The sequence below is a fragment of the Gigantopelta aegis genome, chromosome 2 (assembly GCF_016097555.1).
Source record: "Gigantopelta aegis isolate Gae_Host chromosome 2, Gae_host_genome, whole genome shotgun sequence".
Classification (NCBI taxonomy): domain Eukaryota; kingdom Metazoa; phylum Mollusca; class Gastropoda; order Neomphalida; family Peltospiridae; genus Gigantopelta; species Gigantopelta aegis.
In genome coordinates, this window is record NC_054700.1 from 18,584,635 (window position 1) to 18,708,994 (window position 124,360).

The 124,360-nt window shown below is 36.9% G+C and overlaps 4 protein-coding genes across 5 annotated transcripts; 1 reads left to right on the forward strand and 3 right to left on the reverse strand.

Annotated features, from left to right (window-relative positions):
- Positions 1-2,599: 2,599 nt before the first annotated feature.
- Positions 2,600-67,811, reverse strand: LOC121382379 (beta-mannosidase-like). The gene is given in 18 exon segments (XM_041511970.1): positions 2,600-2,922; positions 4,880-5,062; positions 5,870-6,198; positions 7,214-7,361; positions 9,352-9,449; positions 12,063-12,242; positions 13,678-13,842; positions 13,845-13,867; positions 14,885-14,964; positions 16,929-17,066; positions 18,089-18,255; positions 19,293-19,467; positions 20,188-20,357; positions 23,055-23,122; positions 24,497-24,696; positions 27,202-27,350; positions 31,189-31,335; positions 67,611-67,811. Coding segments are annotated over 18 exon segments (2,778 nt in total). The 5' UTR covers positions 67,726-67,811; the 3' UTR covers positions 2,600-2,679.
- On the reverse strand, positions 40,897-61,818 carry LOC121382390 (beta-mannosidase-like). Its single transcript, XM_041511976.1, has 12 exons — positions 61,751-61,818; positions 58,652-58,826; positions 57,331-57,497; positions 56,082-56,219; positions 55,335-55,414; positions 54,085-54,275; positions 51,657-51,836; positions 48,697-48,794; positions 45,395-45,542; positions 44,565-44,884; positions 43,116-43,298; positions 40,897-41,251 (listed from the first exon to the last, which is right to left on the reverse strand). The coding sequence occupies exons 2-12, from the start codon at positions 58,737-58,739 to the stop codon at positions 41,012-41,014; spliced, it is 1,833 nt and encodes a 610-aa protein (XP_041367910.1). The 5' UTR covers positions 58,740-58,826; positions 61,751-61,818; the 3' UTR covers positions 40,897-41,011.
- Positions 67,812-67,865: 54 nt separating the features above from the next.
- LOC121377234 (coiled-coil domain-containing protein 124-like) lies at positions 67,866-86,750 on the forward strand. 2 transcript variants are annotated; one of them, XM_041505146.1, is made up of 5 exons: positions 67,866-67,964; positions 75,147-75,319; positions 78,430-78,598; positions 80,750-80,864; positions 85,928-86,750. In XM_041505146.1, exons 2-5 carry the CDS (start codon positions 75,161-75,163, stop codon positions 86,130-86,132), a joined length of 648 nt encoding a protein of 215 aa, XP_041361080.1. In that variant the 5' UTR covers positions 67,866-67,964; positions 75,147-75,160; the 3' UTR covers positions 86,133-86,750. The 2 variants fall into 2 exon arrangements, with proteins under 2 accessions (XP_041361080.1, XP_041361088.1); XM_041505154.1 differs by lacking the exon at positions 67,866-67,964 and adding an exon at positions 72,089-72,851.
- A 9,035-nt stretch (positions 86,751-95,785) lies between these two features.
- On the reverse strand, positions 95,786-112,969 carry LOC121377248 (protein O-linked-mannose beta-1,4-N-acetylglucosaminyltransferase 2-like). Its single transcript, XM_041505167.1, has 7 exons — positions 112,693-112,969; positions 105,775-106,280; positions 104,683-104,742; positions 102,347-102,436; positions 100,223-100,341; positions 97,021-97,126; positions 95,786-96,624 (listed from the first exon to the last, which is right to left on the reverse strand). The coding sequence occupies exons 2-7, from the start codon at positions 106,255-106,257 to the stop codon at positions 96,292-96,294; spliced, it is 1,191 nt and encodes a 396-aa protein (XP_041361101.1). The 5' UTR covers positions 106,258-106,280; positions 112,693-112,969; the 3' UTR covers positions 95,786-96,291.
- Positions 112,970-124,360: the final 11,391 nt, after the last annotated feature.

Genomic DNA, 124,360 nt, shown 5'->3' on the forward strand with positions numbered 1-124,360 from the left:
TTATTTATTTTATTTTTTTACTAGAGTCGGGGGGAAGGGGGGATTTCGACCCACGAACCACCACCCCCCTACAAAGGCACCTGGGAAGGGGCAACGAAAGTAAACATTTCCTTCAACAGAATGGCACGAATGCAACTTACTTTCTATCAACGTTTTCCAGACAAAATTATTTCATCCAGTTGCCCTAATTGAGCTCTAGTGTATGCAAGTTGGATACAAATACCCCTTTTATCACAGTCGGTCTGGGATCGACCCCCGTCGGTGGGCCCATTGGGCTATTTCTCGTTCCAGCCAGTGCACCACGACTGGCATATCAAAGGCCGTGGTATGTACTATCCTGTCTGTGGGATGGGGCATATAAAAGATCCCTTGCTGCTAATCAAAAAGAGTAGCCCATGTGTGGTTCTTAACCATATGTCTGACGCTGTATAATCATAAATAAAATGTGTCGAGTGTGTCGTTGAATAAAACATTTCTTTCTTTACCTTTTATCATGTTACAAATGACATTGTACTCTTTATTACATATATTATACAACATGGAATGTATGGGTTGGGTTCGGTAGCAAACCAAGTAAGACACAACATTTTTCTTGGCATCGACAACGTCCAGTTTTCGGAACACAATGACCGTCGTCGTTCGTAAAGCAAGTAGGCCTACCAGACAGGAAACGAAGAAATATGTGTCACTTCACTGCCAATAACAAAAGACTCGTTGGCGTAAACAGCCATACCAGAGAACTGAATGTACTCTAGTGGTGTCGTTAAACAAAATAATTAAAACTTCATCTTCTTTGACCCAGTCTACCAGACACCAATTTTACCGTGGTGTGGGCTGGGAGATCAGAATGACCAAATTTACAGGGAGTTTTTTTTGTCCATGGATCAAGGAAGTTTTTCAACAAATGTAGTTGGAAACGGTATTAGCAGTTGTGAAGAACTTTAAGTTTAAATGCATTTTGTTTATCTATACAACCATAGTAAAACTTCACCCATCTAGGGCCAAACAGGGAACCCAACATTAATGAAATTCATAACTTTGATCAACCATATAATGACATTTACATAGCATTTCTAGAAGAAGAGATTTTTACAGACCGATTTAATTTTCTCCTTTGGGGTTTTGCCCCTCAGGCTCCTGTGGGTCTGAATGAGAAGATTCACAAATTTGTTTTTTCATATGCCAAGCAAGCTTCCAGTAGAATTTTGTTAGACTGAAAAAAAAAAGTTTAAAAAATAGCTTAATTTTCACCTATTGGAATGAATGAATGTTTAACGACACCCCAGCATGAAAAATACATCGGTTATTGGGTGTCAAACTATGGTAATGCAAACAAATAAAGTGATGATCAACATCAGTATAAAAATTCAAATTTTAAATAAAAACAGTGTAAAGAACTGTGCAAAAATACAAATATTACAGATAGATACCAACTTTTATTCAAAATTTTAATTGTATCCCGAAGAAAGCAAGGGGATTTGTGCTGTATTGGCCATTCTCAAAGAGAATGTTACACACCTGCACCATGGTGAGGTTACAAAACGCACACCTATTGGAGCCCTGCCTTGGAGCCTTGCCCCTCAGGCCCCTAGAGGTCAGAATGACCAAATTCATAATTCTGGTTATACATGTGCCAAAGAAGCTTCCTCTAAAATATGATTAGAATTGGTTAAGTAGTTTTGGGGAAGAAGTCAATAATAATTAATTTATATATACATTTCTCTATATAAATATTGTGAATTCCACCCCCTCCCTACAGCCAAATGGGCAACCCAACATTAATGACATGCACAAATTAGATAAACCATCTATTGGCCTTTACACATATGAAAAAATTGGTTGTAGATTTCTGGAAGTAAAGAAGATTTTTTAAAACTTGGTTTAATATTTCCATTTTATTCCCCATCCTCAGGCTTCTGGGGGATCAGAATGAGCAAATTCACAAATATGTTTCTCCATGTACCAAGGACGCTTCGCACAACATTTGGTTGGAATTAGTCAAGTAGTTTTAGAGAAGAAGTCAAAAATGTGAAAAGGTTACACACAAATGATGGACAAAAGTAAAGTTTGTTTTATTTAACGACGCCACTAGAGCACATTGATTTTTTTTTCTTATCTTAGGCTATTGAATGTCAAACATATGGCATTCTGACACTGTTTTTAAGAGGAAACCCGCTGTCGCCACATAGGCTACTCTTTTACAACAGGCAGCAAGGTGTCTTTTATTTGCGCTTCCCACAGGCAAGATAGCACAAACCATGGCCTTTGTTGAACCAGTTATGGATCACTGGTCAGTGCAAGTGGTTTACACTACCCATTGAGCCACGCGGAGCACTCACTCAGGGTTTGGAGTCGGTATCTGGATTAAAAATCTCATGCCTCGACTGGGATCCAAACCCAGTACCTATCAGCCTGTAGACTGATGGCCTAACCACGATGCCACTGAGGCCGGTTAAATGATGGACAACGATGGATGAAATGGTACACAATAGGTCAAACGAGCCTTCATCTAGGATGACCTAACAAGATATGATTAATGTCAAGCACTTAATTTTATTAAAGCACACATAACTTCAATCAAAGTAAAGACAACAAAAACGTGTTTACTCAAATTGTTTATACATTATTATACATAAATTCTTCCGCTGTCGTCATTTTGATGCCTAATTTATAGAACACTTAATTGATGTGGTGGTACATATCCAATAAAGATTTAACTTTCAAAGACTGTTTGAATGTGATCAGATCCACTGGTTCCCATGACGTGTATTTAACAGACGTCCGTGCTTTCATCATCAGAAACCCATTGTCGGAGAATCGGCCTTTCACTTTGTAGGCATCCAGCCAGACGTAAGGAGCAATTCGATTGGACAATAGCGTGATTTCAAACTCAGTAGGCGACTTCTGTGAAACTTGGGTAATCTGAAATTGGTAAGATGGAATGCTTCATAATCATGGACTTAATATTAGATGTATGTTTTTATTAATATTGACCAATTATGAAGCTGTTGTAACGTCTTTGGAGAAAACTACTTCAAATAAACATGACCGGCCTCAGTGGCGTCATGGTTAGGCCATCGGTCTACAGGCTGGTAGGTACTGGGTTCGGATCCCAGTCGAGGCATGGGATTTTTAATCCAGATACCGACTCCAAACCCTGAGTGAGTGCTCCGCAAGGCTCAATGGGTAGGTGTAAACTACTTGCACCGACCAGTGATCCATAACTGGTTCAACAAAGGCCATGGTTTGTGCTATCCTGCCTGTGGGAAGCGGAAATAAAAGATCCCTTGCTGCTAATCGGAAAGAGTAGCCCATGTAGTGGCGATAGCGGATTTTCTCTCAAACTGTGTGGTCCTTAACCATATGTCTGATGCCATATAACCGTAAATAAAATTTGTTGAGTGCGTCATTAAATAAAACATTTCTTTCTTTCTTTCTTTCAAATAAAGACAGTCTGCTTTAGTTCATCTTTGTGGACCATTCTTTCTTTCTTTCTTTCTATTTATTAATTTCACACCTAGTCTAAAATAAGTGGGTTGATAGAATCAAGGCACAATTATGGACATTCACTAACCACTTACTAACCAACTCACAACTAACCCACTGTCCAGGACAGACAACCCACATAGCTGAGGTGTGTGCCCAGGACAGCGTGCTTGACCCTTAATTAGATATAAGCACGAAAATAAGTTGAAATTAAATGAGTATGGACATTTTATTATTTCTGTTTGGGCTGTGGCATTAAAATTAGTCTGCATGTCTGGAATTTTTTTTATGTTAAGGGACCGTCAAAATCATCGTCCAAATTATTTAAAACTTTAGAACGTCCATCAGACATCAAGTCAGTTTGCCAGCGGGGATAATGTTCTGCTTCTGCTCTAACTGACTCTGCTTGGTTGATCTAAATATATTTTCATTAAAAATTACACCCACCAATTTTATCGTTTATAGATTACGCTGACAACAGCTTATTTCGAGGACTATACATAGTGTAAGTTGGTTGAATGTCGCAATTTAATCATGTCAGTATGGTTTCCTCACCTCGGTCTTCGTTCAGTTTCAGTCCATTCTAACTAATTACCCAAATAAAGCCATAACACTTTTGTCTAACCCATTTATGTCCTGGAGAGGCCATCCAGGCTGTCCCCAGAACAGCGTGCTTGATCATAATTGGATATAGACATGTCAAATACTTTTAAGTAAGTAAACAATTATAGGTCTTCACCAAGTAGACAAAAGGGGCACTTTTCAAATTGTTCAAGGTGCAACTGCCTCCTTGACCCCACCCCATCCTTATTACCTACAGCCCTGATGTCCTTGTTCAAATAACCGATCAAACTAGGCAGAGTTTCTGCCAGAGGGTAAAATGGGTATGGCACCATACCCAAACATGTAGTATTCAGAGGAAACTCATTGCATTTTTCATTAGTGGCTAAGGATCTTTTATATTCATTTTACCAGACAGGGCAGCACATACCATAGCCTTTGATATACCAATCATGTGGCACAGGTTGGGATGGAAAACAAAAACCATCAGATAATGGCTCTATACTGAGGGGATTGGTGTAAATATGAGCCAATACTCCAATTGTGAGCCTAGTACCTGCCAAATTTAAACACTGACCGAATCTTTTAAAAAGCTAAACCTGCCAATATCTGTGCTTTAGCCCATCCCTGAATATCTTTTAAGAGTCAATTTGTTTTGTGAGCTTTCTGAAAGTTGACTACGAAACCAATTCAAGAAGTTAAACCTACCAATATCTGCTTTTAGTCAATCCCTGACATCAAGAACCAAAATCAACATTTGTGTTGTGAGGTGGGTTTTTTTAAAAGATAACTACTAAATGTACCCTAACCTGATTTAAAAAGTTAAACCTACTGATATCTGTGCTTTGGCCAATCCTTGAACATCTTTCATATATGACATTGGTAACCAGGTCGGCGATTGGCTGTCATGTTCCTTGTACAGATAGAAGAAGCATTTCTGTTCGTGGATACAGCCGGCCTCCTTCATCATGTCCGCCATGCTTTTCGTGAACACAATCTCAGCAGATCTGTAGAGCTGAAATCCGTAATCGTGTTCATAATTAAAACATAAAACTGACTACAGTCAAGACTGTCTACAGAGGTCACCACAAGGATCAACTGAATATGACTTTTATATTGGCAAGGCTCTCACTGTCCATTGCCAAATTAGCCAACTGCTAACTTTTATGGAAAATGGTAAGAACATTTAGTCTTTGGCTAATAACATTTCTTTAAATTAACCAATTTTACATTCATTTTTTAAAGAAAATACTCTAAATATCTGTAAATTGGCTAAAACAATATTTGTTCTAGTGTGAGCCCTACATGTATTGATCGTTATAAATATTTTAAAATACTGTCAAAAAAACAAAGATGATGAAATGTGAAATTGTGCATAGATTTCCATGAAACAGAAATACAACATAAAGCATGCATTTGTGTATTGAAGACATATGAAAGAATGGTTTTTACAAACTTTTTCATTGTAAATAATATCTTACAACTTACTGCCTAGTATAAAAATTCAATTAACAGGTATGTCTATAAAGTGACTTGTTATGTTAAATATGCTATATACTTCACTACAACAAGAAGGTCCATAGTATTGTCATTTCACCATCCATGGCAAAATCCTTGATATTTGTTATTGAAAACTGCAAGTTTCCTGTTTCATATTCAAGACCTGTGCCAAGTATTATACATTTTGACACTAATATTTGATACATACGCATTCCTTTTGATGTTAATCACTAAATTCTCTTAGACTTGCTTGATATAATCTATTTAGTTTAGTTTTAAAATGACCAAAACATGTGCATATGCACCAAATTGAACTGTTTACCTTATAAGGAATTTTCCACGTTTTCAAAGACGTAAAACTGTCCCAGGAATACATCTGAATGACCAACTGACCAGCGGTAGCCACAGCAAGTTTGGACATCAGATGGACTGCCTCTGATCGCGGGAATTCACTGTGTAGAATCTGAATAAACGACGAGTCGGGTTGAAATCGTAGATTGCCTGTCGCCGAGTCTCGAACCTCGAGAACCGGGACTTCATCAACCACCACAGACACACTCAGGTTACCACTGGCAATGTACGGTGAAATCAGTGTCGGAGAAAAGAATTTCCTCACGTAATAATGTAACATTTTCCACTTTCCATGGTAATCTGTAAAATATACAAAATGAGAAGGTCCAACAAATCAAAGCAATCATTCCCTGACTGTGACTGTTTATATATTATCAACTAAATCATGTTTTTAAAAATTAATCTGTCTTTTTTGATAATATTGTTGTAACATGATAAAAAAAACCATACAGTCAAGGTAGTTTATGACCATAATAAACTTTTAAATCGTACAATTTAAATTTATATTAAAAAATAACTATAACTTTGTCTCAAAACTGTCCACCTTCAAACAACAAAATTCAAATTATGATAAAAAAAAAAAAAAAATTTAAAAACCTTTAATTGAAACAATTAGTTAGATCTACCGTATTTCTAGCTGAGATCATGTGACCTAGGGAGAAAGAAAGAAAGAAATGTTTTATTTAACGACGCACTCAACACATTGTATTGACGGTTATATGACGTCAGACATATGGTTAAAGACCACACTGACATTGAGAGAGGAAACCTGCTGTCCCCACTTCATGGGCTACTCTTTTCGATTAGCAGCAAGGGATTTTTTATATGCACCATCCCACAGACAGGGTAGTACATACCACAGCCTTTGATATACCAGTCGTGGTGTACTGGCTGTGATCTAGGGAGAAGAAATGCTCTGAAGCAAGACCACCGTTAGAACTTTGAATGGGATATACAGGGTACTCCCTAAGTGTCTTGTGATATCATAATTTATCAGCATGAGTTGATAAAAGTATGAAATCCGAGGCTTGCTTTTTATCATGCATTATCATCCTTTTCATTTATGACAATTGTAAACAATGTCAGTAATGTGGGTTGAATGTCACTATATCTGGCAGTGGTAAACTCGTTTACTAGCAGAACGACAGTGATGTGACATCACTAATGATAGGTTTAGTGCTGAAACGTACACAGTTACGTAACAAAAGAAGTGATATCTCCTTGGAGAATATCGCAGGAGATATCACAAATTACAGTGCCAGCGATATCTCCTACAAAAACCTTTAATGGATGATAAATTAAAAAAAACCTTTACCAATGGAAGCCCATGTTGGAGCTTGCCAGATGTCATTTAACTGCCAGTAGAGGGCGCCCATTGTTAATCCTCGACCATCAGATGTCAAGTCAGTTTGCCAGCGGCGATAATGTTCTGCTTCTGCTCTAATCGACTCTGCTTGGTTGATCTAAAATGTTTTGGAAACTAGATGACATCCAGTGGCGGATCCAGAAAATCCATCCCCAATGACATGAGGTGGAATGATAAGGGAACTTTTGGGGAGGTTTGGAGGTGGATCGTAAAAATAAAAAGAACATTAATATATAATAAAATTATAACTATAGCAAAATTTACAGGGGGGGGGGGGGGGCCCTAGATCTGCCTCTGAAATCAAATATTAAAAAAATCTCATACTGTTCTGTGGCTTGTTATGGTGTGTTTTTTAATAAATATTATAAATGCGTATAATTGTTCTGCTCTTGTGGTTTGCAGATATTTTCAAACAGACTATATTATTGGAACTGTTTTTGGAGTGAATTAGTTGTAGGAAGCTGCAAGTGAAATGGATAACCAGATTTATGCAGAGGACAATAGAATTAATAATGAATGGCCAGAATACATACAAGTAACTGTAGGTAATGCACATAACCAGATCTATGCGGAGGACAATAGAATTAATAATGAATGGCCAGAATACATACAAGTAACTGTAGATAATGCACATATAACCAGATCTATGTGGAGGACAACAGAATGAATAATGAATGGGCAGAATAAATACAAGTAACTGTAGATAATGCTCATAACCAGATCTATGATTATCATCAACTTGAATGCTTGTGTGTAAATTAAAACATAAACCCCTCACCAATTAGAATGTACCAGTGTGTTGAATGTTCATAGTGGTTTAGTCAAAAATGGTCTTGCTTTTTCCATGGGTCATATCACTACATGTATCATGTTTTTTTAACATTTCTTTCTTTCTTGAACATTAAAAAGGTCATGGAATTGCAACTGTATGTCTAAAATAATCTTTTTGTGTGTGTTTCCACGTTGTTAGTACACTCTGTATTGAATGTCAGTGATTTTGTTCAAAACATGGTACAAAAAAGAAATGTTTTATTTAATGACACACTCAACACATTTTATTTACGGTGATATGGCGTCAGACATATGGTTAAGGACCACACAGATTTGAAGAGGAAACCCGCTGTCGCCACTACATGGGCTACTCTTTCCGATTAGCAGCAAGAGATCTTTTATTTGTGCTTCCCACAGGCAGGATAGCACAAACCATGGCCTTTGTTGAACCAGTTATGAATCACTGGTCAGTGCAAGTGGTTTACACCTACCCACTGAGCCTTGCGGAGCACTCACTCAGGGTTTGGAGTCGGTATCTGGATTAAAAATACCATGCCTCGACTGGGATCTGAACCCAGTACCTACCAGCCTGTAGACCAATGGCCTAACCACAACGCCACCGATGTTATTACATGTAAATCAAAATATTTTCATATTAATTCTTTCTGTTTTGTTTTTATATAATGTGACATTTTTACTTTGGTTCAGAATATATCATCTCACCTGCATCAGGTATTGTCTCATCTGTGTCAGGTATTGTCTCATCTGTGTCAGGTATTGTCTCACCTATGTAAGGTATTGTCTCACCATTGTAAGGTATTGTCTCACCATTGTAAGGTATTGTCTCACCTGTGTCAGGTATTGTCTCACCTGTGTCAGGTATTGTCTCACCTGTGTCAGGTATTATCTCACCTATGTAAGGTATTATCTCACCTGTGTAAGGTATTGTCTCACCTGTGTAAGGTATTATCTCACCTATGTAAGGTATTGTCTCACCTGTGTCAGGTATTATCTCACCTATGTAAGGTATTGTCTCACCTGTGTACGACATTGTCTCACCTATGTAAGGTATTGTCTCACCTGTGTCAGGTATTGTTTCACCTGTGTAAGGTATGGTCTCACCTGTGTACGGTATTGTCTCACCTCTGTAAGGTAAGGTATTATCTCAACTGTGAAAGATATTGTCTCACTTGTGTCAGGTATTGTCTAACCTATGTAAGGTATTGTCTCACCTGTGTCAGGTATTATCTCACCTGTGTCAGGTATTATCTCACCTGTGTCAGGTATTATCTCACCTGTGCAAGGTATTATCTCACCTGTGTCAGGTAAATGAGATCCTTGAACTTCTGTTTAGTATCGGGTGTGTCAGGTAGCTGCATGTGCTGTATGACCTCAGACAACATCTCCACTTGGCCTGGTCAATACATAATTAATTAACTGTATGTTTTATGTCCACATTAAGTTCACAGCTGATATTGGCATGCTTCTGACAAGAAAAGAGTGAAAAAGACACATTTTCATGACATTTAATGACCTACATGTGAATATTTACCTCTACCTCATTTTGAGACTGTTTATTATATACTAAAAGGCAAAAGTTATTGTGACATACAAAAGACAAAGATAATTGATGATAAGTTTTTACTGCCATGTATGAAACGTTATAACATGGAAAGAAAAATGTCCGAAGGTATGAACACGAGCAATAGTCCATGAAAAGGGTGCACCTGCCATGTGCAAATGAGCCACATCACTAGAGGGGATCCAGATTGAAGTTCACACAGTCAGTAGCGAGTGTGTCCACCTTGAGTATTGATACAGGCCTGGCACCATCGTCTCATTGAGGCCACTAAACACTGGAGAAAGGGATAGCACAGGCTCTGAGAGTTGCTGGCTGGAACCTGTTTTGCAGATGCATGGTTCAGATTCATGTGTCTTGGCGAGGGGTTGTCATGGATGGTCGGCTGCTACGGGACGGTCCCTGACCTGGTTGTTTTGTTGATATCATTGCCACAAGTGCCATATGGTGTTTCTGTGGATGTTGAATTGACGTGCGATGTCACGCTGCGAGGTCCCAGATTCAAGCATCCCTAGGACTCGCCATCTGTCATTTTCACTGAGCCGTGGCATGATGGAATTGCTAATGGTTTTTCTGACTTCTGACAGAGTGGCATTGATTTGCGACTGAATGTCTGGCCTATTATGGTGAACACTGGACTGCATTTCTCCTGAATATTCCATGTTTCTTGCACAAAGCATGCAATCGCTACAACAGCTGCTTGGTTGCATTTCTTTGAGCTGTTTCTTGCACATTTTATCTGGTTTACATCCATAAATCCATTCACAAATTTATTACTCCAAACAATCCATGTCACCATAACGTTTGCCTCTGAGTATAGAATATAGACACATTGCAGGTTTTGATATGAACGAAAAGGAAAGGAAAAGAATGTTTGGTTTATTTCAACCCACTTGTTTAATCAGTGATAATGGGATTATGATAACAGTATTTAAAAAATGTATTCTAAAGAATATCAAAAGAAACCGGCTTCCACCTAGGTAAGGGTCTCACTTCATGTTTGGATTTACCATAGTTTGACACCAAATAGCCGATATATTTTTAGTGCTGGGGTGTCCTTAAACATTCATTCATTCATTCATTCATTCAGGTAAGGGTCGTTTATATGCACTTTTGAACACACATACCCCTGCATGTGCTGTAACCTCACCATGGTCATAAGAATGGGCAATACAGCACAAATCCCCTTGTTTTCTTCGAGATAAAATTGAAATTTTGAGTAAAAGTCAGTATGTATCTGTGATATTTGTATTTTTTCACAGTTCTTCACACTGTTTTTATTTAAATCTTGAATTTTTATATATTGATGTTGATCATCACTTTATTTGTTTGCATTACCATAGTTCGACACCCAATAGCCGATGTATTTTTTGTGCTGGGGTGTTGTTAAGCATTCATTCATTCATTCATTCATTCAGGAAAGCACATACCATGAATTGTTTATGCTGGGTTGTCATTAAACATTAAATCATTAGGTGAAGTGAGAGTAATCTACATGTACAAATGTATAGGGCACATCAATGGACATCGTTCTTGTAATGTTCTCAAACAAAAGATTTTGAAATAAAATCAAAATAGCTTTATTTAAAATTGGGAGACACATAACTTGTCTGGTTGGCTATGCAATTCCCAATATGCTAGGTGGAACCTAATAATTATTATCCTACTTCCACTTGTAGTTTCTAAATGATGATAGTTTCTATACTGCTACTTTTTATATAACATATACATGTAGTAGAGATCTTATGACCCACTGAATACATTGAATGTTTATTTTAAATCTCTATTCACTGATCAAAATGCAACAGAAAATAAATGTATTCTGCATGGGCCTTCTACCTACCCCTAAAATATGAGAAAGCATTTCTAGCTCTTTTAATTTAGCTGCAGAAGACCATATATTACAGTACTGTACTCTTTTAAAATATGTTTTCAAAATATTCCCTGATATTTCTTAAACTGGTTATAGAACTGTACTGTCTTACCAAAGTTAAAGTTTGTTTTGTTCGACGACACCACTAGAGCACACTTATTTATTAATTATCGCACTACATGTTTCCTCAGTAGCAAGGGATCTTTTATATCCACCATTCCAAAGACAGGAAAGCACATACCACAGCCTTTGATAAAGTTTATTTTGTTTAACAACACCACTAGAGCACATTAATTTATTAATCAGCTATTTGAAGTGAAACATTTGGTAATTTTGACATATAGTCTTAGAGAGGAAACCCACTACAGTTTTCCATTAGTAGTAAGGGTTCTTTGATATGCACCATCCCACAGACAGGATAGCACATATCACAGCCTTTGATATACTAGTCATAGTGCATTAGCTCTAGTGAGAAATAGCTCAGTGGGCTCACTGACAGGGATTGATTGTAGACAAACCGCGCATCAGGGGAATGTTTAACCACTGGGCTATGTTCTGCCCTCAAACTGTCTTACCAAATGCGTGGTGTTGTCGGTGTTCCGCCATTTGTCCCCAGTAGTCGAAGTCGGACTCTTGAAAAACATCTTCCAGAGTTTCTGCATCACACCACGCCTGGACACCAAACTCAGACGCAAACCGTGGAATACGGAATGTGCTGTCCTTGTAGAGGTCGCCCAGGTAGTTGTAGTAGTGAACTATAGAAAACAATACCAGAATCGCGTAAACAGAAATCAATACATGGTAATTTTGACATATTTCGGACAAGATGAATCTCAAGGTGAGTAAAAATAATGCAAGAAATGGGAAGGTCAAGGAAGGGCATGTCTATGGGACTTTCATATCCTTTACATGACTTACGATCGCCATAGTGGTTTCTTGTTTGTCACCCATCCTTATCTCTGAGTCTCCACGCCATCATGGACAAAGATTGGATGACAGAAATTATACACCATATTCATAACTTAATCTTGCCATAATATAATACAATGCAATGCAATGCAATGCAATGCAATGCAATGATATGCTATTTAGTATATACACAACTAACTCTCTCCATAATACTCATTATCAGGATGCTTGGCTATCCATCCTTGTCTGTTTCCACACCATCACTGGGACTGATGACAGAAATAATAAATCCTGTACTTAATCTCACCATAATATTATGTTCATAATACACTGTATGAAATACCATTCTACATGTACACGTGACTTACTGTCTCCATAGTGCTCATCACCAGGGTCCTTGGCCACCCATCCTTGTCTCCGAGTCTCCACACCATTGCTTGGTGAGACGAATTATACACCCTGTATATAATGTATAATATTCTACACATGACTTACTGTCTGTATAATACTCATCACCAGGATTCTTGGCCACCCATCCTTGTCTCCGAGTCTCCACACCATTGCTTGGTGAGACGAATTATACACCCTGTATATAATGTATAATAGTCTACACATGACTTACTGTCTCCATAGTGTTCATCACCAGGATTCTTGGCCACCCATCCTTGTCTCTGAGTATCCACACCATTGCTTAGTGAGACGAATTATACACCCTGTATATAATATATAATATTCTACACACGACTTACTGTCTCTATAATACTCATCACCAGGATCCTTGGCCACCCATCCTTGTCTCTGAGTCTTCACACCATCGCTGGGACTTGATGAGAGAAATTACACACCCTATATATAACTTATATGTTATGTACACTATAAAGTAATATTCTACATGTGACTTACTATCTCCATATAGCTCGTCACCAGGGTTCTTGGCCACCCATCCTTGTCTCTGAGTCTCTATGCCATCACTGATACTTGATGACAGAAATTATACACCCTATATGTAAAGTATAATAGTCTACACATGACTTACTGTCTTCATATAGCTCGTCACCAGGGTTCTTGGCCACCCATCCCTATAACTTATATTTTATGTACCTAGTATATACTATAAAGTAATATACTACACGTGACTTACTATCTCTGTAATACTTATCACCAGGATCCTTGGCCACCCATCCTTGTCTCCGAGTCTTCACACCATCACTGGGACTTGAGAGAAATTATACACCCTGTATTATATATAACATAATTGTACCATAGGGTCTTATGACTTACTATCTCCATAATGCTCATCACCAGGATCCTTGGCCACCCATCCTTGTCTCTGAGTCTCCACACCATCACTGGGACTTGATGAAAGGAATTCTCTTGTGGAGTCTTCACTGAGGACAATCGGTCTGACAGTGTCAATGTACAGTTTGATGTAGTCGTCGTAGTATCGGTGTAGTTTACTTTAGTATTAAACCTGTAAAAGTATAATAGCAGGCCTGTAGGAATGCTATTTGAAGAAGGTGGGGGTAAACATGTGCTGTTAAAAGATTAATGTACTTACTGTCACAACTAGTGTACTTGATGTTACAGTGAAACCTGAGTACAGTACGAACACACTTAACTGAACAGTGTCAGTGTACAGCTAGTGTCATTGTAATCGAGTGTCACAATGACAATAAGGGGTGGGATGTAGCCCAGTGGTAAAATGCTCGCTCGATGAGAGGTCGGTCTGTGATCGATCCCTGTTGGTGGGCCCATTGGGCTATTTCTCATTCCAGCCAGTGCACCACGACTGGTATATCAAAGGCCGTGGTATGTACTATCCTGTCTGTGGGATGGTGCATATAAAAGATCCCTTGCTGCTAATCGAAAAGAGTAGCCCATGAAGTGGCGATGGTGGGTTTCCTTTCTCAATATCTGTGTGGTCCTTAACCATATGTCTGACGCCATATAACCATAAATAAAATGTGTTGAGTGCATCGTTAAATAAAACATTTCTTTCTTTCAATGACAATAATAAAGACTTTGACTTTATTCTCATAAACTGTTTGATTACAGAGTAGACAGGAATGAAATACACACACATGATATATACAAATTAAAGCTGCATACACGCAGAAATTTAACATAGAGGACATACTCTCTCACTCACATATATAGTTCATATTAAGACAGTTTCTTTAAAACATAAATATTTGTACAGTTCATGATATGAAAATATATTAGGATGTTTTCTATATTTCACGGGTATGCTTTTTCTCACATTTAGGCCTAATACTACAGGATCATTACATGTAAATATTTAATGAAATTCATCTCCAATTGATGTAACTAATTTTAGCATTAACCTAATAAAAAAAATGAACCTAACTAATTGTGTCACTTGATGCCTTTGTCACCTACATGTAGCTGCAACTGGTTAAAATGCTAAATACTGAATACCATTAACATTGTAACTTTAATATTATATTTTATATCTAAATAAAGTTACCAATTGTCCCGAAGAGCTTTTTCATTCTCATTGCTTCCAGCCCAAACTATGATAGAAGGGCGATGTTTTAAGTGGCGAATCTGAAGTACAGAACACAGTTTGAGCATTTTTAGTGTGTATCATGAGAACACATTCTTCTTTTTTTGTATTCAACAAGTCCATATACCTGCAATATATGTACATGCTTAGTGATTTCCCTAGAAATTAGGCAAGGCATGGTAGACACAACACTTTTGGGGCATTTTCACCATTTTCGGGGCACTTGTTTTTCATTAAAAATACACAAAAATTAATTGAAATAAACATTAATGTAATTTATGTGCTTGCTTTAATAAATGAATGGCAAAAGATATAAAAGCCACATTTTATTAATTAATAATACCTTTTTGGGTATTTTATAAAGGCAATTTTAGAATTAATTATTGAAAAAGGCTGTTTAATCTCAGGGCAGCATGGTGCTGATTAAGGCAAGATGGTGCTAGACTATTGAAGCATGGTGCTGCACCATGCTAAAACAAGCTAGGGAAAACACTAATGCATCAACTAGGTAAGCACTTCCCTCCAAACTAGCCAATAGAAAAAAAACTAAAATAAAAGTACAAAACCTAGGTCTGTCTAGAACAGTGTATTACACAAGATTGGAATGGACAAATCAAGAAACGAGCATCTTTAATCAATCAATTAACGATTGTCTGTTATTTCTTCTACACACTTATATAAATACAGTTGAATCCCGTTGGCTCGAACCCTGTCGGTGCTCGAGAAAGTGTTTGACCCATCGGGTAGTTCGACCCAACCGTTCAGTTAACATCGGCTATTTCCGTAACATCAGTTAGAAAGTTGAATTAGATACATATTATTCTGGTAACTGCAAACTTAAAAATTTCATCAATGTGTTATATAGCAAAATATCAGAGTGAAATGATTTATTACAAATTACTCCGATTGTGTGATGCAGAAGCCCTTGTCGGCATGAATTAAATGTGTGGCTGCTGAAGTGATGACAGCTGAGTAACTCGCCCATTGTTTCATTGAAAACTCGTCTTGTAGATGTGTTCAGAGTAACGCTTCATGCCGAGGCCATTTTGTGCACTAATTGTTTGATTGGTATCACGGTTCATTGAACAGGTACTGTACCACTAGCTGTACTTGAAAGATCATTACTGATAACCGCTTAACACACAACATTACAGGTATGGCAAAGAAAGGACTGCATGGCTATTGTTGCGATTCTCCGAATCTGAAGGTTGTAATAACCAACTGCGCAAGTGTGGCAACTGTTGGTCCTTTTCGGTGGTTTTCCATATGATATTTGATGGATCACCAGTTCGAGGGAAATATAGCTATTAACACAGACAGGATCGATAATTTAGTTCGAGCAAAGGCTTATAGTCGACCCTGGATGTGTTCAACCCATTATCAGTTAATATATAAAGGGCTTACCGAACAATAAACTCGGGACTTCGTTTTTGGTTCGAGCGTTGCGGTGTGGTCGACCCTTCCAAGGTCGAGTCAATGAGATTCTACTGTACATTTCAATCATACTTACTAATAATAACACTAAAAGTTCATATTTTAGTTTGAATAACACTCAATAAGTACCAATATAAAGTGATGTATCAGATATGATCTTCCCTGACAATTTTATGTTTTACATTCAAAAAATGAACAGACATAGGGCCTACTTGTATTGATACCACCGGACCAATGGGATGACATTGACTTGCAATGAATGTAATGGGAATTTAATTATTATGAGTCAGAAACACAACAGAAGCATTCTTTTAACATTTCACACTACATACATGTTAAATAATAATTATTAATCTATACACGCACAGTTGTCACGGTAACAGAATGGAAAACAATATGAGCATTCCTAAGTCATGCAAAATCCCCATATTTGTACCTGTGTAAAAAGTTAAAAAGAGAGGTTTACAACAAGTTGAGTATTGTATGTTTTTTGTCCTTAGTACTACTTCTAGAAAGAAAATTATAGCTATTAACACAAGTTTATCATGCAGTGTAATATAGCTATTATTACCTGGTATTTCACTTCCTGTTTCACCGTTTTCAGAAAAGGTTCATCAACAGGATACAAGGCAACACTAAACATCAAGTCTTGCCAGATCATGATGCCAAGTTCATCTGTTAAGTCATAAAAATCTTCAGACTCATACACCTGATTTTGGAAAAAACAAAAAAACAAAGGATGAACAAGATCTAATAACAAAATAAACTGTACAAAATTAAATGTCCACCATAATTAATTAAAAAACTATTGGTTGCTCAACTTGCTTCATAATCTGTTAGGGATTATATCAAATTGGATGACAGTTGTCAGTTAACAGACATACAAAAGCAGTCTGCCTTTACATAAAGTTTAAAATACTAGAGCAAATTGATTAATCAATCATCTGCTATTGGATGTCACACATTTGGTCATTCTGACTAGTTTATTTGTTTGTTTTGTTTAACGACACCACTAGAGCACACTGATTAATCAATCATCTGCTATTGGATGTCACACATTTGGTCATTCTGACTAGTCTTCAGTTTATTTGTTTGTTTTGTTTAACGACACCACTAGAGCTCATTGATTAATCAATCATCTGCTATTGGATGTCACACATTTGGTTTTTGTTTGTTTTGTTTAAATTCTGGCTATTGGATGTCACACATTTGGTAATTCTGGGGGCAGGGATGTAGCTCAGTGGTAAAGCACTCTTATATCAAAGGCCCTGGTATGTGCTATCCTGTCTGTGGGATGGTGCATATAATTGATCCCTTGCTACTAATGGAAACATGTTGCAGATTTCCATTCTAAGACTGTATGATAGAATTACCAAATGTCTGACATGCAATAGCTGATGATAAATAAATCAATGTGCTCAGGTGGTGTCGTTAAACAAAACAAACTTTTTTAACTTTGGTGATGCTGACAAGTAGTCATCAGAGGAAACCTGCTACATGTTTCATTAATAGTTACGTACTAGTAGCAAAGGATCTTTTATATGGAATTTATGACAAACAGGACACAATGGCCTGTGATATACCAGTTGTGGGGCATTTGTTTAGATGGGGAAAAAATCAATGGATGTGCCAAAGTGATTCAATCCTATGGCCACACACCTTAGACAAGCACTCTGTGCTAAATACCTAATATAACTAAATTTAATTTATATGTAAGCTATCAGCACTGACCCCTCCACCCCAGACTCTCATGGAATTAATGTGGACTTCTGCTGCTGAGGTAAGCAGACGGCGTAGCCTCTCTTTGGTAATGGTTTCCTGGAAACTGTCAGCAGGAATCCAGTTACTTCCCTTGAAAAACACAGGCACTCCATTTATTTTGTAGTAAAATGTCAAACCTGATAAAACAAAATGAAAAAGAAGTAACATATCTGTGATTAAAATCTTCATATTTCACCTTGTATATGCTAAATTATTTCATTCTTATAATACAGGAAAACCATAAAGAGTAACTGTTCTTAAATAATGTTTAATAAACTTGTTGAACACATTTAATGTGCAACCCTAACATTACCCGTGATTTTCTGAGGCAATGAAGATAAAAAAAATTGGCATTTGCTTCAATGCCACTATCTACTGGGTTTTAAAGTGTCTATTTATCACTGCTGATTCCAAAGTAAAATCATTAATATTTTATTGTATGTTCTGTGTTTTTATTTTTTAAGTGAACCCATAATATGGAGGAGTTTTTTTCCATGGAGAAGGAAGTACGAATGCACCCCATGCAACAACTCTGGACACATTAATGGTGTATGCTATCCTGTATTTAAAAATGTCTATAGGTACATAAATGATATTTTACTACTGATCATTCGGGGTAGTCATTATTCCATAAGCTGATTTATTCTGTGTATTGAACAACCCGTACTCTGATACAAGAACGGAATAAAACATCATCAACACCACCACCACTATCTTCACTACTTTATGATTATCATTACCACCCCCACCATTATTATCATCTTCTTTACTTAATAGTTCTTCACAGCCTTTATGAACATTGTTTTTTAAAAGTAACTTCAGTTTCATCTGACAAAAAATAAATGTAGATGAAATGTTTTGTCATCATCATAACCATCATCATCATCATCATCATCATCACCACCATTATCACCATCATCATCATTATCATCATCATCACCATCATCAGCATAACCATCATCATCACCACCATCATTATTATCATCATCATCACCATCATTATCATCATCACCATCATTATCATCATCACCACCATCATTATCATCATCACCACCATCATCATCATTATCATCACCACCATCATCATCACCACCATCATCATCATCATCATCATCATTATCATCATCATCATTATCATCATCATCATTATTACAATCATGAAGCTGATCATCACCGTTACTTGAATTCTTGGAGGACACAGGCTGCTGTACAAGCTCCACTGTTCTGAAACCAATTCTGACTGATCGATGTGACTCTTCTGTATCACTGCTGCTGGTAAAATTGACTGCCAGATTGTACAGTGTCTGATTTCCATAGCCGTTTGGCCACCATTCATTTATGACGACATTCTAATGAGAAAAAAAATAATACAATATACAGTGAAACACTTCAAAATCAGACCCTCTGTAAACTGGAATTCCATCCAAATCAGATGTTTTTCAGTCCCATTGTAAATATCAGCACAGAATGTAACCATTCTAAACTGGCCAATACACTTAAAACTGGACTTTTTACTTGATCATTTGCAGATGTAATTTGGCACATCAGGAGGGGATAAATTATATTATGCTATTAGACTAACCAATAGATGGTTTCAATTTTGAGGCTCTGTAACTGCTATGCTAAATTGCATTAAAAAAAAACAAGAATATTTTCAATATTTTTTTCTCAAATGACAAAAGGTCTATAAATATATCAATACTCTAGCTATGCAGAATTATAAAAGAACAGTTTTGACAAATCGTTTTCACAGAATTGTAAAATGAAAAGACTTAAACTGGTCTGAAATAAGTAATTATTTTAACAAATATCCAAAAATAAAGTTAAAAGATTTCATATTTTTATGAAGTACTAATATAAAAACACCAATAATTAAATATTTCAAAAATATTTTAATTTTATTGTGTAACTACTACATTATATCCATAACATAATCTACAACATAAAACCATGACAAACCCTTTTGAATTATTTGGCCAGTAAACTAAACAGATACTTATAGAAAAACCTGCCGTGTAAAGTTATGGATGTACCTGTATATCATGTAAGACTATTTATCACCAACATACCGATGGAATCTGTAGAACAAAGCTGAAAACCGTGACACCTTTTGTTAAGGTGACTTGCTGAGATTTGCTGACACTCGTCCCCATCAACTTGACAAGCAAATTACCAAGGACCTGTCCTTGTGAAATCACGTCAAAATATGCAGTGACATTCACACTCCATGTGTAGCCAGCTTTAATAATAATAATAATAATAAATCTATACATGCATATGATTACAGCTCTATAGTCCGAAGGTTCAATGGTCCGAAGGTTCAGTAGTCCAAAGGTTAAATAGTCCGAAGGTTCCATAGTCCGAAGGTTTATAGACCTAACTATAATCACGAAGAATGGCAAAAGACTAGTGTCAAATGTGAACTATTTACAGTAATCACTAAGCGTACCTCTGTGTAAAATGCTTAAGGCAACAGTGTAAGATATACATGTATCTTACAACACGACGATATGATACATGTTGGATATCAATTTAAAGGCATCTGATTGGCTTCTTGCATATAAATCCAAACCATCCATTGAGATTAAGGTTACACACGTCAATTTCTATTGTTAGATGATGTATAGGTCAACAGTGTATATTACGTAAATGCGAGTGCCGTATATAAACTTAGTTCAGAATATGTTTTAATTTGTCTTAAACCTATATTTTAAAGAAAAAGATATGTCAGAAAAAGAATTCTACACTCGTGTCTCCAGCTCTCATGTCAGTTGGATGCCATTTATCTTGCATTTCGTTTACAATTGTATTTGTCTAGCATTCGCATAGCCAGGATTTTATATTGGTGAGGGACCACAATGTCATGGAGGGTCAACCACATTGTTTTTGTGAGTGTCAATAGTGAAGGAAGGAAGAAAGGAAGGAAGGAAGGAAGGAAGGAAGGAAGGAAGAAAGGAAGGAAGGAAGAAAACATTTTATTTATGGCTATATGGCATCGGACATACATGTTGTATGGTTAAGGATCACACAGATATTGAGACAGGAAACCCGCTGCCGCCACTTCATGGGCTACTGCACCATCCAACAGACAGGATAGCACATACCATGGCCTTTGTTACAGCAGTTGTGGAACACTGGTTGGAATGAAAAATGGCCCACCAACGGGGATCGATCGTGCATCAGACGAGCACTGTATTACTGAGTTACGACCTGGCCCCATGTTAATCGGGTGACAGACAAACATAAACAATGTAGTTGGGGGAAAAAATGATGTTTGCTTGGGGAGAGCATAATCCACCTTCCCCTCCCCAGGCAAGGCCAATGTTTGCTCCTTAGGTACGGTTTGAAGCAACTGGGAAGCTAAACGGTATGTAACGATCATTCATGTGGTTTTCTTTGTTTATACAAGAACAGTCTACAGTGGTCACGATTTAAAGTATTGGTGATGCTATTAATATTATAATTATATAAATAATATAACAAAAATAATTCCCCTTTTAAGAGTGGATATTTGAAAACATAAGCCACACCTAGATAGGCCAGAAGTATAATACAGGTCACACCTGGATAGGCCAGTAATATAATACATGAGTTGACAAAAAAGAAATGTCAGTTTTTAATTAAAATTACTTTATTGAAATCCAACAGTTAAAGCTCCTAAATCCGGTTTCCATGTTATAATATCGAATACTAATGCAAAATAAAAACACAACTGCACCTTTATTACACTCGTCCATCATTGCTATCAACGGATATCGTCAACAACTTCCTACTCAATTCACAAGACGTCAAAATGCAGTTATGCCTGCATTTTGATTTCGTAATCGATGTTATAACATGGTAACCGGATATAGAAGCTTTAACAAGGACTAAAACACAAAACGACTGGCACAATCCACACTGTTCAACAGTGAATAATGTTTTTTAGCCCAAAAAGACTTTACCACAAGCTTCAAACATATCCTCGAACAGAATAGGTAACTCCTGTCCAATAGTCTTCCAACGTAAGCACCCATTATTGTATTATGCGCCACTTTTCCCTTCAAATTTATGGTGGATTTCCTTTGCGTGGTGCTACCGCCACTGAAACCTCCAAAAGTTGCTGCTTCCCACAAAATAATATATTCAAATAATTCCATGTACTACCATTTTATAAATGTCTTTATTGCAAAAACTAATAAGGGTAGCCCATGGGTTAACACGTGTCCATTTTTGTTTTCAGTATTGTGTGTTGTAATAAATATATGGATGTCTAAAAGAAACAATACCAAGACTTGAGAGACTACTGAAGAAAAATCAAAATATATTTCATGTTCCAAAGCTATATACTAGTATACATGTGTGGTGTTTTAGCATGCAGTGAACAAAATGTCATTTCCATTATCAAAAGTATAAAGGGTGAAATACATGTTAACATATTACACCCTATTTATACCATGCACATATTAGACGTAGTAAAACATGAGCCTATGTTAATGAACCTTCAGACTATTGAACCTTCAGACTATTGAACCTTCAGACTATTGAACATTCGGACCATTGAACCTTTGGACTATAGAGCGGTCCCCCATGCATATATACACATTGCAAAAATTATTTCTAACAAAAATGCTACCTGTTATTTTAAGTCTCAAAATAATTAATAGAAATATATTCAGATATATGCATTTCTTGAAGTAATGTATGCTTTACAATTAAACAACTTTTAAAATCAAGGTTGTAACATATACCGGTACATTCATTCTAATGCTAAACTCAAAGTTGATATCATATTGTGTGCAATGCCATTTTGAGTCATGATGTATTAAAAAGAAAAAGAGTTTTGAGTTTGAACTGAGGCTTGACTTCAAAATATATATATTTTATAAACAAAGTTTACTGTCCTTTCTGCTGACTTAAACAGAGCTTTTAAAACTAGTTTTCATTTTGTTCTTACCTTTATGGACTGTAGCAGAAATATCTTTGATAACAGCAGAGTTAAAACCCTGGATATAGATATTCTTCCTGTGAAATCAAAAAAAGATGAAAAGTCATTTGATTTCAAATTATTTTCGTGCTTATATCCAGTTAAGGTTCAAGCACACTGTCCAAGGCACACACCTCAGCTATCTGGGCTGTCTGTCCAGGACAGTGGGTTAGTTGTTAGTTGGTTAGTGAGAGAGAAGAGGGTGTAGTAGCCTTACACCTACCCATTGAGCCCTTAAGAACTCGCTCTGGGTTGGAGCTGGTACCAGGCTGTGGACCCTGTACCTACCAGCCTGTAGTCTGATGGCTTAACCACGACACCACCGAGACCGGTATGAAAAGTCATATCTCTTTATAAGACAGAGTCAAAAGGATATTTATACAAGGTATGACTCCACCACTTTGCAAGATAACAGGAAGCCAAAGTACGTGGGAAAGAGATGACGAAAACCATTATAAATTCAGCCAAAACACTTGATGTAGAATTTTCTGGGTACTCTCTATTTTTATGTAACAATTGTTTCAGAGAAACACATTACAATTTTAATATTTTCAAGTTAATTATGCAAATAATATCCTGGTGTCACATGTTTTTGATATGATAAGCTTGAAAACAATTGATGTATACTTATTTGTTATGATTGCCATAAAAAAGTACTTTCAGCTATCATAACATATATTTTAGTGGTTGATGAGAGAAACGTTTTTGAAGTGGTTATAGACATCCCCACTTCGTTCCTTCAACTTATTTCCGTGCTTATATCCAATTAAGGTTCAGGCATGCTGTTCTGGGCACACACCTCGATCAGCTATTTGCGCTGTCTGTCCAGGACAGTGGGTTAGTTGTTAGTTGGTCAGTGGTTATAGTGAGAAAGAAAGAAAGAAAGAAATGTTTTATTTAACAACACACACAATACATTTTATTTACGGTTATATGGCGTCAGACATATGGTTAAGGACCACACAGATATTGAGAGAGGAAACCCACTGTCACCAATTCATGGGCTACTCTTTTCAATTAGCAGCAGTGGATCTTTTATATGCAACATCCCACAAACAGGGTAGTATATACCACGGCCTTTGATATACCAGTTGTGGTGCACTGGCTGGAACGAGAAATAGCCCAATGGGCCCACCAATGGGGATCGATCCCACACCTACCGCACATCGAGCGAGCGCTGTACCACTTGGCTACGTCTCGCCCCCTGGTTATAGTGAGAGACAAGAGGGTGTAGTGGTCTTACACCTGTCCATTGGGTCTGGGTAGGAGCTGGTACCAGGTTGCGAACCCTGTACCTACCAGCCTGACGTCCGATGGCTTAACCAGGACACCACCGAGGCCGGTATCCCCACTAAAACAAATGTACACTCGTTCTGTGTTGGAGGTGATGTAAGAAATTCAAGACTACCAACCAGATGCCCTGTGTTGGAAACGACGGCCCCCAGTCCCAGCTGAAAGAGCACTGTTCTTTACGGATCATGTTCACGTGACACTCGCCGTGTTGAACGGCCTGGGGACACTCTGGGGGGATCACGTAGGAGGAGTTGTCCGCTCTTGCCTGAGCATAGTCCACTGGTGACCGGAATTGTACAGTGACTGAATTAAGTCCAATCTGCAGAGGAAAACACATTTGTCGTAATGCTATAAAAATATTATATATCCTAAGTATACCAAGACAACGTAAACTGATATTGACAAACAACAGTGAAATCCCTTTAAACTGGATACCCTCAGGACAAAGTGAAATGTCTGGTTTTAAGAGGTTTCTGGGAGTAAGTTCAGTCAACCGCTTGTCTCTAACGTCCGCTAGACTGGTTTATGTGCTTCACGTTAAACCAAATGGCCACGTCGGGAACCAATCAAATAGTTGCGAATAGACTGAACTTAAGCCTGGTTTAGACAGGTTAAGTTCTACACTGATTTTATGAAACTATGAAAAATACCTGGAATTCCACTTTAAAGAGGGTCCGGTTTTGAGAGGTTTTGCTGTACACGTACATATACCATGAAACAAATAAAAAGATAAACTATTTAAAAAACCTTGTTGGTTGTGTTCCAGTATGTTCTTAACATACATGTATAAAAGAAAGAAACGTTTTATTTAATGACGCACTCAACACATTTTATTTACAGTTATATGGCGTCAAACATATGGTTAAAGACCACACAGATAATGAGAGAGGAAACCAACTGTCACCACTTCATGGGCTACTCTTTTCGATAGCAGCAAGGGATCTTTTATATGCACCATCCCACAGACAGGATAGTAAATACCACGGCCTTTGATATACCAGTCGTAGTGCACTGGTTAGAACGAGAAATAGCCCAATGGGCCCACCGACGGGGATCGATCCTAGACCGACGCTGTACCACTGGGCTACGTCCTGCCCTCTACATGTATAAAGCTATAGAAATATTTAAATTTGTATTTATAATACTAACTATAATACAGACAAAACTCTTGGAAAAACACCAAGGGAAAAATAAACGGGGTGGGGGTAGGGGGGCAACACTAGAGTATATTGATTTATTAATCATCGGCTTTTGGTTGTCAAACATTTGGTAATTTTGATACATAGTCTTAGAGAAGAAACCTGCTACAGTTTTTCATTAGTAGCAAGGGATCTTTTATATGCACTGTCCCAGAGACAGGACAGCACATACCATGGTCTTTGATATACCAGTCAAGGTGCACTGGCTGGAATGAGAAATAATCCAATGGGTCCACCAACAGGGATCAATCCTAAAGTGACCGTGCATCAGGCAAGTGCTTTACCACTGGACTACGTCCCGTCACCTACACATACACATGTATAACTAGAGGTAGGCAGTTAACAAAGGACCAAGACACAGTACTATTTCTTCTCTAATATATTAGACAAACAAGGCACGTTTTTCATATTTCCCAATGGGGAGACTATTCCCTGTCTGCCCCAGCTAAGAATGGCCCTAAACCATGTACCTGTATATATACATGCATGTACCTTTTTTTCTAAAATGACAAATGACTTATCTTTGTAAACTGGTTTAACTCTGCATACCTGACCCATTGGGTCAATTCAAATTCCTGTTTCACTTACTGACATCAACCACTAATAAGCAAAATCAAGTTTGGTTTTTTGCTTAACAACACCACTAGAGCACACTGATATATAAATCATCACCTGTTGTATGTCAAACAGTTGGTAGTTCCGACATATAGTCTTCTTGGAGAGGAAACCTGCTATATTTTTCCCATTAGAAAAGAATCTTTTGTGTACACTTTCTCATAGACAAGACAGCACAAACCACAGCCTTTGATATACCAGTTGTAGGGAACAGGTTGGGATGGGAAAAACCTGTCAGGGAATAGGTCCACAGAGGGGATTCAATCTTTCGACCCAAGCCCTCAGGTGAAAGAAGGAAATGTTTTATTTAACGACACAATCAACACATTTTATTTATGGTTATATGGCAACGCTGTCACCACTTCATGGGCTACTCTTTCCGATTAGCAGCAAGGGATCTTTTATTTGCACTTCCCACAGGCAGGATAGCACAAACCATGGCCTTTGTTGAACCAGTTATGTATCACTGGTCTGTGCAAGTGGTTTACACCTACCCATTGAGCCGTGCGGAGCACTCACTCAGGGTTTGAAGTCGGTATCTGGATTAAAAATCCCATGCCTCGACTGGGATCTGAACCCAGTACCTACATGTACCAGCCTGTTGACCGATGGCCTAACCACGACGACACCGAGGCCGGTCCCCTCAGGTGAGTGCTCGATCTAACCACCGCCAGAGCTAGATTCCACCCCTTCACAATGTCAGAGTAGTTAAAGTTTGTTTTGTTTAACAACACCACTAGAGCACATATATGTATTAATCATCGGCAATTAGATGTCAAACATTTGGTAATTTTGACATATATATTTTTTCCATTAGTAGCAAGGAATCTCTTATATGCACCATCACACAGACGGGATAACACATACATGTACATGTACCATGGCCTTTGATAAACATGTACCAGTCATGGTGCACTGGCTGGAACGAGAAATAGCCCAATGGGCCCACCGACGGGGATCGATTGTCAAAGCAGATGCAGTACATGTAGGTAACTTAACATAAAACTCACCCTGGCAAATCTTTTGATGTCGTACGTGTACTTCACAAACATGTTGTCAGATGTCCCCACAATCTCATCATTAACAGTGATCTTAGATACAGTGTCCAAACCGTCACACACCAACAGGATGGACTTCATGTTAACCTGTGCGGCAGTCACTGGATAGAATTAATATAAAAAAATAACATGAATTAACACTGATTGTGAACATATAAGGTCCAGACACACCAAAAGAATTAAATTCATATTAACTTGTGCAGCTGTCATTATATACTCTTCAAAAAAAGTAGGGGAACCTGAAATATTAAAACATACGTTTTGACCACAGACATCCTAGTAAAGAACGTTCAGGTCTGTTTATCAACACACTGAAACACATTCCATAGTTTGCACATGCATCACGCAGTTGCTCCGTACATGTGCGTGGGGTGTCATTCTCGATTTTGACAATTTCCAGGAAGGTCCATTAATCACTGTGGAACATTATTTCTGTCAAATCGTTTTCATTCTGTTGATCATACAGTTGTTATTGTTTTGTTTTTAGTTATTTTTATTGCTTGAATTTGCGATTTACTGATAAAAAAACGTCAACTTTCAAATTTCACTTCTGACCCCAATCGTCCTTCAAAATCTTTGGTGGTCATAAAACCTACTGTAATACTGAATTACTGGTTGTAATGTTTGCCCAATTAATTCACTATTATCATATAGCCATTCCCCACAGCTAATATACCGTACAAATTTGGCAATGTAAATTCTTATTAGAGTTCCCCTACGTTTTTTGGAGAGTATATATAAAGTCAATATTAATAGCATGGATTAATAATAATTCAATACAGTGCCCAGACCATCACACACCCAAAGAATAAAATTTTAATCTGTGAAGCACTCACTGAATTGAATTAATATAAATGATACAAATTAACAGTTAATAGTAGATCACATACAAAAAAAACTCACACGTTTTAATTTAACTTGTGAAGCACTCACGTTATAAAGTTAATACAAAATATTACAGTGTCCATTCCATCACACATCACATAATTACCTAAAGTTAATGTTAAAGGGACATTCCTGAGTTTGCTACACTTTTTAAGATGTTATCGACTAAAAAAGACTTTTTTAACGATTGTAATTACATATCAAATATATTTTTCTACATAAAATATCAGTGGCTGTATATTAAATGTGTTTCTAATCGTTATAATATTTGTACTAGGTTGAATTTCATTTTATTTCCAAAAATATACATTTTTTGTACGTACGAAATTATTTGAAGCCAAAATCCAGTTTGGGCTTCTTACAAGTATTAAGATGACCAGAAACACACTGAATATACAGACACTGATACTCTAAACAAGAACATATATTTAACATGTAAGTTTAATTGTAGAAATATTTTATTAGTCGGAAACATCTTACAATGCAGCAAACTCAGGAATGTCCCTTTAACCTGTGTAGCATGCAAGTCTGAAATTGATATAATAATACAAATTAGCTGTGATCATGAATTATAATGTCCATACCATTATAATGTCCATACCATCGCACACCAAGAGAACAATGTTTGCACATGTTTAATGTATCTAATGATACTGCATGTACATGTACATGGAGTTGAAAGTACACGTCAGTGAGTATATTTTAACGTATCTAGTGCTATTGCATGTACATACAGCTTCAACATTCATGAGTGTATTTTGCCCTATCTGATAATGTCCATACCATCACACACCAAGAGAACAGTGTTTGCACATGTTTAATGTATCTAATGATACTGCATGTACATGGAGTTGAATGTACACGTCAGTGAGTATATTTTAACATATCTAGTGCTATTGCATGTACATACAGCTTCAACATTCATGAGTGTATTTTGCCCTATCTGATAATGTCCATACCATCACAAACCAAGAGAACAGTGTTTGCACATGTTTAATGTATCTAATGATACTGCATGTACATGGAGTTGAAAGTACACTTCAGTGAGTATATTTTAACATATCTAGTGCTATTGCATGTACATACAGCTTCAACATTCATGAGTGTATTTTGCCCTATCTGATAATGTCCATACCATCACACACCAAGAGAACAGTGTTTGCACATGTTTAATGTATCTAATGATACTGCATGTACATGGAGTTGAAAGTACACTTCAGTGAGTATATTTTAACATATCTAGTGCTATTGCATGTACATACAGCTTCAACATTCATGAGTGTATTTTGCCCTATCTGATAATGTCCATACCATCACACACCAAGAGAACAGTGTTTGCACATGTTTAATGTATCTAATGATACTGCATGTACATGGAGTTGAAAGTACACTTCAGTGAGTATATTTTAACATATCTAGTGCTATTGCATGTACATACAGCTTCAACATTCATGAGTGTATTTTGCCCTATCTGATAATGTCCATACCATCACACACCAAGAGAACAGTGTTTGCACATGTTTAATGTATCTAATGATACTGCATGTACATGGAGTTGAAAGTACACTTCAGTGAGTATATTTTAACATATCTAGTGCTATTGCATGTACATACAGCTTCAACATTCATGAGTGTATTTTGCCCTATCTGATAATGTCCATACCATCACACACCAAGAGAACAGTGTTTGCACATGTTTAATGTATCTAATGATACTGCATGTACATGGAGTTGAAAGTACACGTCAGTGAGTATATTTTAACATATCTAGTGCTATTGCATGTACATACAGCTTCAACATTCATGAGTGTATTTTGCCCTATCTGATAATGTCCATACTATCACACACCAAGAGAACAGTGTTTGCACATGTTTAATGTATCTAATGATAATGCATGTACATGGAGTTGAAAGTACACGTCAGTGAGTATATTTTAACATATCTAGTGCTATTGCATGTACATACAGCTTCAACATTCATGAGTGTATTTTGCCATTGCATGTGAAAGATTGTGGTGATATTTTATAATGCTGGTGCACGTATGTACAGATAAAGGTTAGTGAATATATTGTAACATATCTGGGCCCGTGCTTTTAGGAAAGAAGGAAATGTTTTATTTAACGACGCACTCAACACATTTTATTTACAGTTATATGGCGTCAGACATAGGGTTAAGGACCACAGAGATTTTGAGAGGAAACCCGCTGTCGCCACTTCATAGGCTACTCTTTCCGATTAGCAGCAAGGGATCTTTTATTTGCGCTTCCCACAGGCAGGATAGCACAAACCATGGCTTTTGTTGAACCAGTTATGGATCACTGGTCGGTGCAAGTGGTTTATACCTACCTAATGAGCCTTGCGGAGCACTCACTCAGGGTTTGGAATCGGTATCTGGATTAAAAATCCCATGTCTCGACCGAGATCCAAACCCAGTACCTACCAGCCTGTTGACCGATGGCCTAACCACAACACCACCGAGGCCAGTCAATCTCAAATGATGTCACATGCATGCAATTTGTATGGTGTTGTCATGTCGTTAAAGTCTCAGATTCTATTACATCTTGAATCTAGAGTTTTATAAGCACCAGGCCTGGTGCTGTATGTTGTTCATATACTTGTGTACAGTGAAATGTTTTTGTATGTTCTAAAATGCTATTTGCTTGTACAGTGAAAACACTCTAAACCGGACAGCCTCAGTACCAAGACAAATGTCCAGTTTTAAGAGGGATCCTGGTTTAGAGAGGTTATGTTCTGTCCTGGTTTTTAAAAAGGGACTCTGTAAAATGTCCGGTTTTGAGGGAATTCCGGTTTACAGAGGGTCCGGTCTTGAGGGAATTCCAGGTTACAGAGGGTCCGGTTTTGAGGGAATTCCGGGTTACAGAGGGTCCGGTTTTGAGGGAATTCCGGTTTACAGAGGGTCCGGTCTTGAGAGGTTTCACTGTACAGATATAGCAAGTATATTTCACCATACCCAGTATCATTGGTTGTGTGTACATTTGAAAATTTGTATGTATATGTTGAGGTATATCGACAGTGATGTTGCTTGTACATACAGTTGAAAGTGCGTGAGTATATCCAGTTCTCTCGACCTATCCACTTGTATTTAACATCGTTATCTCGATACAGAGGGTCTTCGATCATCTTAGCTGAGAGGAGTGCAGTGTATACACTGCCAGGCACTGTGGCTTGGAGTGAAAAACCTGAAATGTCGAAAGAATTTTAATGTCAAAAACGAATGAATGATATATGAAGAGGGTAGAGGCAAAATTTCTAGTGAGGGGCCTCAGTCTCTAAAGGGGTCACAAACAATAGTTTTACCTTTATTTACGTATGCAGGATCAAAGGATTTTCGTCCTCAAGTGTTTGTTTGTGGAGGGTGGCTGTGGGTGGGAGGGGCACAGGCCCTCACCCGGTTCCTACAGGCCTGAATAAGTTAGCAAGTCACCACAAGTATTTTGGTACTTTGACTTACTGAGGCACATGTTTGGTGAATACCTACTGATTAACGCCGACTCAACTCTCGAGTCAGCAGTATACTCTGAAAATGTGCACCTGCACACCCCAGCACATGAAAGTCTAATCGGGGAAAAATTGGAGATTGGATGCCACTGTCATGCCTACCAATTAATGCTGACATGACTGTTGAGTCAGTATTAATCAGCAGGTGTGTGCCAAGCATTAGTGCCTTAAATGATAATGAGAGAGGAAACCCGCTGTTGCCAGATAAAGGGCTACTCTTTTCAATTAGCAGGTAAGGTCATAGGGTTTCACATGCACATTCAGAGCAAGCTGTTGTAGCACACGCCTGTCCTGGGCACAAGAGCCGGCCTCGGCCGGCTCCTCCGTCCAGGACAGGAAAGGTGGGGGAGGGGGAACGGAGGGACCGCTTGCATTGGCAGGTGCAAGGGAGCACCAGCAGCCCGACCGTGGTTGGTAGCAGGCGGAGCAGCAAAGGATCTTTTATATGCAGCATCCCACAGACAGGACAGTACATACCACAGCCTTTGTTACACCAGTTGTGGAGCACTGAATGGAATCAGAAAGAGTCCAAAGGCCCATTGACAGGAATCATTCCTAGACCAACCGTGCATCAGGCGAGTGCTTTACCACTGGGTTACATCCTGCTTCTCCTTAGTGCCTAAATTTCTAATGCTATTTTCTAAGAGATGATGATGTGATTAATTTTCAAAATGTTAAACCTCCACCAAAACCTGAATTATTATTCAATAAAACTCAAAATTCCATTAAACTGGGTCGCACCGATTCCACGTGAAAACAGTAATTAAAGTAGCTATAAGAAATTATGGGTTTATATATCCAATATCCAAGTTCATGAGCATAACAGCAATTAATATAACTTGATCACATATAGGTTAATTTTAGGGAAGAAAGAAATATTTTATTTAACAATGCTCTCAACACATTGTAATTATGGTTATATGCTGTTAGACATATGGTTAATTAAAGAGGAAACCTGTTACCAAAACATAATGGGCTACACTTTTTGATTATAGCAGCAAGGACTCTTTTTATATGCACCATCCCACAGAAAAGATGACATTGTTACACCAGTTGTGGAGTACCGGCTGGGATGAGAAATAGCCCAATGGGCCCACCTACAGGGATCAATCAACTGCCCGTCAAGCAAGAGCTTAATTTACCACTGGACTATATCCTGTTCCTATTTTCAACTTGGCCAGAATAGTGTGCTTGAGCCTGATTGTGATGGTTTGAATGGGACTACTAAGTCTTAGTTGGATATAAATTATTTGGGAAGGAAGGAAGGAAATGTTTTATTTAACGACGCACTCAACACATTTTATTTACGGTTATATGGCATCGGACTTATGGTTAAGGATCACACAGATATTGAGAGAGGAAACGGTAACCCGCTGTTGCCATTTCATGGGCTACTCTTTTCGATTAGCAGCAAGGGATCTTTTATATGCACCATCCCACAGACAGGGTAGTACATACCACGGCCTTTGATATACCAGTTGTGGTGCAATGGCTGGAATGAGAAATAGCCCAATGGGCCCACATACATGGATCAATCCCACGCCGACCGTGCATCGAGCGAACGCTGTACCACTGGGTTACATCCCGCCCCTGAAATTATTTGGGTGACATAAATATTCCATCAATGAAATAATCTATTTTTGTTTACATTTAATGTTATTTTAATTTTACATATTTCAACATTATATTAAATAATAAAGGTATTGTATACATTTATTTAACAATTCAAGTCCTATCAGAGTGATATTATATCAGATGTTTACCTCTCTTGTTATTCCAAAGTGTCCATTTCCCATTCAGGTTCTCCATGTAGTTAGCGTTACACAATACAAACATGCGAAACAGAAAAACACAACAGGCACATCTCGCCATCATGCTGATGCTGTTGTTCTGATAAATATTTGAACACGCACATGACTCACAGCATATGATGTATACTATTCAAATAATGTTAACTTTCTACAAATTATACTCAAGACTTTTCTTAACTAAAAACGAAGAGTACTGGTGAGGTACATGATACGCCTCTCAAAAGTAGGTCATGGTGACCTAGTTATGGTACACAACTCACCACCATCCCAAGTTGTACTTGCATGCAAGGTTTGATGATCCTATATGAACTGATAAGGAAGATATGGCCCGGACAAGGGTTTCCTTGAACTAAAAACAAGAGTACTGGTGATGTACATGATACGCCTCTCAAAAGTAGGTCATGGTGACCTAGTTATGGTACACAACTCGCCACCATCCCAAGTTGTACTTACATGCAAGATTTGATAATCCTATATGAATTGATAAAGAAGATATGGCCCGGACAAGGGTTTCCTTGAACTAAAAACAAGAGTACTGGTGATGTACATGATACGCCTCTCAAAAGTAGGTCATGGTGACCTAGTTACGGTACACAACTCGCCACCATCCCAAGTTGTACTTGCATGCAAGGTTTGATAATCCTATATGAATTGATAAAGAAGATATGGCCCGGACAAGGGTTTCCTTGAACTAAAAACAAGAGTACTGGTGATGTACATGATACGCCTCTCAAAAGTAGGTCATGGTGACCTAGTTACGGTACACAACTCACCACCATCCCAAGTTGTACTTACATGCAAGGTTTGATAATCCTATATGAATTAATAAAGAAGATATGGCCCAGACAAGGGTTTCCTTCAACTAAAAACAAGAGTACTGGTGAGGTACATGATACACCTCTCAAAAGTAGGTCGTGGTGACCTAGTTATGGTACGCAACTCACCACCATCCCAAGTTGTACTTGCATGCAAGGTTTGATAATCCTATATGAATTGATAAAGAAGATATGGCCCAGACAAGGGTTTCCTTCAACTAAAAACAAGAGTACTGGTGAGGTACATGATACACCTCTCAAAAGTAGGTCGTGGTGACCTAGTTATGGTACGCAACTCACCACCATCCCAAGTTGTACTTGCATGCAAGGTTTGATAATCCTATATGAACTGATAAGGAAGATATGGCCCAGACAAGTGTTTTCTTCAACTAAAAACAAGAGTACTGGTGATGTACATGATACACCTCTCAAAAGTAGGTCGTGGTGACCTAGTTATGGTACACAATTCACCACCATCCCAAGTTGTACTTGCATGCAAGGTTTGATAATCTTATATGAACTGATAAGGAAGATATGGCCCAGACAAGGGTTTTCTTCAACTAAAAACAAGAGTACTGGTGAGGTACATGATACACCTCTCAAAAGTAGGTCGTGGTGACCTAGTTATGGTACACAACTCACCACCATCCCAAGTTGTACTTGCATGCAAGGTTTGATAATCCTATATGAACTGATAAGGAAGATATGGCCCAGACAAGGGTTTTCTTCAACTAAAAACAAGAGTACTGGTGAGGTACATGATACGCCTCTCAAAAGTAGGTCATGGTGACCTAGTTATGGTACACAACTCGCCACCATCCCAAGTTGTACTTACATGCAAGGTTTGATAATCCTATATGAATTGATAAAGAAGATATGGCCCGGACAAGGGTTTCCTTGAACTAAAAACAAAAGTACTGGTGATGTACATGATACGCCTCTCAAAAGTAGGTCATGGTGACCTAGTTACGGTACACAACTCGCCACCATCCCAAGTTGTACTTGCATGCAAGGTTTGATAATCTTATATGAACTGATAAGGAAGATATGGCCCGGACAAGGGTTTCCTTCAACTAAAAACAAGAGTACTGGTGATGTACATGATACACCTCTCAAAAGTAGGTCGTGGTGACCTAGTTATGGTACGCAACTCACCACCATCCCAAGTTGTACTTACATGCAAGGTTTGATAATCCTATATGAACTGATAAGGAAGATATGGCCCAGACAAGGGTTTTCTTCAATGTGCAGTAATGTGTGAAAATAAGGTCGTGGTGACCTAGTTATGGTAAGCAAAACACTGCCCTCCCAAGTTGCATGACAAGAAAGATAAGCTCCGGAAACAAAACTTTTATGGACAGATGTATGTACAGATCGATGGACAATGACATACCATATAACACGACCCATCAAAGATAAGTATATATTAAAAACAATAGATTTTAAGATGAATTTAGAAAATAGAATTTCATGTTGAGTTAAAATTTTGCCAAGCCAAGTGAAAACTACCTTAGTTGCCAGGAGTAAACTAGAAATCTTTATCTGTGAGGTCCAACATTTCTAACGTCCTTTAAAACAAAGCAATGAGACCTATTTACAGAATATGTTTGTACAGGGCCTTACCTAATGGAGATGGGATAGGGGGTGAGAACAGGAATTTACAAAATAATGCCTAAGATTAGAAATGACCTTTTTGTTTACCAGAGTCCCGTTTTATGAAGTGATCATAGCACTAAGATCACCTTATGTGCATTGCTAAGATCGCTTCATAAAACAGGGCCCTGGAGAAGATCCAATATTGTCTCCCAATTTGCAATTTTACTGCATAACCATTTGGGGCCCATTTCACAAAACATAAGTTTACGTCTGCGACTAACAGTGATACCGGTCATAGGTTTACACGTATTTGACACACAAAATTACACCATTACGGAAAATGGAGCATTTTAAAGACAAAAGAAATTGAAATATCTGAATTTCAAACTATATTAGTGGTACTATTAGCAGTAATAAGGATTGTGATTTTGTCGTAGATTTACGTTTACGTACAAAACTAATCATACGATGTTTTGTGAATTAGGGCCCAGTCTGGTTATGTCTTCATGCCACATGCAATATCCAAGGTTAATACATCTATAGCTACATGTTTACTTCTGAAAATAACAAAAACAACAACTGTTAAACAGTTTTGAGAATATAACAAAAGGTGAACAAAACAGGATATTTTGAATATATTATTTTTATAACAAATATACTATTATTTTGCCACTTATGTAAAAACAATCACTTTTGTTGTACTTTCAGGGCCATACTAGCTTACTTGTAGTCTAAAGTAATTAACAGAGGGAAACAAGCATTCTGTGAATACCGTTAAAACCTACTTGCTAAGGGGCCGTCCATAATTTTCAACATTTTCACAAGTGTACAAAGAGTACACTTTTGACCACCCCCCTCCCCCCCAAAAATGTGTACATCCCCAAATGAAAAATGTTGATCGACATTTTTAATTTTCAGAAAAGTGTACACTGGCCACTTAACCCCCTCCCCCCCCCCCCATGTACAGTTTATACGCTTGTGAAAATGTTAAAAATTATGGATACATGCAACTTGTTATCAAATTGTGGAGATACTAATCCAGTTTTGCTTTTTACAAGTATTGCTAGAGTAGTTGTTTTATTATTAATTCTAAAAAATACATTTTATCAAATGAATTGGGTTACTCCAGTAATTGTCTTCTACAATGGTTAATTTCCTAGTGCGATATCACATTTCTGTTATGAACCACGGATAAACCATTATTGGAGTCCTGTTACAATTGTACAATAGCATTTAGTATTTCTATATTCCCAGGTACTTCAATGTAATTAACAGAGCTGTCATTTCCTGGTGTGATATCACATTTCTGTTATGAACCACGGATAAACGATTATTGGAGTCCTGTTACAATTGTACAATAGCATTTAGTATTTCTATATTCCCAGGTACTTCAATGTAATTAATAGAGCTGTCAATTATTTTGTCACTTGTGTCACCACCCATAAACGGCTGTCAGTTTTATCGGATTTTTGTAGTGTCATATAATTATTTCAAAATGACCCATTTTGGTTCCCTGAAATCTGATAGCATTCTTTTATACACAAAGGAAGCAGATGAACGTTATATTTTTACACCATTTAATAGAGTTCTTTAAGGGCAGTTCCAAAATTTATCACATAGGGGAGGAAAAGTGACTTTTTGTTTTATGACATAAGGTTCATGGGCTCCAATTTTTGTATGCGGAGGGAAGGGAAAGAGGCTGATTTTCTCCCTAATTAAATGGAAATGCCCAAATTTAGATAACAACATTTATTCATATTAACATTACTGCAAAACAGCTAAACACAGGTTTCCAGACGAATCGGCATACATTTTTACATCGATTACAACTAATATTGTGGGTAGGTTAAAAAGTTAAAAGTTTGTTTTGTTTAACGACACCACTAGAGCATTGATTTATTAATCATTAGCTATTGGATTTTGACATATAATTAGAGAGGAAACCCGCTACTTTTTTCCAATAATAGCAAGGGATCTTTTATATATGCACCATCCTACAGACAGGATAACACATACCACGGCCTTTGACATGCCAGTCACGGTGCACTGGCTGGAACTTGTGGGTAGGATGATGGAAAGACGTAGGGAAATGGTTTCAGGCCTGCTTATTTTACCTGAAAACCTCTATCGGTTTTGCATTATCACAATCTTGTACATGTACACAATATGGAAGGCAAAATTCAAGCACTTTTCACTGTAAAATTGCAGTTTTTAAGGGCTTTTGCATTCACTGTGTTCAGTTGGTAACACTTAGTTTCATAAATTTCCATCAGTATTCGAAACAGTGTATATTTAATTTCAACTTATTTTTGTGCTTATATCCAGTTACGGTTCAAGCACACTGTCCTGGGCACACACTTCAGGAATCTGAGCTGTCTGTCCAGGGCAGTGGGTTAGTTGGTTAGTGAAAGAGAAGAAGGTGTAGTGGCCTTACACCTATCCATTGAGCCCTTAAGAACTTGCTCTGGGTTGGAGCCGGTACCAGGCTGTGAACCCTGTACCTACCAGCCTGTAGTCCGATGACTTAACCACTGCGCCATCGATGCCAATACAGTGTATATAACAATTATTATTTTTTGTGACATAATGGCACTGGCTAGCTGATAATTTTTTTAATTAAGAGAAAATAAACTTACATATAAGAAAGGTAAATTTTAATATTTATCAGTGGAAATATGCAAATAAACGTTCCAAAATTAATTAAAAGCACTTTTCAAGGGTTTTGACAAATTCAAGGGCTTTTCATTATCATGAGCACTCAAATTCAAGCACTTTTCAAATCTGTATGAACTCTTCAATACTTGAGCACATTGATTAATTAATCAGTGGCTACTGAATATCAAAGATTTACATGAACTTTTCCACAGCTTTTGATATACCAGTCGTAGGACAGGGAAAATAAACAAATCTGAGAATATATATGTCCACTGAGGTGGTTTGATCCTATGATGCAAGCACATCAGGTGAGTGCTCTACCGGCTGATCTAGGTCCCCCCCCCACCCCCCTTGAAAAGAGCATGATTGAAATAATCCATAATAATTGTAGCTAGTACATATGAGTTTTAGCAAATGTAACTAAGTTTTAAACATATATTTCAGGTTGTTTTTTGTATAAGGCATAATTTACAAGCTAAATGACCAACCTTTTAAAAAGACAAGAAGGTTCAATGCAAGATCGAGACGATTAGGTTATACCAATATAATATTCAAGTCAATAAACAATTGTATTATCAACATACAACATGTAGTTCAAGATATTCAGGGAAATTTAATCAGTATGACCCACATGTGTCGAAATGATTTCACGTGCACCACGAATGACGTAATGTTGTGAAGCAATGTCATAACTTAATGTGGCTTTCTTAGTGTAAACGCTTATCAAAATTATGTCATTTCATCATCTCTTTTTAGTTACATTTCCAGGGTTCATACACTTAAAACATTTTCATTTTCCAGGACTTTTAGCACCATTTTGGTTCATTTTCCAGGACTTTTTTTTTACATTTTTCCACGAGTCTGAATACATTACCTGAAAAGGATTTTTTTTTAACGACACCCCAGTAAACTGTTTATTCAGTGGTTGTTATGTCTCAAACATAAGCTACACTTAATCTAGATATATCACATGGATGCTAAAGTTGTAAAAATATATGGTCCTAGCTTGTTATTCATAAAAATAATATTTTGGATAATGTGGATAATAAAGAAATCCTGAAACTCGTGTCCGGATTCATGCTCTTGCTCAGGTAATACAATAATCCTGACACTCGTTTCGAAAAATCAGTATGACACACAAGCTCGTACAATAATCTCTATTTAATCTGTAAAGTAACATTCATGACTAATTTAGTTTTATTAAAACAAAAACAGTAACAATAACAACAACAACCACCAATTTCATGTATATATTTATGTTGTATAAATATTAACAATATAAAATATAATGCACAATGTACAAGAAAATCATTTCATATTGTATAATTAGAAAGAAAAATGTATTATCACAGCATTTGATATACATACGATAGATTTTTTAATGGGAACATATTTAGATGATCATGTTATATTTTGACAGCACATTTGATGAACAGTCGGTTTGGGATCGATCCCCATCGGTGGGCCTATTAGGTTATTTCTCGTTCCAGCCAGTGCACCACGACTGGTATATCAAAGGCTGTGGTATGTGCTATCCTGTCTGTGGGATGTGGCAAATAAAAGATCCCTTGCTGTTAATAAAAAAAGTAGTCCCATGCATGACGGCAGCAGGTTTTCTCTTTAATTATCTGACAGTGTGTGGTCTTTAACCATATGTCTGATGCCATATAACCGTAAGTAAAATGTGTTGAGTGCTACATTAAAACATGGCGACAGGGCAGAACATGATAGCTGACAATATAAGAATTGTTTTAATGAGAATTTATCAAAATAGCTGTATAAAATGTTGCAGTATAATACAATTACTGTAAATTTCATAAATAAACGATATTTAATACTAAAAACTTAAAAAAATATATATACAGTGAAACCTGTCTAAACCGGATCATGTTGGGGACCTAATATTTATCTGATTTAGACAGGATCCAGTATTTAGAGGGTTGCATTATAGAATTTCGAAAATTTGAGATCATGGAAGTTGGCCAGTTTTGATATGATTCTGGTTTGTTCAGTGTCTGGTTTAGACAGGTCTCACTGTGTGTAAAAAAATGTAAAGTTTGTTTTATTTAACGACGCCACTAGAGCACATTAATTTTTTATCTTATAATCGGCTATTGGACGTCAAACATATGGTCATTCTGACACTGTTTTTAGAGGAAACCCGCTGTCACCACATAGGCTACTCTTTTATGACAGGCAGCAAGGGATCTTTTATTTGCGCTTCCCACAGGCAGGATAGCACAAACCATGGCCTTTATTGAACCAGTTATGGATCACTGGTCGGTGCAAGTGGCTTACACCTACCCATTGAGCCTTGCGGAGCACTCACTCAGGGTTTGGAGTCGGTATCTGGATTAAAAATCCCATGCCTCGACTGGGATCCGAACCCAGTACCTACCAGCCTGTAGACCGATGGCCTAACCATGACGCCACCGAGAAGCTAGAGATAGATGTATTAATTAAATATTATTAATATACTGTCAGACATGTTGGTAGACATCCATTAAAGACTTTACACTCAAGGTTTTCTTGAAGACTTTGAGATCAACTGGTTCCCAGGCTGTGTACTTAACAACTGTCTGTGGTTTTAACATCAGGAAGCCATTGTCGGAAAAACGGCCTTTTACTTTATATGCATCCAGCCAGACGTAAGGAGCAATCCGATTGGATGCAAGATATATTTCAAACTGGGTGGGTGTGGTCTGTTTAATATGAGTGATCTGAAATTGAGAAATAACAGTGTAACAGTAAAATGATAGAGAAACAGTTAAATAATAGACTGTCAATGAAAAAGTTGAAACGAAATTATAAAATGACAAACAACAGTACCCGGTAATATACTTAAGGAAACTAAAAAAACAAACAATTGTCCCCTAAAACCTAAAAATGTGTTTATGGAACAGAGATTGTTCCCTTACCCTCTCCACGTGTGTAGTAAAATAAAAATAAGAGACCACAATTCAGGTACTGAAGTGTTTGACGATTTGTACTTTAACCAATCTTTGAGTTCCATTCAGAAACTCTCTCAACAGTAATTTACCAACCATTTGGCCTTTTTCAGAAAATTAAATGTAGTAATATCTGCACTTCAACCAATCCCAAGATGTCTGTTGAAAGTGAAACTCAAGAATATCTGTACTTCAATAAAACAACGACTTTTCCTCTTTTAGAACTTAAAGGAACTACCCTAAAGTCTGAACCAAATTGTTAACAACTACGATAAATTACTCTCCCACCTTTAATTATCATTACATTTCCCCCAAATTTTGACCAGACACACATTGTGAAAAAAAAAACAGTACAGTGACACAGATTCCACATACAAGACTGTAACGATGTCACCAGTATCAACTTCGCTGAAATCGCAAAGGCCAAAATACATACAGTTTTCTGCCGTCTGCCATTTTGCTTTTTTATGGAATACTCTTCAAGAGGGGTAAAAGCCTCCAAAGTATGTGACACAATTAATATAAAATCAATATTCTCTAGTGGTATCTTTAAACAAACCAAATTAAAAAACAAGAAGACATCACCATGTTTGTTTTTATATCATAACATGTTATGACGTTATCAGATTGTCATATCCTTTCACTCCTCTTAGAGAGTATTCCATAAAAAGTCAAAATGGCTGCCGGCACAAAATTACATGCTTTTTGCCCTATGCGATCTCAGTGAAGTCGATATAGGTTACATAGTTATCATCTAATATTTGGAATCTCTGTCATTGTAATGGTTTTTTCAAGATTTCTGTCTGGACAAAATGTGAGTAAAATCTAATGAAAAATAAAGGTAGGAGAGCAATGTATCGTAGTTGTTAACATTTTGGTTCGGACTTTAAGTTTGCAACCATTGTAACATATTTCCAAACAGTAAATCATTTTAATAACTAAAGTTACACATCTAGAATACAATTTTTTTTTTTTTAATTTAGTTTCTGTATATCAAATATTTTTCTGGTCCCCCTAATGTTTGTAGTGTCTCAAATTTCATTTTACTTCCTAATATAATTTTTTTAAATTTATTATTATTATTATTTATTCATTTTTAAAACAAAACTGGCCCCTTGTTTGGGAATAAGCCCACACCATGCTAAGCTCACAATTAGCTGTCGTGGCCCCCTGGGCTTATTTCCAGTCAAATATGGTAACCAAATTATTGGAGATGAAATACTGTTTGAACTGCTACAAACAACAGAATAACAAGAAATACACTGTATACACAGACATTTTAAACAAGAAAATATCTTTAGCTTGTCATTTTAGTCATCAAAAAGGCTCTATCTGTTGTAGACATGTTACAGGTTGTACAAAACCAAATAACTTCTGGCTGGGTCAGAGTTCGAGGTGCACCCAACTTTTGATAGAGAAGTGAACACCACAAGTCCTGTGATTGGTGATTGGTGATAAGTGTGAGTGTGTAGTATTTATATCCGTGGCGTTTATGTCGATTGAAACACTGCAGGTAGGAGGAGTTTTTAGCGACATATGTTAATATTGCGTCTATGGGATTTGACTTGGTCGTATACACCCTATAGAACTTTTGGTTATAATGGCGGCAAACTCAGGATACTCCTTTTAAACATACCAATATCTTTGCTTTAGTCAATCCTTGGGCATCCTTCATGTATGCCATGGACAACCAGTTAGACATCTGGTCACCATGGCCACCGTACAGATAGAAGAAACACTTCTCGAAGCGGGTGCACCCAGCCTCTTTCATCATGGCAGCCATGTTCTTTTTGAATACCAACTCAGCTGATGTGTGAAGCTGAGAAGAAAAGAAAGGAATGCTGAATGTTACCTCAGCACACAGTTTAATCAAGTGATTGTTCAGGCTTTCTGGTAGAAAAAGTTTGAGGGTACATGTACGTAATAAAAACAAAACAGGTCATAAGTGCCTCTGTCAAATGTAAGTGGTTATTGGTTTAAAATATTTTTAATTCAGACACAGCATTTCATACCATGACAAATTTTATAAACAGTGTTTTTCTCACTATAATCTATAGAAAAATTATAAAAATGTATCCATTAATTTCCAAGATTTTAGGGTACCGTACGTAATTTCACCCTTTGTACCATCTGGTAGAAACCCTGTTGATAGGTATAAAATATAGTAATTAAATTATTAGCTTTTCATGTACGGAAGATAGGAGAATTTAAAGCACACTGATTTATTAATCATCAGCTATTGGATGTAAAACATTTTGTAATTCTGACACAGCCTTCACAGAAGAAACCAGCTACATTTTATCATGAGCAGCAACAAATCTTTTATATGTACTTTTCCACAGACAGGACAGAACATCTCTTGAAAAAAATCAAGCAAGTTTTGTCTTAAAGGGACATTCCTCAGTTTGCTGCAATTTGTAAGATGTTATCGACTAACAGAGGCTTTTTAACGATTGTAATTACATATCAAATATATTTTTCTGCATAAAATATTAGTTTCTGATCGTTTTAATATTTGTACTAGATTAAATTTCATTTTATTTCCTAAACTATTGTTTTTTCGTATGTACGAAATTATTAGAAGAAAAATCCAGTTTGGTGTTTTTACAAATATTAAGACGACCAGAAAAACATTGAATTTGCAGACACTGATATTCTAAACAAGAAAATATATTTAATATGTAAGTTTAATCGTAGAAATATTTTATTAGTTTGAAACATCTTACAATGGAGCAAACTCGGGAATGTTCCTTTAAGACTACGGTACGTGTCAGAATGACCAAATCTTTGACATCTAATAGCCAATGATTAATTAATAAATGTTTTGTAGTGGTATCATAAAATAAACCCACTTTAATTTTAATGTTTTCACATGTATGTAACTCGATGGTAGAGCACTGTATGATTGGTCACCATAGAAACTAGAAAAAGCATAAATCCATGGAAGACAGACAACTTAAAAACAATTAGGTTTATTACTTTAAATTAGTTACAATAAAGTTATTCCAAGAATACATTAGATTTTTATCTTTCAATGAACTTTCCGAAAGGCAAAATAGATAAAACCGTAAAAGTTTATAATTACCTTATATGGCACATTCCAAACCTTCAAAGGTGTAAAGCTATCCCATGAATACATCTGAATGTACAGTTTGCCACTTATGGCAGCAGAAAACATAGACCTGTTAATCTTTGAGTCATGGTATCTATTTTCTATCTGTCCTGATGTCCCATTCAGTCTAAATTCTAGATTCCCTGTTACCGAGTCGCGTGCCTCCAGCAATGGAATTCCGTCAACCACCACATACACACTCAGGTCACCATTGTCATTAAATGGAGAGATTAATGTAGGTGAAAAGAATTTCCTGACGTAATAATGTAGCATTTTCCACTTTCCTTGGTAATCTGTATGAGGAAGAAGAAGGAAATGTTTTATTTAACGACACACTCAACACATTTTATTTATGGTTATATGGCATCAGACATATGGTTAAGGACCACACAGATATAGAGAGAGGAAACCCGCTGTTGCTACTTTGTGGACTACTCTTTTCGATTAGCAGCAAGGGATCTTTTATATGCACCATCCCACAGACAGAATAGTGCATACCATGGCCTTTGTTACACCAGTTGTGGAGCACTGGCTGGAACGAGAAATGGCCCAATGGGGCCACCGTTAGGGATCGATCCTAAACCGACCGCGCATCAAGCGAGCGCTTTGCCACTGGGCTACGTGCCACCCGTCTATTCACTGGATACAAGCTCATAACAAAACCTGTGTACAGTACATAGACCTAGGTGTGATAAGGTTTCTGGTTACAGTTCATGCATTACCATACAAACAATAACAGCGAATATGTTCTATATATACAGTTCTTCATTAAAATGAAAAAATAATAATACAAAAAATCTCACCAATAGAAGCCCATGATGGTGTCTGCCAGATGTCATTTAACTGCCAGTAGAGGGCGCCCATTGTTAATCCTCGACCGTCAGACATCAAGTCTGTTTGCCAGCGGCGATAATGTTCCGTTTCTGCTTTAACTGACTCTGCTTGGTTGATCTAAAATTTTAATTGTAAAGTTTGTTTTTATTTAACGACACCACTAGAGCACACTGGTTTTTATCTTATCATCGGCTATTGGACGTCAAACATATGGTCATTCTGACACTGTTTTTTAGAGAAAACCAGCTGTCGCCACATAGGCTACTCTTTTATGACAGGCAGCAAGGGATCTTTTATTTGCACTTCCCACAGGCAGGATAGCACAAACCATGGCCTTTGTTGAACCAGTTATGGATCACTGGTCGGTGCAAGTGGTTTACACCTAACCACTGAGCCTTGTCAATAATTATATAAAAACAAAACAGAAAGAATTAATATGAAAATATTTTGATTTACATGTAATAAATAACATATTCTAAATGCATATACTGTAACACAAGTAGGCAATATAAAGGGTTGGATATGAGACACACCAGTGCTGATGGTATAAAAAAGTAAAATTTGTTTTATTTAACGACGCCACTAGAGCACATTGATTATTTATCTTATCATCGGCTATTGGACATCAAACATTCTGACACTATCTTTTAAAGGAAACCCGCTGTCGCCACATAGGCTACTCTTTTACGACAGGCAGCAAGGGATCTTTTATTTGTGCTTCCCACAGACAGGATAGCACAAACCATGGCCTTTGTTGAATCAGTAATGGATCACTGGTCGGTGCAAGTGGTTTACAGCTACCCATTGAGCCTTGCGGAGCACTCACTCAGGGTTTGGAGTCGGTATCTGGATTAAAAATCCCATGCCTCGACTGGGATCTGAACCCAGTACCTACCAGCCTGTAGACCATAGGCCTAACCATGACACCAGCGAAGCCGGTAAATTTTAATTGAGGAAAATGAAAAGATAGTAAGCATACATCTTCCCCTATTCAACATATTCATAAACACCCAGTAGTGATCACATCAATCTTTATTTATAATAACACACATCAGTGTGTGTTATCGATTTACAAACATGTACATGTATACATCTGGTTTCTCCTAGGTGATGACCTGGTCTTTACAGTCATACCATCCTATGAAAGAAGCACGATCAAAATTGATAGCTTTTTGATGTAAGTTAATTTGAAACTGATTAATCTGTGATGCATTCGTTAGCTACAAAGTTTGTTTTGTTTAACGACACCACTAGAGCATACTGATTTATTAATCATCAGCTACTGGATGTCAAACATATGGTCATATTGACACAGTCATAGAGAGGAAACCTGCTATATTTTTCCATTAGTAGCAAGGGATCTTTTATATGGACCATCCCACAGACAGGATAGCACATTCCACGGCCTTTGATATACCAGTCGTGGTGCACTGACTGGAATGAGAAATAATGTTAGCTACAAGTGCAAAGGTAATAAAATATCCCTTGATGCTAATGGGAAAATGTAACGGGTTTCCTCTAAGACTGCATGTGAGTATTATCCAATGTTTGACATACAATTTGTTTTTATGATTCTTCAATAAATGCGCTCTAAAGTATTTTGTTAAAAAAAAAAAAATTGTTTAATTTTTCCTGTGCACTGCATTAATGATGTTATATTGTCCTTGTTTAGTCTTACCTGTGTGAGGTATATGAGATCCTTGAACTTCTGCTGTGCGTCGTAGGTTTGTTGTATACAGTATTAATGGTGTTATATTGTCCTTGTTTAGTCTTACCTGTGTGAGGTATATGAGATCCTTGAACTTCTGCTGTGCGTCGTAGGTTTGTTGTATACAGTATTAATGGTGTTATATTGTCCTTGTTTAGTCTTACCTGTGTGAGGTATATGAGATCCTTGAACTTCTGCTGTGCGTCGTAGGTTTGTTGTATACAGTATTAATGGTGTTATATTGTCCTTGTTTAGTCTTACCTGTGTGAGGTATATGAGATCCTTGAACTTCTGCTGTGCGTCGTAGGTTTGTTGTATACAGTATTAATGATGTTATATTGTCCTTGTTTAGTCTTACCTGTGTGAGGTATATGAGATCCTTGAACTTCTGTTGTGTGTCGTAGGTTTGTTGTATACAGTATTAATGGTGTTATAATGCCTGTGTTTGATCTCACCTGTGTGAGGTATATGAGATCCTTGAACTTCTGTTGTGTGTCGTAGGTTTGCTGTATACAGTATTAATGGTGTTATAATGTCTGTGTTTGATCTCACCTGTGTGAGGTATATGAGATCCTTGAACTTCTGCTGTGCGTCGTAGGTTTGTTGTATACAGTATTAATGATGTTATATTGTCCTTGTTTAGTCTTACCTGTGTGAGGTATATGAGATCCTTGAACTTCTGCTGTGCGTCGTAGGTTTGTTGTATACAGTATTAATGGTGTTATATTGTCCTTGTTTAGTCTTACCTGTGTGAGGTATATGAGATCCTTGAACTTCTGCTGTGCATCGTAGGTTTGTTGTATACAGTATTAATGGTGTTATATTGTCCTTGTTTAGTCTTACCTGTGTGAGGTATATCAGATCCTTGAACTTCTGCTGTGCGTCGTAGGTTTGTTGTATACAGTATTAATGGTGTTATATTGTCCTTGTTTAGTCTTACCTGTGTGAGGTATATGAGATCCTTGAACTTCTGTTGTGTGTCGTAGGTTTGCTGTATACAGTATTAATGGTGTTATAATGTCTGTGTTTGATCTCACCTGTGTGAGGTATATGAGATCCTTGAACGTCTGCTGTGTGTCGTAGGTTTGTTGTATACAGTATTAATGGTTATAATGCCTGTGTGTCGTAGGTTTGTTGTATACAATATTAATGGTGTTATAATGCCTGTGTTTGATCTTACCTGTGTGAGGTATATGAGATCCTTGAACTTCTGTTGTGTGTCAGTTTCCTGTATACAGCATTAATGGTGTTATAATGCCTGTTTAGACTTACCTGTGTGAGGTATATGAGATCCTTGAACTTCTGCTGTGCGTCGTAGGTTTGTTGTATACAGTATTAATGGTGTTATATTGTTCTTGTTTAGACTCACCTGTGTGAGGTATATGAGATCCTTGAACTTCTGTTGTGTGTCGTAGGTTTGTTGTATACAGTATTAATGGTGTTATAATGTCTGTGTTTGATCTCACCTGTGTGAGGTATATGAGATCCTTGAACTTCTGTTGTATGTCGTTAGTTTCCTGTATACAGCATTAATGGTGTTATAATGCCCGTATTTAGACTCACCTGTGTGAGGTATATGAGATCCTTGAACTTCTGTTTCGTGTCGTTGGTTTCGGGAATCTTCATGTGCGTCTTTATCTCAGTGAACATTTCAATCTGACCTGGTTAAAGGGAGATAATACACATTTCACATTTTAAGATATAATTTAAAGGGACATACCCTAGTTTTTAAACATTAAGGTATATTTGTTTTTACTATTAGAGCCGTTTCTAATAACTGAAATCATACTTTACTTAGATTTTATTGTTTAGATTATCCATTTCCATATATTCAAAGTGTTTTTGGCCATCCTGGTGTTTTTAATATCACAAAATGCATTTCTCATAATTTTAAAGACACATGTGTGTCTGAAAGGTAACAGTTTTAGTCCATTTTTAGAGTGGATTTCACTATTTCAAAGTCACAGACTCATGTTTCACTCAAATGTAACGTTATCCAAATTACAGGTTACAGGTTTGTAGATTAACTTAACTTGGTGTTAATTTTCATGGGCTGAAACTAGGGTCTGTCCTTTTAAAGGATTATTCTTTGTTGAAAAGATGTCTATCCATCCAAAGTTCCTACATGTACATGTACAGTGAAACCCCTCTAAACCTCGGCCACCCTCAGGACCAGAATCAATAAAAAAAAAATCCAGATTCTATCTATGTTAGAGAGATGGCCATCTTTATGAAATGAATTGTCTCCCCTTAACGGGATGTGACTTGACTTCACGAATACGATTACTTGACTTGCAGGAAGTTACATAGACTCAGAATGACAATGAAAGAAAGAAAGAAATGTGTTATTTAACGATGCACTCAACACATTTTATTTACAGTTACATGGCGTCAGATATATGGTTAAGGACCACACAGATATTGAGAGAGGAAACCCGCTGTTGCCACTTCATGGGCTACTTTTTTCGATTAGCAGCAAGGGATCTCTTATATGCACCATCCCACAGACAGAGTAGTACATACCACAGCCTTTGATATACCAGTTGTGGTGCACTGGCTGGAACAAAAAATAGCCCAATGGGCCCATCAACGGGGATTGATCCCACACCAACCGCGCATCGAGCGAGCGCTGTACCACTGGGCTACGTCTCGCCCCCTAGAATGACAATGAAGCCACTAACAAAAATGGATTTTGAGACTAAGTTTATCTAAAGTGTCATGTGTTCTCTTTTTGTTTTTCCCATCAGCATATGAAAGCCATCTTTTAAAGGATCTGGAGTAAAAAAGTGATTAGAGAAACCCTAAGCAAGTTCCAAATAACCTTGACCTTGGTCTAAGGATACAATCATGAGGCTAGGGGTATGCACTATAACTTGATGAATATCAATACCAAGTAAAAAACTTTAATCAAGTTTTAAATAACCTTGACCTTGCTCAGGCCTTTCCCCAGGATTTTTTTAAGGCGCTTACATATATAGCATCATTATAACACAAAAATCAAGCCAAAAGAAGTGGGGTAGTGGGTTGAAAACAGTTAAGTGTTTGCCTTCAATCCATCAAATCATGTTGGAGTTGTTTTTGTGAGGGTTTTTTTTTTTTTTGGAGGGGGGGGTGTTAAAACTTAAAAAAATAAATAACCCATCAATTCCCCACCCCCAACAATTTCATAATTTGCGCCATGTTGTTGCTGTTGATTTCAGCGTCGTGTTAAATGCTTGTCACCTCACAGTTTAACAAATACATATCTAGCATTATCTAACAAATATGATTATTGTAAACTAATTCAATGTACGTTTAACTGCAATTTGTATAAATACTGCATGTTCATTTCCTGCGATCGCGATCTCAGTGCGTGCTCTCGACCAGAGGTACAAAATTAACAAAGACAAAGGAAATAACGAAACTGCAGTTAGGTATTCATTGATGCAAACAACTATTGTTTTTCTACACATTTACATCAAGATTTACTTCCGTGTAATCGTATTGTTCATTTCCGCAACGATGTTGTCAGCTGACTCTGAAGCGTGACGTATATTACACCGAGAGCTTTTCTCAGTTCAGCCAACGAACGTTCTTCCTAACGTTCGCGAACTATTTGATTGGTGTCCGTCGTGTCCATTTGGTTTAACGTGAAGCGCACAAACCAGTGTAGCGAACGTTTTGTTTTCGCTCGGTCTGGCTGAACTCAGCCCTTGGGATAGCCGACATGTCTTTCGGCCCTGAACTGGCATGTGTATTCAAACTGACATGCAGTATCGGTTTGTTTTTATTACTTTGGTTCAAAGACTTTACAAAATTAAAATAATGGTGACATGTTTTACTCAAGAATTTCACCTTCAAAGATGTTTATTCAATTAATAGGTATTTCTTTGATTTGTCTTGATGCGTAATTCCCAAGCATACAGACATTATTACAACAAGCAGTTATCTGGCGGATTAGTAGTAGCCGATCACCTGTACCACGTGACCAGCACAAGCCCGCCGACAATTAAAACGGTGCGATCAATGGACCTCAAAGTGAACATCTAAAGAATTGCAGAGATACCAAATGGAAGTGTGATAATGTGTGGTGAATGACGTTACGGATCACAGCTCCATTGTTTTGTATACATGTTACAAATTAAGCCGACACGGTCCTGCAGTTAAGGCGCTTACCAGACATGAAGGCGCTTACTTGGCTGGCTAAGGGAGCACGGGCCGTGTCGGCTTATCGCTCTAGGGAAACCTCTGCTTGCTCTAAGGATACAATCATGATGCTAGGGGTATGCACTATAACTTGATGAATATCAATACCAAGTAAACAAATTTAATCAAGTTTTAAATAAGCTTAGTCTTGTCTTTGGAAAATGGGGGCGTACAATCTCTTGGTGAACAGAACATCCATTAATTAAAACCTTTAAAGGAAAAGAGAGAAAACAGTGGCAGACATGGACATCTTGTTTCAAACTTAAGTGAATATAAGTATGGTAATCAAGGTAAAAAGAAAAAAAAGAGAAAAAAAAAGGATTAAATTTATGTCTTACCAAATGCGTGATGCTGTCGATGTTCTGCCATTTTGCCCCAATAGTCAAAGTCAGACTCTAGAAAAACATCTTCCAGAGTTTCTGCATCACACCATGCCTGGACACCAAACTCAGATGCAAACCGTGGAATACGAAATGTACTGTCATTGTAGAGGTCAACAGTGTAGTTGTAGTAGTGAACTAAATAAAAAAAGATAAGCACTGTATGATTCAGTAGAATTTAGGTTTGATTAATTTCAGAAAACAACAACATTGGGCCGAATTTACAAAGCCTGTTTTCCTTACACATGACTTTGTGTAACTACACCGGCCTCGGTGGCGTCGTGGTCAGGCCATCGGTCTACAGGCTGGTAGGTACTGGGTTCCGATCCCAGTCGAGGCATGGGATTTTTAATCCAGATACCGACTCCAAACCCTTAGTGAGTGCTCCGCAAGGCTCAATGGGTAGGTGTAAACCACTTGCATCAACCAGTGATCCATAACTGGTTCAACAAAGGCCATGGTTTGTGCTATCCTGCCGGTGGGAAGCACAAATAAAAGATCCCTTGCTGCTAATCGGAAAGAGTAGTCCATGAAGTGGCGACAGCGGGTTTCCTCTCAAAATCTGTGTGGTCCTTAACCATATACCGTAAATAAATTGTGTTGAGTGCATAGTTAAATAAAACATTTCTTTCTTTCTTTTTGTGTAACTACATGTACAGACATTTACAATGCTTACACACCTTCATAAATTCGTCCCATAAAGTACTTTAAATGAAAAGAAGCTAGAGCACACTTGAAGAGACAAGAACTGGAATAAGGAAACAAATGTTTTATTTAACGACGCACTCAAGACATTTTATTTATGGTTATATGGCGTCGGACATATCGTTAAGGACCACACAGATATTGAGAGAGGAAACCCACTGTCGCCACGCAATGGGCTACTCTTTTCGATTAGCAGCAAGGGATCTTTTATATGCACCATCCCATAGACAGGATAGCACATACCATGGCCTTTGATGTACCAGTCATGGTGCACTGGCTGGAGCGAAAAATGGGCCCACTGATGAGGATCGATCTCAAACTGACCGTGCATCAAGCGAGCGCTTTACCACTGCTGGAATAAGGAGGTGGACAGCAAAATAAAGCTGAAATATAGGAGCTACAGTTTAGAGAGGTAGAAACGAAATATAACTCGAAAGAAAGGAAGAAACGGAGATGGGCTGATTAAAAAAGAAGGAAGGAAGAAGAAATAAAACATGACTTGTAAATATATGTATTTACAAGTACATGCATGAAAGACAAAAGAAACCAGACTTTGTAAATTCAGTTATTAATGTTCAACATTTTCTTTACAGCCAACCTATGTTTTATAGTCTCAAAATATTCAGCATGTGTTAGTAGGGTTTGACATGTAACATATATATATAATTTTATGTAATTACTATGATCATAAATTCAATTTAAAGGGACATTCCTGAGTTTGCTGCAATTTTTTAAGATGTTATCAACTAACAGATACTTTTTAATGATTGTAATTACATATCAAATATATTTTTCTGCATAAAATATTAGTGGCTGTATATTTAACGTGTTTCTGATCGTTCTAATATTTGTACTAGGTTAAATTTCATTTTATTTCCTAAAATACTTTTTTATTTGAAGACAAAATCCAGTTTGGGCTTCTTACAAATATTAAGACGACCAGAAACACATTGAACATATATAAGAAAATATATTTAATATGTAAGTTTAATTGTAAAAATATTTTATTAGTCGGAAACATCTTACAATGCAGCAAACTCAGGAATGTCTCTTTAAAGTCACTAACCATAGTTTCTGAAATATGTACCATTTCTGTTTTGCATAAAATACATTTGGAGCTACATGTACCACATAAACCAACAACTACTGCAACAAATGGATGAGAAACAAGATGAATGCCCTACCAACACAACAGAAAATGGTGCTTTTAAGGTCCAAACACAAAAAGGCCTTCTCCCTCCCCCTACCCTTTCCTGTCCTGGATGGAAGAGCTGATCGTGTACCACAAACATGAGGATGACCAGAGAAACACAGTGTATTCGACTAAAGTTTTTCAAAATTTAGCTAAGACATTGTAGGTGATGTACTGGACTTACTGTCTCCATATTGTTCGTCACCAGGGTCATTGGTCACCCGTCCTTGTCTCTGAGTCTCCACTCCATCACTGGGACTTGATGGCAGAAATTACACACCCAATATATAACCTGATAACTCCATAATAGTAGATACATGTACCTGATACTGCCTACACGCGACTTACTGTAGTTACAAGGATCCTTGGCCACCCATCCTTGTCTCTGAGTCTCTACACCATCACTGGGACTTGACGAGTGGAATTACACACCCTAGTATATAATATATATATTATATAGCTTAATTTTACCATGGTGTTATGACTTACTGTCTCCATAGAGCTCATCACCAGGGTCCTTGGCCACCCATCCTTGTCTCTCAGTCTCCATGCCATCACTGGGACTTGATGAGAGGAATTCTCTGGTGGAGTCTTCACTGAGGACAATAGGTCTGACAGTGTCAATGTACAATTTGACATAGTCGTCGTAGTATCGGGTGTAGTTGACACTAGTATTAAACCTGAGTAAATAAAATACACAATATATCTAACAGTGTCAATGTACAGTTTGATGTAGTCATTGAAGTATCGGGTGTAGCTGACACAAGTATTAAACCTCAGTAAATAAAATACACAATATATCTAACAGTGTCAATGTACAGCTGGATGTAGTTATTTTAGTAACCGATGTTGACATTAGTTTTGTACCCCGAGTAAATAACATATTAGGATGTTACTACATGTACATAACAGGCCAAATTAAAAAAGTTTTTTTCCTTAAAAGCCATGTATAGTGAAACCCCTCTAAACCAGACATCCCTGGAACCAAGACAAATGTCTGGTTTTAAGAGCGATCCGGTTTAGAGAGATTAGGTTCTGTCCTGGTTTTTAAAAAGGGACTCTGTAAAACATCTGGTTTTCAGGGAATTCCTGTTTACAGAGGGTCCGGTCTTGAGAGGTTTCACTGTATATTTAATACTTTACATTAAATACTGTTCTAACAAGTGTTTTACCTCAATTTAAGATGTAACCACATAAACACATGACAACACATTTTGAAAGCTTGGCCCAATATATCTGTATACACGTATCTATTCATTATGACGTACTACCCTGTCTGTGGGATGGTGCATATAATAGATCCCTTGCTGCTAATCGAAAAGAGTAGCCCATGAAATGGTGACAGCGGGTTTCCTCTCTCAATATCTGTGTGGTCCGTAACCGTATGTTTGACGCCATATAACCATAAATAAAATGTGTTGAGTGCGTCGTTAAATAAAACATTTTTGTCTTTCATTATGACGTCATCTCTGTATTTCAATAAAGTTGACATATATTATGTATGTGAATAGACACATTCAGTTATGTTTATTACTTTGTCCCTAATTCATTCATTCTTACTAATCTGGCCTTAAAAATCTGTCCGTCTGTCCATCCATCCGTCATTCATCCATCCATACATACACACACAAATATTACATGTATGTATAAAAATTCAACATAATCATAGATGTGGCCAGAATGACAAATGCTGAGCATCTGTAACATTTTAATATGATGTTATATGAAGATAAAATTACCAATTCAGTCGCAGAGCTTTCTCATTCTCATTGCTTCCAGCCCAGACAATGATTGAAGGTCGATGCTTTAGTCGCTGGACCTAAAGAACACAAAACAACATTCTGTTTAAAATTGTTGATTTTTCCCCAGCTGAACAAAGAACCCACTAACATTCAGAGACAAAACTGCACCTAATATCATTATTTGAATGGGTCCATTTTACTAACCATGAACCCTTTCAACCAAAATAACCTTCAAATAGATTTTATTTGTTCGGCATTGTATTAATTTTAAACCTATTTAGATACATGTTCACCAAGAAAGAAAAAAAAAGAAGAAAGAAATGTTTTATTTAACGACACACTCAACACATTTTATTTACGGTTATATGGCGTCAGACATATGGTTAAGGACCACACAGATTTTGAGAGGAAACCCGCTGTTGCCACTTCATGGGATACTCTTTCCGATTAGCAGCAAGGGATCTTTTATTTGCGCTTCCCACAGGCAGGATAGTACAAACCATGGCCTTTGTTGAACCAGTTATGGATCACTGGTCGGTGCAAGTGGTTTACACCTACCCATTGAGCCTTGCGGAGCACTCACTCAGGGTTTGGAGTCGGTATCTGGATTAAAAATCCCATGCCTCGACTGGGATCCAAACCCAGTACCTACCAGCCTGTAGACCGATAACACATAAGCTTGTATAATAATCTCTATGTATAAATGTTATGTGCCATGACATTAAGTTAATAGGCTTAATCTACCTGATATTTCAATTCCTGTTTTACTGATTCCAAAAAAGGTTCATCTACTGGATACATTGCGCCACTAAACATCAAGTCTTGCCATATCATGATCCCAAGTTCATCTGTTAAGTCGTAAAAATCTTCAGACTCATATACCTGAATGGAAAACATAATCAACAGAATGGATTGGTTACTAGACCACTTTTGGGTTTTTTAATGTGGCGAAGCATTGTAATACATACTATAGCTAATTTTTTATTTGACTGATGTCAGTATTCCAATGACGTCACTTTGCATCTACTTATAAAAACTATAAATTGGGTACATGATGTTTCCGTTTTAAGAATGCTGAAAAAATTCCAATGCAAAATTGCTATTGAAATTTTTTTGTTTGAACATTACTAATGCACCTTAATGTGTTTTAAGAAAATCTTGCGATTAAAAAATTGTACCTTAAAAATTATGAAATATGGATTCCAAGTGAAATTATGTTAAGATATGTTATATTTATTGTGTACGAAGCCAAAACAAGGGTGCGAAAAGTGACTGCTGTCGACCTTAGGTATAAATTGAACAATAATGTTTTTAAAAAAAGTTAAAGTTTGCTTTGTTTAATGATACCACTAGAGCACATTGATTAATTAATCATTAGCTACTGTATGTTAAATATCTCGTGATTTTTGACACATAATCTAAGAGGAAACCTGCTAAAAAAATATTTAATTAGCAGCAAGAATACTGCTAAAGCAATACATGTCCCCCTTCCAGGCCAAACAAATTTTCATACCTCCTAATATCAAGGGCCATAACTGTGTGAAAAAATGGCAAATATTGTGACACCAAAAAAAGTTTGTTTTGTTTAACAATACCACTAGAGCAGATTAATTAATCATCAGATATTGGATGTCAATCATTTGATAATTCTGACACAGTAATCAGAGGAAACATGCTACATTTTTCCTAATGAAGCAAGGGATCTTTTATATGCATTTTCCCACAGACAGGAAAGCACATACCATGGCTTTTGACCAGAACAAGAAAAAACCCAATCAGTTGAACTGATCCACCGAGGTGGTTTAATTCTGTGACACAAGCACCTCAAGTGAACACACAACCGACTGAGCTAAATCCCGCCCCGATGGATGGACAGAGACAGACATGAAACCGTGGGTGTGTGTGTGTGTGTGTGTGTGTGTGTGGGGGGGCGGGGGCTAATAATAAAAATGTTGTATGAATGGTCAATTTGATCTAAATTATCAGCACTAACCCCGCCACCCCAGGCTCTCATGGAGTTGATGTTGACGTCTGCCGCCGACTGGAGCAGACGGCGAAGTCTCTCTTTCGTTATTGTCTCCTGGAAACTGTCAGCAGGAATCCAGTTGGTTCCTTTTAAAAACAGTGGTACTCCGTTGATTTTGTAGTAAAAAGTCAAACCTGCAAAACAAGGGAATTATGTAACTCAACTGAATTAAGTCAAAGATTGATCAAATTTTTTGATAAATATTGACAAAAAGTGTCTTGTATAATAGAATAAAAAGAAAGTGTATACAAACTATAACAAACAAAAAAGAGGAAAGATAGTCACATGATCAACTGAGAGGTTAACTAGCCACTCGATTAACTGTTGGGATGTTTGGGACAGAAGGCACTTGGTCACTTTGGTGAAAGGTCAGGCTATGTGTTCGTTAAAAGAGAAGAACTCAATATAATAAAAGCACCAATTATAGTAATGAATGAATGAATGAATGAATGAATGAATGAATGAATGAATGAATGAATGAATGTTTAATGACACCCCAGCACAAAAATAAGGATTGGCTATTAGGTGACAAACAAAGGTAAGCCAATGACATTAAAACCAAATACAATATAAAATACTGTATTAACCATTATGTAATGTAAGTACATGTACTTCTCATGCGAAACTGAAATTACATTTTTTATTAGGTAAACACAAAAGCATTGAACGAACGAGCACTAAAATTTAATATGAACTATGTTAAAATTATACTGAATTGACTGAAAAATGAGGATTAGGTTTCAACAGAAGCAGAACTGGACGAGTCAACTACTTGCCAACAAGAGTCGGTGGTGAAGTATAAATCTAGCTTTACAATAATTGTCGAACATTTTAGCAGCATCTTCAGAGCAGAGAAGCTTACCCTCCATCAAAATGTTGGACAATTATTGTAAAAGATATATTGTATACATGTATGTTTTTAACTTGTTCCAATTTAAAATTTCTGTACAGTATATCAACACAAAATAATTTAATACTAAAGACACTGCTGGACTATAGTCCTTCCCACAAGGAACACGTTTTTTTCATACTATGGAATTTACTGCAAGTTATTTTCTGACCAGATTGTTTTCTAAATTGCACACAAAAATAGTATTATATTATTTATTATTATTTTCATTTCCAAAACATTTTTACTTTTCTTCTTACATCAAACCAAACTGAAATTATTTACGAAAAACATTTTCGTGGGAGAGTGGGACAGGCTATAGTTCCATGCACTGTTCTAAAGCCAATTCTGTACAGAAAATTTACATCGACAAAATTACCATTAGAAACAGACACACACCTTTACTGGCATTCTTAGAAGACACAGGCTGCTGTACTAGTTCCACTGTTCGAAAACCAATTGTGAGTCCTGCGCGTGACTCCTCCATTCCACTTTCATCTCGGTAGAACACAGACAGGTTGTACAGGGTTTGGTTTCCATAGCCATTGGGCCACCACCTGTCAATCACAACATCCTAGAACACAAAAACTATTTTGTTTCATTTATATTATTACATGTATTGAAGTCTTATTTTATATTTCTTAGTAACAACTCCAATATTATTTATAGATGGGTTACTAAAGTCCGTAATGTAAAAACCCCTATCTATTTGCAACATTTAGTTTGTTTCTTTGTTTCTTTTGTTTAACAACATCACTAGAGCACATTGATTAATTAATCATTGGCTATTGGATGTCAAACATATGGTGATTATGACTTGTAGTAATTACAGGAAACCCGCTACATTCATTTCATTTCAACTTATTTTCATGCTTATATCCAATTAAGGTTCAAGCACGCTGTCCTGGGCACACACCTCAGCTATCTGGGCTGTCTGTCCAGGACAGTGGGTTAGTTGTTAGTTGGTTAGTTGTTACTGAGAGAGAAGAGGGTGTAGTGGCCTTACACCTACCCATTGAGCCCTTAAGAACTCGCTCTGGGTTGGAGCCGGTACCGGGCTGCGAACCCTGTACCTACCAGCCTGTAGTCCGATGGCTTAACCACTACGCCACCGAGGCCGGTCCCGCTACATTTTTCCATTAGCAGCAAAGGATCTTTTATATGTACTTTCGCACAGACAGGAAAGCACATACCACGACCTTTGACCAGTTGTGGTGGATTGATTGGAACGAGCAAAAACACAATCAGTTAAATGGATCCACCGAGGTGGTTTTATCCTGCAATGCAAGCACCTCAGGCGAGCACTCAACCCAGTGAGCTAAATCCCACCCAAATATTTATTTTGAAGGTAGTATCACAGACATCGCTGTGAAACAAAAGTGAGGGGAGTGATTAAATGCTACCCTAACTTAAATTATAGGGAACCACATAAAACATAACCATACTCTGAGTCTGATAATTGATGTTTAATCTCTAGTAGTTTATTTTTTTATTTTTTTTCGCATGTTAAGGGGAGACAAAAATAACTCTCCTTAAATTACGTCTCAGGGGAGTGATAGCTCCACTTAAATGTTCAGGTCTGGGGCTTAATTCACAAAGGTCTCTTGGGCTCTGCTAGACAACAAAGCATTGTCTCTGCAAGTCTTTTAGCATTGAGGGCTAGCTCTGGCAATTGCGAATTTCAAAAAGAATTAGCAAATTTTATTTTAATTTGGCGAAATAATTTCATGAAATAAATGATATTTTGTGAGAATATACATGTAACTGGGTTTCTGCCATTTTTGAAGTTTAGCAGATAATTTGGCGAAATGTTCTGCTAACCCAGAGCTAGCCCTGCATTGCACTGTGAGATCGCAAAGTTGCGAGAGTTTAGTGAATTAGGCCCCCGGATCTTTGTTAAACTCACTGAAGGAATATTGAGCATGAAGCTGGAAACACCGGCATCCTTTCTCAGTACGACTTGTTGTGACTTGCTGACTCCAGTTCCTGCCAGTTTGGCAGTTACCTTGCCCCGAATGGTCCCAGTTTTCTGAACAACATCAAAATATACGGTGATATTCACACTCCATGTAGCACCAACTAAAACAAAAACAGTTTAGTAGTGTTAAACTAGAACTGGACAATGTCATGTCTCTTACGACTAGTTGGGATTGATCCCCGTCGGTGGGCCCATTGGGCTATTTCTTGTTCCAGCCAGTGCTGCACAACAGGTATGTGCAAGATTGTGGTATGTGCTATCCTGTCTGTGGGATGGTGCATATAAAAGTTCCCTTGCTACTAATGGTAAAATATAGCGGGTTTCCTATCTAAGACTATATGTCAAAATTACCAATTTTTTTACATTGCCAATGAGTAATAAATCAATGTGCTCTAGTGGTGTTATTAAACAAAACAAACTTATGACTGGAGTTATAATCTGTTAACCAATCAAATTACTTGTTACAAATTGTTACTTCAAAGCAGACTCTTTTTTTTTTCTTATCCCACTGCCCCCTTTTCTTTTTCTCCTTTGAATTCCATCTAATTTTTTCCCGATCTGGCAACTCCTCCTATCTTTCAACTTCTTTCGCTGCCCACCTCCACATCCCAGTCCTTGTCTCTCCAACCACGACAGGTGCTTGTCTCTTGTGGCTATCTGTGCCACACACCTGCCATTCCTCATCAGCTTTAGCTATGAGCTTAGTCTGACCACTTCGGGAAGTGTTCAGTAGTTACTTCTGGCATTGTTAAGAGGCTCTTGTAACCACCTACTATGCACCCCTACTACTGGTGGTCGTTAGTTAGTGCCGTGGGTCAGACCAGCTTTATTAGCCGCAGAGGACGAGGATGCCAAGTGGGTGCAGGGAAATACACAGAGACTGCACCTGTGGAGGAAGCTGAGACAGGTAGGCGATGGTGTGGACAGCTCAGAAGACAGAATCACCGGAAACTGATAGAAAGGGTCGAAACAGATTGAAATTGTGGGAGAAATTGGAAAGTCTTTTTATATTAAGATAATGAGAATGATAGGCAGAGGGTGATAGATGAAATATTAATGAATGTGTGAGCCAGCTTTGATGGGATTTGAACCACTGTCTTCAGCTTGATTGTCCAGCAGCTTATCAACTAGAACATGGAGCTCACTTCAAAGCAGACTTGCTCATGGCAAATATGTTGTCAGCTATGAGTAGTGTTGATCAGTGGTCTATACAACCAAAACATCACTACCTGTATGTCAAGCCAATAACCAATTATATGTCTCCATCTCTGTATTCACAATGTATATTTGTGACATTAAATTAAAAATATGTTATACAGGGTTCAAGCAGAACCCCCAAAATTACTGGCAATTTGGCAATTTTGGTCAGAACATCTACGTCTTAATTCAATTTTCAATTAACCACAAAACCAAAATGGTGGCATGCAATTTCAAAATTAACGTTTTGGTGAACATTTAGCGAATTGTCCAATGAAAGCGTAAACCCTGGTTATATACATACATGTATGTACCATACACACCTTTATGCACTGTAGCTGACAGATCCTTTATAACAGCTGTACTAAACCCTTTTATGTAGATATCCTTCCTAAAAGACACAATCAACATACTGTAAGTATTCAATTAAACTTAATATTTAACAGTAAAATAAATTTTAAAATTCTTTATAGTCATATTTTTAAAAGATCTGAGATATATGAGTCCTACGAAAGACAATCTGTAATAATTTATTTCAGAGAGAACAAAATTATTCTCACTTAGTATAGCAAGAACATTTTATTTTAAAGGATGCTTTTAAGATGTCTGTTTCTTAAATGTAGATATTTAGATTACTGCGTAGACATCTTTAATTACTATGTACATCCATCCATCTGTCTTGCCAAGATCGATGTCAATTTTTGTTCCTCTGTCTCTCAGTCTTTGTCTGTCTGTCTGACTGTCTGTTTGTGTCACACACACACCCTGGTTTTAAATTGAATTTACATACATTCATTTGAACTTATTTTCATGCTTTGGGCCTATATCCAATTATAAGGCTGTCTGTTCAGGACAGTGGGTTAGTTGTTAGTGGTTAGTGAGAGAGAAGAGGGTGTAGTGGTCTTACACCTACCCATCGAGTTGTTAAAACTTGCTCTGGGTGGGAGCCGGTACCGGGCTGCGAACCCAGCACCTACCAACCTTATGTCCAATGGCTTAACCACAACACCTCCAAGGCCGTGCTGAATTTTCATAATGAATAGTTCTATAAGACACATAAAGTACCAACCAGATGCCCTGTGTTGGAAGCGATGGTCCCCAGTCCACACAGAATGAGCACTGCTCCTTACGAATCATGTTAATATGACATTCTCCGTGCTCTACGCTCGGCGGACAGTTTGGTGGAACGCGATATGAAGAGTTGTCTGCCCTTTGTTTTGCAAAGTTGACAGCAGACTGGAAATGAACTGCCAGTGAATTTTTTCCAACCTGATTAAAATTAAAATGTTAACTATATATTAGGATCCTGACATCAGAGATAAATAGAGGTTATTACCAGAGTATTTTTCGTTATCGTCAATATCATATATTAGGAATAAAAATTGTATTATACGAGCCTCTGGCGAGCATAATACATTATTTTTATTCCTAATATATGATACTGACGATACTGAAATACACAAGGGTAATAATCTCTTTATCATATAAGTTCAAGTTTAATACAATGTGTTTTTGTAAACTGTACACGCAACTTTAATTCCAGTCCACCATTACTAGATATTGAAATGACGTAAGAATATGTGGAGCGGTGTATTTTTGAATGGAAATGATGTAAAACTCGAATGATGTCATTTTGGATATCCTTACATCAAAATAAAGTTATGCCTAACGTTTTTTGTTTTCTGAACACTGGACAGTGTCAAATTGCCATTGAAATGTTTTTATTTGATGACTATGAATGCATACGTCAATCATGGAGTGTCACCCAGGTACGTTTGCTTAAATGTCAATAAACCTAGTGCCGGGACCTCGACTAATTTACATCTAATTTGCAAAGTTATCAAAATCTTAAAGTATGTGATTTAAAAAATATCACATACCGGGTACTTTGATTGCACTGAAAATGTAAGATATTATATAATAAATATATTTCTTTCAATTATTTTCATACAATTCATGTATGGTTAATAATACATTCATCTACTCATTATTATTATCACAAACTAGGGAAGATTTTGTTTTCAAAATCTTGATTAGCGATATTTCTAGTCAACTGAATATTTATGAGCAATTACTGCACTGTTTAATCTTTTAAAGTTGTGTAGTGATCTCTGAAACCTGTGTAGCAAATCACAATGCTATACTGAACAAAATGTTCCATGGAAACATCCAGTCTTATTTAGTTATAAGGTGGATGACAGCTTCATTGAATCATATTAAATGATGAAGACTATTTGACAAAAAATATAATGGCTCTAATTTCAACACATTTCTGAATATGTACACGTCCTGAATGACTTACCCTGACAAATTTCCTGATGTCGTAGGTGTATCTGACAAACATGTTATCTGATGTTCCAACCAGCTGATTGTTAATAATAATCCTAGACACCGTGTCCAGACCATCACACACCAACAACAGGGAGTCTGTATTAACTTCTTTAACACTCACTGCAAATATAAAATATCATTATTTACATTACATGATCCTCCGTCCCGGGCCACATCACTGGCCATGCCAGAGAGGTGTGGACCTGGAGGGACGTGCCTGAAACCAAAGGGGTATAGGGGCACGTAGAAAGAATTCAGTTTAGGACATGATCCTGTTTTGTGATCTGGTATCTGGTTTACAGAGATTCCATTTTGTACTGATATTAAAAAAGGGACTAGGGTCTCCACAAGTACTCGAAAGAAGAAAGGAAACGGTTTATTTAACGACACACTCAACACATTTTATTTATGATTTATATGGCGTCGGACATATGATTAAGGACCACACAGATATTAGGAAAGGAAATTCACTGTCGCCAATTCATGAGCTACTCTTTTCGATTAGCAGCAAGGGATCTTTTATATGCACCATCCCACAGACAGGATAGAACATACCACGGCCTTTGATGAACCAGTCGTGGTGCACTGGCTGGAACGAGAAATAGCCCAATGGGCCGACCGGCAGGGATCAATCCCAAACCGACCGCGCATTGAGCGAGCGCTTTACCACTGGGCTACATCCCGCCCTCCCACAAGTACTCGGGCTGAGTCTAGCAAGACTTGAGTCCGTTCACAGGACTTGAGTCCGTTCACAGGACTTGAGTGCCCGTACAAGGTGGAATAAAATGATCAACTGTAATACAATGGACAATGTAGGACAATACTTTCAGCAGTAAATAATTATCAGTGATATGAGTTACACAATAATTATATGATCATGCGCTAGTTTTTCTTTTAAACTGGCTGTGTATAAATTGAAAATCGGTCACTACACTGATAATATCAACCAGTTCCTAAAGTTAAAGTATGTTTTGTTTAATGACACCACTAGAGCACATTGATTTATTAATCATCGACTATTGGATATATCAAACATTTGATAATTTTGACAGTCACTGACAGGAAACCCGCTACATTTTGTCATTAGTAGCAAGGGATCTTTTATATGTACCATCCCAGACAGGATAGCACATACCATGACATACCAGTTGTGGTGCACTGGCTGGAATGAGAAATAGCCCACTGGGCCCACCGACTGCACATCAGACGTGCACTTTACTACCGCCCCTAAGCAAATATAAATGCAGGTACTTGCTGGTAAAATTCCGTAAATATGTCCAGTCTTCTCGACCTATCCACTGAAGTTTGACATCATTGTCCCGATAGTGCGGGTTCTCAATCTGTTTGGAGGAGACAAGCGCTGTATACATGCTGCCAGGAACTGTGGCTGGGATAGAATAACCTGAAAAACCAACTTTATCACATTAAATACTCAGTGTCCATTCAAACATTTTTTACTTCGAGTTACTGCTTAATTCTTTGATCAGTTTTTAAGTTTGTTACTTCTATTATGCCCATATAAAAACTAAATATGTATGTTTGATCCTAATTTTTTTCTGTCTTTCATTTGTTTGTTACATATACATGTATCTGATATAAAAATACTGGGTAGCCTACATTATTAAATATCATCGTCCAACACATTGTGTTGATCTCTTAGGGACTCACCATGTAACTCCAGGTTGGCTCTTCATTGATCAGCGATATTGCTACAAACTGTAATTTCTGCATCTCATCTTCAGCTCATTGTGAAAATAAAAAAAGGTCTATTCAAACCCCTGTAATTGCTTTCGGCAATCGACAACGCCATGGAGATTTTTAATTCTCCACTGCCCATTTTTGTACTGTGGATTATAAATAAAAAAATAAAAAATGCATGACATATTTTTTGGCCATCTTGACATTTTTTATTTTTTTTTTATTTTTTTTTTAATCACACTGCCCCCTTTCCTTTCTCTCCTTTGAATTCCATCTAATTTTTTCCCGATCTGGCAACTCCTATCTTTCAACTTCTTATACTGTCCACCTCCACATCCTAGTCCTTGTCTCTCCAACTGTGACAGGTGCTTGTCTCTTGTGGCTATCTGTGCCACACACCTGCCATTCCCCATCAGCTTTTAGCTGTGGGCTTAGTCTGACCACTTCGGGGAGTGTTCAGTAGTTACTTCTGGCATTGTTAAGAGGCACTTGTAACCACCTACTATGCACCCCTACTACCGGCGGTCGTTAGTTAGTGCTGTGGGTCAGACCAGCTTTATTAACGGCAGAGGACGAGGATGCCAGGTGGGTGCAGGGAAATACACAGAGACTGCACCCGTGGAGGCGATGGTGTGGACAGCTCAGAAGACAGAGTCGGAGGAATCTGACAGAAAGGGTCAAAACAGATTGAAATCGTGGGAGAAATTGGAAAGTTTTTTGTATATTAAGATAATGAGAATGATAGGCAGAGGGTGATAGATGAGAAAGATGAATGAATGTGTGAGCCAGCTTTGACGGGATTTGAACCACTGTCGTCCAACCCCTGTAATTGCCCACGGCAATCGACAACACCATGGAGATTTTTAATTCTCTACTGCCCATTTTTTTTACTGTGGATTATAAATAAAATATAATAAAAAAGTTATGACATATTTTTTTGCCATCTTGTCATTTTCTTAATTGCAGGGGTTGTGTTCCTTGAGATTTAAAATGTGTCTGTATATGTAGATCTTAGCACTGGAGGCAAGCTTCAATAATATTGGAGAACTGCATGGTCATTTGATATTATTTGGATATATATTATAAGAATTTGGGGGTGGGAAGTGTTGTGCGAGGCTGGAGGGATATAGTCAGTAAAGAGGGAAGAGTGATGTCTGGGGGTGAGCGACAAGAGGGGTGAGTGATGGGAAGGAGGGCAAGTGACAGGGGCGCGTGTGTGTAAGGAGTGACAGTGTAGTAATTACAATGTAGTTTTAATTGGGGGGGGGGGGGGGTGGTTGGGTGTGGTGGTGTGAATTCCTCATGATGGGACCAATAACGGCAAAAATAATCACCAACAATTAAACATTGAAACACCCTTAAAAATAGAATAAAATTTGACTCCATAATCATTACTTCTCAGACGCACATGCATTTTTAAAAATATGAATGCATATTGTGGTATTAGAAACACCAGGATGACCAGAAACACTTCGGTTGTACGGAAATGGATAATCTAAACAATAAAATACAAGTAATGTTTGATTTCAGTGATCATAAACGGCTCTAATAGTGGAAAATATGCCTTAGTGTTTAAAAACTAGGGTCAGTCCCTTTAACATTATCTAGTTATCTAAATTTGATAGAAAAAATTTAGACATTTGGAAATTTTGAAGTGGGGGGGGGGGAATATAAACAGTGCACCCATTACACATTCTGCGTATGTACCGGTACGGGTCTGGTGTGAGGCTGGGGGTATGTAGTCAGTAGAGTGGGGAGAGTGGTGTCAGGAGGCAAGCGATGGGGAGGGGGTATACGATGAGGAGGGGTGAGCGATGGGGTGGGGCAAGCGATGAGGGTATGTGGTAGGAAGGTGCCAAAAAGTGGGGGACACACACTAACATATATATATATAAATACATGTATAAATAAAATAAAAATAAAAACATTGCTGCTCCCACAAACTGGGGGTACATCATACTACATGCCCCCTCCCCTCCCCTCCCCCCCCTTCCTACGCCAGTGTGCGGGCAAGCGACGAGGTGGGGTGGGGCGAGCGACAGGGGTGGGCGAGCGACGGGGGTGGGGCGAGCGACGGAGATGTGGCGAGCGTGACGCGGAGGGCGAGAGACTGAGGGGGGTGAACCAACAGGAGAAGGGGCAGGATTTAGTTACCTTGTAAATTGTTTGATAGCGTCCACTTTCCATTCAAATTAATATGAAAAGTACCGCAAGAAACTATGAATGTTTTTAACAGTAAAAAAGACACACATCTTATATATGCCGCCATATGAACACAAGAGTGCCAAGAAACCTAAAACTAAAAGCAGTTCTACTTTATCAAATATCACTTCGGAATATTCCGGTGCCGTTGATTCCAATCGGAATAATCAGGTGAAGTTTATTCCACTGGGAAATACATTCGGAACACTTCGTCCAATTACGGATTCTCCTGGACGGTCGTATTCCGATTGCAATTAAATTTCCTGTTCCGGTTTGTTGTAAACATTGCACGTATCGAGCGAAACAGTTTGTACTCTTGTCATTTTCCCGGTTTTATATTTATTTATTTCAAAGATATTGTTTAAAAACACAAAATCCATAGTTTGTTTAAACTTACTTATTTAAATTGGGTAAATATCTTGCATAAGCCCATCAAAAGGGCTATAAACACAACCGTAACGGGTGACAACCTGTTTTAAAGTGTTTAACTAATAACTGGCTGTTATGATTATGTTACAGTTATGTTATTCAACTTATTGTCGAGGACTTATGGGAAAAATATCCGCCCGGTCCCCTCCCCCCGCCCCTAACCCCAAACCCCATCCCCAACACCAACACCAACACCAACTCTAATTCTAACCCTAACCCTAACCCTAACCCTAACCCTAACCCTAACCCTAACCCTAACCCTAACCCTAACCCCAACCCCTAACCCTAAATAAAAATAATAAAGGGGGGACCGGGCAGATATTATACCGACTTATGATGCGTTTATTTAATGCGGTGCGACGATTTACCCAATACTACCCAATACTTAACCAATACTACCTTACCCAATACTACCCAATACTTACCCAATAGGCAATACTACCCAATAGGAGAAGCCATGTGTTTAGGGAAGTGACGTCACGTATCAGCATGCGCGCGCATCTGGTAGGCAGAAGTCTATCATAATGGCCATTAGTAACGAAGCGAACTAGCGTAGCGTGAATAGCAAAGAATGGCCAAAACGTGCTTAAATTACCGCTTGTAGCACGGGAACGCTATACTACATAGCTCCTGTATGGAGGAGATACATGTACTCTTTCCACCCATAAAATTTGACGATTGACCGAGTTCAAAACTATAGCAAACTTCCTTTTTTTTCTTTTTCTTTTCACCTGAATAAATATTTTTAGTCCATGTATTTTTAAAGCGTCTGGTCCATATTTCAAGTAAAGCATTACAAACGAGCGCGCGCACACACAAATAAAAATAATAAAATAAAACAAGTAGGCCTATATTTTTTTATTTAAAACTGTTTAAAAGAAATAATTGGCCTACACTTTATTAAAGGAAATTATATACACACACATATATATATATATATATATATATGAACATTCGTTACAAATGAACAACCAGTAGACAATATATAGACAGTAGTTATATATATAACACATCGGACTTGTCTACTGGTTCATTTGTAAGGCTTTTCATCAACAATAAATTTAAGCAAGTATCTTATTAGAAAACTTTACAAAAACTTTAAAACTATTAATTTTATCAAGTCCTTTTTTATTCCTTAAACTTGCTGATATCGGATACATATTAACACATTGTATTAAAATGGAGGAACATAAATTTAGTTTCCATACATGTTCCATGACCACACATACATTGCTCCCTCTAGCTACAGCGTCCCTTTTTAAATATTAGTACAGAACTTAGCCTTTTAAACCGGATACATCTCAAATTTACTTGGTCCCTCACCTATGCGGTTTCATCTTCAGAAAATTTTGTAGCATTATTTTATATATATATATATATATATATATATATATATATATATATATATATATATATACATAAAAATTGCCATTAATATTTTAATTGCCTAATCCCATGCAGGCCAGGACATAGTTTAATACGCAGTTGATCTAGAATTGATTCCTGTTTGTGGTCCTATAGGGCTATTTCTCATTCCAGCCAGTGCTCTACAACTGGTGTAACAAAGGCTACACTATTTATTATCCTGTCTGTGGGCTGATGCATATAAAAGATCCTTTATTGTTAATCGGAAAGAGTAATCCATTGTGTGACAGCAGCAGGTTTCCTCCCTAATATTATCTGTGTGATCCCTAAACATGTCCGACTTCATATATCTGTAATTAAAATGACTTGAGTGCATTGTTAAATAAAAGATTCCTTCCTTTCAAATCTAAAACAGTGTCAGTTACCTTTGACAAGAGGCACAGTTTCAAAGGCCATCACTTTCAACCTGATTAATAAACCAGTTAAAACAACAAATTACTGTAAATGGTAACAATACAATGTTTAATTTAAGACATACATTAACACAATGCAAATATCATTTGATCATTGGTTTATAATGATAATAGAAAAAGAAAATAATAAATATGTGTTGTCTATTGTTTCTCGATATAATTTTATTGATTTTGTAAAGTCTGTTTTTATTAGAAAATAGAGATCCTGGTAAAAAAAGATTAAATCCAAGTGTTATTAATGTCATCATCACATACTGAATAGCCTCAATAATATTGCATATGGTAGTTTGGAAAGTCAGTGAAAAAAGTTCTGGTATCTTTCTTATGCACAGAAACATGAGATACTGTAGAAAAGAATCGCTGAATCTGATACCAGTGTTCTCCTTAGCATCCCTTAATTCACCCTAAAACTTAAACGCTCTTAATTCATCGTGAAAGGCCCATTTTTCATCCAAGAGTTGCCGGTTCTCTTTTTGTCCATAAACAGGGATCACCGATACCTAGAAAAAAAAATTAAAATTGGTAAATTTCTATGATATATAAGTATGAAAGTTTTATATTGTGTACATATTAGTACTAGTAACTATAGCATTTTTTGATTGTATCATGTAAGCCCAAGATGTTGGTCAAGGACATATATATTGAATATTATTGAAATATTTGAATACACATAAATGTATTTGTGAAGACATATTGACATCTGTCACTGATGACAATAATACTTATAAATACAATCAGCTCCCCTTTTCTTTCTTTATTTGCTGCAAACAAATTCAGATAACTTATATAATAAATGCATGTAACATAATTTATGTTTTTAATAAAATATGGTGGCTGTCACCAACTTGTGGATCAATATCCAGTTTTATTATTATTATTATTATTTATTTATTTTTAATCCCAAACAAATGATTTAATACATCTGATATCCCACCCTGAAATGTTTATACCTTTTATTTTATTATTAAAAAATCAACTTACACATTACAAATACACCTGTGGATCACTTCTTCAATAAAAAAAAAAAGTAAAACATTATAAATAACATATAATATAATTAATAAATGGAAATATTTCAGAACCATTTTCATATGAAACAATATATATATATGCTTGATTGCACACACACACACAGCTCCGTTATTTAATTAAAAATATAAATACTCCAGCCACCTACATATTTTATAGCATAACACAATATAAAATATATTCAGATTTTTGTTTTACCCACTATAATGGATCTGTCAATACAAACAAAATGTCAAAAAGTTACATAAAACGTTTGTCGATTGACTGGGTAGGCCTACTGTTCACAGGGCATCTTTGTTTCCATGTCAGTTTGGTGGGGGCTTTTATTATTATTATTTTTTATTTTATTATCTTTTCAATTTTTCATTTCAATAAATACTGACGTGTATTAGTATTACGAATGAATAACATACAACAAACCTTGTATAAAATGACGATCTCCGTTGTGGGATGGGCAAAGTTGATTGTTGTCAGCTTTAACTGTTCAACGTTTCGCTTCCACTGTATTTGATGAAACTAATTTCATAATCCTTACTACAGTGACTTGTGCATCTAACAACAACGTATGAAATTACCATGACAAAATACCATTCATCAAAACTAGTCTACACTGATTTAATTGACGGAAAAACATTCGATTGTTCATTACTACTAATGCCAGTATTGTCAACTGATTTCTTGCCTACCAGCGCTCACGCGGTACCACGTGATCAAAACATGTGACGTCACCGTGGCTTCTCCTATACTTACCCAATACCACTACTAACTATTATATCATCACGCAAGAACTCCTAAACCTGGATATTAGTTACACATGTTGTTTGCAGCGAATTGTATACACCGCAGACTCCAGTACATTGACTTACCTCCCTTCGTTCACCCTTCTATAATACGAATAATATATACCTGGTACAATATATAATAGGTTTCTCTTTGTAAAACTATGTATGTAAGAAATGAAACAACAAATATACAGATATCACAAGTTTAATGATCATATTGATATTAACAACAACAATCATATTCATATTTGAATAATTCACATATTATTTATCGAATGTTTGCTTAAAATGCACTCCCACTTTGCGTTTTGGGAACATAACAAGAGGGGTGTGAATTTTGAGCACAATCACAAGTAATTTCTATTTTTTCGTCGAAGTTTTAGATTTTTCAGATTTTGATTGTCGCACCCCATTTAATGCTCACAAGTTCCAAATTTTGAAAATGAATTCACCAATCTGAATCTCACACAGTGACACTCCAATTAAACATACCAGTTTTAGACAAGCTCTCACTAAACTACGTCTATGTGCTCACAGACTGGAAATAGAGATTGGATGTTATAGGAATATCCATAGAAATGAGCGTATCTGCCAGCTGTGCCAAAAAGAACCAGAAGATGAGATTCATTTCTTCCAATAAATATGCATTCAAGAAAAATACTGTATTATAAAGTCGGTCAAATATATATGTTCTGAGTTCACATTTCTGTCTGAACTGGAAAAATGTGCTTTCCTTCTTGACAGCCCAGAACAAGTAACGCCAACTGTTGGCCAATTCTGTTATGAAATGTTCAACCATAGGCCAAATAAACTTACCAGACCCTCTACTACAACACCAACTTAAATTGGCATATATATACACACTACACGTGTACATATCATATAACTATTATATGTATATAATCATTATCATCATTACTATTACCATCATTTTTATATGATTCGTATATAAATAAATGATTTGATGATTTTTAATTAACAATTCATAAAATTGCACAACTAATTGTGTTTATTCTACCATTGTGAAGATTGAGGCAGAAAATCCTGTCCCAGTTCACAAGTTGTCTTCACAAGTTATTTCACCAAACGAATACTCGTTCTCGACTTGTGAATTGGTAAATTTTATATTCATGAATGAACACAGCATTACCCGCATTGATCACTTGCTTTGTACTTAAAGTCTTAATAAATATAACTATTACTTATCTTAAAGGTAGGGTCAACTCCAACAAGAGCCTTATGTGTTGGAAAGATGCATACCCAGACCACCAACACATACTGACACTTTAGCAAATGAAAAACGCATAATTTTAGAGTTAATAAAAAAACATGATTATTCCTGCTAACTGGGGGCAGCCATTTTGTTTCGTTTTTGTGACGTCTGATGGGATAGCTTGGGGCAAAGTGACGTCAGCTCCTGACCATCTCTTGTATGTACAGTGTAAACAAAAGCAGTAATTTTCGACAAGGCGCTTCTCTTTGATCAACCTGACTTGTAAAACAGCATAAATGACGTATTAATATAATAAACTATTTAACTAAATATATTTCAAGTTGCATTAACGGAACAAAATGGGGTTATAGTATTTTTCTCTGTTTAATAATCCAAAGGAAAAATGTACACTATTACGGCTATTGATATGCTACGTTGGAGCAAAAACAACAACCCACGATACCCAAGTGATAATTTTCTTTTCTTTGGGACTACGTAATTGGTTAGTTCTGTGGTTTTAGATGGAAAAGTCTACTTAATAGTTTTACAGAACTATTTACAGTAATAAACCATGTCCATTACAATTTTAGGGGCGACAGGTAATATTCCACAATACCGGTATGTATTTTTGTGTCTAGACAGCGTCAATTAATTGGCTAGTCTGGTTACCAATCAAATACACACCTGCCAATCAGGAATCACAGGTAGAAGCAACTAACAGCATACACCAATTAACTAAGAAAACACCCCGTGTATCATTTCAGTATGTAGGTTAATGCATGGGCAAAACATTGTTAATTGTTTCGACTTGTTGTGTAGCCACTTTGACAATGGTATTTTATTTTGTATTGAAAAATAATATATATAGAGCTGGATGTACTTACTGCTGGCTTACTGGGATGTGTATTATTACAGAACATTGCAATGCATGACTATTTATCATCCCGCAAAAAACAGGTAGATTGTGTTTCTCTAGTTCTAAGGCTCATTCCTGACGTGACGCGTTAAGTATTACGTAACCACCAGCTCGCCAGAGGGCGTACTCACTGAGATGGTACAAAATGGCTGCGCCCGTTATATATAATAGTCGTCACATTTAACCATTTTGTTAATTAACTATACGATTAGACATGCTGATATTAAGCAATAATGTGCATTATATATCGTTGAATATGTATACCAGGCCAAATGCCTTAATTGTCCTCTCTTTTAATTATCCATATTTGGTAAATTGTATACTAATATATTTTCATCAAAAATAGTCTAATACATGTACTTTACTCTTCAAACAAAACATTTCCAGATTCCAGTACTTAGTAAAATTTACATTCACATTATTTGAAAGTTTTACAGTAATTTAAAAATGGAAGAAATGTCATGCACTAGTGTAAAGTGATGTCATTCAATTCCCAAACAGCTATACATGAGATATGCGATTCATTTAAAAAAAAAAAAAATGGTGGTGGTGGGTGTGTGGGTGGATTATAATGGGTAGGGTTCTCACCTATTAAAATAATGTTTAGATCCATATTGTAGAGAGAACATCATTTATAATTATGTCAGTATGTTTTTATTGTTAATAAGTTTAGAGAAATGTTTTTATTTAATTTTTAAAAAGATGTTACATAGATTTTGTTCTGTATTATGTTGCAATTCGCTACTCAAGTTTCAGAGATTGATATATAATTTTAAAATATTAAACAGTACTTGCTAATAAATTTTTAATTGACTAGAAAGAAATATTGCAAATCAAGATTTCAAAAACAATATGTTCCCTGATAAACAGTGTATCATCCGTCAGATATATTTATATTTAACAAAATGCAAAAATCATTGTGCAGAATACCCTGTTGAGATTCTTACTCTACTGTAACTGATATCTCATGGGTCCTCTTACCCTGTAACTGCATTCATTTATTGTAATTTCTCGTTCCAGCCAGTGCACCACGACTGGTACATCAAAGACCATGGTGTGTGCTATCCTGTTTATGGGATGGTTCATGTGAAAGATCCCTTGCTGTTAATCGAAAAGAGTAGCCCATGAAGTGGCGACAGCGGGTTTCCTCCATCAATATCTGTGTGGTTCTTAACCATATGTGTCTGACGCCATATAACCGTAAATAAAATGTGTTGAGTGTGTCGTTAAATAAAACATTTCCTTCCGTCATTTATTATACTCCATCGTTTATATTTTCAGACTCAATTAGAGTGATGCCCAAAAAGTTCAAGGGAGAAAACTCCAAGGCTGTGGAGGCCCGTGCACGGAAAGATGCTCAAAAGATTGCAGAGCAGGAGCGAATCCAAAAGGAAAAGGAAGATGCTCTCTGGGTTGATGAAGATAAGCATGTTGCTAGGAAACAGCAAAGAAAAGTATTGACCTTAACTTTTTTCAGTGATAGCCATTGGGCTACCAGATTACAGGGGTCGCATTAAGATGCATCCATGTGTCCCTGAACATATGGAAAGCAGACCACAATTGATAATAAAACCATCCCAGTTTATTTTCAAAGATACATTCCAGACGCATGTTTATTCCATTATGTCATCATCAAAACGTCCTAAGTGATCTGGATGCATGGAATCAGTTAGCCAAGTCAAACAATCTGGCACTGATAATCCCGCCATGATCTCCACTATCATTCCCACTATAAACCTATTGTAAAAAATGAGTGAAAATCACTTTCTTCTCCTGATCGTCTGGTGGATTTGTGGGAATGGCAAGACGAGACTATATTTTGAAAGATATACAGGACGCTTCGGTTGATTACGGTATATTCTCTCAGGCCAAAACGCCATCGGAAACCCTCGTGTGGCCAATCTACGTTACAATCAATGGGGTTTCCGTAAGCAGAACATGGGCTATGTTACTAACACTGGAGCCAGTGGAGGCGTGTTAATAGTCGAAGTGTACCTTACTATAGTGGAAAGATGAAATGTCACAATAAGTTAATTATCGCAGCCACTATATCAGCAAACTATATCAATATATCACTATGCGTCTGAACATTGATATAGTTTAGGTATTGTGTGATTTCTTTAATTATTTATTTAAACCATTAACACGACTTTCGAAATTAAAGTCTACAAAATTACATCATTATGACATAGATTGGCCACACTGATATTGGGCAATCAGAAATCCTCGTAACGTCTGTCGAAACAGAACCGAGTGTAGCTATACAGTTTATTAACTTGTTTGAATATTCCTACAAGCGGGGAAATTTTCCCTTACAAACAAAACAATCTAAATTAGATATGCATCACTAATTGTTTATTTTGATACAAAATAACTAAACTATAAAATAATATCAATGCGATAATCAAGAGAGTAACGAGCATCGCACCCCTGTTTGGAAATTGGACTTGCCCGACATCAGACCTAGAAACAATCATGGCTGTCAAAGTAGTTTCGCTTCGAACAATCCAAAACACAATTTTAAAGATCATTAAAAAATAAATAACGAACTCGTACAAGACGTGGATATAAAAGTTGTTAATTTTTCTAATGTCCTTTAGTTTGGTACCAAACACGATATGTTTATCTTTGAAAATAAAAAAAAGTTTGGAAAATAGGTCATGAGGACTAGAATATTATTCAGTTTGAAATTCCCTTTATTTTGACACAAAACTCGATGAAACATTGATTTGTCCCCCACCCACCCCACATACACACCACCAAATACCTTTATTTATCTTTGAAAATAAAAAAGTAGGTCACTAGGTCAAAAATATTGTTCAGCATCAAATACTATCATGGCTGTAAGCAGTTCTAAAGTTAGTGAAGGTGATCATCAATCATCTCATTAATTCTTTGTTCAATAAACCACTACTATTTTACTTGAGTCCATTAAGTGTTACTTTTATTCTTTTTCATGCCAACTGGTACATGATGGAATCAATTTTGTTGACTGCACAACTGTTTAATACAACTGATGTCTATGGAAACATGTTCTTAAGCTGTTAATTCCGAAAAAATATGGACTCATGGATTTTGAGAATGGACTCATGGAAATGAGCCAATTATGGGGCAAATGTGTCCAATGGAAAAAAATGGACTCCTGGGAAAATATCCTTAATGCTACCCCTGGATTATGAAATCTGGTAGCCCTTAGTAAAAATTGGTAGCCCATAATTTTAAGAAAAAAAATGCAAAATCATTTATCTTCATTTAAATATGTTGTTTTCTTAGGTGTTTATACGTCTTGTTGATTGCACAGTAACTGGATGTGCAAAAAGAATCTTGTAGCCCGGCGGACTACCGGGTTTAGACATCTGGTAGCCCAAGTGAGAAATTGGTAGCCAAAACACCCTGGGCTACTGCTAAGGTCAAGCCCTGGGATTTATATATCTTCATATCTGCATCAAGGGGTGGGACGTAACCGAGTGGTGATTTCTATACAAAGTTTTAAAATACACTTATCCTGATGTTTGTATGTATTATACTTTTCCCAACATCTCTTTACACTGTTTTTACATGATTATATAAATTTTATTATTAAGGTAAATATTTTTATATACTTACCTTTTCTGACCAGTGTCTATTTTTGTGCTGGGGTGTCATTAAACATTCATTCATTCTCAGTGGAAAAGCATTTGTCTGATGCATGGTCAATCTAAGATTGTTTCCCATCAGTGGACCATTGGGCTACCTCGATCTCACTCTAGCCAGTGCACCATGACTGGTATATCAACAGTCGTGGTATGTGCTATCATGTCTGTGGGATGGTGAATATAAAAGATTCCTTGCTACTAATGGCAAAAATGTAGTGGGTTTCCTCTCTAGGACTCTAGCTGGATCAATGTGATTTAGTGGTGTCATTAAACAAAACAAAGTAACTTTATCTGCATCAACTGACTTTTGATAATGTTACAAAAATCTATTTAACAGGGGTGGGAATTCTCCTTGGATCCGCGGTTTTCCTCTCATGGAATATTGCGTTTCCACACATTTTAATCGTCCTTGCCACCGGACCCCTCTAGATTTCCAGTTTTTTACAGTTCACCACCCCGGACCTTTCTAGATTTCCTCTTTTTTCACAGTTCACCAATTCCCATCCCTGATTTAAAATGAATTAGAAAGCTGCTTAGAACATGAATACAAGTGACAAAAATAACACTAAGAAGCATTTTCTCAAATCATGGTAGAGCACTCACCCGAGGTGCGAAGAATCTCATAATCAATTGCCCTTCAATGAATTTTAAATTCCCCCCCCCATCCTAACCAGCCCCCCATCACTGGTACATCAAAGGTCATGTTATCAACTGTCCTTCCTTTAGGTAGCCCATTGCATACTGGCAGCAGGTTTCTTCTCAGATTATCTGTGTAGTTCTTAACCATACATCCTTGTTGTTAGGTAAAACATTTCTTCGTTTCTTCCTTTCTTCATTCCTTCCTTTTATCTTCAGAGTATGTTGGTGTACATCCATTTATCGTAATGTTTTAAACCATAGACTGACTCAAATGCCATGTGTCATTGAAGGATGAAAGAGAAAAGAAGCGTATTGAGCAGCTAGAGAAAAAGAAAGAGTTACAGAAACTTCACGATGAAGAAATGGATGCTTTGAAAGGTGCCAAGTCCAAGGAAGGAAGTAACAAGCTCACCCGGGCAGACATTGACGCCCTGCATGAAAGACAGCAAGCTGAATTAGGTTAGTTCCGTCACAGGCATCGAAATAAGTTGAAAACACTGTTCAGGTTACTGGAAGTTTACCACAAGGTTACGACATGTCAAGAAATTTAAGAACAGCACTTTGTTCTTCACACAAAAGCTTATTTAAACAAAACATATACTATTAAGTCTTGATCAGTTGGGGGTGGGGTGGGGTGGGGTGGGGGTCTGGACGTACCCAGTGTTAAAGCTATCGCCTGATACATGATTGTTAAATAAAAGAAATGTTTTTTATCGGTGGGGCATCATTCAAATATAAAATAAAAACCTACCAGTGGTCTAAATATAGCCATCCCGACTAGTTTTTGCCAGTCAACATCATCATGGAACAGTAGATTTATTTTGCCTGTTGTCCTATCAGGCTGGCAATTATTATATATTTCACACATTAGATGGAATGAATGAATGAATGAATGTTTAATGACACATATTAGAAGGAGTTAATCATGTTTGGTCCAGCAGATTTTGATTTGGGCCAGTAGATTTTGATTTTGGTCTAATGTCTGCCAGGAATTTCAGTCAGTTTAGAGCCCTGCCTACTAGGGGTGTAACAAAGACACATAATGGCGAATACAATACATATCTTGAATATGAGGTAATGAATACGAATATGTATTCACGTCCATGAATACAAAAGTGAAAAGGTTTTGCAGAAAGGAAGAACAGTATTTATTTTTAAAAAGTGTCTTTTTTACTGTTAAAAAAAATTAAAGTAAAAACTTTTTAATCATGGTTGTTTTTTTGACAGAAGTGAAATCAGGTACACATAGGGTACCAGGTCAATGTGTTGAATAACAAAAGATTGGGCTGTTCACTTTATCTACCACAAAATCAGTCCGGACATTATCAAAACAATCAAATCGGTATTGCGTTTTGGTTAGTGTCATTTAGAAACACATTGTACAGTTAGCATTACATAATATTATATATGTATTCAGTTCAGCTATTGACGAATACGAATGCAATTACAATATAGATCTCTGTTCGGTGCACCGAATATTCGAATATATCGTTACACCCCTACTGCCTATATACAATGTATACTGATAGAAAGAAATAAAGGAACACACAAATAGTACCAGATAATATTGACTGCAACCAAAGCCACCACCCAGAGTATAAGGAAGTTACTGTGCTACTGGTAGGCATACCCACAGTACTGACGTTCAATGCCACATTACATCTCTCTATTGTATACAGACATAACTACTTTAATAATGAATTAAATTTAGTTTGAGATACCATGTGCTCCCTTATTTCTTTCTATCAGTATATATCCAGGTATCGGTATAATGAGAACAGTGATATGAATGAATAATAAAGTGTTTGTGTGTTTGTGAAGGGATTGTATTGAAATCATAATGGGAATTGTAATGTATATGCTACCAGCCACATATTTTGTGGTATAGCTGACATTAATTAAATATACAAAATAGTGATTAGGGCAATGGAAAATATATGGCATATGTTATACTGAGTAGCATACAATTTTTGTTTTTGTAGAATATCTTAAATTAAATAATTACAACACATTTGAATTCAAGCCTCATGACTGCTGTTTGTGATCAACACAGAATATGGCTGTAAAATAACCCAACAAATGAAACATTAGATTTGTAAATAACACAAAAAAGAGAATGTTTTAAAAAATTTACAGAAAATATTTTTAAAGAAACCCATAAATAATGGTGTTTTGTTTCGCTCTCTCGCTCTCTCTCTCTCTCTCTCTCTCTCTCTCTCTCTCTCTCTCTCTCTCCTTTTTAACATGTTTTTTTCAAACAACATAACTTTCATTTTTCAAGCATCATGTTGGATTAATATTTATAAGCATTAATTTAGTTTAAACTTGCTAATTAGTATTTTAGATTTAAATTTGTACTATTGTTTAAATATTTGTGACTTAATTAATCTCTTAAAAGTAAACTATGCCATTGCTAAAAACGGCTAGCTCTGGGTGAGCAGAAGATTTGGCCAAATCAAGTATTTAAACTTCAGAAATAGCAAAAACACATGAAATTTATTCACCAAATTAAAATAAAATTCACCAATTTTTTATTTTTTTTATTCACAAATTGCAAACTTGGCAAGTGCCATAACTAACCCTGCTAAATTTAATCAATTATGATTGCAGCTGCCAAGACCACCGTTCCAGTGCATGATGAGTTGCCACTAGTAGAAAATGTGAATCGTCTGCAGGTTGATGGAGAAGTAGCTCAAAACGTGGAAGAGGCCATATCTCTTCTTAGGTGAGGACGATGCCGCATTTTGGCTGGTATTTACAGGATATGAAACAAGCTTCCATTTCATATCATGGTTATGTCCAGAGCGAAATAATTTTCAATTGTCAGGATCTTTAGCATGTGACAATGAAAATAATTTCACGAGGGACATAAACATGATACGAAATGGTAGCAAGTTTAATATCCTATTTATTACCCATAATCGATCGTAATTTATATCACTCAACTCGATTGGTTGACGTTCCTGTAAGGTTGTAGTGTGCCAATCAATGATGTTGAAGTGTTACGTCCCACTTGGTGTAATGCCAAGTGGGACGTATCATTTTGATATGTACCAAAATATTTTTAATCATATGGGTAATAAAGATTAATATTAACTTTAAAGTTGGTAAATCCTAAAAATAGAAGAGCAGATTCCAGTAGAAAAGCCTGATGTTTGAGAATTAAATAAATAAATAAATATTTTATATTAATATTTGTTTTCAATCCCTCTCAAGAGGTGTAGACAAGAAATGAAGATAAAAATAAAATTATCATTCGCTAAAAAATAAAGTAGAATATAGTTAGAATTCAGACTTTTATTAAGGGTGGTTTGAGACCTTGATAGGTGTACATGATATCATTTGTTTAAAGAGCAATAAATTGATTTGAGACTAAATTATGTTGTATAAATCATGATTTGAGACTCGTTTGTAAGTTACCAAATTAGGTTGCATGAATCATGATTTGAGACTCGGTTGTAAGTTACTAAATTAGGTTGTATGAATCATGATTTGAGACTCAGTTGTATGTTACTAAATTAGGTTGCATGAATCATGATTTGAGACTCAGTTGTATGTTACTAAATTAGGTTGTATGAATCATGATTTGAGACTTGGTTGTAAGTTGTATGAATCATGATTTGAGACTTGGTTGTAAGTTACTAAGTTAGGTTGCATGAATCATGATTTGAGACTCTGTTGTAAGCTACTAAATTAGGTTGTATGAATCATGATTTGAGACTTGATTGTAAGTTACTAAATTAGGTTGTATGAATCATGATTTGAGACCCGTTTGTAAATTACCAAATTAGGTTGTATGAATCATGATTTGAGACTCAGTTGTAAGTTACTAAATTAGGTTGCATGAATCATGATTTGAGACACGGCTGTAAGATACTAAATTACATGTAGGTTGTATGAATCATGATTTGAGACTCAGTTGTAAGTTACTAAATTAGGTTACATGAATCATGATTTAAGACTCGGTTGTAAGTTACTAAATAGACCTCTTTCACATTCCCATTGCGCATGTGCGCGAAGAGTACTGTCCCTTGCCGAATTGGACGGTATTGAGGCTGTATACAAATTGGGGGGCATGATCGACAGTTGTCATGAGCGTTGTGAGTAGCTTCGTAGGAGCTGTGAATCTCTAGTGACTAACGTACATATTTCGTATAAGATGTTAAAATGGCTGTGCGAAAAACGGTCTACTAAAGTTTACATCGGAATGCATGCTTTAAGACCAAAAGCAGTGAAACATTAACTTAGATGAAGTCTCTGGAGCCTCATGTCAAGGGTATTTTAATAACTCAAAATTAAAAGATTCATACAATAAAATTAACTTTAGTGGAATGTGTTTTCTACTTTTAACAATTAGAATTATAGTTAAATATTCATGTGGATTTACCAGTGATGTATCAGTATTTAAAATTTAATAAAATATGCCTCCCCTTCCCCCTAAACAACCCAACAAAACCCCTAACTCACATAGACCTTTATCACAGCTCTATTTTTCCCTTATCGTTTCATTAAAAAAAGACAGTCGTACAACTACTAATCAATGTTACATATCTATCCACAAATTATTTATTTTTGTATTTATTTACTTATTTATTTATCTTATTTTATTTTATTTTATTTATTATTTTATTTTATTTTAACTATCATTTATATCGGATACATACAACTTCACTTGAAATAATATCTGATATTTACGAAGTTTTAAAACATATATGAGCCGTCATACGCCTAAACCTACAACTTAGCATGACATCAGAAACCGAGTAAATGCGGCACAAAGTTTGACGTTACATGTAAACACGGAAGTAAAAGTTGGCATGCTGTTTGCGTTGTTTGTTTTGAAGAATTTAGAAGATGATATCTTCTTCTTTACATGAAGATCAGTTTGAAGTAAACATATATCTGTATGTACAGTAGTGTTTGGTTACTATTTTGTATTTTGTACCTGAGAACATTGGTTGAGATCGTTAGCGATACCATCAGTACTTTGATACACATTTACAAACATAGTAGAAGTCCTATATGTCGATATGGTATGCAAGTATCACACATTTTTATAACGTACATGATTATACATAACATAAAGTTCAGCAACTTTTTCCAGAGTGGTACACCCATGCAACCCGATACGATCCTAATTTGATGTTTGGTCTAACTTATGAATATTGTATATAACTTCAGGCCCGTAGCCAGCATGATGGGGGGGGGGGGGGGGGTTTGGATCGAAATTTCATGTAAATGTGAGTGCCGAAGGCGTGGGGTGGGGGGGTTCTCCAGATTTATTTATATAGAACCCCTTGCCAAACAATGAGATGACGCTGGTTACACTAGAGAATAATACACAAACTTTTGGTTTATATGCGAAATATATGTTAACAAGTTGCATTAAGTTGTGGTATGCATGTAAAATGGCTTGGTCACAGAGCCACGACAAGAAACCGTTTGTTTTCAGTCGTACCAATATATGTATAATAAATGATACATGGCATACTTCTCACATCCCACAAACAGGATAGCATACACGATGTCCTTTGGTGGATCATTGGTTGGGACGGGAAATAATCAAATGGGCCCACTGAGGAGGATCGAACCTTCAGCAAATGGAACCTCAGACATGTTCTTGCTATGATATCCCAGTAATTTGGGGACAAGGACTTTTATATGTACAATCCGATTTTTTTAAAAATTTGAGCGGAACTCTCAATCTTGCGTGGGGGGATTGTCCAATACCCCAATTTCCCCCCCCCCCCCCCCGGCTACAGGCCTGACATGGTACTTAATATGTTTGCTTCAAACATTCAAACGAAGTACCTTATGACTGCACATAATAAACCCTCATGAGTTTATAATAAAGAGACCATCCTGAGTTTGTACATGTAGCTATATTATCAAGCTGTCAGCTAGTCTAATCTGTTATAAATAAAACTTACATCTTTCTTAGGTTAAATAATCTTGCTTCGAATTTAAATAGCTGTATATGCAATACAGTTATGTTTCTGACCATCCTCAGGTCAGTAGCAACCAAGAAGTTGGAGGGGGGACCATAGCCCCACTTTTATAAATCCGGTTTAAAATATGGCTTTTGCCTCCCCCTCCCCCCAACTAGACTGTGTCCCTCCACTACAGATTGTGCCCCCATCCTTCCCCCAACTCCAGATATCGTTCCTACGGGCCTGATTCTAATGTTTTATATACCATAGCTCATGTATCATTCAATTTTATTCTAAATACAGAATAAAATTTTAAATAACTTGGTGACAAGAATCCTGAATGTATTTATCTGTATAATGCTTTATAAATATTTAAATCATGTTAAATACAATAAATATCTGCATACATACACACGCGCACACATTAATATTATTTCAGCCCATATCCTATATTTATTGCCTACAAATCCGAACCGATGGTTTGTCGGGCGTTAACAACCAAATATTGTTTATTTCTTGATAAGCAATAATTAACAAACGTCTCCAATAAGTCTTGTTGGATGTCGACAGAATTTACGGGTTCCCTACTGATAGAATAATTAATCATGGAGATATTCACATCCCTATTGTGTGGCCTCCCTTTGTCTGTGCCCCCCAACTTGTCCACAGGTCTATTTTTGCGAGATCTCACGGGAGTTCGTGGTTTGCATCCTCGATTTACTCCGCAACGGGCACATGTGTAGTGGAATGTGAAAAAGGTCTATTAGGTTGCATGAATCATGATTTGAGACTTGGTTGTAAGTTACTAAATTATGTTGTATGAATTATGATTGAGACACAGTTGTAAATGACTAAATTAGGTTGTATTAATCATGATTTGAGACTTGGTTGTAAGTTACTAAATTAGGTTGTATGAATTATGATTTGAGACACAGTTGTAAATGACTAAATTAGGTTGTATTAATCATGATTTGAGACTCGGTTGTAAGTTACTAAATTAGGTTGCATGAATCATGATTTGAGACTCGGTTGTAAGTTACTAAATTAGGTTGTATTAATCATGATTTGAGACTCGGTTGTAAGTTACTAAATTAGGTTGCATGAATCATGTTTTGAGACTCGGTTGTAAGTTACCAAATTAGGTTGTATGAATCATGCTGTCTATTCCTTTATCTCAAATATACTCATGAAAAAAAATTCCAGTGCATGTGTTGCACAAGATAAATTATAATGTAATATAAAACGGTAATAAAGGAAAAATAAAATCGTTTACAAAAAAATATTTTCAGTCCTTCATAAACTTGAGGTTATTTGCGTAATTATGTTCATATCATAATCTTAGTCAAATGTCATTTACAAACTTTGCAGTTGGTTTGAGACAATTTTATATGCTGCACCAGAACCTTTTTCCATGGCTATTTATGTTTTCTACAAAGTCCTACCTCTACTCATCATTCATGATGTATCTTGTTGCAGTTCAATTGCAATACAGGGGCGGGATGTAGCCCAGTGGTAAAGAGCTCGCTTGATGAGCGGTCGGTTTGGGACCAGTGGGCCCGATCCCCATCAGTAGGCCCATTGGGCTATTTCTCATTCCAGCCAGTGCACCATGACTGATATATGAAAAGCCGTGGTACACATGTATGTGTGATCCTGTCTGTTGGACGGTGCATATAAAAGATCCCTTGCTACTTGGTACTAATCGAAAAATATAGCAGGTTTCCTCTTTAAGACAATATGTCAAAATGACCAAATGTTTGACTTACAATAGCCGGTGATTAATAAATCAGTGTGCTCTAGTGGTGTCGTTAAACAAAACAAACTTTAACTTAACTATGCTTCTCTTTCTTTAATACAGTGTTCAGGATCCAGCATTAGATAAACATCCAGAAAAACGAGTAAAAGCAGCTTACACAAAGTTCGAAGAGACCAACTTGCCGGTTTTAAAACGGGAAAACCCCAACATGCGGTTGTCTCAGCTCAAACAACAGCTTAAGAAAGAGTGGATGAAATCCCCGGAAAACCCACTCAATCAGAGATACGCTTCATTTAACTCAAAGTGAAAAAAACACCAAAATCAACAGTATTACAAGCCGTCGGTAGAAAGAAGATTATGTTATTCCTTCAGCATGTTTGAACGAAAGTGCTGTCTAATCAAAACAATTAATACATTGTGTGTCACACTACTTGGAATCTGAAAGCACAATCATGGGCCTTGTTTTACGAAGCGATCTTAGCGCTACGATTGCCTTAAGTGCATTACTACTTTATGCACTTAAGTGGATCTTAGCACTAAGATCGGTTCGTAAAATGGGGCCCTGGTTTCGTATTCATAAATGTACGTAAGTCAAAGTATGATACTTAATTACATGCTTAAAGTACATAGATAAGTATCATACTTTGACTTAAGTACATTTATGAATACAGAGCCTGGACAGTTAAAGAGATTGTCCATAGTGTGCTGCCATTGTAAAATGTTCAATCATGGACAGTTAAAGAGATTGACCGTAGTTTGCTGCCATTGTAAGATATTTTCGATTAGTAGAGCCTTTTTAATGGCTAAAATTACATACTATAATCAGTCCCATCATTCTATTAAAAAAAAAAATTGTAAATAATTTCAGTTTGATTTGATGTAAGAAGAAAAGTAAAAGTGTTTTGAAAATAACAAAAAAATACTATTTTTGTGTGTGATTTACCAAACAATCGGCTCAGAAATAAATAACTTGTAGTAAATTTCATAGTATGAAACAAGGCGTTCTCTGTGGGACGGAATATAAATACATTTTCTTGTTTAGAATACCAGTGTCTCTATGTATCCAGTGTGGTTCTGGTCATCCTAATGTTAGTAGTAGCCTAAACGTCATTTTACGTCCTAATATTTATTTTTTCATATGTACAAAATACTGCAAATATTAGTATGTTCAGAAAGATCTTGTAGATAATGGACACTTAGGTGGAATCTTGTAGATAATGGACACTTAGGTGGATATTCTAAACAAGATCATGATTTTGATATGGAACTTTAGTCATTAAAAGACTCTGTTATTCAACATGCTACAACGAGACCAAACTTTGGACAGTTTCTTTAATTAAGAAGTGAGAGAAGAATGAAGAAATTAAAAGTAAATAGACTTTTTTGTTTATGAAACAACTGAGTTGCTTCCAAAGTACTTTTGAAAGGTTGTTAATATATATCGGAAAATGTATTGACATAGTAACAGACAGCTTATGTCTTGGTTGATGGTTGGGTTTTATATCTTATGGCTTTCGTTAATGGATTTTTTCAATGAAATATGACAGCCTGCCTGGCTGTCTTTTGATGAGTGTTACTTTTGAAGCCCCTTATTCACCCCTTTATCTGTAACCCCTTATTAACCCCTCTATTCTGTCCTTGTTTGTTGTGCAGATGTATGTATTTCCAACTGTGTTTGAGGTTAAATAGAGACTACTCCCAGAGTGTCTTGTGATATCATAATTTATCAGCAAAAGTTGATAAAAGTATGATATTTATACTTTTATTAATGAGTGCTAATAAATTATGATATCAAAGATACGAGGGGGGTATTCTTTTTATCATCCATTATCATTCTTTTCATTTGTGACAGTTGTAAACAATTTCAGAAATGTGGGTTGAATGTCACTGTATTTGGCAGTGGTAGACTCATTAACTAGCAGAACGACAGTGGCGTGATGTCACTAATGATAGGTTTAGCACTGAAACATAGACAGTGACATAACAAAAGAGGCAGTATCTCCTAGGAGAATATTGCAGGAGATATCGCAAATTATAGTGCCAGCGGTATCTCCTATGATGGTAATTAGCAGTAACATGGACCTGTATTTACAAAACAAGACTAGAGTAAACCTTCAGAGATGATAGTGCATCAAATTGTTCTGGTATTCTCGATTTTAATGTTACAAATTTTATCAGCATACATGTACGATACATTGAATTCAGAGTTTTGTACTTCAATTTTGTACCAATACTCAAACTACTTACAGGTATATCTGGTAATTAGTATGGCATTAAAGTCTCGGGAAGCCTTCAGAAAATATGTGTTAATACTGATCATGTTAAAAATTGTGTCATCTGTTTTCACCTAAAACTCTTTTTCAAAGGTGAAATACGGATGTTTTGATGATTATATTATTGTCTGCAAAAGGTTGTGACCAGCTTACCTGTAGTTCTTCACTAAGGGAGGTGCCAGAAATGATCACGAGGGAAGGGGTGGGGAGGCAGGTTTGTTGCTTACCCACAACCCACAAGATAAAATATTATTTAGACCATACCAGTGAATCCATCAGATATAAAATAATAATTACATTGCCTCCCGCCTTCCTAGATCCAGCCAGTGCACCACGACTGGTACATCAAAAGCCATGGTATGTGCTATCCTGTCTATGGGATGGTGCATATAAAAGTTCCCTTGCTGCTAATCGAAAAGAGTAGCCTATGAAGTGGCAACAGCAGGTTATCTCCCTCAATATCTGTGTGGTCCTTAACCATATGTCTGACATCATATAATCGTAAATAAAATGTGTTGAGTGCGTCGTCAAACATTTCTTTCCTTCCAGCCTTCCTGAAATTATCACTTCTGAAACATCTTTAAAATTGGTATCTTCCTTTGAAAATGTTTTGCTGAAAACTTCATTTGATAGTGACTGTGTTTGGTAGAAAAAACCAAACACGTTTGAAGTAAAAATGTACATAAACAATGTAATAATTTAGGTTTTCATAAATTAAACTGTTCTATTTTATTTTGAGCTTTTGTAAAGTTGGATTTATTTTCACTTTTGTTCTCAACGTTCTTTTTTGTTATGTTTACTTATTTCAAAATAAATTATTATATAATTTTTGTTGAATTCTGAATCTACATTGTAGTGTGCCAGGAGATGTTTTCAGTCAACGAGTTTGAAAATTATACACTGTGATAGATCTGTTTTTGTTTGTTTCTGTTTGTGTTTTTCCCCCTACTTGATGACGTCACATCAATTTTGCATTAAAATACTGACATAACATGGGTCCAAGAGAAGACTACTTTTAACATTGTTTCCACATTAAATCGGACTGATAATAGAAATAAGGAATTTATATGACTGCTTTTAATTTTGCACATTCTCTGAAAATTATAATAACTTGTACGTAAAGGTTTGCTGGTGAAAACGAGTGTTCAATCTTCTTTGGTCTGTAGGCACTGAATTTGGGGATGTTTTCTTTTTATTATTTCACTGGAATCATAAAAAATTATATACATGTAATAGAGGTACTATTCACTCTAATAATCTTATGCTTCTGACCCAAAATCTGGATTTTGTGGAAGCACGGAATTATGATAAATTTGCAGCCTGTTCAGCATACCTCATGATATTCTCAGTGCAATGTGTTGCCAACAGATCCCTTACTGCCGATTTTGTTTTTCTTTGCTTCTTATTTTATTTATTTATACCGCGACAACTATACTGTGTATATCATGAAGAAAAAAATAAAGACGATCAAATCAAAAGTCTTCATGTAGGGTTTAAGCTGACATTCACCAAATTGCCAAATGTAATTAAAATTTAATTTTGCAAATGTACACTGTATGTCCTTAGCAATTGAACAAAAAAATAGAATTTCAAAATGAAATAATTATAAAATGCCCTTAAAATTTCTTACATTACGTTTGGTTAACTGAAACTTAAATATGGATTCATTTTCTAAAAACAAATTTCCCAAATTTCTATCAATATTAATTTTATGGTGGTTTTGAAACCAATCTGTTACTCAAACCTGACACAGGAATGAAATCATCTTTCCCATTTTCAAATGCAGGAATATTATTCACCATAGCATGATGTCATGTACTTTAATGTTCTCTTTTGAAATTTATGGAAAATACAAATATTTGTACATGCACCGGTATGTATTTTAATTTATTATCCACATAGTTCAAGATATTCAGAGAAATATAACCAGTATGACCTATGTGTGTCATAACAATTTCACATGCACAACGAATGACATAATTTTGTGAAGCGATGTCATAACTTAATGCGGCTTCCATGGTGTAAACACTTATCAAAATGATGTCATTTCGTAGTCTCGTTTTAGTAACCTTTGAAACATTTTGACATGGTCCAAGCTTGTTATTCGTAAAAATAATATTTTGGATAATGTGGATAATGAAGAAATTATTACACTCGCGTATGAATCGTACTGATTTTACGAAACAAAGTGTCAGGATTCATGTATTACCCTTGCTCTCACTTGGGCAATACAATAATCCTGACAGTCATTTCATAAAATCAGTATGACACACAAGCTCGTATAATAATCTCTATTACCCATCCAAACATATTAAATAATATGAAAGCTAAATATCATGATACATGTACCGGTAGTGCGTTATCCAAAGATCTTCAATTCGTGTAGATTAGTACAACCTTTTGACCTGCATTGAGCAATATCCTTTCTGAATTAACCACTGCCATATTCTTTTAAATCTAGATTAGTATATTTTAATCTGGACTGTATTAAACAGTCACCGGCCTTGGTGGTGTCGTGGTTAAGCCATTGGACATAAGGCTGGTAAGGTACAGGGTTTGCAGCCTGGAACCGGCTCTCACCCAGAGCGAGTTTTAACAACTCAATGGGTAGGTGAAAGACCACTACACCATCTTCCCTCTTACTATTAACAACTAACAATTAACCCATTGTCCTGGACAGACATCCCAGATAGCTGAGGTGTGTGCCCAGGACATCGTGCTTGAACCTTAATTGGATATAAGCACGAAAATATGTTGAAATGAAATTAAACAGTCATTTCAATTTAACAGCCGCCTCCGTATTCTAATCTATGATTATTACATTTTAACATGTATTGAGCAGTCGCCTGTCCTAAACAGCCACCTTTAGTTACTATCATCTGTGACTGTTAAATACAAGTTTGACAGTTTCCATTTAGGCTGACTTGTACTTGGTATACATTGTAGACTTATGCTAGGTTCAGACTATCAACTGCCATGACAGAGTTGGCCAACTTTCTGCTCTCACGACTTCTACGAGTGTCCAGTTGCTAGTCTGAGCACTCTACAACTCGACGTCGGTGGGCCCATTGGACTATTTCTCGCTCCAGCCAGTGCACCATGGCTGGTATATCAAAGGCCATGGTATGTGCTATCCTGTCTGTGGGATGGTGCATATAAAAGATCCCTTGCTCTTAATCGAAAAGAGTAGCCGATGAAGTGGCGACAGTGGGTTTCCTCTCTCAATATCTGTGTGGTCCTTAATCGTATGCCCGACGCCATATAACCATAAATAAAATGTGTTGAATGCGTCGTTAAATAAAACATTTCTTTCTTTTTACAACTGTCCATTTACTAGTGTGAGCACTTTTACAACTTAGTTTTTATTGTATACAACTTCTGTGACCAATTAGTTGTTAATCTGAGCACACCTGTCATAAGTTGGGGGTGGGGGGGGTGGAGGGATATTACAATGCAACCGTCCAGTTGGCCAACTCCATCATGACAGTTAATAGTCTAAGCCTAGCATTAACACATACACAGGATTTTTATTTTATTTAGAACAATTACTGCAATATGTTTTTCACCTTTAAACTATTTGATAGTTTAAAGAGTGCCGGGACTGTATTTAATTATGAAATCAGGTTGTGGTTGGTATTGACTTGGTCCAACACATATACAGTGAAACCCCTCTAAACCGGACACCCTTGTGACCAAGAGAAATGTCCAGTTTTAAGAGGGGTCTGGTTTAGAGAGGTTAAGTGCTGTCCTGGTTTTTAAAAAGGGACTGTAAAACGTCCTGTTTTGAGGGAATTCCGGTTTACAGATGGTCAGATCTTGAGAAGTTTCACCATACATTCTTTTTTTTTTCTTTTTTTTTATATATTAGAACAGTTATTTCTATATCTTTTTCACCTTTATATAAACTATTTGATAGTTTAAAGACATGTATAAAATAAAATAGTACAGTGACTGTCTTTAATTTATGAGATCCATTTGAAGCATTATAATAATAAATTTGTATTTTGATGCTGATAAATGCTCCTTATATAAATGGTTATTATTTTTGTGCTTTTGTTTTAAATAACATTCTCATGCATACATGTATATACATGTATATAGGGATGAATTGATGAAGCCTGTTTTCTTAAACGCAGGTGTTTAAGCATAGTAAATGTATGTACATGTACATGTTATTACACGAGTGTAAGTCTAAAACAGGTGTTTAAGCACTGTAAATGTATGTACATGTACATGTAGTTACACGAGTGTAAGTCTAAAACAGGTGTTTAAGCACTGTAAATGTATGTAGTTACACGAGTGTAAGTCTAAAATAGGTGTTTAAGCACTGTAAATGTATGTAGTTACACGTGTGGAAGTCTAAAACAGGTGTTTGAGCACTGTAAATGTATGTAGTTACACGAGTATAAGTCTAAAACAGGTGTTTAAGCACTGTAAATGTATGTCGTTAGACGCGTGAAAGTCTAAAACAGGTGTTTAAGCACTGTAAATGTATGTTGTTACACGAGTGTAAGTCTAAAACAGGTGTTTAAGCACTGTAAATGTATGTCGTTACACGAGTGTAAGTCTAAAACAGGTGTTTAAGCACTGTAAATGTATGTAGTTACACGAGTGTAAGTCTAAAACAGGTGTTTAAGCACTGTAAATGTATGTCGTTACACGCGTGTAAGTCTAAAACAGACTTTGTAAATTCAGCCCGTAATTTTTATATATATGATAATATGTAAAAAAACAAACAATTAAATGACAGAAGTAGTAAGTAACTATAGTAAGTTAAATTGTTTTATTCTTATATCTACTTACAAAGAATCTTTCTTCAAACTAGTCCTACATCATGTAATTATTTATGAATATATTCAGATTGTTTAAAAAAAGGTGTTTTTGTTTTCTTTAGCCCAGGGGCGTAGTGTGATTTGGACGGGGGGGGGGGGGGGGGGGGGTTTTCGAATATGACCAAATGGACACTTTTTTCTCCTTTTTTGTACCACCAGAAACTCCATATGTATAAACCTGTATATTTTAATTCTGAAACGGACCATGTGCTTTAGTGGGGTGGGGGTGGGTGGGGTAGGGACTGAACCCCCGAACCCCCCTAGCCTATGTCCCTGTAGCCATACATGTTACACAGGGTTTCTGCCAGAGGGTAAAATGGGTATAGCACCATACTCAAATTTGTTTGCAGATTTTTTTTTTTAAGTTAACCTTTTGACAAAATTAATGACTCTTATCATTACTGTATGATTTTCTTAACCCTAACCCTAACCCAATTTTTGTTTCTGGGGGAAGTCCCCCATACCCTCTGTCGACTGGTTGCATTCAGCAAGAATTCAATTCCATATAGCGACATACCCAAACATTTCTTTCTGGCAGAAACACTGATGTATGTTTTTAGGGTGAAATACATGCCAGAGCTAGGTGTGATGGATTTTAAAATGGATCGCCCCATGTGAACCCACTGTGTTTTCCCTTCCATCCAGTGAGTGGTTTATCAAAGTTAAAGTTTGTTTTCTTTAACGACACCACTAGAGGACATTGATAATTAAGAATTAAAGTTTGTTTTCTTTAACGACACCACTAGAGCACATTGATTAATGAATAGTGAAAGTTTGTTTTAACGACACCACTAGAACACATTGATTAATTAATCATTGGCTATTGGATGTCAAACATTTGGTAATTTTGACATTTAGTCTTAGAGAAGAAACCTGCTACATTTTTCCATTAGTAGCAAGGGATCTTTTATGTCACCATCCCACAGATGGGATAGCACATACCACAACCTTTGATATACCAGTCGTGGTGCACTGGCTGGAATAAGAAATAGCCCAGTGGGACCACCGATGGGAATTGGTCCCAGACCGATAGCGTTTTACCACTGGGCTATGTCGTGACTGAATCTCGCCCCGAATGACACCATTAGAGCCCTGATTAATTAAGCATTGGCTACATGGCAAATATTTGGTAATCCTAACATGTAGTCTTTGGAGGAAACCCACTGCATTTTTTCAATATCAGCAAAAGTTGTTTTATGTGTACTTTCCCACAGACAGGACAGCACATACCATGGCCTTTGAAGAAAACCCAACCAGTTAATTGGCCCATCAGTGGGATTCAATCCATCAACCTAAGCACCTCAGGTGAGCTCTCTACTGACTTGAGTTAGATCTTGTTACCATTGGTTTATTAAAGGCTGTGGTATGTGCTGTCGTCTTTGGAAAAGAGAGTACAAAAGATCCCTTATTTTTATTTTCTATTATTTAGCCTCTTTTGTAATAGCAGGTTTCCTCTTTCATCTACTGGTTGGTAACCACCATCATCCCATCAACCACTGCCCTTTCACTGGTACATTTAAGCTCAATATCTCAAGGCTTTCTAAAAAAAAAACAAGCAGAAAACTAAATGAGGGACATACAGATGGACAGACAGGACGGAGATGAAACCTATAGTCCCCTCCCGCTGGAACAGTGGGGGACTACGGTAATAACTGTATGTTAGACACTAAATATTTTTTAAATATTTTATTCAAAGCACCATGGTGTTCAATGCTATTTTAAATATATCAGAAACTAGTATGAACAAAAATATAAATACATGTAAACACATAATTTCCATGTTTAAAAAATTAAAAATTAATTAATAATACATGTAAAAACAACTTATGTAAGGGCCATTTCATATAAGAATCTCCTTTTTGTGCCATCCAGAAAACAGTTTATTGCATTTAATTTTAAAACTGAAAAAATTATTTAAACTTGTGTAATTCAATAATTATTCTTAGGTCCAACTGGTGTTGTATCTCAGATGAACCCCTCCCACCAAAAAAATAATTTATAACCAGATCTGTCAACCTGTGGCAATTCTTAGGCGTGAGAAAATTAGAAGTCAGGGTCCAGGGACTAGATTTTTGGTCAGGGCGAAGTTTTTTTGTTTGTTTGTTTAAGTCCGAAATGGAAATCTCAAATATTATTATTTTTAAATTGAACGAGTCAAAGTTTTACTAATTAATACAGTTAATGTAAACCATACAAGTTCGATCATCGGTAGCACCCGTGAATGATTGTTGGTATTGAACCGATATGCTGTATTATTATTAATAGGGAACGAATTCAGAGACCCTGCATAACCAGTATATAATTCCATTCAGCTCTCAAATATAAACCACGATTATAAAATATTTTTATTTTTAGAAAAAGCGTGAGATTATAGTAACTTTGTGTGAGAGCATGATGTTTGTTACAAATGCGTGAGACTCACGCCAAATGCGTCAGAGTTCACAGGTATGTATAACGTTACTGAATATAGAATTATTTAAAAAGTATGGGAACTGTAACTTTGATATTCTGCACCCATTACTATGTGAATATTTGCCACCCTCGGTGAATACTGTAGGCCTAAAGGTCAAAACTGTAAGTTAAAAAAATGTGACGCCAAAATTAAGTGAAATTTTATCTATGTTTGTTTACTTACAAAGATGGTCAATGTTGCCACCATCTTGTTCATAGACTTTTCGGATTTCTTTGGGATCAATCCCTGTCGGTGGGCCCATTGGTCTATTTCTCGTTCCAGCTAGGCCATGGTATGTGTGATCCTGTCTGTGGGATGGTGCATATAAAAGATCCCTTGCTACTAATGGAAAAATGTAGTGGGTTTCCTCTTTAAGACTATTTGTCAAAATTACCAAATGTTTGTGACATCCAATAGCCAATGACTGAAGAAAAAAAAAAGAGTGCTCTAGTGGTGTTGTTAAACAAATACTTTTTTGTGATTTCTTCTCTGTTATTTTGTCATTTAGTTCATTAGGTCTATCTGTTAATACTGCCATGATAAAAATAAACTTTAAGGTAGATAAATTTTAACTTAGATTTTGGCTTCCCATTTAAAAAAAAAAATACAATTTTGAATCTGTTGCTATTTTTATTTTTTTATTTTTTACCTATGGGCCTATGGTTTCCACTGAATGTGGCAAATATCCATGTACATGTAGTAATAAGTGTGAAATATTAAAATAGCCCCATATTAGCCAATTTCATGCATATTCAGTAGGGTTATTATTTATTGTTCCACCCGATATATACAGATTTTGGTCTCTACAATCTTCAGATAATTTTTAATTGTTTGCAGTAAACAGAGTGTTTTAGACAGGACAAAAAGGAAAATCTTATATAAAATGGCCCGTAAATATATGTACTTCGGTCACAATTCAGTTTTGTAATATGCATGTGGATCACTGTTTACAAGAGACAAAGCCTGCTTCATTAACCCGACAAATTCTTGTGCATGGACCGTCGTATCTGGAGCACTTCGATATGTGTCGTGGCGAGATTCGTGAGTCAGATTTGAGTGTCTGTTGTGCCACTCCAAGTAAGGCCCTCGACATTGGAGTATTTGTGCAAATGTTTTGTAATTTACCGTGGCGTTGAACGGAACCAGTTGAACTGCCACAGCCCCCGGTGATAAAAACATGGCGTTTGTTAGACCAGCACCATTAACTCCAACCAAGACTGAATATTTCTGGACACATTCAATCTGAAATGTTAAAGAAAAACAAAAAAGAATTGTTTTCTTCTATTAAAATATGTGATTAGATAGTGGAGAGACAAGGACTGGGATGTGGAGGTGGACAGCAAAAGAAGTTGAAAGATAGAAGGAGATGACAGATCGGAAAGAATTGAGATGGAATTCAAAGGAGAGAAAAAGTTTTAGTTTGTTTTGTTTAATGACACCACTAGAGCACATTGATTTATTAATCATCGGCTATTGGATGTCAAACATTTGGTAATTTTGACATAGAGTCTTAGAGAGAAAAACTGCTACATTTTTCCATTAGTAGCAAGGAATCTTTTATATGTACCATCCCACAGATGGGATAGCACATACCAAGGGCTTTGTTATACCAGTTGTGGTGCAATTTCAATAAATTACCTGTTCTTTAAATGTTTTCCCTGTAAATTCTACCATTTCTACTGCGGAAAATTTGGATACTTCCTTCAACAGCTCTTGTTCATTAAGAATCTTTCTTCTTGTCGATCTGGATGAAAAAAACAAAATATTTTATACATACTTTTTCAAAGACAAAACAGCACATATATCATTTAATATGCCAATTTGATTGCCAGTTGGGGGGGGGGGGGGGGGGGCGGAACCCAATTTGTCTCATGAAGACAACCAATCCTACGAGTCTGACCATCACACCTCAGTCAAGCATTCTGTCACTCAACATCTGAGCTGTTTAGGTGTACAAAATATTAACAAAATGGTGCTGAGGCGTTTATGCTGCATCATGGCAGCTGGAACATTCACTGATGAACTACAGTTGTGTTTATGTTTTAGATTTAGTAAAAAGATGTTACACGCACAGATCCAAAGGATGGGTGGTCATGCTGGAGGATGTGTGACCCCTTCCACAAACTCTGAAAGAAGAAACTCTGTCAGGAAAATCCAGTTTTTAATAAATGTAAATAATTTATTGGGCTTTAGTTTTAGTAGGGAAAAATTATGAAATGTTTTAGTTAACAACGCACTCAACATATCTTTTAGCAAAGTAGTATAGTAATCACTTGATGTGCGGTCGGTTCGGGATCGATCCCTGTTGGTGGACCCATTGGACTATATCTCGTTCCAGCCAGTGCACCATGACTGGTATATCAAAGGCTGTGGTATGTGCTATCCTGTCTGCAGGATGGTGCATATAAAAGATCCCTTACTATTAATGGAAAAATGTAGCGGGTTTCCCCTCTAAGACTATACATGTATGTCAAAATTAGCAAATGTTTGACATCCAATAGCCGGTGATTAATAAATCAATGTGCTCTAGTGGTTCCGTTAAACAAAACAAACTTTAATGTAACACATTTTTATCTATGGTTATATGGCGCCTGATTCTAGATATATGGTTAAAAGAGCACACAGATAATGAGAGGAAACCTGCTGCTACCACTCCATGGGTCACTCTTCTTTCCGATTAGCAACAAGGGATCTTTTACATGCACTATCGCACAGACAGTTATGGAACACTTGCGGGAACAAGAAATGGCCCAATGGATCAATCCCAGACCAATCACACATTTAGGTAAACACTTTACCACTGGGCTGTATTCTGCCCCTCCCCCTCTCCACTGAAGTAGGGAGGCTGTATTTTATGGGGAAGACTTCCACATATATAATACATGTTTTGTTTTTTTCGTTACAATACTTTGGAATACTGTACTGTCGGTATAGGTTCTCCATTTTACATTTGACTCCTCTCTAGAAAAATGTTGCATCTATCCCTGTGTTAATTGATGGGAATATGAAATTGGGGATTTATATTTGTCTGAAACATTAATGAAAGATGTATTTTGCTATCTTTTGGTACCTATATATCACGTTTACAATGTATATAAATCCTACCAAATTTTACAAAGAATCGACAGGCCATTTTTTATACATGTATATTCGTAATAATTGATCACATTTTCACCCCTTTTTGCACGTCATAGGCTAACAAGAGTACCGGTGAGGTACATGATATGCCCATCAGGAGTTAACGGAAAACCATATCTATATTAATTAATATGTTACGGGTATGCTTCAATTGTAATTATGTGAAATTGCAATGGGATGGATGAACAGTTTGTTTTGGACCAACCACCATCCCAAGTTGTTCCTACATGTGTATGTGGTTTGATGGCCCTGTATGCATCTGTATGCAAGATTCTCATTCCAGCCAGTGCTCCACAACTGGTGTAACAAAGGCTGTGGTATGTACTATCCTGTCTGTGGGATGATGCATATAAAAGATCCCTTGCTGCTAATTGAAAAGAGTAGCCATGAAGTGGTGACAGCGAGTTTCCTCTCACAATATTTGTGTTGTCCTTAACCATATGTCCGACACCATATAACCATAAAATGTGTTGAATGCGTCGTTAAATAAAACATTTCCTTCCTTCCAGTATGCAAGATATGATCTGGACACGGATTTACTGTCATGAGCAGTAGACCATGAAAAGTAGGTCACAGTGATCTAGTAATAGTATGTGACACACCGCCATCTCAAGTTGTTCTTACATGTGAGGTTTGATAGTCATGTATGCATCTGTATGCAAGATATGGTCCGGACAAGCATTTACTGTTATGTGCAGTAGACCGTGAAAAGTAGGTCACAGTGACCTAGTAATAGTATGCAACACACCACCATCCCAAGTTGTTTCTATGTGTGAGGTTTGATGGTCCTGTAGGTAGTACTAAACCAAATAACTTCCGGCTGGGTCAAAGTGCGAGGTGCACCGAACTTTTGATAGAGAAGTGAACACCACAAGTCCTGTGATTGGTTATAAATGTGAGTGTGTTGGTTGTAAAAAATAATAGTTTCATCTGGGTAAAAAAAAATTGCAATTTTATTTCATCTAGTACCAATGTGTCAAGTAGCCTTGTGCTTGAAACATGTATGGGGTACCTGTAAAAAAAAGTACTCGAATTTTGTGTGAAACTAGGGTAGTCATAGACGCTACCCGTTATCTCAGAAACGAGCAGCTTGACCCCCATTTTTTTCTGATTCACTTTAAGTGTAAGGGGTGGTAGTATTTATATCCGTGGCGTTTATGTCGGTTGATACGTTGCAGGTAGGAGTTTTAGCCACATATGTTACTATTGTCGTCTATGGGATTTGATTTGGTAGTATACACCCTGTATGCATCTGTATGCAAGATATGGTCTGGACAAGGATCTACTGTTATGTGCAGTAGACCGTGAAAAGTAGGTCACAGTGACCTAGAAATAGTATGCGACACACCGCCACCCCAAGTTGTTCCTACATGTGAGGTTTGATGGTCCTGTATGCGTGTGTATGCAAGATACGGTCTGGACAAGAAAAAGTTAACAGACGTGTGGACGTACGTATGTACATGTACGTATGGAAGGATTGACAACACCAAACCATAATACGACCCATAGATGGGCATATAAAAATAGCTCTGTTGGCATCTGACAAGTGTTTTTCATCGAGGTGTTTCAGAAAAAAAATGTACTACTAAAAATGGGTCATGTTTTTTAAAATTAACTATTGGATATAATAATATAAAAACTATTTCCTTCCATACATCAAATAAAAATGTGCCTTTACTGTGGCACTTTAAGTAGCACCTACCGTGATATTATGCCAATCAGTGTTGAGTTCACTCTGTTGTGGGCCACTCCGAGTCGAGTTTTAATGAATTTCACATAGGAGTTAATGAGATCAATATTCTCAATGTCTATTGATGGGGTCTGAAAGGAAAATACATGTATACCACTAAAATATAACATTTTCAGGCATTGAAAGGATTTTTTTTAGCAGGGAGGTCAAGACAGGCACTCGCCAAATTTGACAATTATGAATTTTAAAAACAATTGGCAAATTTTATTTTAATTTGGTAAAATAATTTAATGTAATAATTGATATTTTGTTACAAAATTACTCGGGTTATGTTGGGGGGAGTTGAGACATTCTCCCCTGAAAAATATATTGAAAAAACACAAAATGTGCTCGACCCTACCCCTACACACGCACCTGACTGCACGCACAAGTATCGTACATACAATATTTTAACACAAGACTGATCTTTGCAGATGTATGCTCAATTAACTATTATAGTGATGTTCCTTTATTCTCTATGAATGTATATTTGGTTGGACTATTACTTATCATCTATAAAGTAGTTAAATACAATTACTGAGCTATAATTAAGACCAACAATCTTTTTTACTTTTTTTTCTTTTTTTTAAACTTTTTTTTAAATGCCACAAACATTTAACACAGAGACAATTTTTTTTAGTTTTTTGGACATTACAAACATGGATGATGATGAGATGAATGGTGAAGCGGCAGTATTTCCATTTCGGTATGGGACTACTTGACAGGTCCGTACTCCACATGTATCACCCAAGCCCAGGGTACACAGAACCTGCAGTGCATGCTGGGTAATCATCCCCCATGTGGTGACCAACAATCTTTTAAATACGGGTACATGTATGAACATGGCTTAACAGTAGTGTCTCCATGAATACTCTGGCACGGGCTGAGTCTAGCAAGACTTGAGTCCATTCACAGGACTCGAGTACCCCGTGCAAGGAAGAGCAATCTCATTTAATTCTATTTTTGTACATCATTTTGCCACATGCTTGAGCCAGTTACATTATAGGTCTGTGACACATGGAGGGAAACAAAAGCCTGTGTGAAATGCAATACAATGGCATAATTTAGCATCCATGTTCAATGCTAGAATTAAAAATGAATGAATGAATGTTTAACGACACCCCAGCACAAAAAATACATCAGCTATTGGGTGTCAAACTAAGGTGAAAGCAAAACATGAAGTGATGATCAAAAGTCAAATAAAAGCACAGTGTAAAGAACTGTGCAAAAATACAAATATCACAGATATATCTAATTAAATTTAGAGTAAAAGTCAGTATCATGTAAAAATTGTAAAACAAATTCTGGATTGAATCAAAATGATTCCATCACATTACATTGGCCAAATATATCTTTTCGAGTTTTTTTAAGATGCTTACACTCCACCAAAATCTGGCGCACCGTCAGAGTACACTGACAGTGCTCACACTGAGGTGGAGGATCTTTCTTTAAGATAAATGAATGGGTCAAATTAAGATGCATAATGCTAATTTACTTTATTTCTTAGTCTCATTACCATCATTGGTACTCTGGTCAGGGTCAAGTTTGACCCTTTGGGTACTTGAGTCCAATATTTTTGTGTTTGTTTTAATACAGGTGGCAGATAGTGATTAATGGCCACTATTACTGCCTATTTTTCGTGCTTACTGTTATACTGGGTCAGTAATCCTCTCTGCATTCAATACACATAGCCACCTACTTTTCTCCAGTAGCATGGGCGTACATAGGATTTTGAAAAGGGGGGTTCCAATACATAGGATTTTGAAAAGGGGGGTTCCAAAATAGATTGCAGAGATATTGGGCATATATTTCTATGTTGAGTAAATATAATAATGTCAGATATCAATGTCAGATATATTAAATTTTAAAAAAATGGCAATTTCAGGGGGGGGGTTCGGTCGAACCCATCGAACCCCCCCTATGTACGCCCATGAGTAGCCTCCTATTTTAAAGATAATGAACACCCTGATTAAGATGGGTTCTGTTCATTTTAAAATGTGTGTATCAAAAACACCAATAGCGACACTTTTCAGTACAGTACCATATTTGATGAAAACTTTATGAATGTTTATGGAATGTTTTGCCAAGTATACTTACCCCAAAATATGCGACCTTCATACAAATAGTTTTGCCTTGCTGTATCAGGTCAGAATCCAAAGGCATCACCGTGTGTGGTCGTGTTAACACCTGAAAGATAGAAATATGACATCCTAAGTTACGAAAGGGAGATAACTTGTTTTTAAGACATCAGTTACAATGTTCAATGCATGTTAAGAAAACAGTTAACGGAAAATAATTTGTTTTTAAGATGGCAAATAAAGTTTGTTTTGTTTAACGACACCACTAGAGCACATTGATTTATTAATCACCGGCTATTGGATGTCAAATATTTGGTAATTTCAACATATAGTCTTAAAGAGGAAACCCACTATATTTTTCTATTAGCAGCAAGGAATCTTTTATATTCACCATCCCATAGACAGGATAGCACATACCACAACCTTTGATATACCAATTGTGGTGCACTGGATGGAACAAGAAATAGCACAATGGGCCCACTGATGGGGATCGATCCCAGATCTACCTCTCACCAGGTAGGAACTTTACCACTAGCTACGTCCCGCCCCTGAATGATAGATATATGACATCCTGTTATGAAAGGGAGATAACCTGTGGTTTTTTAAGACAACAGTTGTAATGTTCAGGATATGTTAAGAAAACAAGTAAAGGGAGATAACTTGTTTTTAAGATGGCAACAGTTGCTAATAAATATGTTCAGTGATTTAATGGGGGGGGGGGGGGGGGAGGAAGCCATTTTGCATAACATTTCAGCATGCTTTAAACTATTTTGGCTACTAGCATATGGTTATTTTGATACTTGGTTGTGATAAAGAAATCTTGTTGCTGCCACACATGCTACTCCAACTGAATATTGTTTGTTTTGTTCAACGACACCACTGGAGCACATTGTTTGAATCATTGGCTATTGGATGTCAAACATTTGGTAATTCTGACATGTAGTCATCAGAAGAAACCCGCTACATTTTTTCTAATGCAGCAAGGGATCTTTTATATGCACCATCCCACAGACAGGACAGCACATACCACTGCCTTTGATATACCAGTCATGGTGCATTGACTGGAACAAGAAATAGCCCAATGTGTCCACTGACGGGGATCAATCCCAAACTGAGTGAGTGCTTTACCACTACGTTCTCCCCCCCCCCACCCCCCGCCATCCCCAACTGAATATAGCAGTAAGAAATTGTCTATAATTAAATATAAGACTCCATCATATGCGGTCATGTGTGATAGAAAAAGTACACCTGAGGTGGTGGAAATTTCAACCTGGGACGAGGCTTAATGAGTCCAATGGTTGAAATTTTCATCACCGATGGTGTACTTTTTCTATTCCACATGACCGCATATGATGGAGTCTTTTTCTCTCAATCATTCCATAAATAAACCATTATTTTATATGAACAGACAAAGATGGCTGAACAACTAACCTTTTTATTTGACCATTTTATCATAAATAAACTGCACTATCGTATTTACCGTGTTTGTTTCATGTGTTAAATAAAATTTATCACTATAAATTAACAAGATAGCTTTTAAAATGAAGGTTTTAATAACAAAATATTAATTTAAAACTTTGTCTAATGACCTCACATTAATATGACGTCATGTTAAATGCAAGTGCGTGATATCCCATGTAAGATAGAAAGTTTCTTACATGGCTTTCTTTCATGGGATAGCTCTGTTCCATATACCTGAGGATGAGAGAACAAACACCCTTTGATAAAAGAATCCTTCCCCTTAATGAAGAAAGAAAGTAGAATGGATGGATGGATGGATTTTGTTTGGATAAATGGATTTTGTTTGTTTGGATGAATGGATGGATGGATGTGGATGGATGGATGGATGGATGGATGTGGATGGATGGATGGATGTGGATGGATGGGTGGTTGGATGTTAATGGATGGATGTGGATGTGGATGATTGGGTGGGTGGATGGATGGATGGATGAATGGATGGGTGTATTGATGGATGGATAGATGTGAATAAATATGGATGGATGGATGTAAATGGATGGATGGATGGATGGATGGATGAAAGGATGAATTTTTTTTTTGGGGGGGGGGGGGGGTGGATGTGTGGATAATGGATGTATGTATGTATAGATGGATGGATGGATGGATGGATGGGTGGATGGATGTAAGGATGGATGGATGGATGGATAGATGGATTGGTAAATGGATGTGAATGGATGGATGTGAATGAATGAATGTGAATGGATGGACGGACAGATAAATGGGTGAATGGATGGATGGATGTGAATGAATGGATGTGAATAGATATGGATGGATGGATGGATGGATGGATGGATGGAAAGAAAACTGATAGATGTGAAATAAAGCACAAAACTAAACCTTAAGCATCTCCATCCAGTATGCAGGTCGTTTAAAGGCTTCAGTCTCCCAGTTGATATACTGAAAATAAAATGACATTACTTTTACATAGTAATTAACAGCATGATAATATTTTGGTAAAATTAAAAAAAAATGGACAACTTTCCAAATTTTTAAAAAGAAAATGGACCAGTTCTCTGATAATTTCTGCCATAGTCAACCAACCAACGAACCAAATATCATAATTTTTAAGACAGCCAATCAGTGGCTGTAGAAGCAATGTGCATATTGCCCAAATATCAAAACAAGTTTTTACCATGTATATTTGAGACCATATGGATAATAAATTAAAACATCCATGTTTCTTTCGTTGTTCGTGCAGTAAATTCCTAGTGGAAAACAGTGGAACCTGCCAGTGTGGTACAGCATCCATGACTGTGGAACATTTCCTGCAACACTGTCCCACCTACCAGAACCAGAGAAAAGCAGTCTGGCCTTCAGATGAACCCGTGAAGGAGAAACTCTTTGGCCCCTTGGAGAACCTACGGAATGCAGCAGTTTTTGTTTGAGCCACTGGGGTCCCTGACTGAGCGTACGTTGACGACAACGAAGAAGGTCATGCAGTGTAATAGTAGATAAATGGTGGTTGGCAGCATTATCAGTAGCAGTGATACAGGTTTTGGAACTTTAAAGGAAGGAAGGAAATAGTTTATTTAATGGTGCAACACATTTTATTTATGGTTATATGGCATCATACATATAGCTAAGGACCACACAGATATTGAGGGAGGAAACCCGCTGTTGCCACTTTATGGACTACTCTTTTCAATTAGCAGCAAGGGATCTTTTATATGCACCACTCCATAGACAGGATAGCACAAACCACGGCCTTTGAGGTACCATTCGTGGTGCACTGATTGGAGCGAGAGATAGCCCAATGGGCCCACTGACGGGGATCGATCCCAAACCGACCTCGCATCAAGCGAGTGCTTTACCACTGGGCTATTTCTTGCCCCTGGGAACGTTAAAGAGCCAGATGTGATTGATCACCATGGACAGAAGCCTGCTCAGGAGAGAGTGCCACTACTGAGCTACATTCTGCTTAAAACCCACCTGGAGTCTTCTGCTTTCAACAGACGGCATAAACACAACGTCCTTGAGTTGTCCTTGAGGCAGACGGTGCACAGCGGAATACAGCGGCAGCATCATGTCGTAATGGAGGTGGAAGTAGTTGCTTCCGAAGAAGTAGTACATTGTGAAAACATGTCCCTTGTTGAACTTCACATCACATGCAGGAACAGAAGTGATATTAGAGGCCACATTCACAAACGGCCAAATGTCATCAGTAAAGAGACAGGTTTTCTTCAGGGAATTATCATTTTCAACTTTTCTGTATTTAAATACTTTCTCTTGGGTATCCAGAATGATATTTGTCATACGGCAGTATGATGTAGGGTAGTGTCCCATTGAAAATGTGATGTCTGTTTCTGGCCATGTTTCTCCCTCCTTTTTATGAGTGGATCCGACAAAAATGGTGAAAACAGTGATAATGATGATGATGATGATGACAGTTGAGCTTAATTTAAATATTGTCATGGCAAAGTCATCAAGTCTTGTTGCTGCAAAAAAAGAAAGAAAAAAAGAACTTACAAATATAGTTATAAAATATAATATACATGTATATACGTGTGTATTATGAACATTGTATTTGTAAAACATACATAAAGTTCAACAGTGTTCATTAAAGGTGTTCATTTAAAGCATCATTTATTTATTCAGTACAATAGTTTGACACCCAATAGCTGATGTATTTTTCGTGCTGAGGTGTTGTTAAACATTCATTCATTCATTCCATTTAAAGCTCTAAGCATAGTAATTATGCAGTGTCAAATAATATCTGGCTATGACAATGTTACTTGCAATGTGTTGCTTAAATTCTTAATTTTAGCAATTCCTTTTTTTTTCCGGTAATACATGGTGTTACACATTTTATGCACAACAAAAGGGGCTGAATTTACCAAGCCTGTTTATGTCTGACACACGTCTACTTACATACATTTATGAAAAACAGGCTTTGTAAATTTGGCCCAAAAATGTATACATAGAGAATAATACATGAGTGGCTGTTAGATACCATTTATCATTTAATGAGTTGTTTTAAAATGTATCTAACGAGCAAAAGCGAGTTTGGTACGTTTTTAAACGAGTTGAGAGATAAATGGTATCTAACGGACAAGAATGTATTATTCTATTTCTTACATATCCTAAAAACTCCAGGTTTTAAGCAAATTTTAACATCTTTTTCGACTAAAAGTTATTTACAGCCGTTGCATTTGTAGCTGACTTACGCGTCACAGACATATGCTTGTCAGATTAACTATACGTCAGTCTAATCGATTTCCATTGCACTGGCTTTTATTGGACATATGGCATTGGTGACCTGGTCATCACCTAGGAGCAGCCAGTCATGTCTTGAAATTGTTAACACACATACATGTATTACAAGTTTGTGTAATCATACATGTAAATAACACATGGTGTTCTTACCAACGAGGCGGTATGTAAAAAATCGCAGGAACACAAGTCAGTGTCATGGTCACTTATTAAACAGACACTCCTCTCCTTTTTAATCATTTAATCATAAGTAATAACATTTTATTTCTAAACAGTCCCTGTAGAAATATTTTTTAACATGTTAAGTTTTGAAATGTTCTTTCCTGTTTATGGGAAAGTGCAAATAAAAGATTACTTGTTCCTGATAGAAAAATGTAGAGGGATCCCTCTAAGATTGCATGTAAGAATATTATGAGTTTGACATCCAATAGCCAATGATTAATAAATCAATGTGTTCTAGTGGTGTCGTTAAACAAAAGAAACTTTGTTTTTAATGGCATATAGGTTTTCAGTGACACACATCTGGTAATGGATGTTCACTGCTGTTAAAACATAAGGTAATAGGGTGGAGTTCTTAGGACATGTGGAAACAATCTGTGTGTCAGTCAATACTCAATATTCAAAACAGTTTTAAACTACAGGAAAGGAAATGTTTTATTTAACGACACACTCAACACATTTTATTTATGATTATATGGCATTGAACAGCTATTTGGTGTTGAGCATATGCCACTGGCTATTTTGACACTTGTTCTAAACAGAGGAACCCATTGAACAGCTATTTGGTGTTGAGCATATGCCACTGGCTATTTTGACACTTGTTCTAAACAGAGGAACCCATTGAACAGCTATTTGGTGTTGAGCACTGGCTATTTTGACACTTGTTCTAAACAGAGAAACCCATAGAACAGCTATTTGGTGTTGAGCACTGGCTATTTTGACACTTGTTCTAAACAGAGGAACCCATAGAACAGCTATTTGGTGTTGAGCACTGGCTATTTTGACACTTGTTCTAAACAGAGAAACCCATAGAACAGCTATTTGGTGTTGAGCACTGGCTATTTTGACACTTGTTCTAAACAGAGGAACCCATTGAACAGCAGCTATAGGAAAAGAAAAACTAAATTTATTCATGACACCTCTGGACATTTAAAACTATGGATATTTGGTGTTTGTTATAAAAAGAAAAGAAACCCATTTCCAAGGGGGGAGAAAGATTGGGGGAGAGAGGTAGATAGATAGATAGAGAGAGAGATAGATAGAGAGAGAGAGAGAGGAGAGAGAGAGAGAGAGAGAGAGAGAGAGAGAGAGAGAGAGAGAGAGAGAGAGAGAGAGAGAGAGAGAGAGAGAGAGAGAAAGAGAGAGAAAGAAAGAAATGTTTTATTTAACAACAAACTCAAAACATTTTCTTTACGGTTATATGGCGTCAGACATATGGTTAAGGACCACACAGATTTTGAGAGGAAACCCGTTGTCGCCACTTCATAGGCTATTCTTTCCGATTAGCAGCAAGGGATCTTTTATTTGCGCTTCCCACAGGCAGGATAGCACAAACCATGGCCTTTGTTGAACTAGTTATGGATCACTGGTCGGTGCAAGTGGTTTACACCTACCCACTGAGCCTTGCAGAGCACTCATTCAGGTTTTGGAGTCGGTATCTGGATTAAAAATCCCATACCTCGACTGGGATCCGAACCCAGTACCTACCAGCCTGTTGACCGATGGCCTAACCACGCCGCCACCGAGGCCGGTACAGAGAGACAGAGAGACAGAGACAGACAGAGACAGACAGAGAGAGAGTAAAGTTTGTTTTATTTAACGACGCCGCTAGAGCACATTGATTTTTTTATTTTATCATCGGCTATTGGACGTCAAATATATGGTCATTCTGACACTGTTTTTAGAGGAAACCCGCTGTCGCCACATAGGCTACTCTTTTTACGACAGGCAGCAAGGGATCTTTTATTTGCGCTTCCCACAGGCAGGATAGCACAAACCATGGCCTTTGTTGAACCAGTTATGGATCACTGGTCGGTGCAAGTGGTTTACACCTACCCATTGAGCCTTGCGGAGCACTCACTCAGGGTTTGGAGTCGGTATCTCTATTAAAAATCCCATGCCTTGACTGGGATCCGAACTCAGTACCTACCAGCCTGTAGACCGATGGCCTGCCACGACGCCACCGAGGCCAGTGACAGAGAGAGAGAGAGAGAGCGAGAGAGAGAAACCACAATGACAACAAATAACACCAACATAACATTAAAAAACACCTAGTCATACACCAGTCTGCCACTCTAAATCAAACTTCCAGCCTCCAAAAACACAATGTAATCTTATCTGTTACCTGTAATAATATGTCCACCATTGTTCATTTCTTTCACTGCCAGACTGTAATACTAACAGTACTCTTATCAGATTAGTCATAATACATTACCTGACAAAGGTCTCCGATATATTAATACTTAAAGACACATGATCCAGTTATTTTTATGCAGTATCACTAACCTTAATGGTATTGTTGTTCTGCCCTTTCGACTTAAGGCTAAGGTACTGGATTCATATCCTGGGCCCCGTTCCACAAAGTAATCTTAGTGGTAAGATCACCTTAAGTGCATATGTTAGCTGTGCAGTTACGGTGATCTTAGGGCTAAGATTGCTTCGTGGAACGGGACCCTGGTACTGGCTCCCACTCAAGAGTAAGGCCTAATGGCTCAGATGGGTTGTTAAATTAAGGCGATTGCACTAACCTCTCTCTAACTAATTATTACCAACTAACCATTAACCTATTGTCCTGCTGGGCCCCATTCTAAGAAGCGATCTTAGCACTAAAATCACTTTAAGGGTATAATTGCCATAACCACTTAAGATGATCTTAGTATTAATCAACACCTCAGCTTATTTTAAAACTACAGAGCTCTATTTTGATGGCCAACATAATATATTTTATCCTATAACTTACCCATGATATCCATGTCATAAACCCATGTTATAATTTAGTGTATATCCCGGTTAATAATGATATGCAAATTTACAAGGTCTCTATGTAATATTTTGCTGTAGATGTTTCATTTGTTTACAAGCCAACAAGACTTATATACCTACATGTAATCGTAACGTTTTCAAACATTTAGTTAAAATATGTGACATTAAACTAATTTGTACTAATCGTGATGACATCATATTACCAATGGCGGCAACTTTAGTACTGTGATTTACTAAAAATTTAATTAAAATGTGGGGTTTTTTAAAGTGTTATAGGATAAATAGAATTCGCTACTCATGTTTTTTAATATGTATATATTTTACAGTGTGCTATTTGTAGTAGTATTATTTTATAAGTGTGAGAGTGCATACATTAAAGACAGGGGAACATTTTATTTTTTAAATTTTTATAAATGATAGTTTATAGATAATTTTAAAATTGAGTAGCGATCTCTCAAATTTGTGAAACGAATCGTGACATGATACTAAACAAAATGCCCCCTGAAAGATCCATTGCTGCTACTGGAAAACTGTATACATGTATATAAATGTATTCTCTGACTACATGGGTCACAATGACCAAATGTTTGACATTCAGTAGCTGATGATTAATAAATCAATGTGTCTAGTGGTGTTAAACAAAACAATCTCTAACTTCAGTTGACACAAAACTAGGCTAAACATGTCTTTAATGATACACCTGAAAAGACTCACTGACCCGAATGAACGGTAACTGCAAGCCTACAGTATATGATATTTCTAGTTGATTATATGCAGACACATGAACCCTGTATTACTTTTATGTATAATACTACATTTAACTGCACATCAAAGGGACAACTAAAGATTGTCAGATGTATGGGAAAATTAATAACATATGGTTGAACCTGGCCTAAAATTATAAAAAAAAGAGAAAAAAAAAAAAAAAGAGAAAGAAAGAAAAAAAGAAGAAGAAGGAATGAATGAATGAATGTTTAACGACACCCCAGCACGAAAAAAAAAAAAAAAAAAAAAAAACAATGATTTAGGGCTTAGTAATACAATAGGTCTTCTCCAGCTCTGGGGGCGAGATGTGGCCCAGTGGTAGAGCGTTCGCTTGATGCCCGGTCGGTTTGAAGGTCGATCCCCGTCAGTGGGCTCATTGGTGTATTTCTCGCTCCAGCTAGTGCACCACGACTGGTACATCAAAGGCTGTGGTATGTGCTATCCTGTCTATGGGATGGTGCACATAAAAGATCCCTTGCTGCTAACTGAAAAAAGTAGCCCATGAAGTGGCGACTGCGTGTTTCCTCCCTCAATATATGTGTGGTCCTTAACCATACGTCTGACACCATATAACCGTAAATAAAATAAAATGTGTTGAGTGTGTCGTTAAATAAACCATTTCCTTTCTTCCTTCTCCAGCTCTGAAAAAGTATACTCCTAAACCATAGACACTGGAAATGCACCCAGTGTCAATCAACCATTTGACTCGTGCTTACATCCACTGAAGGTTCAAGCACGACTGTCTTGGGCACATCCTCCAAGATTCCTCAGTTTAACAAAGACTGTGGTATGATATCCTGTCTGTGAGATGATGCATATAAAAGTTCCCTAGCTGCTTGACTAAAAAGAGTAGATCATGGAGTGGTGGCTACAGGTTTCTTCTCTAACTAACAGTGGTCCTTAACCATGATATGTCTGACGCAGTATCTTTCTTTCTTTGGAAGTGCAGGGCTCACCCTGTTCATAGCCAAATTAAAGGGACATATCCTAGTTTCAAACCTTGAAAATTAACACTAAGTTTAGTTAATCTACAAACCTGAAACACATTTGGATAAAGTTACAATTGAGTGAAACATGGGCCTGTTACTTTGAAATGGTGAAATACCCTCTAAAAATGGACTAAAACTCGACTCCATAACTGTTACTTCTCAGACGCACGTGCATTTTTAAAAATATGAGAAATGCATTTTGTGATATTAAAAACACTAGGATGACCAAAAATACTTCGAATGTACGGAAATTGATAATCAAAACCATAAAATCTAAGTAGAGTATGATTTCAGTTAACAAAAATGGCTATAATAGTAAAAAATATACCGTAGTGTTTAAAAACTAGGATATGTCCATTTATCTCCAGTAAATGGTCTTTTTAGAGTTGTTATATACACATCTGATTGTGTATGTACATGTATAATTACACAAGACAACTAATCACAGTTATTGTGTATAACTCAACTTCTTTCCTAAATTATTGACAGCTTATTAATTATACATTTTAAACACTGATATTGCTACATGTATATTTTAAAAACTAAAATACATAACCATGCAAATCCATGTACAGTGAGATCTTACAAAACCAGACCCTCTGTAAACTGGAATTCTCTGAAAACCAAACATTTTACAGTCCCCTTTTTCAAAATCAGTACAGACCTTAATCTCTTTAAACCAGATATTTTTCTTGCTTCCAAGGGTGTCTGGTTTAGAGGGGTTTCACTGTATTATAGATTAATTAAAAGTCTAATAACCACATGCTACATGTATCTAGTTGCTATTAACATCACATATTAAAGCATATTTATAACCGTGTAGTTTATGTAACTCACCCTGGTTTACATGTTAGAGTTGCTACATGTATTTACACATATTAAAACATTAAAGCATACTAACCATGTAATTTTTGTAACTCAGCGTGGTTCACATCTCACTCCGTTGCTGTTTACATCTGTATGCTGATGCATGCCTCCCTCACTAGGAAAGAAGCTACTGGTGTAGAACAAACACTACATGCAGCCAAGTCTTCCTGCCCTCAAGTAACCCAGAAACAATGAGAACTGGGCTGAGCCAAGGTGTAGAGTGTGGTAATCACAGAGCAAGACCAGACGGCTGAAGCAGATGTGTCTATTGGTGGCAGACATGTGTATGGGTAGGAGACGTGGGGAGCAGAAGTGTGTATCGGTAGCAGACGTGGGGAGCAGAAGTGTGGAGCAGACGCAATGACCTTTCTTTCATGTAACACATTCATGTCACTTAAACCTGCTCATTTGAAAGGCACTAACTCCCTGTATATCAATAAAGACCAGGAAAAAACATTACTTGAACTGTAACAGCTGTAATGTAACACAATATCTAATTAAAAAAATAAATTCAAATATACATGTATTTTTAAATTGGGGAACAAATTGGTCATAATGCTAGGACTATTCCTAGACTAAATATTCAGGAAGGAATGTTTGTATGTGTGTATGTTTGTGTTTGTGTGTGTGTTGGGTGTTGTCCTGTGTGTTTGTGTTTTGTTGTGCGTCTGTGTGTGTGTGTGTGTGTATGTTTGTGTCTGTGTGTGTGTGTTTGTGTGTGTTTGTGTGTGTGTGTTTGTGTGTGTGTTTGTGTTTTTGTGTGTGTGTTTTTGTGTGTGTGTTTGTGTGGTGTTTGTGTGTGTGTGTGTGTGTGTGTGTGTTGTGTGTTGTGTGTGTGTATGTGTGTCTGTGTGTGTGTGGGGGGGGGTGGGGGGTCAATAAAAGAATAAAAGAATAAAAGAAAAGAAAAATGAAGTAGAGTACAGGGATTGATATTTTAAATTAGACATACATGTAGAGGGCACTTATGGACCTGCAAAGGTTGGAACAGAGAAAAAACTATATGGATCCATTGAGGAGGTCTATTAAACAGGAACCTCTGGTGAATGCTCTACCAACTATGCTAAATACTAGCTACTCCATCCAGAACAGGAAAAGGGTTGGGGTGGGTGGGAAATGGAACTGCCAGCATTGGCAAGTGCAAGAGCGCACTTAGCTAGCAGCCTGACCGGGGGCATTTGAGGTGTTATTGAATTTTGAATATCCCATAGGATTAAGTCAAAAAGTAAAAGGTTGCGCAAACTTCTTTAAGTAATTTTGATGCATTTTGGAATGGTTCATTGAAAGAAAAAAAAGATTTTTCCATTAGTAGCAAGGGATCTTTTATATGCACCATTGCACAGACAGGACAGCACATACCACAACCTTTGAAGTACCAGTCATGGTGCACTGGCTGGAAGGAGAAATAGCCCAATGGGCCCACTGATGGCGATCGACTGTCAATTTTAATGCTGATAGCTAACCCACTAAACAACTATACCACTGAGGTCGGTTAGGTTTACTGTTATATATTTAACACACCATTCAAATAATATTCCTAGATTGACCAGGCTCTTAAACCAAATGATTAACTTAATAATGTAGCCATAATGACCTCTCTTTGACACCATTATCGAATAACACTAAAGTTACAGGAAACGATGGTAATACAACTGCACAGGAAACAAGCTGTTAACTTTATTCTAAGTAAAATTAGTACGTATTACAATGATATATGAAACAGTCAGACTGAGTGAAATACATGTAGCAAAACTAATATATATATTTATCATATAATATCTTACATTTTCGGTGCAATCGAAGTATGTGATATTTTTCAGATCACATACTTTAAGAATTTTATAACTTTGCAAATTAGATGAAAATTAGTCGAGGTCTCGGCACTAGGTTTATTGACATTTAAGCAAATGTACTTGGGTGACACTCCATGATTGACGTATGCATTCATAGTCATCAAATAAAAACATTTCAATGACAATTTGACACTGAAAGCTGTCCAGCATTCAGAAAACAAAAAACGTTAGGCATAACTTTATTTTGATGTAAGGACATCCAAAATGACGTCATTCGAGTTTGATGTCATTTCCATTCAAAAATACACCGCGCAACATATTCTTATGTCATTTGAATATCCAGTAATGGCGGACTGGAATTAAAGTTTGCATGTACAGTTTACAAAAACACGTTGTATTAAGCTTGAGCTTATATGTTAAAGAGATTATTACCCTCGTGTATTTCGGTATTGTCAATATCATATATTAGGAATAAAAATAATGTATTATGCTCGCATAATACAATTTTTATTCCTAATATAAAATTATGATATTGACGATACCGAAAAACACTGTGTTAATAACCTCTATATATACCAAAGAAAGAAAGAAAGAAGTGTTTTATTTAATGACGCACTCAACACATTTTATTTACGGTTATATGCGTAGACATATGGTTAAGGACCACACATTTTTTTTTTAGAGGAAACCCGCTGTCACCACATAGGCTACTCTTTTACGACAGGCAGCAAGGGATCTTTTATTTGTGCTTCCCACAGGCAGGATAGCACAAACCATGACCTTTGTTGAACCAGTTATGGATCACGGGTCAGTGCAAGTGGTTTACACCTACCCATTGAGCCTTGCGGAGCACTCACTCAGGGTTTGGAGTCGGTATCTGGATTAAAAATTCCATTCCTCAACTGGGATCCAAACCCAGTACCTACCAGCCTGTAGACCGATGGCCTGCCACGATGCCACCGAGGCCGGTCTATACATACCAAATAAAGTAGTAAAAAATGCTTAATTTTTAAAATCCTCTAAACTGGACATTCTCGGTACCAAGTAAAAAGTCGGGTGTTAAGAGGTGTCTGGTTTAGAGAGGCTCTCTTCTGTACATATATTTAAAACAGGGCTGCGAAAAATGTCCGGTTTTCAGGGAATTTCGGTTGAGAGGTTTCACTGTCCGTGTATATTATGTTATACTAAAATACCGGCCTCGGTGGCGTCGTGGCAGGCCATCGGTCTACAGGCTGGTAGGTACTGGGTTCGGATCCCAGTCGAGGCATGGGATTTTTAATCCAGATACCGACTCCAAACCCTGAGTGAGTGTTCAGCAAGGCTCAATGGGTAGGTGTAAACCACTTGCACCGACCAGTGATCCATAACTGGTTCAACAAAGGCCATGGTTTGTGCTATCCTGCCTGTGGGAAGCGCAAATAAAAGATCCCTTGCTGCCTGTCGTAAAAAGAGTAGCCTATGTGGTGACAGCGGGTTTCCTCTAAAAACAGTGTCAGAATGACCATATGTTTAACGTCCAATAGCCGATGATAAGATAAAAAAATCAATGTGCTCTAGCGGCCTCGTTAAATAAAACAAATTTTTTTGTTATACTAAAAAATGAGGCATTTTCTCCAACTGATTCATTTCAAAATACTGTAATGTGTAAATCAAAAAATGTTTAAAACTTCAATGTGTACTTCACCGATTCAGTTTATACATGCTTTTTTTCCCCCTAAACCTGATGAAGCTAAAAGAAATAACAGACAATCCTTAAAAAGATGTTGAAATTTAGTTTTTAATACTGTAATTACATGTATTATAATGGTCTGGGGCCTAATTGACAAAGGTCTCTTAGGCTCTGCTAGACAACAAAGCATCCTCTTTGCAAGTCTTTTAACATTGCACTACGAGGTCGCAAAGCTGCGAGAGTTTAGTGAATTAGACCCCAGGTCTTTAGACTGCATCAAAGTAAGGTAATAAATGTTGTGCAAGACAAGTATACAAAAAATAAGTACGCCCAAATACGAACAATTTGATGTAAAAATGTTCATTTGTTTTGTTTAACGACACCAATAGAACACACTGATTTATTCATCATCAGCAATTGGATATCAAACATTTGGTAATTTTTGACATATAGTCTTAGAGAGGAAACCAATCAAATTGTTCCATTAGTAGCACTGTAACTAGAAAGGGATCTTTTACATGCACCATTGCATAGACAGGATAGCGCATACCTTTGATATACCAGTAGTAGTGAACTGGCTTGAACGAGAAATAGCCCAATGGGTCCACCGATGGGGATCGATCTCAGGTCAACCACACATCAGGTGAGCATTTAACCACTGGGCTACATCCTGTCCCATGTTGATCTCAAACTAATTCAAATGCCAAGCTTCAATTTGATTTAAGTAACTTAAAATGCATTTCTTCATACTTCGTAATTATTCGTAACATTACAGTACTAAAAGACCTCACTGTGTTCAGAGCAAAATATCCTTTGTGCACAAATTACTGAGATCTAAAGCTCTAACTAGTTGAGTGGTTAAGAAAAGTAAAAGTAAAGTTTGTTTTATTTAATGATGCCACTAGAGCACATTGATTTTTTTATGTTATCATCGGCTATTGGATGTCAAACATATGGTCATTCTGATACTGGTTTTTAGAGGAAACCCACTGTCGCCACATAGGTTACTCTTTTATGACAGGCAGCAAGGTATCTTTTATTTGCACTTCCCACAGGCAGGATAGCACAAACCATTGCCTTTGTTGAACCAGTTATGGATCGCTAGTCGGTGCCAGTGGTTTACACCAACCCATTGAGCCTTGCAGAGGTTTGGAGTCTGTATCTGGATTAAAAATCCCATGCCTCGACTGGGCTCCGAACCCAGTACCTACCAGCCTGTAAACTGATGGCCTAACCATGACGCCACTAGGTTAAGAAAAGATGATCATAGCCCATACAATCTGCACATGTGGCTAATTCTGAAATCAGGTTCAATGCTTATGAAACTAATTCTGAAATCAGGTTCAATTATTATGAAACTAATTCTGAAATCAGTGTCAATTCTTATGAAACTAATTCTGAAATCAGTGTCAATTCTTATGAAACTAATTCTGAAATCAGTGTCAATGCTTATGAAACTAATTCTGAAATCAGTGTCAATTCTTATGAACTAATTCTGAAATCAGTGTCAATTCTTATGAAAGTAATTCTGAAATCAGTGTCAATTCTTATGAAACTAATTCTGAAATCAGTGTCAATGCTTATGAAACTTTTAAGTCTATACTTAAAGTCACAGACTCTAGTTTTTATTTGTGAAAATGGATAATAAGTTTGGTTAATCTACAAACCTGTAACACATTTGAATAAAGTTACAACTGAGTGAAACAAAGAGTCTGTGATGTTGAAACTTGGAAATACCCTTTAAAAAAAAATAGGTCTGAGCTCGTCTCCAAAACCGTTACTTCTCAGAGGGATATACATTTTTAAAAATATGCAAAATGCATTTTGTGGTATTAAAAACACCTGGATAACCAAAAACACCCTGGAAGTAGAGAAATGAATAATCTAAACAATAAAATCTAAGTAATGTCCGATTTCAGTTTATCAAAAATGGATTTAATAGTGAAAAATAGGCCGTAGTGTTTAAAACTATAGTCCATCCCACAGGGAACGCCTTTTTTGATACTATGGAATTTACTACAAGTTATTTATTTCTGAACTGATTGTTTTATAACTTGCACACACAAATTGTATTTGTTCGTTATTTCCAAAACACTTTTGTAGAAGGATGGGACGGACTATAGAGTCTGTCATTTTAATGTATTGATAAGTCTTACGAGGGATGTGATACCGATTTAAAAATAAAAGCTGAAGTGATCTTTTAAAAGCTGAATCTTCTACACTATACCTAAACAAATTTCATATTTAAGAATTTCAGATGAAATCCTGTATATTGGAAAAAAAAGTAAAGTTTGTTTTATTTAACGACACCACTAGAGCACATTGATTTTTTATCTCATTATCAGCTATTGAACGTCAAACATATGGTCATTCTGACAGGTTTTTTTTAGAGGAAACCTGCTATCACCACTCTTTTACGACAGGCAGCAAGGGATCTTTTATTTGCGCTTCCCACAGGCAGGATAGCACAAACCATGGCCTTTATTGAACCAGTTATGGATCACTGGTATGCGGAAGTGGTTTACACCTACCCATTGAGCCTTGCCGAACACTCACTCCGGGTTTGGAGTCGGTATTTGGATTAAAAATCCAATGCCTCGACTGGGATCCGAACCCAGTACCTACCAGTCTGTAGACCAATGGCCTAACCACGACAACACTGAGGCCGGTTACACACAAAGAAGCTGAAATCAGATAAAAAGCTGAAAACTCACAACCCTGTCTTACATCTCACAGCTTGTAAAGGCAGTTAGAATAATTTATTATGAAAGAAAGAAGTGTTTTATTTAACGATGCACTCAACACATTTTCTTTATGGTTATATGGCGTCAAACATATGGTTCAGGACCACACAGATTTTGAGAGGAAACCCGCTGTCGCCACTACATGGGCTACTCTTCCGATTGGCAGCAAGGGATCTTTTATTTGCACTTCCCACAGGCAGGATAGCACAAACTATGGCCTTTGTTGAACCAGTTATGGATCACTGGTCGGTGCAAGTGGTTTACACCTACCCACTGAGCCTTGCGGAGCACTCACTCAGGGTTTGGAGTCGGTATCTGGATTAAAAATCCCATGCCTCGATTGGGATCCGAACCCAGTACCTACCAGCCTGTAGACCGATGGCCTAACCACGACGCCACTGAGGCCGGTTTACACAAAATGAAGCTGAAATCAGATAAAAAGCTAAAAAAGTCACAACCCTGTCTAACATCTCACAGCTTGTAAAGGCAGTTAGAATAATTTATTATGTAGACTTACACATGCTTTTTGGAATACAGTTGCTGGAGTTTTGAAAAAGATATCTTCTACACTGAAGGCAGTGAAGGGTATTGTTCAAGGAAATGGACTATACAGACTGGGATGAGTTGAATAAATGAATCATTTTGAATCAGGGCTAGCTCTGGGACAGCAGAAAATTCTGCCAAATTATCTGTTAAAACTTCAAAAATTGCAAAACACCAATTATTTTGCAGCAAAGTATAAATTATTAATTGAAATTATTTCGCCAAATTAAAATAAAATTCACCAATTGTTTTTGAAATTCGCAATTGGCGAATTTGGCGAGTGCCAGAACTGACCCTCTGAATGAATGACGGAAATGTTTTATTTAACGACACACTCAACACATTTTATTTACGGTTATATGGCATCAAACATATGATAAAGGACCACACAGACATTGAGAGAGGAAACCCGCGGTCACCACTTCATGGGCTACTCTTTTCGATTAGCAGCAAGGGATCTTTTATATGCACCATCCCACAGACAGGGTAGTACATACCATTGCCGTTGATATACCAGTCGTAGTGCACTGGCTGAAACGAGAAATAGCCTACGAAGATCGATCCCATGACCGACCGCTCATTGAGCGACTGAATAAATCATTTTGAATGAATGAATGAATGAATGTTTAAAGGCACCCAATAAAAAATGTTTTAAATCGGCTATAAAGTGTCCAACTAAGGTATTTGATGGTAAACATCAATTAAAAAAATCCAAAATTATTAATAAAACAAATAGTGTAGACAGCTCTACATGTACGAAAGAGTCGCATTTATGAAAGACACACACAAAAAAGTACATGTACATTAATATTAAATATGAAAAAGTCAAATATAAAAGCTATGGTGACACCATATAAACAGTATACAGTGGTAAACAAAACCATATTGCACTGCTGAAAGTTAAAAAAAGAGAGCTCATTGATATATTAATCATCGGATATTGAATGTCAAACATCTGAATCCCTCTACAATATTTCATTAGCAGCAAGAGATCGTTTATATGCACATTCACACAAACAGGACAGCACATACCACAGCCGTTGATATGCCAGTTGTGGGGCACTGGTTGGAATGGGAAAAAACAATCAGAGAATAAATAGGTCCGCTGAGAGATTTGATCCTACGACCCAAGCAAGCACCTCAGACAAGCACTCTACCGACTGAGCTGGACCCTGCACTGTTGACCACTGATTGTGCATGCATTAAATCTCATCAATCCTACAAAATACACTATATGCAACTAAGGCTACAATTATATATATGTGTGTGTGTGTGTGTGTGTGTGTGTGTATGTGTGTGTGTGTGTATGTCTGTCTGTATGTCTGTCTGTATGTATGTATATATATATAAACACAATAAACTAATATAATTATATTCAAACAAAACAGTTTATTAACATTCATATTTTAACTGAAAATTATTTAAGTAATGGCAGTTTTACAGGAGAATAAAAATATATAACTGATTTTGCCATTTTTACAGTTGTGAAAATTAAATGTCAACCAACAGGCAGGAAGAATACCAAATAAAAATAAAAATAAAAGTTTTACAGTTGGATTAAGTAAAAACATATTTTAGTAAATACCCAAAACATAATACATGTATATATATCCTTAGCTCAAGCTTTCTGACATTTTTGCCAAACGATTGATTTGACCGACTTCTGTAACATACAGGTACATGTGAAGAGTTCAGGTGCAAAACGTGATATAAACCATTTTCTTTCTTGTTTTTAGTTAAAGCCATTATTGTATGTCAGTACGGGCTAATCGTAGGCCCGCTGATTTGCCACAAAACGTAATTGATTTTTATGAAATTGTATTGGATAAATCCTGCTGGTTTTTTTAAAAACGCGATATACACCAATTTAAAAAATCACTTTTACTGAAAATGAAAAATGGATATATCGCGTTTTGCGCCTAAACTCTTCATGTATAATATACAATTACACAATGACATTTTTGCCAAACGATTGGTTTGACCAACTTCTGTAACATACAGGTACATGTATGGTACACAATTACACAATATCCTTAAAATACACCCATAAAAGATGAAAACATATTGGTTAAAAATTCTGACAGCACAGCACTACTGAAACGCTCAGTCAGAAATTGCTATTAAATTAAAATATTTTGGCAATTGTCGAGTATTCCATAACAATTTCTCAACAAGGATAATCAGTGACACACTGTCTTTAAAACACCAACCCATTTCTTGGTCAATGATCAGACGAGCAAATATGTTCCCTATTACGGTACTTGACAAGTCACAAAATAATTAAACTAAACTAAAATTGACCGTCTGGACAAAGGTAGGTTAAATGTACAAGGCTTCTAGAATTTGTTTGAAATCCACTAGCCTTGGGATCATTGATTTTAAAAAGTTACTAGCCAAGATTAAAAATTCACTAGCCCTACTTTACTTATTTTACTAAATAATAGTAATTATAATCAGATATGTCACCTAAAGAGGGAGATAGAGCTTAAAAACACTAACATTGGGGTTTGGAGTAGGGTCAGGATATTCATATTTGCAACTGCAACATTAGACAAATTGTTCTTTTTCTCTAGCCATCCATAGTTATGGCACATGTAGGTTTGCTACATTATCGTGGACAACATCTTGACCACTGCAACTGTCAGTGTTTTGTCACAGTCCTTATTTCAGTGTTTCCCTGAGGATTTTTGTTCAGAGGGTTGGCAAAATAGTTGCATGTAAACTGAGTCCCTAAAGTACAAGTTATTTATACCACCAATTACTCTGTAACAAAACTGACAGTCTGGCAAGTGCCCTTTTGTAGATACACCATCTCACTTAAATAGCCTGCATTTGCCCGATTTGTAAGAAAACTAAATCATGTAGTTCAAACGAAAGATGTTAACGTTTGTTTTGTTTAACGACATGATTAGAGCACATTGATTAATTAACCATGGGCTACTGAATATCAAACATTGGAATTCTGACACGTGGTCATCAGAGGAAACCCGCTACATTTTTCCTAATGCAGGTCTTTAACCAGTTGTGGTGCACTGATTGGAACGAAAAAAAACCCCAATCAGCTGAATGGATCTACTGAGGTGATTTGATCCTGCAAGCACCTCAAGCGAGCACTCAACCGACTGAGCTAAATCCCGCCAACAAAACATGTCTACAGAAAGAAGAAACTGGATCTCTGTCCCTATCTATCACACAGCAGAATGCACTGGTTGATGATGATATATCAAAAAAAGAAAGAGAAAGAAATGTTTTATTTAACGACGCACTCAACACATTTTATTTACGGTTATATGGCATCAGACATATGGTTAAGGACCACACAGATATTGAGAGAGGAAACCCGCTGTCGCCACTTCATGGGCTACTCTTTTCGATTAGCAGCAAGGGATCTTTTATATGCACCATCCCACAGACAGGGTAGTACATACCACGGCCTTTGATATACCAGTCGTGGTGCACTGGCTGGAACGAGAAATAGCTAAATGGGTCCACCGACGAGGATCAATCCCAGACCGACCGCACGCTTTACCACTGGGCTATGTCCCACCGCTGATGATATATCATGACATAATCATACCATCAAAGTGAAAGTTAAGCTATGAAGTAGAATCCTCCAATGAAGATACTGTAGAAAATGTGGATCATTTTCTATTTTCATAAATACTTAACCCGGACCTCAAACTAATGGCATTTCCTCCTGCAACAAAATGCACGATTCAAACATCCCAATAGCCAATGGGTTGGCCAAACGTTTTCCAATGAGTCCTCTGCTTCCTGTTCCCATCATATGATTGAAGCTTCCTTCTTTTCCCCCGATCAACATCAATTTTAAGCCATCACACTGGCTGTCGGGATGTTCGGACATTGTTCTAAGGGGAAATGCCATTAGTCTGAGGTCACGCTAAATTCTAAAAAGAAATTGTCTTCCTCAATTTCATTTCTATGGACAAGTCGAAGAATTACACATACATACATGTATAATTAGTCTCAGTTCCTACATTTAGTATTCACCTCACAAATGCAATCCTCAAGCCGACTAGGATGTTTAGCTCTGTCGCAGAACAGAATGCACTTTTGGTAAATGACTTCAGACCTTCAGTTCTTATCCTATAGTTACAGTGATTTCCCTAGAAATGAGGCAAGTCATGGTAGACCAAAAGTGTTTGGGGCATTTTCACCACTTTTGGGGCACTTGTTTTTCATTAGAAACACAAAAATTAATTGAAATAAACATCAATGTCATTTATGCGCTTGCTTTAATAAATGAATGACAAGAGATATAAAATGCATATTTTATTAATTAATAATACCTTTTTTGGTGTTTAATAAAGGCAATTTTAGAATTATTTACTGAAAAAGGCTTGTTTAATCTCAGGGCAGCATGGTGCTGATTAAGGCAAGATGGTGCTAGACTATTGAGGCATGGTGCTGCACCATGCTAAAACAAGCTAGGAAAAACACTAAGTTATATTATAGAATTGAATTCAACTACCAGGCTAATCAACTATACCTAACAGTGTACATACCATAATTGCACTGCCATGAAATTGACAATCTGTTGTCGTTTTTTAAAAGTAGAATTCTCTTTTGAATATATAAATTTATCTTTTCTTGATGTTCTCCCCATGGATGAGATTCAGACACAACTACAACTACTAGCCTGGCCTAATTACTGCAGGGATCACCCTGCCCACAGCCAGTTTGCTAATATTTTGCACAAACAACATTGGCTAAAACAAATTGTTTCCATTGTGAGCTCTGAATCATCCAATGTATGACATGATGAACTAACACAGAATTGGGGCCTAATTCACAAAGCTCTCTTAGGCTCTTCTAGACAACAAAGCATCCTCTTTGCAAGTCTTTTAGCATTGCACTGCGAGATCGCAAATGCGAGACTTTAGTTGCGAGACTTTGGCGAATGTCTCACGGATTTCCTTTCCAAAGATCTGT

Coding starts and splice junctions, on each gene's coding strand:
- LOC121382390 (XM_041511976.1), bottom strand. CDS start 58,739: ATGGAGGAGTCACGCGCAGGACTCACAATTGGTTTTCGAACAGTGGAA. Junction 48,795..51,656: donor TCGACAGCATCACGCATTTG/GTAAGACATAAA, acceptor CCCTTTAACCAG/GTCAGATTGAAATGTTCACT. Junction 41,252..43,115: donor TGACTAAAGCAAAGATATTG/GTATGTTTAAAA, acceptor TCTCAATTTCAG/ATCACTCATATTAAACAGAC.
- LOC121377234 (XM_041505146.1), top strand. CDS start 75,161: ATGCCCAAAAAGTTCAAGGGAGAAAACTCCAAGGCTGTGGAGGCCCGT. Junction 75,320..78,429: donor CTAGGAAACAGCAAAGAAAA/GTATTGACCTTA, acceptor GTGTCATTGAAG/GATGAAAGAGAAAAGAAGCG. Junction 80,865..85,927: donor GAGGCCATATCTCTTCTTAG/GTGAGGACGATG, acceptor TCTTTAATACAG/TGTTCAGGATCCAGCATTAG.
- LOC121377248 (XM_041505167.1), bottom strand. CDS start 106,257: ATGACAATATTTAAATTAAGCTCAACTGTCATCATCATCATCATCATT. Junction 97,127..100,222: donor CTGATTGGCATAATATCACG/GTAGGTGCTACT, acceptor TTTTTCATCCAG/ATCGACAAGAAGAAAGATTC. Junction 96,625..97,020: donor GGAAAACATTTAAAGAACAG/GTAATTTATTGA, acceptor TTAACATTTCAG/ATTGAATGTGTCCAGAAATA.